General features: G+C 42.9%; 2 protein-coding genes across 5 annotated transcripts in view; both read right to left on the reverse strand.

Moving 5' to 3' along the window:
- LOC120020157 (midnolin-A-like) overlaps window positions 1-7,127 on the reverse strand; it is a 14,652-nt gene extending 7,525 nt beyond the window's left edge. For 2 of the 3 annotated variants that reach the window (XM_038963633.1, XM_038963632.1), the window contains exons 1-5: window positions 5,785-7,126; window positions 5,379-5,466; window positions 3,647-3,709; window positions 1,583-1,741; window positions 619-1,033 (exon numbers count right to left, since the gene is read on the reverse strand). In XM_038963633.1, coding sequence (XP_038819561.1) covers window positions 619-1,033; window positions 1,583-1,741; window positions 3,647-3,709; window positions 5,379-5,466; window positions 5,785-6,008 — 949 coding nt within the window. In that variant the 5' untranslated portion in view covers window positions 6,009-7,126. Of the gene's footprint in view, window positions 1-618; window positions 1,034-1,582; window positions 1,742-3,646; window positions 3,710-5,378; window positions 5,467-5,784 lie in introns of all 3 variants that reach the window. The other variant, XM_038963634.1, reaches the window with a different exon arrangement.
- Window positions 7,128-65,213: 58,086 nt separating this feature from the next.
- Window positions 65,214-116,038, reverse strand: LOC120020158 (serine/threonine-protein kinase STK11-like). Of its 2 annotated transcripts, none has more exons than XM_038963636.1 (11): window positions 115,896-116,038; window positions 114,083-115,096; window positions 95,849-95,932; window positions 90,163-90,252; window positions 83,596-83,728; window positions 83,284-83,420; window positions 79,260-79,387; window positions 75,030-75,087; window positions 70,027-70,220; window positions 66,836-67,045; window positions 65,214-65,852 (listed from the first exon to the last, which is right to left on the reverse strand). In XM_038963636.1, exons 2-10 carry the CDS (start codon window positions 114,364-114,366, stop codon window positions 66,858-66,860), a joined length of 1,296 nt encoding a protein of 431 aa, XP_038819564.1. In that variant the 5' UTR covers window positions 114,367-115,096; window positions 115,896-116,038; the 3' UTR covers window positions 65,214-65,852; window positions 66,836-66,857. The 2 variants fall into 2 exon arrangements, with proteins under 2 accessions (XP_038819564.1, XP_038819563.1); XM_038963635.1 differs by having other exon boundaries at window positions 66,827-67,045.
- Between the last annotated feature and the right edge of the window lie 5,858 nt (window positions 116,039-121,896).

Here is a 121,896-nt window from a genome sequence, read left to right on the forward strand (position 1 = left end):
GTGACCCTCACGTTATTGCGTCTGTCTTGATCCTCAAGCGACGCCATTTTAAACAGCATATTCTCAAGTTCCAAAGTGCATAGGTTCACATTCCTTATTAGGCTGCCTGCCTATTTGTCCCGACTCCCGACACGTTCATTACTATGGACAACTGGAGATCGAATTTGAATATTGAAACAATGTTGCAAATGTCGGAGAGGCAGACAGCAAGGTTTATACAATTCTCCACTGTTGAAAACTAAATGTTAGTCTAAAGGAAATGTGAGATAATGTCTAGATGTTTTATAATGTTTTTATAGTAGAGATCAGGTTTATACATTGCCTGGCTGGGCTGATGAGACAGTGGATTGCGCAGTCAGATGGAACAGAGTATAGGCATTTTAACATCATAGATTTAGCCGGTGGTAACTTGTGGAATAGACACCGGCTGGAATGTGGTTTTAACCAATCAGCATTCAGGATTAGACCCACCCGTTGTATAACAAAACCTAAAACATCCTTTGGCTCTGAATAATGTTGCACTTTTGTTTATCTTCCTCAACCAAGAGGGTCAGCTTAAAATGAATAGCTACACACAGCCCTCACAGGTTTTGGTTATTCTGTGGAACCTCAACTCACCAGTAGGTTTATATGAGCGGCTCTGTCCCTGGCTGACGTGGTCCATAAGTGGTCCTGAGGTAGCAGTGGTGACGGGATCCGGGGTGAGAGGTGAGGGCGGTGGGGAGGGCGAGGTGGGGGTACTCTGGGTGCTGCTGGTTGGAGTGCTGGGAGGAGGGCAGCGGAGCTGGGAGAGGGACAGTGGAGCCCCCTGGTGGTGGCGAGTAGCACTAAGCAGGTCATTGAGGATCTGGAGGATGGTGTTGATGCCTTGCCTGGATGATGTGGTTCTGTCCTGACCGGCTGGGTGTAGAGTGCCTGAGAAGGTTCCTGAGAAGACTCCTGGGGCATGGCTCACAAAGCTCTCTATGACAGCACCTGGTTCCCCGGCAGCTGGTTTCTTAGAGGTGGGAGTACCAGCCACACTGCAGTCACCCTGTGAAAAAGTGAGTGAAAGGGTTGCATATTAGATACTCCCTCTCTAGTCATAAGAGAGCCTGTACAATGACTATATCAATAGGCTACCTATCATTTCATAATATTACAATAAATCTGTAACTACATTAGATTGAAAAATGATTCCCTGCCTTACTAACAGGATCAGGCTTTGAAGTATTGTTAGGAATTGAAAACTGGTCAAGGTGTTGAGAAATGCTGGATGCGAAAGATGATGCAAACCGCTTCTACAGTATATTTTAGTTTAATTAGACAAAACTGTGCACAGGGAGACCAAAGCGACACTTCTGAACGGTTCCTAATAATCTGTCCCCTCCAGAGGGAAAGCAGACATATACAATATACTCTTCCTTATCTGTTCGTTGCTTCATCCTTCCGTGCCTTGTTCCAAAACCTTAAATCAAGGTTGCCCTGGGGGCTGAATAGACTAAACAATTGAACCATCTTAAGTGCCTGAAAGCACCCGTGGCTGATTTTATGGCTTAGGGGCCCTGGGGAACCTGGTGGATCCACACTTCACAGGATGCACCTGTTCAACCACAGCCATGCCCGCGCTCCGGGCAATGAGGTGTCTCTGCTGCTGCCCAGCAACATTCTGGGGGGCCAGTTGTAAATGGACAAACATCACGTGATCACCGACCCCGAGGGCAAGGGTCAGGGGTGAACGGCCAGACAGGAAATCACTGACCTGCAGAGACAGAGAGGGAGGAATGGCTCGGTTAATAATTTTACAGCACTCATTTGTTTTCTGCATTTCTCCATTAGAAGGATCCTGATTGATCCAAGCTGTAATAAGCTAAAACAAAACAAATCTAGTGACAAGTTTAGTGAGTCTAAACAGGATCTAATAATTAAAAGGATTGTTAATACATGTACAGTCTCACTATTGTAATGGCCCCAGACATTCAGGGCTATTTACTGAGAACTTAACTCCTTGCTGTAGACACAAAGGCGTTAGAATGGAGGTTTAGTTGTTATTCTCAGTCTGGTGTACCTATTTAGAACAGCCTAGACACGAAGCAGACCACTTCAGTAAGAAAGAGGCCATCAAGCCTAAAGACGGTAGTCACGACACAACAGATAATAGTCCTGTTGAACCACTCACCTATCCATTGTAATATCTCATATGTGGGGAGCAAAAATGTTGTTCATTGTATCAAATGGGCCCAGATAAAACTGTTTGAAATTCTTTGTAAACACACAAGCGCACATTACATTGATCAGAGAGAGAGAGAGAGAGAGAGAGATGAGGTGGAAACAGAGCTGCACTTTCTTCTAACCTCCTTCCAAATGTACCACCGTACAAGAGACATATATTTCCCTAAAATTACACAAACCCACAAAGATTTCGAACACAAATCAAATTTTGACAAACTCCCATATCTGTTAGGCGAAATACCACATTGTGCAATCCCAGCAGCACAATTTGTGACCTGCTGCCACAAGAAAAGGTCAACCAGTGAGTCAGAAACACCAATGTAAATATAACCTTTATATGCCTATTTCAAATCAAATCAAATGTTATTAGTCACATGCGCCGAATACAACAGGTGTACACCTTACAGTGAAATGCTTACTTACGAGCCCCTAATCAACAATGCCGTTTCAAAAAATACAAATAAGAATAAGAGATAAAAGTAACAAGTAATTAAAGAGTAGTAGTGAAATAACAATAGCGAGACTGTATACAGGGGGGTACCGATACAGAGTCAATATGCAGGGGCACCGGTTAATTGAGGTAGTATGTACATGTAGGTAGAGTTATTAAAGTGACTATGCATAGTATTTGTCCCCACCCCCATCATTCGTACATTCTACTATTTGCACATTGTCACTGTACTTATTTTATGTAAAAATGTAGTGTGGGCAATGTTTACTGTTAATGTCTGATTGTTTTTAGAGATAAAGAGAGTGAGAGAGAGAGGTAAGACCATAGTGAAAACTACCTAGCCATTTCTTAGAAAACTGTCCTTTGTCAGGGTTGAGTCACTCGCTCACATACACATACAGATCTTAATTTGACCTGTATTGTCGTACCAAAACAAATCTACAGCAACTGAATTTCAACGTTTATTCGATAATGTTGCTTGATTGGTGGTTAGACTATTAGCTGGTCCAAATTAGGCTACATGAAAAGTGGAATAGTGATAGTGCAGGTTTTCAGTGAAATTATGTAAATCACGAAGCTCATCTGCTCATCTGTATTAACAATCCTTTTAATTATTAGATCCTGTTTAGACTCACTAAACTTGTCACTAGATTTGTTTTGTTTTAGCTTATTACAGCTTGGATCAATCAAGATCCTTGTAATGGAGAAACGCAGAAAACAAATGAGTGCTGTAAAAAAAAAATCTGCAACAAATGAGTGATCAAATTAAGATCCTACATATATCTGTATGCAGACACACAACCACAAATGCACATGCACACAAACATGACCTCGCTGTTTCATGGAGCAACCCGTTCGTAATGAGCTGGTTCAGATGAAGACAGAAAGAAAATGCTGCTTTTTTACATAGCTTTCAATCACATCTACTGCGTATTTACACAACCATCTTATGACACAAAATCCACTGAAAGATCAGAGACCTACCTGAGTTTCAGTTAAACTCTCCAAAGCTTGCATTATGGTCTGCTCTGTTCCGGATGGTTGGGTCTAAGAAAGCAAAGGAACACAAAAATAGAAATTAGAACAACAGTATATACAGTGCATTCGGAAAGTATTCAGACCCCTTCCCTTTTTCTACATTTTGTTATCTTACAGCCTTGTTCTAAAATGGATTAAATAAAAACAATCCTCATCAATCTACACACAATACCCCAAAATGACAAAGCAAAAACTTTTTTTTTACATTTTGGAAAGGCACACACCTGTCTATATAAGGTCCCACTGTTGACAGTGCATGTCAGAGAAAACACCAAGCAATGAGGTTGAAGGAATTGTCTGTAGAGCTCCAAGACAGGATTGTGTCAAGGCAAGGATCTAGGGAAGGGTACCAAAAAAATTCTGCAGAATTGAAGGTCTTGGTCAGGGAGGTGACCAAGAAACCAATGGTCACTCTGACAGAGCTCCAGAGTTCCTCTGTGGAGATGGGAGAACATTCCAGAAGGACAACCATCTCTGCAGCACTCCACCAATTAGGCCTTTATGGTAGAGTGGCCAGATGGAAGCCACTCCTCAGTAAAAGGCACATGACAGCCCACTTGGAGTTTGCCAAAAGGCACCTAAAGGACTCTCAGACCTGATCAAACCAAGATTGAACTCTTTGGCCTGAATGCCAAGCATCACATCTGGAGAAAACCTGGCACCATCCCTACAGTGAAGCATGGTGGTGGCAGCATCATGCTGTGTTTATGTTTTTCAGAGGCAGGCACTGGGAGACTAGTCAGGATCAAGGGAAAGATGAACGGAGCAAAGTATAGAGAGATCCTTGACGAAAACTTGCTTCAGAGCGCTCGGGACCTCAGACCTGGGTGAAAGTTCACCTTCCAACTGGTCAACGACCCTAAGCACACAGCCAAGACAACGTAGGGGTGGCTTCGGGACAACTCTCTGAATGTCCATGAGCGGCCCAGCCAGAGCCCAGACATGAACCCGACCGAACATCTCTGGAGAGACCTGAAAATAGCTGTGCAGTGACGCTCCCCATCCAACCTGACAGAGCTTGAGAGGATCTGCAGAGAAGAATGGGAGAAACTCCCCAAATACAGGTTTGCTAAGCTTGTAGCGTCATACCCAAGAAGACTCAAGGCTCTAATCGCTGCCAAAGGTGCTTCAACAAAGTACTGAGTAAAGGGTCTGAACACTTATGTAAATGTGATATTTCAGTTGTTGATTTTTTATAAATTTTCACAAATTACTAAAAACCTGTTTTTGCTTTGTCATCATGGTGTATTGCGTGTAGATTGATGAGGGGAAAAAACGATTTAATCCATTTTAGAATAAGGCTGTAACGTAACAAAATGTGGAAAAAGTAAAGGGGTCTGAATACTTTCCGAATGCACTGTATATACTGTAGGTCTAATTTATATTTTTGTAAGATCACATATGCATATGAATGTTGCTAGAATAAACTACTGTATGAATAGGCCTGAACTCTGGCAAATACAGCAAATCTGGTGATTTTTCTGACACATGGTTCTGTTCTGTGGTTCAGGGGGAACAGCCAGAGCAGCAGTAGTAATATGCACCTGTGCCATAAGGTTCCAGACCTTATGATCTACTGACCTTATGACGCTGTATACATAACATTACGGACATGTTTCCTCTATACCTGGTGTTAACATTTAATACCATTATGTGGACTGTACATTACATAACTCACCAATAAGCCTGCTTCAATAGTTGGGACCAGCATCAGTTTACTCCCATCAACTATACCCAGGTCCTGGAGTTTCCCTATACTCAAGCACCTGTGGACATGTACGAGGACATGATCTTTACTACATAATGATGTATGGTAACATTTGAGAGTTTTTATTAATTCATTCTTGGTCTTTTGCTCACACGAGAGATTCAAATTATATTTAGCAAGGAACGCATTCCCAGAAATGCATTTCATGTATGATATTTAGGCCTGTTTTACAATGGAGTTATAGGCACCAGAAATGAAATAGTTCACATGACATTGCAACCATTTATGCGGTCCTCAAAATGATTTTCTAAGAAATTATACCAAATGTGTACCCACCTACATTATGCTGTATACAGTTATGTGTTAGGCTACTCACGCTTCCTTATGCAGCAAGACGAATCTTTCCTTCGACCCTCTGAGCTTTTGCGAAAGTCGTCTTCTCACCACCTCCACCGTCTCTCCCGGATGGGCAGAGAGCTCGAAGCGGCTGCCGGTGGTCGAGCTTATGGACAAGCGCATGGGCGGTTTAGTAGGTACCGACGCGCAGACTGGAGCCTCACGGGGAATGAAGCTCTGTGTGCCGGGTTGATGATCGTCCATTCGCTGGGCTACGTTCTGGAGGTCGGACGGTAATGGAATGCTTGGGAATGATTCTAGCCCTTTATTTGGGTCGTATGAGAGAGAGTAGCTAGTGTCCTCTTGTCAAAATGTAGACTCTTTGGAACTGACCCACACAACTCCAATACACTTCTGCCGAAATATAAAATAGTTCGATTTTCTATCTTCTTTGTCTTTGTTTGTTAATGGAGCCAAGTACATCAATACGTTTTTTTCGAAGCTTCTAACTGAAGATAGATAACCACAATAGACCACCATATCATGGCTGTCCTGTCTTCCTCAGACTCAAACCCGCACATCCACTGAACTGTAGGTAGAAGCATCTGTATTTGATTACTGTTAAATCCTCCTACTGTTCATACTAGCCAATCAATATGACCCGAGAGCCTAGTGTTGGGCAGCACGGTCTTGCCAGCTCTATATACTTACTTCCCACTTGTGGACATGATCCATCCCTGTTCTTGTACCTCCAAGCACCATACCATTCATAAAGATGGTGATGTAATCAGGAAAGGAAGAATGTCGCCTGCTTTTTATGCTTGACAAATACAAACTATCATTTATATTGAAAAAGAAGAATGGATTTCATTTGAGAAGAATGGGCTCATGTTAGAGTGCTATGTGTGTGATATGTAGGAGATTTCCTCACACACTTATGTTTATGCGTTGCATTGTGCTATCAACATGATGACTATAAAAGCCTACCATTCATGCACAAAAGTCCAAACATTTTACAGATCTGGAATTTAATAATTAGCAACTCCACAATATTCTATAATTGTTTTTTCAATTTCATTCAACAGTATATTAACATTTGTATTCTAAGTTATTTTATCCTGTACTGTCCAAAGCATTTGGTCTCTTCTCCTCTGCTTAGTATTCTGGTCCAGTCTCATCATTGATAAAGAACAGCATCACCTGTCACATGGGTAGCACCCAGAGGGCCAGCGTAGAATCAGTGACGTAGACAGGCAGAGAAAAGCAGCCAGAACCTGTCACATCGGTTGCTAAATATAGCACCACCCCATCCACTCGCTTCAGCCAGACTGCGTCAGACCGTTCCCGGCACACCTGCCTCCCTCCATCCACCCACTCACTCAGTCCATCCTCTCTTTTCAGCAAGTGCAAATATCCTTCCTCCACCCACTTATTTCATCCCTTCCTCTCCGAAATCCATCATCCTCTCTCTCCTGATACGGACATTCTCTCTCTCTCTCTCTCTCTCTCTCTCTCTCTCTCTCTCTCTCTCTCTCTCTCTCTCTCTCTCTCTCTCTCTCTCTCTCTCTCTCTCTCTCTCTCTCTCTCTCTCTCTCTCTCTCTCTCTCTCTCTCTCTCTCTCTCTCTCTCTCTCTCTCTCTCTCTCTCTCTCTCTCTCTCTCTAATCACTGGTTGAGAGAGACAGCAGAGCAGAGCAGAGGAGAAAGGGTGTTATTTGTGGTCAGGGTATAATGTTGAATGTTGTTGCAGAGAAATTCACCACCACCACAGTCTCAATCTCAGCATGAATCACAAGCTCCCTCTCTGTGGGTCACTTGGATCTTATTCAGGATATTATTATCCTTCAACACCCATTGCTACAACTCTAATCTGTATATAACCTGACCAATCGTTTTCTTGAGCTTTGGACCTCATACTGCAGAGAGGTGTGAGAGAGACGTAAACAAGGAAAAAGCATGACACGTTTGCGGTTCAAGTTATGTGCATTTGTAATATATTGAAAATATTACCTTCATAATACAGTATAATACACGCAAAGAAAATGCTATTCATAGATGCATAACTGATATAGATGTCTGTGGTTCAGGGTACCGTTCATTGAAGTTGGATTAAAAAAGCCTTGTTGAGATAAAAACGTAGCTGATAATAGTCTACATTTTTTGATATTCTATTTCTAGCCTCATGTGTGGTCATATCAGGAGGAGTCCATAGGAATCCATGTCCTCCATGGAATCCAGCAAGATTCCAGCAAGAACAAACTCAATAGTCTAAAGTGGCTTCCTCTCCTCGTCTTCTTCCCTACATCTGCACTAATTTAACAACCCAGGATAGATGAAAGTAGATCCCAACAAGACATTTTTCCCCAACATACTGTACTGCTTTCATCCATCCCATGTCTCCAGATTAGTGCAGATGAAGTAAAGGAGATGAGGAGATGAAGCCAGTTTAGACTGTTGGGATGAACCCCGACCCACAGGAAGGATGTCCTGTTCCCTGGAGCAAAGCATGCAGGCAGGGACACTGCATTGACGTCAGAAGACATGGAACACACTCCAGACTCCTCCTCTCTTCTCCAAATGTGCTTGCTGTCCAGTTATTTTGGGATGAAAGTGCAGATGTACACTTTTCTTTCTTTTTTTCAGGATATATTTTTTTATCCATTCCTTTTGGGTCAACCATGCTCGACAGGCAAAACAGACGGCATACCCAAAAATAGAACACACATTCACACCCACATGGGCGATCACACACACACACACACACACACACACACACACACACACACACACACACACACACACACACACACACACACACACACACACAATCAAAGCATGATTATTTCATGGTATCCGAATGTGTGACTTCTGACTGATACTGACTTGACAGCCAAACATCCGCAGGAAACTCTGCTGACACGCCAATTTCCCAGAATACATGACTGATTGATTCAGCAACAGGAAGTGAGACATGACTGTGCTTGAGAAAGTCGTCCCCTTGAGAGAGGGAGGCTGCTCTTTCCCAGTACTCTTACTAAAAAGACCTTTGCCCTATTGCTTTCTGTCCCGCTTCATATTTCCACATAAAGCCCTGACATTGAAACATTTAATATGTAGTATGTGAAAGTGTTTTCCTTTAAAAACAACATGAACATCATGAGCATGGATCTTTGATGTGACTGTACGTACATATTCCAACCAGAAGCCAAGGATTTACAGGCAACATCCGCATCGAGCTAAAGGCTAGAGCTGCTTCATTCAAGGGGCGGGCGACTAATCCGGACGCTTATAAGAAATCCCGCTATGCCCTCAGACGAACAATCAAACAAGCAAAGCGTCAATACAGGATTAAGATTGAATCCTACTACACCGGCTCTGACGCTCGTCGGATGTGGCAGGGCTTAAAAACTCTTACGGACTACAAAGGGAAACCCAGACGCGAGCTGCCCAGTGACGCGAGCCTACCAGAGGAGCAAAATGCATTTTATGCTCGCTTCGAGGCAAGCAAAACTGAAGCATGCTTGAGAGCACCAGCTGTTCTGGATGACTGTGTGATAACGCTCTCGGTAGCCGATGTGAGCAAAACCTGTAAACAGGTCAACATTCACAAAGCTGATGGGCCAGACGGATTACCAAGACGTGTACTCAAAGCATGCGTGGACCAACTGTCACGTGTCTTCACTGACATTTTCAACCTCTCCCTGATCGAGTCTGTAATACCTAAATGTTTAAAGCAGACCACCATAGTCCCTGTGCCCAAGGAAGTGAAGGTAACCTGCATAAATGATTACCGCCCGTGGCACTCACGTCGGTAACCATGAAGTGCTTTGAAAGGCTGGTCATGGCTCACATCAACAGCATCCTCCCGGACACCCTAGACCCACTCCAATTTGCATACCGCCCCAACAGATCCACAGATGACGCAATCTCAATTGCACTAAACACTGCCTTTTCTCACCTGGACAAATGGAACACCTATGTGAGAATGCTGTTCATTGACTACAGCTCAGCATTCAACACCATAGTGCCCACGAAGCTCATCACTAAGCTAAAGACCCTGGGACTAAACACCTCCCTCTGCAACTGGATCCTGGACTTCCTGACGGGCCGCCCCCAGGGGGTAAGAGTAGGCAACAACACGTCTGCAACGCTGATCCTTAACACTGGGGACCCTCAGGGGTGTATACATAGTCCCCTCCTGCATTCCCTGTTCACCCACAACTGCATGGTCAAACACGACTCAAACACCATCATTAAGTTTGCTGACGACACAACAGTGGTAGGCCTGATCACCAACAACGATGAGACAGCCTATAGGGAGGAGGTCAGAGAACTGGCAGTGTGGTGCCAGGACAACTACCTCTCCCTCAATGTGAGCAAGACAAAGGAGCTGATTGTGGACTACAGGAGAAGGCGGGCTGAACAGGCCCCCATTAACATCGACGGGGCTGTAGTGGAGCGGGTTGAGAGTTTCAAGTTCCTTGGTGTCCACATCACCAACGAACTATCATGGTCCAAACATACCAAGACAGTCGTGAAGAGGGTGCGACAAAACCTTTTCCCCCTCAGGAGACTGAAAAGATTTGGCATGGGTCCCCAGATCCTCAAAAGGTTCTACAGCTACACCATCGAGAGCATCCTGACCGGTCGCATCACTGCCTGGTATGTCAACTGCTCGGCATCTGACCGTAAGGCGCTACAGACGGTAGTGCGAACGGCCCAGTACATCACTGGGGCCAAGCTTCCTGCCATCCAGGACCTATACAATAGGCGGTGTCAGAGGAAAGCCCATCAAATTGTCAGAGACTCCAGTCACCCAAGTTATAGACTGTTTTCTCTGATACCGCATGGCAAGCGGTACTGGAGCACCAAGTCTAGGACCAAAAGCCTCCACAACAGCTTCTACCCCCAAGCCATTAGACTGCTGAACAATTCATAAAAATCACCACCCGACAATTTACATTGACCCCCCCTTGTACACTGCTGCTACTCACTGTTGTTTGTTACCTATGCATAGTCACTTCGCCGCCACCTACATGTACAGATTACCTCAACTAGCATGTACCCCTGCACACTGACTCGGTACCGGTGCCCCCTGTATATAGCCTCGTTATTCTTATTCTTATTGTGTTACTTTTTTATTATTACTTTTTATTTTAGCCTACTTGGTAAATATTTTCTTCTTCTTGAACTGCACTGTTGGTTAAGGGCTTGTAAGTAAGCATTTCACGGTAAAGTCTACACTAGTTGTATTCAGCGCATGTGGCCAATAAAGTTTGATTTGATTTGATTTGACAAACAATCAGACCCCTCAGACCTTTTCTTACCTCAGAAATCGTCTAAACTCCCTTATGATCATTGATTTGGGGATTAACTATCCCTTCAAACCCAGTGTGTAGGCAAAACAGTTCTACTCTGGGCAGGCACGTGCACAGATAGGAGTTTACCTATGCCGACCCCATACCCCTTTTCCCTCCTACTCGCTAAGTACCCTTTTGGGTGGTAAACATACACTATATTTGCAAAAGTATGTGGACACTCCTACAATTTGTGAATTCTATTTCAGCCACACCTGTTTCTGACAGGTGTATAAAATTGAGTACACAGCCATGCAATCTCCACAAACAAACATTGGCAGTAAAATGGCCTCACTGAAGAGCTCATTGACCGTCAACGTGGCACCGTCATAGGATTCCAGCTTTCTAACAAGTCAGTTCGTCAAATTTCTGCCCTGCTAGAGCTGCCCGGTCAACTGTAAGTGCTGTTTTTGTGAAGTGGAAAGTCTAGGAGCAACAATGGCTCAGCCACACACTACCAAGTTCCAAACTGCCTCTAGAAGCAACGTCAGCACAAGAACTGTTCGTGGGTAGATTCATGAAATGGGTTTCCATGGCCGAGCAGCCGCACACAAGTCTAAGATCACCATGCGCAATGCCAAGCATCTGCTGAAGTGGCGTAAAGCTTGCCACCATTGGACTCTGGAGCAGTGGAAACGCTTTCTCTGGAGTGATGAATCACGCATCACCATCTTGCAGTCTGTCGGACGAATCTGGGTTTGGCGGATGCCAGGAGAAAGCTACCTGCCCCAATGCATAGTGACAACTATAAAGTTTGGTGGAGGAGGAATAATGGTCTTGGGCAGTTTTTTTGTTTTTTTTAAAGGGCTAGTCCCCTTCGTTCAAGTGAAGGGAAATCTTATTGCTACAGCCTACAATGACATGCTAGACAATTCTGTGCTTCCATGTTTGTGGCAACAGTTTAAAGAAGGCCCTTTCCTGTTTCAGCACGATATTGCCCCTGTGTGCAAAGCAAGGTCCGTAAAGAAATGTTTTTTTGAGATCGGTGTGGAAGAACTTGACTGGCCTGCACAGAACCCTGAACTCAAACCCATCAAACACCTTTGGGATGAATTGGAACTAGGGGCTGTTATGGTGACCTTATTACCGCCACATTGGCGGTCACCAGACATGATGGCAGTCAAATTCCACGTAAGCATTTAGCCACAGAAATTAGGCTTCTCCAAGTTCTGATGCTGCTGATTGTCATTAGTAGCCTACCAAACTTGCTAACTGCCTGGTGCTTAGCACTCTAGTCCCTCTAATCACTCTGATATCAATGCAAATGTAATCAAAAATCGAATCAAATGTTTAGCAACATTTCTATAGGCTATGCAATGTGTGAGAAAACATAGTGAGGGCCTCTATTAAAAAGAGGAGGATCCCATCAGCTTTCTATAGGCTAGGCCTACTATATTTAATTCTGAACTTCCCTAATATTAAGCACATTGCTTCTCTTTACAACAGGATGGCATAAAAATGAACCACAAGAATAGCGTCCTCCATTCGCTATTTACTGTGCATTCGGAAAGTATTCAGACCCCTTGACTTTTTCCACATTTTGTTACATTACAGCCTTATTCTAAAATGTATTCAATAGATTTTTCCTCATCAATCTACACACAATACCTCATAATGACAAAGCAAAAACAGGTTTTTATACATTTTTGCAAATGTATAAACATTTTTTTTTACTGAAATATCACATTTACATAAGTATTAAGACCCTTTACTCAGTACTTTGTTGAAGCACCTTTTGCTGCGATTACAAAAACAAAGCAGAGCTCATGCCTTTCATGTGACTTTTTTCAAATCATTATTAGAGTCGCATCATGCAGCCTTAGAATGTATTAAAAATCTAAACATGTAGCCCAACGTTTGTAGCCAAATAACTTCTTAAAAACTAAGCACATTAATCCGCTTTACAATGGGTGTAGACCCTAACTGGTATAAATATGCAACGAGTGAGTTTCAAGTTTGAGGAAGATCATTTTTAACCATAAAAATGCACCTTTATTATAAAAGCATTACATGCATAATCGCATTTGCAGTCACTTTTAAGAATGTGTTTTCCTGCTAATGGAATATTTGCGCTTATAGCCTACTGCCATGTGCGCATTACTGTGCTTATAATATGAAGAAATAGCCTAATAGTATATCAACATTTTAAGCTAAACGTTCTGATCTGTTGCGTCAGCCTCATTTCTTAAACATTTTTGTGGGGATACTAGTGGTTGTATAAATTTGGGATCTATCGCATCCCACAACTGTCCCAGACTATGTTTGGAATATTTATTTATTGCACAGTATTCTGTGCAAGAAATAAATATTCCAAACATAGGTCAACTTTTGTACTATGGGCGATAGTAGAATGACAGGCTGGTGCTTTTGCTGTTCGTTAGGCCTACTCATCTTGTTGGCTGACGAAAAGTAAACGTGGACAGTTCTTCCAATATCTTTAATTCCGCTCCTCGGAATTGGATAAGGACTCGCACAGTTGCGTCCCCGATGTGTCTGTCTTCACTTGTAGCCTGTGAGAAAGACCTGATCACGTGACAAAGAGCCAGGAGAAGGGAATTATAATGATTATATTCAGCCCAAGGGCACAAAGGCCACTGGTCACAAATGACGTGGATTTTTTAGGGAACATTATGGCCACACAACATTATGGCCACACAAAGGGGTTGCCACCGAGAAATTCAAGGCATTATCAAGTGCTTGTCAAATTGTGAATGTGAGACTGATGAAAAAAACTAAGCAGAGCTCATGCCTTTCATGCAACTTTTTCAAATCACCAGCCTCATCATGCAGCATTAGAATGTATGAAAAATCTAACTATATAGCCCAATGTTTGTATCGCAACTAAAGTTATATAAATAGCTCTAAATAAAGCATATAGGAGTACCTGTTTCTCTGTTAACTGGTACATTTTCCAAGCTGTTTAAAGGCACAGTCAACTTAGTGTATGTGAACTTCTGACCCACTGGAATTGTGATACAGTGAATTATAAGTGAAATAATCTGTCTGTAAACAATTGTTGGAAAAATTACTTGTTTCATGCACAAAGGAGATGTCCTAACCGACTTGCCAAAACTATAGTTTAACAAGAAATTTGTGGAGTGGTTGAAAACCGAGTTTTAATGACTCCAACCTAAGTGTATGTAAACTTCAACCGCATGAGTTAGAAGATTATGAATATTATATTCTATAAGCAGAACCTGTTTATTCTTCCGGTATTTTATGTTCAGGAAAGGAAAAGATTTTGGTTACTTGAGTAAAAGTACAAGTAAATGCTATCAATCAGATTTCTTATGTTAAGAAAACCAGACGGAAACCAGATGGCACAATTTTCTTGTTTTTATATTTTCGGGCGGCCAGGGGCACACTCCAACACTCAGACATAATTTACAAACGCTGTAGGCCTATTTTTGTTTCGTGAGTTTGCCAGATCAGAGACAGTATGAATGGCAACGCGTTCTATTGATAAGTGCATGAATTGGACCATATCGCTGTCCTGCCTAAGCATTCGCATTGTAACGAGTACTTTTGGGTGTCAGAGAAAATGTATGGGTCTAAAAAGTACTTGTTTTCTTTAGTGCAGTAAAAGTAGTCGAAAATATAAAGACTCAAGTAAAGTACAGATACCCCAAAAACTACTAAAGTAGTACTTCAAATTATATTTATTTAGTTGCTTTACTCCACTGCCTTTCAGGAACGAACCTGGCCCTTGAATTCTGTCCCCACAAGCAGTCAGACAACACAGAAATAAGAATGCCACAATTGCCAGATACAGTAAAATGTTATTGACCTGTTCACAATAGTGCCATGATGCAACACTACCACCATGTGGGCATGAAACAAAACTGCATGAGATATGATATTTTCATGGGCATAAATTACCTCCATTATTTCATTATCATGACAGATAGTTAAAACAAATATGAGATTAAATTAAATTATCAAAAATATTTAACCTTTAAATCTCACTGATTTTGCTTGCTGATCTGTGTTTTTCTTTTAGCAAAAGGAGCGCAATGATCAAGAAACCAATTATATCAAAATCATTGTTTCACATCTTTGTGAATTATGAATTATGCCAAATATAAATGAAATAAATGGTTCCCTCGCGCGTAAACGTGCGCGCACATCGATACGTGTATATTCCATCTCATGTCTTCGTCGTCTTCGTCACGTGGTGTTTTCAGGAGCGGGCTGTGGGTGTGTCTTATCACTTGCGGTTTCATTCATAACTACAATCGGCATTTGAAGCCCAAATTAAACTATGCTGGGCAGGCTATCACTATTGGCGTGTGATTGACAGCGTCTCCAAATGGGACCACATGAAGAACCCTAGAATAAGGTAATTGCATCTCCATAGTGCCATTTCGCTCTTATCCATACAGCCAGGCTGGAACCCAATCGATCTGTTGCCTTTAATGTATGATTTAAATTGTATATTCTAGAAAAATGGAGGGATAGCATACAGATTGTACCCTGATACAGTTTACATTTAGTAATTTAGTCATGCCAGTTTACATTTAGTCATGCCCTATCAATAAGTAGAATAGGCTAGACAAACTTGGGATATGGGATGATGTGATGGGGTGCGTACTTTAGAATGCAAATTACCTCACATAATATTATTGTGATATGTCTCGGTATGTGGGAACACCATTGCGATGAAAATGATAGAGCGTTGTGAGGTGAGCTCATGTCTGATTGTGAAGTTTGCCATAGACTATACAGTGCATGAAGCACTGTTTTTACATAAAAGGCTACAATCATTGCCAATGATGGTCAAATGTGCTATATGGTATTTTGGTGATAATTCACACCGCATGGCTGTTTACCGAAGGATTATGTGTTGCAAAAAATAAGAATACCTTGATCAGCGGTTTATCGGTGTTTCAGAAGAAAGGATGCTGATGAGTGGCACCAAAACTGTAGAGTCGCTGTCTCAGCATCAACTGTAGAAGAGCGAGCGCTTTGGTTTTCACCAAGACAAGAGTGAAAGTCAAACTGGTGGAACGCTTCAATGCATGACGCGACATGCTCTAGATGTGACCTTATTTCTAATGTTTCATAAGAAGAATAGAATGTGCTAGAATGTCCACTGACTTTCTTCTTGATGCTTTGGCCATATTCCTGATTTCTAGAAAGGATCATGGATATAATAGGGGGAAATATTGCTAAATTCCATCTATAATTTAAAGGTTAGAACAGCCTTTATTTAGTCCAAGGATCTGGATCACATTATGTCACTTCACCTCCGGTGATCCATCAGCTCTCATATTTGGTGTGGGAGGCTGTTCCCTCAAGTACAGGTATAGACTTCTGCTGTTTACTCAAGTAGAGACATATCCCTAATTATTTCAGGGGCAATCTACAGTTTTACAACGGTATGATTCCCCCATTTTCAATCCATGATGGTGTTCTCAAGATGAATTCTATTTCATAATCTATACTGAACAAAAACATAAAGACTTTATGGAGATACAGTTCATATAAGGAAATCAGTCAATTAAAATAAATTCATTAGGCCCTAATCTATGGATTTTATGTGACTGGGAATACAGATATGCATCTGTTGGTCACAGATACCTTAAAAAAAGGTATCCATGGATCAAAAAAAACAGTCAGTATCTGGTGTGACCGCAATTTGCCTCATGCAGCTCATAGAGTTGATCGGGCTGTTGATTGTGGCCTGTGGAATGTTGTTCAATGGCTGGGCGAAGTTGCTGGAAATTGGTGGGAACTGGAATACGCTGTCGTACATGTCGATCCAGAGCATCCCAAACATGCTCAATTGTTGACATGTCTGGTGAGTATGCAGGCCATGAAAGAACTGGAACATTTTCAGTATACAGGAATTGTGTACAGATCCTTGCGACATGGGGCCGTGCATTATCATACTGAAATATGAGGTGATGGCGGCGGATTAATTGCACAGCAATGGGCCTTAGGAGCTCGTCATGGTATCTCTGTGCATTCAAATTGCCATGGTTAAAATACAATTGTGTTCGTTGTCCGTAGCTTATGCCTGCCCATACCATGACCCCACCGTTACCATGGGCACTGTGTTCACAATGTTGACATCAGCAAACCACTCGCCCACATGACGCCATACACATGGTCTGCGGTTGTGAGGCCAATTGGACGTACTGCCAAATTCTCTATATCAAAGTTGGAAGCAGCTTATTTGTAGAGAAATGAACATTCAATTATCTGGCAACAGCTCTGGTGGGCATTCCTGCAGTCATCACTTGAGACATCTGTGGCATTGTTGTTGTGTGACAAAACTGCACATTTTAGAGTGGCCTTTTATTTTCCTCAGAACTAGGTGCACCAGTGTAATGATCATCCTGTTTCATCAGCTTCTTGATATGCCACACCTGTCTGGTGGATGGGTTATCTTGGCAAAGGAGAAATGCTCACTAACTAACAGGGATGAAAATAGATTTGTGCCAAAATAATATTTTTGTGCGTATGGAACATTTCAAGGATCTTTTTTATTTCAGCTCATGAAACATGGGATCAACACTTTACATGTTGCGTTAATATTTGTGTTTGAATCAGAGGAGCGCATGTTAAATCTCCTTTTATTATTTTCCACTCATGATGATTAACACTACATACTAGGCCTACTCCACAGTTCCTCCAGGAGTAGTTAGCAGAGACAACCCCTTCAGGACACTTGCACACACACACGCCTCAGTTCTGTCCATGAATACAGGATGACCTGCGGCAACCGAGGCAACGTGTGTAAAACTTCGCAGGAAGTCATAACGAGTTTTGTGTGTGTGTGTGTGTGTGTGTGTGTGTGTGTGTGTGTGTGTGTGTGTGTGTGTGTGTGTGTGTGTGTGTGTGTGTGTGTGTGTGTGTGTGTGTGTGTGTGTGTGTGGTGAGCTAGTGTGAGCTAAAGTGTCCCATCCATTTAAAAGTAATGGGGTTTACAAAATTGTCTGTTTGAAACATTTTAACTGGGCTCGTGGAGCAGCTTGTACGAAGTGTTACATAAAATAAAGTGCACACGAGGGGATGTGTCATAGGTGTTCTGAGCATGAATCCGAAAACAACAATGGTTGAAAATGTAGAAGTGTTTTGGGCTCCCGAGTGGCGCAGCGGTCTAAGGCACTGCATCTCAGTTGCAAGAGGCTTCACTACAGTCCCTGGTTCGAATCCAGGCTGTATCACATCCGGCCGTGATTGAGAGTCCCATAGGGCGGCGCACAATTGGCCCAGCGTCATCCGGGTTTGGCCAGGTTAGGCCGTCATTGTAAATAAGAATTTGTTCTTAACTGACTTGGATTCGAACATGGGACTGTAGTGACGCCTTTTGCACTGAGATGCATAGCGCTAGAGCTGCCGTTTTCAAGGAGTGGGACACTAATCCGGACGCTTATAAGAAATCCCGCTATGCCCTCAGATGAACCATCAAACAAGCAAAGCGTCAATACAGGATTAAGATTGAATCCTACTACACCGGCTCTGACGCTCGTCAGATGTGGCAGGGCTTGAAAACTATTACGGACTACAAAGGGAAACCCAGACGCGAGCCTACCAGACGGGTTGAATGCCTTTTATGCTCGCTTCAAGGCAAGCAACACTGAAGCATGCACGAGAGCACCAGCTGTTCTGGATGACTGTGTGATAACACTCTCGGTAGCCGATGTGAGCAAGATCTTTAAACAGGTCAACATTCGCAAAGCCGCTGGGCCAGACGGATTACCAAGACGTATACTCAAAGCATGCGTGGACCAACTGGCAAGTGTCTTCACTGACATTGTCAACCTCTCCCTGACCGAGTCTGTAATACCTACATGTCCCTGTGCCCAAGGAAGTGAAGGTAACCTGCCTAAATGATTATCGCCCTGTAGCACTCACATCGGTAGACATGAAGTGATTTGAAAGGCTGGCCATGGCTCACATCAACAGCATCCTCCCGGATACACTAGACCCACTACAATTCGCATACCGCCCCAACAGATCCACAGATTACGCAGTCTCAATCGCACTCCACACTGCCCTTTCCCATCTGGACAAATGGAACACCTATGTGAGAATGCTGTTCATTGACTACAGCTCAGCATTCAACACCATAGTGCCCATGAAGCTAATCACTAAGCTAAAGACCCTGGGACTTAACATCTCCCTCTGCAACTGGATCCTTTACTTCTTAACGGGCCACCCCCAGGTGGTAAGAGTAGGCAACAACACATCTGCCACGCTGATCCTCAACACTGGGGCCCCTCAGGGGTGTGTACTTACTCCCCTCCTGGACTCCTTGTTCACTCACGACTGCGTAGCCAAACACGACTCCAAAACCATCATTAAGTTGGCTGACGACACAACAGTGGTAAGCCTGATCACCAACAACGATGAGACAGCCTATAGGGAGGAGGTCAGAGAACTGGCAGTGTGGTGCCAGGACAACAACCTCTCCCTCAATGTGAGCAAGACAAAGGAGCTGATCGTGGACTACAGGAAAAGGCGGGCTGAACAGGCCCCCATTAACATCAACGGGGCTGTAGTGGAGCGGGTAGAGAGTTTCAAGTTCCTTGGTGTCCACATCACCAACGAACTATCATGGTCCAAACATACCAAGACAGTCGTGAAGAGGGCACGACACAACCATTTCCCCCTCAGGAGACTGAAAAGATTTGGCATGGGTCCCCAGATCCTCAAAAGGTTCTACAGCTGCACCATCGAGAGTATTCTGACCGGTTCCATCACCGCCTGGTATGGCAACTGCTCGGCATCTTTAGCTTAGTGATTAGTGATACGGTGCTACAGAGGGTAGTGCGAACGGCCCACTGGGGCCAAGCTTCCTGCCATCCAGGACCTGGGCGGTGTCAGAGGAAAGCCCATAAAATTGTCAGAGACTCGGTCACCCAAGTTATAGATTGTTTTCTCTGCTACTGCCACGGCAAGCGGTACCGGAGTGCCAAGTCTAAGACCAAAAGGTTCCTTAACAGCTTCTACCCTCAAGCCATAAGACTGCTGAACAATTAATCAAATGGCCACCGGACTATTTACATTGACCCTACCCTCAATTTGTTTCGTACACTGCTTCTACTCGCCGTTTATTATCTATGCATAGTCACTTCATCCCTACCTACATGTACAAATTACCTCAACTAACCTGTACCCCCGCACACTGACTCGGTACCGGTACCCCCTGTATATAGCCTCGTTATTGTTATGTTATTTTCTTACTTTTTATTATTTTTTATTTTTTACTTTAGTTTATTTGGTAAATATTTTCTTAACTCTTCTTGATCTGCACTGTTGGTTGAGGTCTTGTAAGTAAGCATTTCACGGTAAGGTCTACACTTGTTGTATTCGGCGAATGTAACAAAGTTTGATTGAATTAGATTTTGCCTAGTTAAATAAAGGTTAAATAAAATTTAAATAAACAGAGTTTTGAGACCCCATCCTCTCCTTCTGTCCTCTTCAATAATAGACTGGATACTAGCGTCTAACCTCTCCTCTGCTTTCTTCTCCTCTGCTCTCCTCTGTCTGTCATCCTCAGGGTTAATTATTTCTGACCTGGACCATGAGCAATGACTTGCCTGTACTGACAAGCCTGACGGAGAACTCCACCGTAAGTACTACAGCTCTCTACCTCCTATCCTCTCTCCATCCATCTTGTGCTCTTCTATACTCTATCTATCGTCTCACGAGCATTTCTTCATCCATCTCTCTCTATCTTGTCTCTATGCTTTTTTTAAAATCCTCTCTCCTCCATCTTTTCTCACACTCTTCTCCTTCTCCCTTTCTCCATCCTGGTTGTGCACCTCCCCCAGTCTTTCGGCTGCCCCTCTGTGACAGTATGACATAGGGAGGCATTGGGTTCAGAGTTACTGTAAACAGGGGCTCCACTGTTGTGTGGGATTAGCCCATTGGGATACATTGGGATAGTAATATGTCCTGCGGGTAGCCGGCTGGCCAGGGATTTAGCTGTTCCCACGGATTGATTGTGTTGTTCTTACTGTTGGGTTGAGTTTGTAAAAACAGCAGATTGTGTTACACTAATCACTCTGGCAGTGGAGGAGGTGCATGTGTGTTTGTGTGTGAATGTGGACGTGTTCAACTATACTTGTGGGGACCAGAAGTCCCCACAAGAATGGTAAACAAACAAAAAGTTGACCAACAGGGGACATTTCTTTGTATTTCTAGGGTGTTTAGGGTTAATTCCACCATAACTGAAGACTCCGATTTTTCACTTCAAATGTACGCCAAACAAAAACTATTGATTTAAAAGTTTAACAAACCGTACAACTCTATGCACAAGGACTACTTTTAACAATTTACACAACACATTTACTGGAATGTGCACATTGTTTCTGCAAAGGTGTATTTTTAAAAGTAGAAGTAGAAGCTCGAATTGTTTGGGTACAGAAATGGATAGTAAGACAGTACTCTGCAGGCTATCTCTGCAGTAGATTGCAACTTAATACAACTTGATACAACATTTTACAACAACACCACCACCAACTGGACTGGATCTCAGATCATCTTTCAATCACCCACGTGTGTGACAACACAGAGGCGGATGCAAGATGCAAGCAACCGATGGTTTAATGAAATACAGTTTACAGCAGCAACAGGACAGACAGACTGTACTCAGACGGAATCCGACCCAGGGACTATGGCGCATATACCGATGATAGCGTGCTGAGAAATCCAGGGGAATGTGTCCGGATGGGTAGGAAGGAGCCCAGAAGATAATCCACACCAGGGCGCCGAGAGAAAGAGCCCAGACACACGACACAACCTCAGGGAAGTAACAATGATCTGACAACAAGAAACACTGGTTACAGAACATATAAAGGGAAGATAAGTGATTCCAGCTGGCGCAGACAATCAGGCCGAGATTGGGAACCACGCCCACACAAACACGGGAGAGAGAGAGAGAGAGAGAGAGAGAGAGAGAGAGAGAGAGAAAAAGAGAAAGAGAAAGAGAGAGAGAGAGAGAGAGAGAGAGAGAGGCAGTGGATTCATGAACCGTGACAATACCCCCCCCCCTAGGAACGCCTCTTGGCGTTCCCAGGCGAATTTACCTGTCGATTGAAATCATCGATAAGGGAGTGATCCAGAATGTCCCTAGCAGGTACCCAACTTCTCTCCTCCGGACCGTAACCCTCCCAGTCCACCAGGTACTGGATTCCGCGTCCCCTCCTTCTAGAGTCCAAAATACGATTGACAGAAAAGGTGGGTTCCCCATCCACAAGTCGTGGCGGCGGGGGAACCGGGACCGGCGGGTTAATGCGTGCCTGAAACACAGGTTTTATTTTAGACACATGAAAGGTAGGATGAATTCTCCTATACGCCGGAGGAAGCTTGAGCCGGACCGCCACCGGACTAATGATCCTGGTGACTTTGAACGGGCCGATAAATTTGGGGGCAAGCTTGTTCGAAACGGATCGGAGTGGAATGTTCTTAGTAGAAAGCCACACTCCTTGGCCAACGACATATACCGGAGGCTTCGACCGGCGGCGATCGGCCTTAGCCTTGGTGCGCGCCCCCACCCGGAGAAGAGTCTCACGGGCTCTGCTCCATGCGTGACGGCACCTCTGGATGAAAGCGTGAGCGGAGGGCACAGTGACCTCGAACTCCGTACTGGGAAAGATAGGTGGCTGGTAACCTAAACTACACTCAAACGGAGAGAGACCCGTGGCTGCCACTGGCAACGAATTGTGAGCGTACTCAACCATAGAGAGTTGTTGACTCCAGGAAGAGGGATTCTTAGAAACCAAACATAGCAACACTCTCTCCAAATCTTGGTTGGCCCTCTCCGTTTGACCGTTGCTCTGGGGATGAAACCCTGAAGACAGACTGACACTCGCTCCCAGTAACCTACAAAACTCTTGCCAAAACTTGGACACAAATTGGGGCCCCCTGTCAGAAACTACGTCCATCGGCAGGCCATGTAAGCGAAAGACGTGATCCACGACAGTTACCGCTGTCTCCTTGGCAGATGGTAATTTAGGCAAGGGAATAAAATGAGCCGCCTTCGAGAACCGGTCCACCACGGTCAAAACAACCGTCTTGCCCTGGGAGGGCGGGAGGGCGGTAACAAAATCTAGCGCGATGTGGGACCAGGGTCTCGAAGGGACCGACAGCGGTTGGAGTAACCCATCTGGAGGTCGATTAGAAGTCTTCCCAGTGGCACAAACCGAGCAAGCCAAGACAAAACTGTGAATGTCACGAGCCATCAGTGGCCACCAAAAGCGTTGCTTAACCAAAAAGCTAGTGCGGCTGACTCCTGGATGACACGCTACGTTGGAACAATGCCCCCACCGAATAACATCGGACCGACACCCCTCCGGCACAAACAACCGATTAGGCGGGCAACCGGGCGGAGGCTTTACCCCTTCTAAGGCCGTTTTGACCCTCGATTCCACCTCCCATGTGAGTGTGGAGACCACTAGGGTCCCGGGTAGGATGCACTCGGGAGTGGATGAGCGTTCGGAATGGTCAAAAATGCGAGAAAGGGAATCGGGTTTGACATTCTTGGAACCCGGGCGATACGAGAGAGAGAGAAGTCAAAACGTCCGAAAAAGAGTGCCCACCGCGCCTGCCTGGAGTTGAGTCGCTTGGCGGTTCTGATATATTCCAAATTCTTGTGATCGGTCCAAACTATAAAAGGTACCCCCGAACCCTCTAACCAATGGCGCCACTCCTCCAATGCTAACTTCACTGCCAACAACTCTCTGTTGCCAATGTCGTAGTTGCGTTCCGCAGGTGATAACCGATGGGACAGGAACGCGCAAGGATGCATCTTGTCGTCAGAAGAGGAACGTTGGGAAAGTACCGCCCCTACCCCCACCTCTGAAGCGTCCACCTCCACTACGAACTGACGCGAGGGATCGGGAGCTATGAGGATGGGGGCCGAAACAAAGCGGCTCTTGAGTTTGGCGAATGCAGCCTCGGCTGTATCGGACCACCTGAACGTCACTCTGGGGGAGGTTAAGGCGGTAAGAGAAGCGACTATCTGGCTAAAGTTGCGAATGAAACGCCGGTAGAAATTGGCGAATCCCAGAAACCTCTGTAGGGCCTTACGTGAATCTGGGCTTGGCCAATCCACCACAGCCTTAACCTTGTCAGGATCCATGTTAATACCTTCAGTCGAGACGATGTAACCTAGGAATGGAACGGATTGTGCCTGAAAAATGCATTTCTCCGCCTTGACAAAAAGTCCATTCTCCAACAACCTCTGAAGCACTCGTCTGACGTGCTGAACGTGTTCCTGGAGAGAAGAAGAAAAAATCAGTATGTCATCCAGGTAAACATATATGAACTGATCAATCATATCTCTCAGCACGTCATTGACGAGTGCCTGGAAAACCGCTGGGGAGTTGGATAGCCCAAAAGGCATGACCAAATATTCGAAGTACCCTCTGGGGGTGTTAAACGCGGTCTTCCATTCATCCCCCCTCCTTATGCGAACCAAATGATATGCATTACGTAAATCCAACTTAGTGAACACGGATGCTCCCTGTAACCTTTCAAAGGCTGAGGACATCAACGGTAAGGGATAGGTATTCTTCACTGTGATGTTATTCAACCCACGGTAATCAATGCAAGGACGCAGAGATCCGTCCTTCTTCCCCACAAAGAAGAACCCCGCCCCCGCTGGAGAAGAGGAAGGACGAATGAATCCAGAGGCCAGAGAATCAGAGATGTATCTCTCCATAGCCTCCCTCTCAGGAACAGAGAGTGAATATAACTTGCCTTTAGGCGGAGACTCACCTGGCAATAATTATATTGCACAGTCATAGGGACGATGCGGAGGAAGAGAAGCAGCACGGGACTTGCTGAACACCTCCTTCAGGTCGAGGTATTCAACGGGCACGTTAGACAAATCCACTGCCTCCTCTAGAAACACAGAATCAGACACAGATGAACAAGCAGACACTAAACAGGACTCAAGACACTTGTTACTCCACATGGATATAGAGTTATGACCCCAGTCAACTCTGGGGTTGTGTTGGGTGAGCCAAGGGTGGCCGAGAACTAATGGTGCAAGGGGTGAGTCCATGAGTAGAAATGATATTGTCTCAGTGTGATTGCCAGAAGTGATGAGTGTGATAGGTTCAGTGGTGTGAGAAATGTTGGGGAGTTCTTGACCATTGAGAGCGTTGACGGATATCTTGTGCGTGAGTGAGGTGATAGGAATCTGGAGTTTGTGAGCGAGCTTGAAGTCCATAAAATTACCCTCTGCTCCTGAGTCCAGTAAGGCTTGGGTGTCGTGCGTGTGGGTGGCCCATCTTAGTCTTACCGGGAGGAGAGTAGATGATGAGGTCTTCTCTGTGGTGACACCACCCGATAGTAGCCTCATACTTACTACCGGGCCTGATCTTTTACCGGGCAGGAGTGGATAAAGTGGCCCGCTCTACCACAGTAGAGACAGAGTCCTTGGGATCTCCGCCTCTCCCTCTCTTCCCGGGAGAGGCGAGCTCTCCCCAGCTGCATGTGTTCGTGAGCGGAGGCTGAACTGGCCGTGTTCCCGCCGCTGGCATGCCAGCCCTCCGTGTCGTTATACGGTCTGTTAGGGCATGCTCGGCGGCCAATACGACTCAGACGAGCGTCGACCCTCAAGGCTAGTTCCACTAGTCCATTTAAACTCCTGGGAAGGTCCAGAACATAGATCTCCTTCTGGATCCGGTCCCCCAGCCCATGCAGGAACATGTCCCACTGCGCCTCCTCGTTCCACTGACACTCTGCGGCCAGAGTGCGGAATTGGATGGAGTATTCCGATACTGAACGGTCTCCTTGGCGAAGGTCAGCGAGTAGTCTGGCCGCCTCCCTACCCGCCACGGCCCGATCGAAGACCCTTCTCATCTCCTCGGAGAGTGTCTGAAAAGAGGTGCAGCATGGGTCCTGGTTCGCCCACTCCGCCGTTCCCCAAAGAGCCGCTTTGCCTGATAGCAGTGTGAGTACGAATGCTACCTTAGACTGTTCACGGTTGAAGGTCCGTGGCTGCAACGAGAAATGCATGGAACATCTCGTAAGAAAAGCTCTGCAATAGTCAGGATCACCTGAATAACCCTCTGGTGTCGGTAGTCGTGGCTCTAGCTGGGAATCCGGCTCTGGCGGGACGGGTTGCACTGCCGATGTAGGTGGTGCAGCGAGACCCCTCATATGTTGTAATTGTTGGGTCAGCTGGGATACCTGCGTCACAAGGGCTTGTACTGCCCGACCTGTGCTGGAGATGTTCTCCTCTTGTTGATCCATTCTCGTGATACTGCGGGAAATGAATTCGGTCAGACTCGTTGAACTCGCTGCATCCATGGTATGGTCAGATCATTCTGTGACAACACAGAGGCGGATGCAAGATGCAAGCAACCGATGGTTTAATGAAATACAGTTTACAGCAGCAACAGGACAGACAGACTGTACTCAGACGGAATCCGACCCAGGGACTATGGCGCATATACCGATGATAGCGTGCTGAGAAATCCAGGGGAATGTGTCCGGATGGGTAGGAAGGAGCCCAGAAGATAATCCACACCAGGGCGCCGAGAGAAAGAGCCCAGACACACGACACAACCTCAGGGAAGTAACAATGATCTGACAACAAGAAACACTGGTTACAGAACATATAAAGGGAAGATAAGTGATTCCAGCTGGCGCAGACAATCAGGCCGAGATTGGGAACCACGCCCACACAAACACGGGAGAGAGAGAGAGAGAGAGAGAGAGAGAGAAAGAGAAAGAGAGAGAGAGAGAGAGAGAGAGAGAGAGAGAAAAAGAGAAAGAGAAAGAGAGAGAGAGAGAGAGAGAGAGAGAGGCAGTGGATTCATGAACCGTGACAACGTGGGTATATGCTCCTAAAATCCAATGAGGAGATGCAGCGTGTCAAGCGTCAGAAATATAACCAAGTTTATTTTATTTATTCTATTTTAGCGCCTGGCTACGCTGACGCTCGTGAGCAGTTTAGATTAAATGATTGAATAACATGTATGTGTACATTTATTTTGCAATGCGAGCAGTGTGGAGAATGTAAGGCAATGTTTCTTAAACTTACAGAAGGCAGAACAATTTCTCCAAAACTAAATATAAGTGTTGATATTAGTTGGCAGGGGTCTTTACTTCCACACTATTGTGTTTTGATGTATTTCGTTTCTTTTTAAGACTTTGACCAGAAATCAAAGCCTTTGCTTATTCCACATTTTTAGGATGGGGAAAATGGTGGAAACATTTTAAATATATGCCTTAATTTCTAAAGAATATAGACTCTTAGCTTTTATTTGACACCCAATTTGATATGCTCCAATGAACGTCACATGTTGGTGCTCATGGGTCCTTTTACATGGAAATGACCTATTACTATGTTGTAAAACACTGTACGCTGTCCCCACCTCTCCATGTAGACCTACTTCTCTACACACACTTTTTACATGTGTCCCCAAGGGTTCCTTCCTACTGAGCCTTGCACATAATAATGGATGAACACAATGTGATAAGATTAATGAGTTACCTATATAAGCATCTGCCTCAGATTCCAAAGGTTGCATGTTCGAATCCAGTGAAAAAAAGTTGTTTTTAGATATTTTTGGTTTAAGACTATCCCAAACCTTAACTCAGAATGGTTAATGCCTAACCTTAATAATTGAGTTATGCCTGAACTTAACCCTGACATTAAAAATTCTGAATGAATGCCTTAACTTAACCTTAAACACTTTTTAATTTGACGTTTGTAACAACTTCGAAATTTGACATTTGAGAAACATGGATGAACGTCTAATTCTGACATGAGACTGTGAGAGCTGGTAGGAATAGATATCCTGCAGTAAAGTATGCTTTGGAAATGCATTATGACTTCACACCAATCGTATGTTTATGTGGGAATATATTGTGCCAAGCCAACAGTTTAGTTACAGAAAGATGTTCTAAGCCACACACACACACACACACACACACACACACACACACACACACACACACACACACACACACACACACACACACAGTAATATTAATACTATGTGTTCCCTAAGTGATCCTCTGGATTATAACCATAACGTCAATTAGATCTTTAATTCAATTTCCCTGCACATTTGACTGAGGTGGAAATGAGTCCTCCATAGGCAGAAAATGGAAATAGGAGAAGAAAAGGAGGAAAGATAGGGGGCGACAGGGTGACGTCACCAGGAGGAGGCAGTCGGATGTGAGCAGTGAGAACAAGACTTTTCTGCTGATGTCATTTTATCAACTGATTCTGATAATGGAGAGCATTTAAAGCCTATGACGAAGCCGTTCTATATGTAATATCAGTTAACACACCCCTCTACTCTTATTAAGACAGAGAGGACAGTAGTAGATTAGCTCTGATATCAAATATGCTATGAGTCATGCTAAGATTGATCATTGGGTGAAAAACAGAACACAACATACTACGGATGTGGAAGCCCTCTAGACCAGTGTTTCCCAACTCAGGTCCTTGAGTACCCCCAACAGTACATATTTATGTTGTGGCCTCGGACAAGCACACCTGATTCAATTTGTCAACTAATCATCAAGCTCTGTTGTTTATTACAGCAACAGGGGCAGGCAAACGACAGGTCAAGGCAGACAGGGGTCGATAATCCAGAGAGCGAGAACAAGAGAGACTGGGGAAAAGCAGGAGTAGAGACAAAACCCTGGTTGACCTGACAAACTAGACTAACTGGCAACAGACAAACAGAGAACACAGGTATAAGTACCCAGGGGATAATGTTGAAGATGGGCGACACCTGGAGGGGGTTGGTGACAAGCACAAGGACAGGTGAAACAGATCATGGCGTGTAAGTACCCCCCCCCCCCCCCCAGGGAGGCATCCTACCTGGGCGCATACCTGGTTGAGCAGGGTGTCGGCGTTGGAATTCAGGATGTCCCTAGCTGAAACCCAGCACCGCTCCTCCGGGCCATAACCCGGGTGGTGAAGACAAGCACAAGGACAAGTGAAACAAATCAGGGCGTGACACATTGAGGACCTTTAAGGTTGCAATGACACATCCATAACCTGAGCGGAAACCAGATTGCATACCAGAAAGAATACTATAGACATCAAGAAAGCCAGTCAGTTGATTATTGACAACTTTTTTGATAGACAGGGCAAAATAGAAATAGGCCTATAACAGCTAGGATCAGCTTGATCTCCCCCTTTCAATAAAGAACAAATCGTGGCTGCCTTCCAAGCAATGGAAACCTTCCCAGAAAGGAGAGAAAGGCTTGGCGATGATTGGGGCAGCATCCTTAAAGAAGAAAGGGTCTAAACCATCTGACCCAGATGTTTTTTTGGGGTCAAGGATCAGGAGCTCCTTTAGCACCTCGGACTAAGTGACTGCCTGCAGGGAGAAACTTTGTAGCGGGGCAGGGGAAAAAGCGGGAGAAGCATTGGGGATAGTCGCATTAGAAGGGTGGGAGATGAGGAAATGTTGGACGGGCAAGGAGGCATGGCTGAGTCAAATAGGTATCCTGACTAAATGAAGTGGTGATTAAAGGGCTCAGCCATGTGCTTCTTGTCATTAACAACCACATAATCAACTTTAAGGGACATGTGAGGAGAAGGGTTAATTCTCCAGGTCTTTAACTGTTTTCCAGAACATCTTAGGGTTAGACCCACAGAGAGAGAACTGCTCCTTAAAGTAACTAACTTTGGCCTTCCGGATAGCCTGAGTGCACTTATTTCTCATTTGCATGAATGAGAGCCAGTCAGCCTGAGTATGCGTGTGCCGGGCCTTTCGCCAAATTCAATTCTGTAGGTGGAGTAACTCTGCAAGATCACGGTCGAACCCGGGGCTGAACCGGTTTTTCATTTTCATTTCCTTTATGGGGGCGTGTTTGTTAACAATACATCTGAAAATATCAAAAAAGAAGGTCCAAGTGTCTTCGACAGAGGGGATCAAGCTGATTCTATACCATTTTAAAGAGGCCAGTTCATTAAAAAAAAATGACCAAGCATCTATGACAAATCAGGACAGGTCGTTTCACTGAGCAGCTATTATGAACACAGGCTGTAAAACAGTGATCACTAAGGTCATTACAGAAAACATCAGACATCAAGAAGAGTAGCCTTTTATGGGTGTTTGTAGTCGTACCTTGTGGGATTTTTAATCATCTGAGAAAGATTTAGGGAGCCCCATTGCTTTAGGACTTGGTCAGGTGTTTTAAGCATGTCCCAGTTTCGGTCACCTAGCAGGACAAATTCAGACTTGGTGTAAGGGGCCAGGAGAGAGCTTAGGGCAGGTACTTATGCTTATGGAGGACGATAGTACCCAGCAAAAGTCAACAAAGACCTATTTGAAAGTTGAATACTTAAAAATCAGCAAATCAAATTGTTTGGGGACAGACTTGATGGAGACAACAGAGCATTGAAGGTGATCCTTGGTAAGATTGCCACTCCCCCACCTTTGGAAGATCTGTCTTGCCAAAAAAGGTTATAACCAGAAAGGTTAACATCCGTATTCAAAACACTCTTCCTTAACCACATCTCAGTAATGTTCAACACATCTGGATTGGAGCTGTGAACCCACACTTTCAATTGATCCATTTTAGGTAATACACTTCTAGTGTTAACGTGCAGAAAACCCAGGCTTTTACAAGAGCAGAAATCAGTGAAGCAGATATCAGAGCACAAGTCAGAATTGGGGCTAGCAACAGTAGATGGGCCAGGGTGTACATGCACATTTCCAGATATCATCAACAATAATACAATCAAGGCACGGCACAGGCCAGGGAGAGCTCTGCAGTGCTGATTTATGACATCTGAATGTGCATCAGATGGCAACAAGATCACATTGTACAGCAATTTCATCCGGTAACATGAATACAAAGCCGGCGAGAGGTGGTTAGAATGGGATGGGAGGCCAAAAGTCTGTGTAACCAATAGAGTCAGAGTCCCGAGTGTGGGAACAAACAGTCTGTCCCACGGTTGGGTAAAGAAAGTTCGTAGTCAACAAAGCATGCAGGAGTCATGAGGCAAATAGCAAAATGCACAAGAATTTTTTTAAATATATAACGACTTGGGGCTAGCCTTTGTAAGTTCAGAGTCACTCGCCCCAACAGTGCCTGTATGCTGGAGGAGAGCGAAAGCTCGGGAGGGGAGAGGGGGGGGGGACAACCAGAGCAGACAGTGAACAGATATCCAGGTGGAATTCAAGCAGCAGTGCAGCATGCAACAAGAGTTGGTGTCACCCACTTGGGAGAAGCTTTTATGTCTGGAGGCAGATTTCTGCAGGAGGGGGCATCAAGGCCTCTGGATTTGGGTGGGGTAGCCTGCCATTTGTTGGGCTCAAAGGCTTCGACACCTCTCGCTTCACAAGTCAGTGCTAATTGAAGTTGTATCTCTTTGTCCTAGCAAGCTTGGTAGCCTTAGCATTCAGTCCGTATAAAGTAAAATATATTATTGTAATGTATTTTTCTTCTTGGCTTTTGAAAGTAAAAAATAGCTTTAGACTAAGCATTACTCACTCAGTTCCAGGTTGGATGGTGTTTTCAGATTTCTGTTTGTTTCCCAGAGCATTTGCTGTATAGCTTTGGAATAATAATCCTTGGGTGTAGGAAGCATTCCAGGTAATTCCGTCCTAAATCAGGTTGTAGGTTTGGAGGGATTTGGAGGGAGCATTTAGGGTAGCATTCTGTATATGTCCATGCCAAAAAATCTTAAGTTTGTCTAACTCTAAAAACATGCTGGAAAATGTGGGAGCTCATCTGCTCATGACCTCTCTCTCTCTAACCCAACATCGGATCAAAGCATCGCTAGATTCGCTATGCTGAAACAAATTAGAATACTAGGCCTATTATTTGACCTTGTAAACAGTTAAATAAGTGATCATCAATGTATTCATTATAACTTGCAACCTTTGGAATCAGAGGCAGATGCTTACGCCCATCCGCCATCCCCGTCCACAACACCCAAGCAAAATCAAAACCTCCTTTCAAGGTAACAGCACTCACTGTTGCCCCCTAGTAGCCAGTTTCCACATCATCTCCCAACGTCCTCAGACATGGTTGGATGTCGAATACTGACTTGTATCACGGGTGACCTGGCTGATCTATTCAACCATTGATTGACAATACAATACATTATGAAACACAACCGTTATACAACAATAGATTGCAAGGCAAAACAACTTGATGTGATATGAAGTACAATAGATTTTCAATCATATTTCTGTCACCTATCCTGTCCTTTCAGATCTGTGAACAGTGAAAGTGTAAGTCACTAGGGTACGGAGAAGAAATGGAAGCTTAAAGGGCAACTGATGGCAATAAGCACTTTCTCTGATAGAAACAGTGCCGATTTCAGCATGTTAATCTTGGTGGGGCAAACTCAATATTTTTGGGGGAATGCATGCGAGCAAAGCCACTACACAACACAACGCTAAACAATACATTAATTGCACTATAATGGTGACAAACGGTGCCCACAAGCTGTTAGGGCCTACATAAAGTTGTCCCAACAGCGGAGCTTTTCAGCACCATGGAATGCATCCTTACTACCGCTACACCTAGCTATCAGCGGAGCCTTGTCTGGCAGCGAAACAGTTCATTCAGCCTCATTCACAGCCTTTTTAAAAAACATAGCTGATATGGCTGACTTGCTTAAACAAATGTAGCCTCTACTGACAATTGAGATGTACAAATTATGTCATAAGGGAACAATGAGCGGATAAGAGCCAATCCGTAATTTCGATTAAGACATTAGTGAGAGAGCTAAGGCGGACGTAGTCCATATAATTATTTGTTCAGCACTTTTGAAATGTACAGCGACAGAATTGAGAACATGGGGCGTTCTTACATTATTCTCCCTGTACACCGAGTCAGAATGGTAGAATAAATAAAGGGGGCATATAAGCAGACAAATTAAATCAAATTTTATTTGCCTCGTGCACCGAATACAACAGTGAAATGCTTACTTACAAGCCCTTAACCAACAATGCAGTTGTAAGAAATAAAACTAACAAATAATTAAAAGAGCAGCAGTAAAATAACAATAGCGAGGCTATATACAGGGGATACTGGTACAGAGTCAATGTGTGGGGGCACTAGTTAGTTTAGGTAATTGAGGTAATATGTACATGTAGGTAGAGTTATTAAAGTGACTATGCATAGATAATAACAGAGAGTAGCAGCAGCGTAAACGGGGGGACAATGCAAATAGTCTGGGGTAGCCATTTGATTAGATGTTCAGGAGTCTTATGGCTTGGGGGTAGAAGCTGTTTAGAAGCCTCTTGGACCTAGACTTGGTGCTCCGGTACCGCTTGCCGTGCGGTAGCAGAGAGAACAGTCTATGACTAGGGTGACTGGAGTCTCTGACAATTTTATGGGCTTTCCTCTGACACCGCCTATTATATAGGTCCTGGATGGCAGGAAGCTTGGCCCCAGTGACCATGTTAGTTTGTTGGTGATGTGGAACTTGAAGGAACTTGAAGCTCTCAACCTGCTCTACAGCCCCGTCGATGAGAATGGGGCCATGCTCGGTCCTCCTTTTCCTGTAGTCCACGATCATCTCCTTTGTCTTGATCACATTGAGGGAGAGGTTGTTGTCCTTGCACCACACGGGTAGGTCTCTGACCTCCCTATAGGCTGTCTTGTCGGTGATCAGGCCTACCACTGTTGTGTTATCGGCAAACTTAATGATGGTGTTGGAGTAGTGCCTGGCCGTGTAGTCATAAGTGACTGCACAGCCAATATTTAATGATTACTTTTCTCTAAAACAGGCTATAGGCTACATGTGCACCACCAAGTAAGAACAGTAGGCTAAGTTATGAGGGGGAAAGGCACCAAATTATTATTAGGGGGAGGCTAGTAACGGCTTTCTACACAACATACACATAGGTATACTGTAGCTAGCAAAGTAATACTATCTCCCTGGCATATTACATAATTTATGCAGCAGCATACAATACATTTTTGGACTCACCTTGTTGTGCTGTCCTCACTTGAACAGGAAGGGGGCGCGGCAGTCCTTCTTGTGGGCAAATTTTGTCATCAAACTTTGTCATCAAAGTCTGGCATTCTCTGGATTTATGGTGCTTTCAAGACAACTGGTAACTCTGAAAAAAACAAGGTTGAATCATGACGTCAGTGATCTTCAGGTCGGAGCTCTAGAAAGAGGCCAGAAATCCGAGTTGGATTACCTTTCAAAATGTAAATTCCCAGTTATCTTGAACTCACGGAAGTCTGAGATTTCCCAGTTCAGAGATTCCAGTTGTTTTGAACGCAGCAGAAGTCATGTTGGATTGACAGCATGGCCCATGTGGTTGCAAGTGAATATTTATCCTTTTAAGCTTGGAAAAGAGACCCTTATACCCAGACTTGGACCACATACCCTCTCCACTGAATAGCAGGCTAGTGATTGCTTTGCAACGCTTGCATTTAGCCACTGATTCCTTCCAAACCACTAATTGTTGAATTTGCATTTCCAACTTGTGTAATGTTTATGTCCAATGGCTGATGAGCACCAATACATTTTACCTGTAATTTCTCTTCATATGAGAAGGATTTAAAAGGATTTGCCAGTAGATTGTCGACTTGATTCAGGATGATGATTGCTTATCTAGCTAAGATTTTGACAATATGATGTTGACATGATCAGTCCAATCTAAGCTATGTGATCATTGTGAGATATGATATATGTGATTTGATGTAATTTTATCTGTGGCCAATGACCTTGAGCCTTCTTGGATGGGCACTTCTAATGTAAATCTATGGCAGCACCCAAGGGGCTTGAACTTTCTAGCTCTACCTGTAGATTTTGTGGTGACACAACTAGAGAACATTACCAACTCCTACACTCTGTATTTTCCACTGGCTGCCCCATCACCACAGAAAGCACTGAGCTAGGTTGAAACTGTAATGAGTACGATGGGAGACAGAGTGCTGGTTTCAAGCGCTGTGTTTATTAGTAAAGGACCACAGGAGGAGGCAGATAGCTGGGTCCAGGGACAGGCAGAAGGTCATACACAGGGACTCCAGAAAGGTAACCGTACAGGCAGGGAAAGGCTAATAATGTAGTCCGGAGATCAGGCAAGAGGTTGATGACAGGAAATCTGATAGGCAAAAGTACAGGCAGGAAATAGGCAAAAAGGTGTCGTTAGTGAGGATGGCAAAAAAACTACGATACACAGGAGGACAAATACGGAAATAAACAGAGCTCCGACTAGAACGTGTAACAAAACAAACAATACCTCACAATGATGGGGTGCAAAGAACTGAACTACATAGTGTGTGTAAAGGACATACAGGTGTGTGAACAGGTGATCAGAATTCAGGTGATTGGGATCTGGAGAGTGAGCTGCGTTCAGGGGATCTCTGTGTTTGAGAGTTTGAGCTGGAGAGTGAGCTGCATTCAGGGGATCTATGTGTTTGAGAGTTTGAGCTGGAGAGTGAGCTGCGTTCAGGGGATCTCTGTGTTTGAGAGTTTGAGCTGGAGAGTGAGCTGCGTTCAGGGGATCTCTGTGTTTGAGAGTTTGAGCTGGAGAGTGAGCTGCGTTCAGGGGATCTCTGTGTTTGAGAGTTTGAGCTGGAGAGTGAGCTGCGTTCAGGGGATCTCTGTGCTTGAGAGTGTGAGTTGGAAGCAGACGTTACAGAAACACCTGCCTTACTCAAGAAAGCAAAAAAGAGAATGTTTGTATGTGGCTTTATTAACAAAAAATATATATATATTTTTTTGGTTGCTAAACAGGTTCTGCCCCAGCTGCCCTGAATGACGGGTCGCCACTGGAAAGAAAACAGCATATGTGAAATCAATATTAGTCAGAAACATTTATTCTAGTGTCAAAACTGACTACAAAGTGTAAATCATTTTGGTCATGAAGTCAGTCTGGTCCAAAACTGAGTTTAAGTGAGTTCGTCGTGACTTACTTGATGGTTGGGTTTTGATTTCGACAATGCTCACTTGCCCACTAACACGGGAAACACAGCTGCGGGGATTGCACTCTATCCAATCCTACCGCAGAACACACAGACAGTGAGACAGACCTTCCCATCAGCACAGCGGATCAGACCTTTTTTACATTAGACAACACGTCGCAAATTTAGCTTTAGAAATACTGCACCAAACACCTTAGCTAGATGTAAAATTGTGCGACTAAAACCTCCTCTGCAAAAACGTCAACATTCATTTCAGATTTCTTGAGTTATCTATTTTGCGGAAGTGATACTGGCTTTGTTCTTATGGTGTCCCATGGGGGACAAACATCAGTAACGGCCACATCTAACCTCACCCCCAAGGCTGAAATCTCGTTTTTTTTCTTAATGAGCAGCAGAGAAACACATGTGGAATCAGTGTGTTCAGTCACTCTTTAAGAGTCCTCGAGATAGATAGATAGTTCCCTTTACCACAGATCTATTTGGGCAACTTCTACCTACTCCCATTGGCCCAAAGGGGTAGTGGCTAGGCTAGGGTAAGGTACTAGGGGTACTATACTGTACTACTACCCTTGTAGTCTCTCCCTCTATACAGGAGCTGCCAGTGTCAGCAGAGCGGGTGGAGAACTATGTGCTCCTGCTGATCTTGCTGTGTGTGTTCGCTGGGGGCACTCTAATCCTGCTCTCCTTGTTGTCGCTGTTCTGTCACCGCTGCTGTGTGGGCGGCCGCCGCAACTCCAGGTAACGCACACACAAATACGCACGCACAAACACACACACAAGCATGTACACACACGCATAAACACACACACTTCTCTCCTCTACAGTAACCACAATTACAGTATTATAGGTCATGTCCCTTATGCTTACTCTGAACGTACCCAATGCGTATTATGTATTAACTGAACAAGACAGCATAATACTGTTGCATGTCTGTGTAGATGGATTAGGAGACACAGTGTTAGGGTGTTATGTTAGAAGTGGATTACTGCTCAGTGAAATAAAAATGAGCATTCAATCTGTGCTGTTTGGAGATAGTTCTATTTTTGCACCCAAAGGGCAAAGAGACAGTACCAGTAATACTATACTGAACAAAAATATGAACACAATATGTAAATTGTTGGTCCCATGTTTTATGAGCTGAAATGAAAGATCCCAGAGATTGTCCATACGTAAAAGCTTGTTTCTCTCAAATTTTGTGCAGAAATTAGTTTACATCCCTGTTATTGAGCATTTCTCCTTTGCCAAGATAATCCATCCACCTGACAGGTGTGGCATATCAAGATGCTGATTAAACAGCATGATCATTACACAGGTGCACCTTGTGCTGGGGACTATAAAAGGCCATTCTAAAATGTGCAGTATTGTCACAAACACAACGCCACAGATGCCTCAAGTTTTGAGGGAGCATGCAATTGGCATGCTGACTGCAGGAATATCCACCAGAGCTGTTGCCAGAGAATCAGTGGTGTAAAGTACTTATGTAAAAATACTTTGAAGTACTACTTAAGTAGCTTTTGGGGGTATCTTTACTTTACTATTTATCTTTTTAACAACTTTTACTTCACTATAGTACATTCCTAAAGAAAATAATGTATTTTTTTACTCCATACACTCCCTGCACTTATCAAGAGAGCATCCCTGGTCATCCCTACTGCCCCTGATCTGGCGGATTCATTAAACACAAATGCTTTGTCTGAGTGATGGAGTGTGCCCCTGGCTATCTGTAAATAAATTTTAAAAAACAGTAGTGCCATCTGGTTCATTCTTAATATAAGGAATTTGAAATGATTTATACTTTTGCTTTTACTTTTGCTACTTAAGTATGTTTTAGCAATTACATTAACTTTTGATACTTAAGTATATTTAAAACCATATACTTTTAGACTTTTACTGGGTAACTTTTTTTGAGTCATTTTCTATTAAGGTATCTTTACTTTTACTCAAGTATGACTATGGGGTACTTTTTCCACCACTGCAGAGAATTGAATGTTAATTTCTCTACCATAAGCCGCAGAATTTGACAGTACGTTCAACTGGCCTCAACTGCAGACCACGTGTAACCATGCCAGCCCAGGACCTCAACATACGGCTTCTTCACCTGCGAGATCGTCTGAGACCAGCCACACGGACAGCTGATGAAACTGTGGGCTTGCACAACTGAAGAATTTCTGCACAAACTTTCAAACTCATTTGCATGCTCATCATCCTCACCAGGGTCTTGACCTGACTGCAGTTTGGCATCGTAACTGACTTTAGTGGGCAAATGGTCACCTTCGATGGACACTGGCACACTGGTTTCAACTGTACTGGGCAGATGGCAAATAGCGTGTATGGTGTTGTGTGGGTGAGCGGTTTGCTGATATCAACGTTGTGAACAGAGTGCCCCATGGTGGCAGTGGGATATGGTTTGGGCAGGCATAAGCTACGTACAACGAACACAATTGCATTTTATTGATGGAAATTTGAATGCACAGAGATACCGTGACAAGATCCTGAGGCCCATTGTCGAGCCATTCATCCGCCGCCATCACTGCATGTTTCGGCATGATAATGCACGGCCCAATGTCGCAAGGATCTGTACACAATTCCTGGAAGCTGAAAATGTCCCAGTTCTTCCATGGCTTGCATACTCACCAGACATGTCACCCACTGATCATATTTGTGATGCTCTGGATTGACGTGTACGACAGCGTGTTCCAGTTCCCGCCAATATCCAGCAACTTCGCACAGCCATTTAAGAGGAGTGGGACAACATTCCACAGGCCACAATCAACAGCCTGATCAACTCTATGCAGAGGAGATGTGTCGCGCTGCATGAGGCAAATGGTGGTAACACCAGATACTGACTGGTTTTCTGCTCCTCATCCCTACCTTTTTAAGCTATCTGTGACCAACAGATGCATTCTGATCTGTATTCCCAGTCATGTGAAATCTGTAGATTAAGGCCTAATGAATTTATTTAAATTGGCTTATTTACTTATATGAACTGTAACTCAGTAAAATCTTTTAAATTGTTGCATGTATTTTTGTTCAGTGTATTTTTCACTTTTCTTTCTTTTCTTTTCTCTCCTCTGAGTGCAGGGCCAGTGATGATCCAGAGAAGACTAATACCACCTATGTGGAAGATTCATTGCCCACGCAAGGTACGGAGGATGTACATTCTACTTCAGTTTAGACACGGAATAAGTTTGATCAAAACCATAGCAACTAACACGTCCTCCTTTTCTTTATTTGTTACTCCTCTCCTTTCTTCTCTTCAGACATCACCATCCAGTTGGATGAGTCAGATGCTCTCTCTGCGTCTAGCTGCCATGATGAAGAGACCGACAGGTTCATGTCCACCTGCTCTACTGGACGCCGCGTCTCCTTCAATGAGTCAGCACTTTACAAAAAGGAGAGCCAGACTCAGGACAAAGGACGCAGGTACAGGACAATGTTATTCACAAAATGGCTGCCGTGTACCATTCAGGTTGATGGTGCAACCATAGAGATAGATGGAGGTCTCTAGGGCCCAAAATACAGTTTTAGCATGGGCAGTACCATTGAGGACTTTCATCATTTTGAAGTAGTCAACTGGGTGTGACTTCCAATGGGTTAAGGAAGGATCACATAATTCCGTCCGGGTCATCAGGATCAGCCAATGATTTATACTTGTAAACAAACATTCCATAACTGCAGGTGGCTGTAAATCGCCAACATTGGCTTCATACCTGTTCAAACAACACACTCCAGGTGGCAGTATGTACCCTTTCATTTTATTTATCAACTCATAGAAGTAGTAGAAAATGTACGACTTCAAAATGGAGATACATGTGCGCTCACAGATGCCATAATGAGTCCTCTATCATTTTCTATGGGTGCAACACAAGTACAGATTGGTGGTAGAAGCGGAGCGTTGTCTCCATAAAATGTTAAGGTCTTTGAAGCCAGGTCTTCCTTGAAAAACAAAATCTCTTTATCCAACAGGAACTCCTGACTAAATGAAAGTTAGATACCATTTCTTCCTCTCCTCCTACTCAGGTACACCCTTACAAACGGGGACTTCCATCACCTGAAGAAGGCCCGTCTGACCCAACTCCACCTGGCCCCCCCACCCTCCACCCCAAAGATCCTCACCATCATGGAGTGTGAGTCTACAGAGATCAGCAGCCTTAATGTCAACAAACCACCTGCCTCCAAACTCCCCCTCTACCAGGTAAACAAGCCTCTGAGACGTTTACATTTAGCATGGTTACTTTTCCATGGCAAAAAAACATAGAATTTATTGGTTGATCCTAACTCGATCTCGTGTGTTGTCCCTAGTGTTCTGAGAGGGCTGTGCCCACCTGGTTGGGCCAGAGCTCTAGTGGTGCCCTCCCTGGAGACACCCACCACTACATTCTATTGGACCCCAGACTCAGCCACAGTCCGCCAATCTTGTGCCCCCCGACCCCCTCCTCTAGAACTGTGAGTGTTATACATGATTTTATACACACACTTAAAGATCCTTTCCCCGCCCATGTTTCGCTAAAAAGGGAATGGGGCTGGAGAAATGTAACCACTCTCAAATTCAAAGACAGAGCTATGGATGCAAGGACTGACCATCCATGATATTAAATGTATAGTTTTAACCATGTTTTGAGGCTATACAGTGTTTGTTTACAAACATTTGAGTGAAACAAGCTTATATTTGGGGTCCTGGTGGGGTACAACAGTTGAACTAAGCTTTTATAAATAATATTCTTGAAGAATCAATGGGTATATATCAATGATTTATCAGTCCAAAAATGGATGTAGCAAGTAAGGATTCTAGCTTTTAAAAAATTGGCAATACAGACTCTGATGGACCACACATGCCCCTTGGTGACTGGGGTTTGGGTCCTATATCTACAGTATCTCCTGATCTCTAGGCCTACTCATATCTGTTCTGTCAAAACCACTGAAAATCAACATGGATTGGGGGGGGGGGACTTTGCAATTGTACACATAAAATAGGACAATTTATATAAAATTACTCATTAGAAAAGGATAGCTGCAGGAAGTTGGGAGGAGACATTATTGTCACAGACTGAAAAGATGAGTGAAGTTTCCCTAGAGGCTTAGCTGCTGCTTCTTGTCTTGAGTCATATCTCCTCCATCCCTCACTATCCATCGTTGTCTTTCTCTCTGTATCTGCTTTGACAGGCGGAGGCTGTAGGGGACGGGGAATGGGTCAGGATGGAAGGAGAGCGAGAGAGGGGGGTGAGAGGAGTGAGGGGAACGTTTCTGGTCCCCGGCCACCAGGGTTCCGTTCTGCAGTTTCTCTGCAAACTGAGACGTCACGCAAGCTTGGAGGGGGCAGGGCCTTACTTCAGGAAGTGGAAGTTTGACAGCAGCCATCGTGCCACCAGTCTAGACGCCAAAGGTGAGAGGTCATGTAGTGAGGTCAGAGGCATGTGTCTGGTTTTATAAAGTTACACTTTTTGTACTATTATGTCTGAGCTGAAAATAGAAATTGAAACGAGAAAAGGAAGTTTCAGGAAAACCTTTGTGTGCTTGCTCAGCTGGCTGAAAGTATTCATGTTAATGGTAGTGGAAGAAATTTACATAGTGAGAGAGTTAGGCCTATATCTTTGCGATATCGTCCAGTAAAACCAACGCAAAGTAAATATTTGATGACCATTGAAACCAATGTTTGAAAACTGATTAATGCAACTTGAAATGCTTACAGTTTAAAAAGTATAGCCTAACAGTCATCAAAATGCTTAATTGAAGCAGCTAAAGTAAGACAAATTAAAAGATGAGACAAGTTTAACCGCCCTTGTCTTGAAATTCAAATGATTGCACATGCCATATTATCTCCCCTGGCATCACCATAACTACACATGCAGGTCACCATAACTACACATGCAGGTCACCATAACTACACATGGAGGCGTCACGGTAATTTGGTGTCACCCCAAGGTGAGTCTGATCCGACCAACACAAACTTTGCATCAATATATAGCGGAACAGTAAATGGGAGCGCTCGTACTTGTCAAGGGGAGTTAGCAAATTAGCGATTTCATGTTCAATAATTAACAATAGGCACACCATTGGTCGGGGATAATCCCATACCACCTGTCGTCTACATATCCTTCACAAATATGTGGAAGTAGGCCTAGTGTATTCTCCCATTACAAAATTATGTAAACAGCTAGATATTACCTAAAACATTGAAGGACCAAAATTGGATACATTGATTGCCTCTGCCAATTACTAATGAACTCATGCAACCGTGCATTTCTTTGACAGTACGTCGAATGTAATAGGAGAATATCTTAAACATTGTAGGCTATACTGGAGATGAGCCTAAAAAATGGCGTCACCTCATTGTTGTCAGGCTACCATATATTTTATACAGTAGGACCATATTTACAATGGCACTGTCACAAAGTGGGAAGGCAGACAGTGGCAGTGGTAATGAACAATGTTTCAAAGATGTCATTCTAAGAATAGCCAACAAAAAAAAGGTATTTCCTAAACCCAGTATCAGACATTTCTCTTACTGTCCCGTTCATCCCATCTAGACTGTCGCATTGGATCATTGGAATGTGCACATCGCTGTCTTAACAGGTTCAAACAACCACTTTTGTGCATCCGTTCCACAATGATCACGCAATATATTTATTTTTATAGGGTGTCCACCCAGGCCCAGACTTATAGTGCAAGAAAATACAAATTTGGTGAAGAAGTTTCACTCCCTTACATGCTGACCAAACCGGACGTGCGCCATCGCGGGCATGTTGATTTTGTACCCCCACAACAGACACGATCAGGACATGCAGGTTGAAATATCAAAACAAACTCAGAAAAAATTATATTCATTTTGGGTACAGGTCAAAAAGCATTAAACATGTGTTGCAATTTAGCTAGCTATCTTGCTGTCTAATTTGTCCTGGGTTATAAACATTGGGTTGTTATTTGATCTGAAATGCACAATTGTAACAGGTGCGTGTTGGTGGCAGGGAAGTCAGGCGCAGGAGAACGAATTTGGTATAAACGGAGTCGTTTAATAAGTGCTCACAATACTCCGAAAACCAAAATATACAAAATAATAAAAGTGGGTACAAAACCCGTCGCACACCAAAACATAACTTGCACATACATACAATCAAACAATCTCTGACAAGGACACGAGGGGAAACAGAGGGTTAAATACACAACATGTAATTGATGGGATTGGAACCACGTGTGAAGGAAGACAAGACAAAACCAATGGAAAATGAAAAATGGATCAGTGATGGCTCGAAGACCGGTGACGTCGACCGCCGAACACCGCCCGAACAAGGAGAGGGACCGACTTCGGCGGAACTTGTGACAACAATGTCCTCTACTCGACAATTAATTAATCCACAATAAAAATTAATCTCACCATCTCCTTCCTTTGGACTTTATATGGCGGTTGGGCATCCAACTTTACGGTGCATTACTACAACGGACTGGAGTGTGGACATCAGTTAATCTTTGAATCACCCACGTGGGTATAACCAATGAGGAGATGACACGTGGGTATATGCTTCTATAAACCAATGAGGAGATGGGAGAGGCAGGACTTGCACCGCGTTCAGCATCACAAATAGAACTGACTTCAATTTTAGCGCTTGGCTACACAGACGCTCGTTGGCGCTCGCGAGCAGTGTGAGTGCAATGATTGAATAACATGTATGTGTACATTTATTTTGCAACGCTCGAGCACGCGACGCGAGCGGTGTGGTCAGCATGTAACATGTATGTGTAAATGTATTTTGCGGCGCACGCGACGCGAGCGGTGTGGTCAGCATGTTATAGTATAAAATACATTACCACTGAAAATATGACCCTTCAGTTTCTGAGTCACTCAGTGCGGTATTTCTGTAACAAACATATCGAGGACTGTTGACAGCGGTGCCACTTCCTCATATCCACTTTTGGGATTTTATATTGCAGTGGTCCTTTTTTAAATTTTTTATTATTTGCGGGTCCCAACAAGTACAATTTAGGATGACAGGAGCTGAAATATGAATTGTAAAGTCTCGTGGTAGCTTACGCTTGAAAGATTTCACAAACCTACACTTGTTTTTGTGGGAAATCATCGAAAAGGGACAGATTTGGAATTGAATATTAAAGCATAAATCAAAAATATGAAAATACTATAGGCCTATGTCATGTATCGAAATGGATAGCTATCTATTGTTAGCCTGCGGATTTAGGTAGAGAAGGGAATAGCTACAATGTAAATATCAGCATTTCAGGTAGTAAACAAGTAAAATGCATTTGAGGAAGATGCTTGAGGTGAATTATAGCCGCTTGTGTTATAGTTATAGGATATCCAATATGTCCTAGTTTACATACACTTAGGTTGGAGTCATTAAAACTCGTTTTTCAAACCTCCACAAATTTCTTGTTAACAAACTATAGTTTTGGCAAGTCGGTTAGGACATCTACTTTGTGCATGACACAAGTAATTTTTCCAACAATTGTTTACAGACAGATTATTTCACTTATAATTCACTGTATCACAATTCCAGTGGGTCAGACGTTTACATACATTTAGTTGACTGTGCCTTAAAACAGCTTGGAAAATTACAGAAAATTATGTCATGGCTGAAAAGCTTCTGAACTTTTTGAGAATCTGAGGATCCATGCCAAGTCTCCTGAGGGGAAATAGGCTTTGTCGTGCCCTCTTCACGACTGTCTTGATGTGTTTGGATCATGATAGTTTGTTGGTGATATGGACACCAAGGAACTTGAAGCTCTCAACCTGCTCTACTACAGCCCGTTGATAAGAATGGGGTCATGCTCGGCCTTCCTTTTCCGGTAGTCCACAATCATCTCCTTTGTCTTGATCACGTTGAGGGAGAGGTTGTTGTCCGTGTAGCCATTTGATTAGCTATTTATCAGTATTGTTTAACAGTCTTATGGCTTAGGGGTAGAAGCTGTTCAGGGTCCTGTTGGTTCCAGACTTGGTGCACTGGTACCGCTTGCCGTGCAGTAGCAGAGAGAACAGTCTATGGCTTGGGTGACTGGAGTCTTTGATTGTTTGGGCCTTCCTCTGACACTGCATGGTATAGAGGTCCATGATGTCAGGGAGCTCAGCCCCAGTGATCTACTGGGCCATACTCACCACCCTCTGTAGTGTCTTGCATTCTGGTGCCTTGCAGTTGCCATACCAAGCGGTGATGCAGCCAGTCAAGATGGTCTCAGTGGTGCAGCTGTATAACTTTTGAGGATTTAAGTGCTCATGCCAAATCTTTTCAGCCTCCTGAGGGAGAAGAGGCGCTGTCGATCACTCTTCACAACTGTGTGGGTGTGTGTGGATTATGTAAATTCCTTAGGGATGTGGACTCTGAGGAACTTGCAGCTCTAGACCCGCTCCACTACAGCCCCATCGATGTGGATATGGGCGTGCTCACCCTTCTGTTTCCTGTAGTCCTCAATCAGCTCCTTTGTCTTGCTGATGTTGAGGGAGAGGTTATTGTCCTGGGCCACACTGCCAGGTCTCTGACCATCTTCCTATAGGCTGCCTCATCGTCGTTGGTGATCAGTTCTACCACCACCGTGTCGTTGTGAACAGGGGGTACAGGAGGAGACGAAGCACACACCCTTGAGGGGCCCCTTGTTGATGGTCAGCTTTGCGGATGTGTTGCCTAGCCTCACAGCCTGGAGGCGTCCCGTCAGGAAGTCCAGGCTCCAGTTGCAGAGGGAGGTATTCAGCCAACGCAACCTTTGTTGCAGTAAGTAAGTGTGGTCAGTAGTTGTGGTTCAATAGTTGTGGTCAGTAGTTTTGGTCAGTATTGGTCTGTAGTTGAGGTCAGTAGTTGTATGGTTCAATAGTTGTGGTCAGTAGTTTTGTGGCTGTGGTCAGTAGTTGTGTGGTCAGTAGTTATGGTTAGTAATTGAGTGGTCAGTAGTTGCATGGTTGTGTTCAGTAGTTATGGTGAGCAGTTGTGATCAGTAGTTGTGTGGTTGTGGCCAGTAGTTGAGTGGTTCAATAGTTGTGTGGTCAGTAGTTTTCTTAAAAGACAGAGCTAGCTACAATGCTACAAGGCACAATGCGGTGCCTTTTGGACCTCAACTTTTGGGGGGAAAAGTATATATATATTTTTTAAATGTAGCGTTATATATAAAAAAGGATGTTTGACCTTCAGAAAAACATATTGGTCAAGCTCAGGCACTTAGACATTTTTGGGTGCATTTTCCAACCTAGCTCTGTGAGTGAGTAAAACGGAGCTAGCATAACGGTTTACACTTTAACAGGATTTTAATCTATCATCTTTATAATATAAGCCAACAGATCAGAAATGTATGAGTGGGAGATACTGCATTATAACATGGAAAAATAGATACAACTGAGTGTTTATATTTAACTTTTCACCGTTGTTGTCCAACCAAATAAATGATGACACTTTCTGAATGTGGTTTTATTGTAGGAAGGGGTTGTTTTCTTAACGCTCCTGTTATGTTCCGGTCGAATTGGACCGGTTTACAAGTTCTCTCTCTGAAAAATGTAGTTCATTTAATCTGATTGTCATAAGGTTCCATGACTTTGTCAACACAAAATACATTTTGATGATTTTCATTACATTTTGCATGTTTTATTTAACTTTTGTACACCTGTGGTGTTCCCGGTCAAAAATGACCGGTCATTAGAAATGAATGGGTGAGACTACAATTAGTGTATAAAATTGAGTTCAGGCACATGCCCATTCATCAGATGGACACACTTCCTCTCCCAGACGCCCACATGCATTTGTGTTTGAGCACACACACACACACACACACACACACACACACACACACACACACACACACACACACACACACACACACACACACACACACACACACACACACACACACACACACACACACACACACACACACACACACACACACCTCACTCCCCTTCTTGGCTTCCATGGCAACCCCCACGGGAAGCTTTCCCCAATAGAATCTTTCCCCCACGGGAACCACACCTGTTGGCATTCTCACAAACAATCGCAACAATGTTTCAATAATATGTAGAACTTTTCTCGCAGCTCTGGTATATAAAGCTTTTTATATAATTCATTCTGTGGCAGCACAATGACCAAACGATATACTGTATGTGAGGCTCTTGATCATATCTTTGATCATGACACTGGTGAGGAGGAGAGAGGCCAGGAAACTGACAGTGAAGTAGTCTGTGATAAATAGCACAATATGTTTCATCTGAGTATTTGTTATAGTCAAAATAATCCATACATTATGCTTTTTTTACTCAAAAACGAGTTGTATGAGCTCAGGTCAATGAGGCCTACAGGCCATAAATAGCAAATAGAAGTCCAAACATGTAATGTTCACAAGAACCTAAGTTGATAAAAAGATCTAACACAACATTAGGTGTTAATATATGTATTATTATGGATTTATAATCAGCTATAATGGGGCAGTCATTTTGGACTGGGAACACAGAATTAATTAACATTAAACGAACACAACAGGAGGGTTAAAGGAGAATTACAACAAATGAAAAGGGTGGAAAGTGATATCAGAGGGTGTTTTCGAAGTGTTTGTGTACTCAGTGTGGTTCTCTTAGTTTTTAGTGCTGTATGAACACTCCAAAGGAACTAAGACCCTCAAAAAGACCTCCTGAAGCAAACCGTACTGAGACCTCGAGAGGTGGTCTGTTTAATTTGCCTGAATTCCGCGGTCCAGTTCACTTTTTTAGGGCAATGTGAACACAAAGCTCCCCAGGTTCACTTGTCATTATTCCCGCACCACACACTAAATTACTGCAACACCGTTTTCCGTGCCATAACCCCTCACATTGGTGCCACAAAAGAGAGATGATGATGTGCAGGGGTGTGTATTCATTACGTGTGTGAGTTTTTAGTTCAGGTTATTTGTTTGCAGTATGTGATCTATAGTCTAAGAGACCTTCATAAACAGTTTATTGGATTGTGGGGTTTGAACAGTGTGACAAACCTACAGCATATTTGGTGAGAATCACAACATAGGGTACAAAATACATTGTATCTCTTAAAGGGGCAGTAGCCTACTGTTCATTGGTTGTACAATTTAAAATTATAGCATTATTTAAGCTGCAGATATTCTTCTGCTATTTATTCTGTTACCAATAATACTTACATGTTAATAGTATTTTCTGATTACAATTATTATGTCTCATCTTTTAACTAAACGCATTGGCCGTGAGACACGCATTTGACCCTTCTCACCCTCACAAACCACACTTCTTATATCTCACACATTGAAAAGTACTGCTTTTATTTTTCAAATTAGTCCATTAGCCTTTTGACAGCATGTACTAACGTTGATTTAATCCACACTTGCATTAGTCTCCTCGTTTGGTGATTGGAATTTAGGCTGTGACAACGAAAAAGCAGCAGACAGACAGACCTATGTTTTAGCAGGGAAGTTTGGTAGGGTGACCTGATTAGCATCTAGGAAAAGAGGGTGAACACTAAATAGAACAAATATTAGGTTAGGATGTAGGGGCATATTTATGTCATCTTGTCTTCAGAAGATTGTATTATCTATTTACTTTATTTAGTCTGATCAGTGGAACAAGTGTCATTCTTAACAATGGGCTAAGATATCAGCAAGAACACTACTGTTATTCCCCATACTTATTTCATTATTATTCTTCTTTCCAATTTTGCCAGTGTAATCACATATTTGAAATCTGATATTGTCATGCCTTGGCCATAGAGAGGCTTTTATTCTCTATTTTGGTTAGGCCAGGGTGTGACTAGGGTGGACATTCTAGTTTCTTTATTTCTATGTTTTCTATTTCTTTGTTTTTGGCCGAGTGTGGTTCCCAATCAGAGGCAGCTGTCTATCGTTGTCTCTGATTGGGAATCATACTTAGGCAGCCTTTTTTCCCACCTGTGTTTTGTGGGTAGTTATTTTCTGTTTAGTCTCTGTTACCTGACAGAACTGTTCGCTTTCGTTTTGTTACTTTGTTCAAGTGTTTCTTTGATAAATAAAATCATGAACACTTTCCACGCTGCGCTTTGGTCAACTCCTTCCGACGACAGGCGTTACAGATATGCCTACTTGTGTCTTTTAAAATGAATTATATGAGGCTATGTATTTTTGCAGCCATTCATGGATAGTTTTGAATAAGTCCTACAAATAAGCATTTAATATTAAATGCTCCAGGCCTCAAATATAATTTTTGACATGTCAAATATTGTGCACATGCTAGGCAGAGATGATAGGGGAACTTGCAACCCATAAACACATCGTATTTATGTAGGGTAAGATGATGGCAAGGATATTCAACTAGTAGGCATAAACCACATGAATATTGAGATTCATTCAATTTTTCTTGAAGGTTGGGTGATTTTGAGAAATGAATTGTTATAACATATACATTTTCAAACTCCCAGCACTTGAGAAACATAGATCTGGAGAGCAAGTAGGATTTTCTTCCAGCCTATTCTAAAGAGAGAGTTCACACAAAATACAAAGTGTTTGGTTCCTTACCTTGAAAGCAGTATATGGACAAGGAGAGTGCAATCTATGATTTGGTTACTCACTGCCATCAACCATTAAATTGAGTATTTCCTGTTCAGAGCCTTGGTTTAGTGGTAACACTCTCTGGCACATGTCACAACAGACTTCCCACCTGAGAACAGGGATCAATCCCTGCTTCCAACCTTCCCACTGTTTCTCCCATTTGCCGGTCTCCCCATCTCATTTCATTACTGTCTGAATACAGTGTCAAACCACCTAAAAATACTTATTAAAAAAATATTAGCAGACTATAAATTTCATCCCCCCCAAAATCTCAAAGTAACAACATCATCACATTTTGAGTGTTCATTTAATTTTTATTATAATTTTTTACCCTGGTCATAGGCCTAAGCCATGTCAAAATACATAGAATTACAGGAAGTTAGCTTTAAAACAGTACCATTTTCCTGGGGGAGGACTCACAGACCCCCCCCCCCCCATCTAGAGGTTCTGCCAGGGAGCAATTAAATTCACATAGCAAATCTCTCTCCAAGCTTTCTTCAAAAGTTGTCATCCCTGGTATATCTAGCTGTCCGATAACACATTCTGATGGAATGGCTTGTCCTGCACTTTCTAAAAACCCAGAGTGCATTGAGTGAATGTTGGGAAAAGATCTTAGTTCCTTTCTAACATAGCAATGTGAATGCAAAGTGGACTCGGACCACAAAATAGGTGAAGTGAACTGGCAAAAGAGTCGAGTCGTCATTCAAAGGCAGTGTGAATACAAAGAAAACTGGGTTCTTTTGCTTATTTTTTTTTTACCCCAGAGCTCTGGATCGGTTCTTTTAAAGAAGACTATGAAAACACCCAGAAAATCTTATTAATTATTATAAATACAATAATCATGAAAAAACGTTATTGATGAGAGAGAAATTAACCAGGACTACAACATAATTACTTATTTATCAACTTCCACAAGAAATATAACACCCAGGGACATGGAAAAGAAGTGGTCAATCCATATTTTACACTAAATAAGAAATTATATTTCCTGTGGACAGAAAAGGAACCGCAATGTAGGATTGACCCAGCTAGCTACTTTTTCTTTGGCACTAGTGATATCTTCTAAATGGCTTATTTAACCTTTCTGGCGCAGGCGTTCCGTTAGCGACCCACCTCGACAACATCCGGTGAAATTGCAGAGCACGAAATTAAAATTACAGAAATATAAATATTTAACATTCATGAAAATACAAGTGTCATACATCAATAAAGCTTAACTTCTTGTTAATCCAGCCGCTGTTTCAGATTTCAAAAAGGCTTTACGGCGAAAGCACACCATGCGATTATCTGAGGACAGCGCCCCGCATACAAAAGCATGAAAAACATTTTTCAACCAGGCAGGTGCGCCACAAAAGTCAGAAATAGCGATATAATAAAAGCCTTACCTTTGAAGATCTTCTTCTGTTGGCACTCCAAAAGATCCCATCTACATCACAAATGGTCCTTTTGTTCGATAAAGTCCTTCTTCATAACCCCAAAAACTCAGTTTAGCTGGCGCGCTTCATTCAATAATCCACCGGTTTCCCTCCTTCAAAATGCATACAAAATGAATCCCAAACTTTACCAATATACTTCTCCAATCAAGTCAAACAAGGTTTATAATCAAACTTCAGCTACCCTAATACGTAAATAAATGATACAATTTAAGACGGAGAATCGTTATTGTCTTTACAGGAGGTAAACAACAATGAACGAGCTCTCATCCACGAGCATGAAAACACTATAGCCAAAATGGGAGCCACTTAGAAAAACTACAAATTCTAGCTCATTTTTCCAAAAACAAGCCTGAAACTCTTTCTAAAGACTGTTGACATCTAGTGGAAGCCCTAGGAACTGCAATCTGGGAGGATTTCGCCTCATAATAAACATGACAGCCATTGAGGAAAGTGGTTGACTGAATGTATTTTTTTGTGATGGTTTGTCCTCGGGGTTTTAGAGGTTTTAATCAGTGAAAAATAATTCATAGGACTATAGGAAACATCAGGTATTAAATTTACAAGTGTTATTTTGACAATATTTCTTATTCAGGTTCGCTATAAAATGAATTACTTGTTCAGATAAAATTGGTGGCTGGCAATTCAGTTTCGTTTTGAAACACCATGTTCACCCATTTTTACATGTGACATTATTTCACTCTTTCTGTGCTTGTAGTTGATCTTGATCTATATTTCGTTTCGCTACAAAGAGTCACTTCCCATAGGCTACAATTCATTGTGAAAATGTGTCTAAGTATGTTATAAAACGCTCCAAAAGACTCCAAACCAACTCATATTACGTCAATTTTATTCTGGATAAAGTCTGTCGTGGAAAATTGAATGGTTGTTTTATTCGACAGAATAGAATCTGTCGACTATTGTGTGTGTGTGTGTGTGTTCCACTGAGGATGGGCCTCTATGAGATAGCACTGACAGAGGAGATTTACGATGTCTTTGGGTAATAAAGCCTAAAGAGCATTCCAGATAGTAAAGGTAATGTTTTTGTGCTATACTGTACCAGGGTGAGACGGGTTCCACTTTACAATGAGAACTGGTAACACAGCAGTAACTGTCTGCTATGTTTTATAGATATCTTTCATACAAATCTTAACCTTTGTGAACTGTTTCTAAGATCTGTGGTTCGTCATGTAAGCTGAGAGGGGTGTATCTTGGCTATAAAAAATCTTTGTATTCTTCTGTAGGGACTCTCAAAAATTCATTATAGATAGTGAATTGTTGAAAGTCAAAGGCTAAAGCTTAAAGCTCATTAAAGATGAAGTTTAAGTATAACTCTGATTGGTGTGTAGTTTGTAACTCTCCTCATTTGGTAATACAGGAAAATGCCATCACAAGTCTCTGCACTAAAAACATGTTTATATTTTCCACTGCACTAAAAATCCATATTTGTGTATGTTTGTTGTTGTAAAGAGCATCATTCAAACATGTTATCTTAAAAGGTGTATGGACCCCAGTGTTCCCAAAATGTCATATTTTGGTCACCATAGACCATTTTTAGGTGATTATATTTTTTTGTTTCCCCCAGGCTCTCCTAAGAGGCGTCCGTTCCAGAGACAGAGAGCAGCCAGTGATAACACAGACCCAACTGAAGAGGACTCACCACCTCCTCACCCTTCACCCCCTCTCCGCAATGACATCACCCAGCCCCTCCCCCCCACACACAGCCAGATCAGCAGCCTCCAGCATCTCTCTGCGCGGTCTCTATCTCCCCCCACCTACCCACCCTCACCCTCCCTCGGCAGGTACCATTCACAGACTCTTACTTCTAACAAACAGTGGGTTGGACCAACATTACATTTTTATTGGTTATCGACCTATTAAATCTGAATGGTGTTGTTCAATGGTGAATCTACCTAACGTCTCTCTCTGTCTCTCTACAGGCTAGAGGGGGAGACGGTGGTGGAGGCTGCCAGCAGAGGTAGGAGAGGGAGAGACGTGACTCACCCACCACCAGAGCCCCCTGAGGCCCAGGGGAGAGAGGAGGAGCCTGTGGAGATGACAGGGACAGGATTATTGAGAGAAGCTGGGACAGAGAAAGAGGCAAGGTCATGGGCAGAAGTTGGGGCAGTGACAAGAACAGAAGCAGGAGAGGAGTTCAAAGTATGGGTTGGGTCAGGAGAAGAGTCAGAGGAAGGGGCATATATTTTAGGGACAGAACAAAGGGTGGGTAATGGAGCAGAGATAATGGGATGGGAAGGTCTGGGAACAGATGAAACCCAAGAGGGAGGAGAAAGGTTCCAGGTAGAGCAAGAAGCTGAGACAAGGATAAAGGCAAGGACTGTGGATGGATTGGGGGCCACTTCAAAGGCAGAAGCAGGAATGGGTGTAAGAGCCAAGACAGGTGTAGGGGCTGTTCTGGGAACAGAAAAAGAGACAGAGACAGGAGCCAGGTTAGAGTCAGTGATAGAGGTGGGGGCCACACCAGGGGCTGAATTTGAAGTGGAGGTAGGGCTAGGGGCATCAGTGGTGAGGATCAAGGCAGAGTTAGGATCAAGATTAGAAGGGTTTCTAGGTGCTGGAACAGGGATAGGGGCAGATCCAGGGCCTCGATCAAGGTCTGGGTCTGCAGTGTGTATCAGTCGACAGGAGAGCTCTGAGACCCAGCCCTCCCTGTACAGAGACATCTGGAGCCTACGAGCCTCTCTGGAGCAGTATGCCTCCTCGGACCAGAGCAGCACGGACAGAGAGTCCATACGCAGTGACGTCGACAGCGTGTGTTCGGTAGGAGGAGCAGCAGGCCAGTCCAGCTTCACTGCCTGCCTCTCCCAGGACATTGGCGATGAACTGGAGGGAGAATGGGAGTATGGGGACATGGAAAGGGAGGGGGGAGACTGTCTCCTTCTGTCTTCTGAGGCGGAAGCAGAATACAGGGACACTGGAAGAAAGATGGTTAACAGGGGGGTTCAGAGGAGAGATAGTGAGGGGGGGAGGAGGTAGGGGAGGAGAAGGGGGAGGAGGTAGGGGAGGCGAAGGGGGAGTAGGAGGAGAGACTGAAGCAGGGAGCTGGAAGCTTCTGCAGATGGACAGCGGGTACACGTCCATTGAGGCTCCAATACGGGCCCCTGAGGAGCTCAGGCTGTTTGGGGCCCCTGGAGGCCCCCGGGGGAAGACAGCGTCAGAGAAAAGGCTCTTCTTCACTAGCTCTGGGAGGAAGGACTCCGTCAGTGAGAACCTAGAGGCCAAGGTGTTCCAAGAGGAGCAGGAGGATGAGATGCGAGAGGGTACTGAGGTGGAAGAGAAACCTGTAAAGAGGTCCCCAATGTCCCCTAATGGAGGACAGATGTTTACCCTCAAAGAACCACCACAATCACTATCACCGCTAAAATCGCTACAACTGCAACAACCGCCGCTACATTCGCCTCAACCCGTGCCCTCGCCTCGGCCCGTACGCCTACGTCGACGTGACTACAGCATCGACAAGAAAACGGACGCCCTGTTCAATGAGTTCCTGCGTCATGATACCCGCTTCGACCAGCAGGGGTCGCCGCTGCACTCCCGGTACCGCTCGTGCATCCACCTCCGCAAACAGTGGCAGCGCCACAAGCAGTACAGCGACCCGGGGTCTGGGGGGCGTCCCCAGAATTTCAGACCCCTACAGAGGGGTGATAGTGCAGGATATCCTCTGGACACAAGGTACCACAGCACGCTGTTACGTATTGCCAGCGCAGCCAACGAGGAGGCCAATGAGGACGCGGCTAGTGAGGGAGCAACCAATGAGGGTGAGAGCAATGAGAGCACAGACGTTAAGGAGTCAATCAATAAGGGTACAGGAAATGAGACTGTAGCCTATGAGGACCCAGCTAGTCGGTCATCTGACACACTGAGGGCTGAGTCCAGCGGGATGGACCCGAGGGTGGACAATTACAACAAAAACAGTAGCCAAGCCATGAGTCTATCAGAGAGTTACTCATCTGCCCCTACCCCTGTGGCTCTCCCTGAGCCCCTGAAAGACTCCATAGATCCCCCCCCACTCTCCACATTGAGGACCCTGAATCCCCAGGCTTAAACCCCCAGCCACAACCCCAGGCTCCATCCCCCAGCATCTCTGATAAGCTGTCTGTGACCATGGAGGACAGGCTCTTCACTGGGCTGTGGAGGACAGGGCAGGGCCAGGGAGGACAAGAGTATGTGGTGGGAGCCATCTCCCTCTCCTCTTCCCCTGAGCCCTCCAGCCCTGTGTAGTCTGGCTGACCTTTCACTCCTCCAGTTAGCTTCATCCCACTGGGCACATACTGGTTGAATCAATGTTGTTTCCACTTCATTTCAATTAAATGACATTGAACCAACGTGGAATAGACGTCTGTGCCCAGTGGGATGGCATCTCAGTTCAGGTCAATCAATGGATGATTTTGGTATATTTTACTGTATAGCATTAAAGATACAAGATACCTTCCCAGGTGTGAGTGACCCACCCTTTTCTCTGGCTTTGAATGCTTCCTCATGGCTGACCTCACTTCTTGTAAAGCTACAGGCTCCCTGACTCAAATTCAATCAAATTGTATTTGTCACATGCGCTGAATACTAGTGTGAAAGTGTGTGTGTGGCGTCGGTATGAGGTGTATGTGTGGGTTTGTGTGAGCGTTAGAGTAGTGTGTGCATAGAGTCAGTGCAAGATAGGGTCAATGCAGATAGTCTGGGTAGCATTTGATTAAATATGTTGCAGTCTTATGGCTTGTGCGTAAAAGCTGCCTCGGAACCTGTTGGTCTGAGAGTTGATCCTCCGGTACCATTTGCCAGACGGTAGCAGAGTGAACAGTCTTTGGCTTGAGTGGCTGGTCTTTGGCAATTTTTCTGGCTTTCCTCTGATACCGCCTGATGTAGAGGTCCTGGATGGCAGGGAGGTCGGCTCCAGTGATGTACTGGGCCATCCACACAACCCTCTGTAGAGTTTTGAGGTTGAGGGCGGTGCAGTTGCCATACCAAGCAGTGATGCAGCCAGTCAAGATGCTCTCAATGGTGCAGCTGTAGAACATTTTGAGGATCTGAGGGCCCATGCCAAATCATTTCAGCCTCCTGAGGGGGAAGAGGCGTTGTCGTGCCTTGTTCACGACTGTGCGTGTGTGTGTGTGGACAGTGTAAAGTCCTTAGTGATGTGGACAACGAGGAACTTGAAGCTCTTGACCCACTCCACTGCAGCCCTGTCGATGTGGATGGTGGCTTGTTCTTCCCTCTTTCTCCTATAGTCCACGATCAGCTCCTTGGTCTTACTGATGTTGAGGGAGAGATTGTTGTCCTTGCACAACACAGCCAGGTCTCTGACCTCCTCCCTGTAGGCTGTTCTCATCGCCTTCCATAAACAGGCTTACTGCCGTCGTGTCGTCAGCAAACTGGATAATGGTGTTGGAGTCGTGCGTGGCCACATAGTCGTGGGTGAACAAGGAGAACAGGAGGGGTTTAAGCACACACCCCTGAGGGGCCCATTGTTTTGACGGTCAGCGCGGCAGAGGGGCTGTTGCCTACCCTCACCACCTGAGGGTGGCCCGTCACGAAGTCAAGGATCCAGTTGCAGAGGGAGGTGTTCAGACCCAGGGTCCTGAGCTTGGTGATGAGTTTGGAGGGGACTATGGTATTGAATGCTGAGCTGTGGTCTATGAACAGCATTCTCACATAGTTATTTATTTTCTTGTCCAGGTGGGAGAAAGCAGTGTGAAGTGCAATTGAGATTGTGTCATCTGCTGGGTTGGAGAGTAACGGATTACATTTAATCCGTTACATGTAAGGGATCGCAAAGGACTGGTAACTGTAATCCGTTACCAAGAAAAATATTGTAATCAGATTACAGATACTTTTGAAAATCTAGATGATTACTTTGAGGATTACTTTTAAATTCAGAAAGGATGTTTGCGGAAAAAAATCTTTGCCACTCTGTTTTCTCAATGACATTCATATCTACATTGAAAAAAGGGGCAAGTTTAAATTTGTTCCACCTGAGCGAGTCTGACTGCAAGTCAGAGACCACTATGACACACCAAATGTGTTTGATGGATCGTGGGAAAAGAGCACAAATAGGCTTTTGTAGGCTACAGTACAAGCTATGTCTTCCAATGGTGCGACTGCTGTCGACATCCAAAGATTGTTAAACTTGAATAAACGCTTGGAGGTAAGGATGACAGCAGTGGTGTAGTCTACTGCAATACAGATATCACTTATTAATGATATCTACATAGCGCATTGATGTGAATCGCACTGCTGCTCTCTCATTTAGCTATTTGCGCCTTACGGATATTGTGGATGGCTGTTCACAAATATAAATGTGTATTTGAACCCAATAATGGTTGAATTCAAAAAGTTTAAGATGCCTATCAATCATTGTTTTGAAACCAGTGGACAGCCAGTGAAAAATGCGCTCTTGCAACAGCTGCATATTGCGGATCCCATCCAATAGAATAAAAGTGGGACTTTAATTGCTAAATGTAATTCATGCTGATAAATAAAAAATCCATAGGCCTAATGGACACATGCTCAAACTCACAAACTTTTGATATACTTATCAATCTGTAGTTGCTACATATATTTTTGGACTTATAAATTATATAATGGAAAGATATAATTTAATCGTATTATTAGATGTAGTAGAAAGCGATGGGTTAGAAGAAGTCTACATAACCAACCCATAAAGTAAAATGTAACATCCATATATGGCCAGCTATGTAAACTTTAACATTGATTTATCTTGCAATAGATGTCGTTCAACATTTGTCTTCTTCTAATGCCTCTTAAAGGGAAAGTAATCTAAAAGTAACTGAATGTAATTATATTACGTTACTGAGTTTGGGTAATCCAAAAGTTACATTACTGATTACAATTTGACAGGTAACTAGTAACTGTAATGAATTACAATTACAAAGTAACCTACCCAACCCTGGTCATCTTTGGATATGTTGGGGTGGTATGCAAATTGGAGTGGGTAAAGGGTGTCTGGGATGAAAATGTTGATGTGTGTCATGACCAGCCTTTCAAAGCACTTCAAGATTATAGATGTGAGTGCTACGTGACGATAGTCATTTAGGCAGGTTATCTTGGAGTTCTTGGGAACAATGACAATGGTGGTCAGCTTGAAACATGTTGGGATTACGGCCAGGGCCAAGGCGAGATTGAAAATGTCTGTAAAGACACTTGCCAGCTGGTCTGTATATGCTCCGAGAATGCGCCCTGGTATTCCATCTAGCCCGGCGGCCTTAACCTGTTTAAAAGTCTTACTCACATCAGCCACGGAAAGCATGATCACACAGTTGTCTGGAACAGCAGGGGCGGCTATCATGCATGACTCAGTGTTGTTTTTTTCCCTTCGAGAGAGCACAAAAGGCATTTTGTTTGTTTGGGAGTTTGTCACTGGGCAACTCAAGGCTGGGTTTCCCTTTGTAATTCGTTATCGTCCGCAAGCCCTGCCACAGAACAATAAGCGTCAGAGCCACTGTAATAGGATTCCATCTTCCTCTTATATTCTCCTTTTTTTATGTTTGATGGCTCGTTGGAGGTCGTAGTAGAATTTCTTGTATACATCCAGGTCTGTGTTCCGTTCCTTGTAAGCGATAGCTCTAGTCTTTAGCCCAGCGGGGATATTGCCTGTAATCCATGTTTTTTTGGTTTGGATACGTTCGCATTGTGGAGACGATGTCGTCGATGCACTTATTGATGAAAAGCCTTTTGACGGATGTCGTAAACTCCTCAATGCTATCAGATGAATCCTTGAACATATCCCAGTCTGTACCAGAAAAATAGTCTTGTAGCCTCGTGTCTGTTTCATCGGATCACTTCTGTACTAAGCGCGACACTGGTACTTTCTGTTTGAGCTTTTGTTTGTAAACAGGAAGCATGAGGATAGAGTTGTGGTATATTTGCTGAAGGGAGGGCCTTGTATGCGTTTCTGTGGGTAGAATAAAAGTGGTCCAGAGTTTTAGCGCTCCTTGTGGCGCAGGAGACGTGTTGGTAGAAGTAAGGTAGATTGGATTTCAGTCTCCCCGCATTAAAGTCTCTGCCCATAAGAAACATTGCCTCTGGGTGTGCATTTTCTAGTTTGTTTACGACTCCATACAGTTTGTAGAGCTCCAAAGTAGTGTTGGCTTGGGGAGCGATGTAGACAGCAGTGATAATTAGGGCTGGGAACTCTCTTGGTAGATACAATGGTCTGCGGCTTACCATTAGGTATTCTATGTCAGGTTAGCAAAAGCTTGAGAATTCCTTCACACTGGAAGCATCGCACCAGTTGTTGTTTTACAACGAGAAAGAAAATTATCAAAAAGAGTAGAACCAGCTCACCTGCTTGTACTCTATGATTTGACTATTAGATGTTCAATGGTTCTTTTGGAAAAATAATATTTTGCCATATTAAAACTAGACTGTAAAAGGGTTTACCTTAAAATGAGTGACAGACATAAATGAATCACTAATCACATGAAATAAATAATAATCTTTAGAAATAACAAAATAACTATGACTTTACAATGTTGGTGAACTTGGAGACATTTGTGGATTAAGGGCTCTATTCAATACGTATCACGGAAGTTCAGCGTTACAGCTTGATTGAAATTTAAAGGCACTCTTTTCGTGAAATGTCCCATATGTGATGTTATACTGTAAATTCATAGCTATATTCTTGCTAGGAGATAGGTATCCTTGCTTGGAGATTAGACATCCTAGGCTAAGAATATTCAAAGATAAATACACAACGCAGAGGACTCAAGGTCAAGAGGGAATTAACGATCAATGGAAATAGTTGTTTTTCTGTAATAGGGAATTAATGATTTATGGGTCAGAGACACGGGAGGAATTTCAGTCCCGGATGCATAGCTACATGTGGCAAGTTCTCATTGGTCCGAATTGTCTATTCATTGAGCCTGAAACAGGATACTTGTTATTTGGCCGTTGGCCCAGTTTTATTGCAAGAAATTATAATTGGTCAACCACAGGCTAGGGTTGGGTTACAAATTACATCCTGTCGCTTTGTTCTGAGGAGAATCAAAAAGAACAGGGAAGAATGAACATCGACCATCTGCTTCCCAGCAAAACAACTACGATTTGTTTTCTTTGAATAAACCTATTTTTCTCCCCCTGATTTGCTTTGAGGTCTGTGTTATTGAAGAATAACATCAACTGCTAACACTTGGTACCGTGACCCGGATTAATTGGTCATGACCAACAAGAAAAAACTCTTAACTGAAAATATCTGTGCAGTGACGCTCCCCATCCAACCTGACAGAGCTTGAGAGGATATTGAGAGGATTGGCACAGTGTTGTCTGGGTTAGGGTTTGGCCGGGATAGGACGTCATTGTAAATTATTTTGTTTTTAACTGACTCGCCCAGTTAAATCAAATAAAAAAACTAAACCAAAGTACTGAGTAAAGCGTCTAAATACTTGTGATATTTACAGTTTTTATTTTTAATACATTTGCAAAAATGTAAAAAAAAACTGTTTTTGCTTAGTCATTATGGGGTATTGTGTGTAGATTGATGAGGGGAAAAAACGATTTAATCAATTTTAGAATAAGGCTGTAACGTAACAGAATGTGGAAAAAGTAAGGGGTCTGAATACTTTCCGAATGCACTGTAACTATTTATTAAAGTGCTCATTCTGTGCTCTGTTGTGTATTGCATCTTTAACCGCATGGATCACATGGATTTCAATTTAAAAAGTAATTTCACAATTTTTGCTCAGTTCAAACAAATCTAGAAAAACAATTTAATCCCTCAACCCATTCCACAATGTTGTGTGCTCGTCCTCTTTTGTCCTCCTTCTCCAATGCCCCAGACCCATAGCATTTTGCCCTCGACATTCCATCATCTCATGTTGTGTCTGTATATTGTATACTTCAAATTAGTGGATTCGGCTATTTCAGCCACATCCGTTGCTGACAGGTGTATAAAATCGAGCACACAGCCATGCAATCTCCATAGACAAACATTGGCAGTAGAATGGTCTTACTGAAGAGCTCCGTGACTTTCAACGTGGCACCGTCATAGGATAACACCTTTCCAGCTAAATGTCTGCCCTGCTAGAGCTGCTGTTTTTCATGGTTCGGGCCCCTTGTTCCAGTTAAAGGAAATTATAATGCTACAGCATACAATGGCATTCTAGACCATTCTGTGTTTCCAACTTTGTGGCAACAATTTGGGGAAGGCCCTTTCCTGTTTCAGCATGACAATGCCCCCGTGCTCAAAGCGAGTTCCATACAGAAATCTTTTTTTGAGATCGTTGTGGAAGAACTTGACTGGCCGGCACAGAGCCTTGACCTCAACCCCATTGAACACCTTTGGGATGAATTGGAACGCCGACTGCGAGCCAGGCCTAATCGCCCAACATCAGTGCCAACCTCCGTATTGCTCTTCAAATCAAATCAAATTATGTTGGTCACATACACATGGTTAGCAGATGTTAATGCGAGTGTAGCGAAATGCTTGTGCTTCTAGTTCCGATAGTGCAGTAATATCTAAAAAGTAATCTAACAATTCCCAACAACTACCTAATACACACATCAAAAGGGATGGAATAAGAATATGTACATATAAATATATGGATGAGCGATGGCTAAGGCATAGGCAAGGTGCAATAGATGGTATAAGGTACAGTATATACATATGAGATGAGTTTAATATGTTAATATTATTAAAGTGGCATTGTTTAAAGTGACTAGTGATCCATTTATTAAAGTGGACAGTGATTTGAGCCTATGTAGGCAGCAAACTGAGTTAATGATTGCTGTTTTTCAGTCTCTCGGTCCCAGCTTTGATGCACCTGTACTGACCTTGCCTTCTGGATGGTGGCTGGGTGAACAGGCAGTGGCTCGGGTGGTTGTTGTCCTTGATCTTTTTGGCCTTCCTGTGACATCGGGTGGTGTAGATGTCCTGGAGGGCAGGTAGTTTGCCCCCAGTGATGCGTTGTGCAGACGGCACCAACCTCTGGAGAGCCTTGCGGTCAAAGGCGGTGCAGTTGCTGTACCAGGCAGTGATACAGCCCGTAAGGATGCTCTCGATTGTGCATCTGCAAAAGTTTGTCAGGGTTTTAGGTGACAAGCTAAATTTCTTCAGCCTCCTGAGGTTGAAGTGGCACTGTTGCACCTTCATCATCACACAGTCTGTGTGGGTGGACCATTTCAGTTTGTTTGTGATGTGTACACAAAGAACTTAACTTTCCACCTTCTCCACTACATCTTGTGGCTGAATGGAAGCAAGTCTCCAAAGCAATGTTCCAACATCTAGTGGAAAGCCTTCACAGAAGAGTGGAGGCTGTTATAGCACCAAAGGGGACCGACTATATTAACGCCATGATTTTGGAATGAATGTTCGACAAGCAGGTGTCCACATACTTTTAGTGTGTATCACTGACTGACACATGATACAAGGCTGCACCCCCAATTCTGATATTTTTGCCACTAATTGGTCTTTTGACCAGTCAGATCAGATCTTTTGCAAATAATTGGGAAAAATATCACAATTGGGCTGCCTGTGTAAACGCAGGCTAAGTGTCTGCCATAGAAACTTTCACACTCATGGGCAGTTTCTCATTTGGGCAAATGTCCGACCTCCGTGACCCGGTAACCGATAAGTGGTTGAGTAGTGTCAATTCGTTAGTAGGCAAATGGAAGATGGTCCTCCCCTCCTCAATAGCCTCCTTTTGGCATGGAAGAACAAGTGTATCCTACATGAGTCCTTCACGGAATAATTTAGAAATTTGCAACAACTTTTAATCAGCTATTGTTTTCTCTGAGAAAAGCATGCAAACATTTAAAAATGATACTTATCCTTTTATCTATAAAATGTCTTGCATAACTAGCGATAACATTATCACTTTACACATTTTGAGATTCACCCCTGTAAATGTAACTTGTCTGATGACGGGCGATCGGAAAATGAGTAATTTCATACAAGAGCATTTGTCCACTTTCCCTCTCCTTGCCGCCTCTTCTCGATTACCTTTGACCTTTTTCAAAACAAGGCCAGAAGACAGAGGACTCAGAAGTTAAGCAAATCCAATTGAGAAAAGGCTATGGTGTACAAAGGACAGAGAAAGAGGGGGAAGATCGCAATTGCATACTTCTTGCATCCTCATCTCCTTCTTAAAACCCATTGGAGAAGGCCAGAGGGGAGGGACCTCTGGCTTCCTCATCCAATGAGTTTTGAGGAGACAAGGAGAGAGGAATCAAGGAGTATGCAACAGATCTTCCCAAGGTGAGGGGAGAGATGGGACAGAGAAAGAGGAGAAAGAGAGAGCAGGGGACTGGGGGAAGGAGAACTTGGGATGTAGCGCCCACAGGACTGTGAAATCAGTTGCATTCAGGATCATTGACTGACTGAACTAAATGCTTGGAATTGATTGTTGTTAAATGTTTCCAGTACCGTGATTTGACCCTGCATATGCTAATGCAGGGATGGGTAACTCAAGTCCTCGGGGGGCGAGAGTAAGTAAGTAGCCTTGCATGAGCGAGCCGGAACGGCTTAGGAGCAGGAGCCTATCTCCTGTTTCCGTAGTGAGGCAGCTTGATGTATAAGTACACCCCCTGGACAGGACGCTAGTCTATCTCAGGGCCTTACCCCAAATCTATCTCCTTAATGCTGAGTGCCAAGCAGAGATGCATCAGGTCCCATTTTTGTCTTTGGTATGACTCGGCCAGAGATCAAACTCCCAACATCAGGGTGGACACTAACCACAAGGCCACTGAGTTGGTCGGGGGCCAGAGCGGTATCACGTTCCCCCCCATTCCTACAAACACAGCGGAATAAACGAATTGCATTCTAAACTGAAAATCATGATTAGTTGATTATTGGAGTCGGGTGTTAGCTGGGGCAAAAGTGTGCCACCAATCAGTCCCGCCCCCACCCTGAAGACTGGAGTTGCCCATTCCCTTGCGCCAATGAGTGAGTTCTTGGCACCCAATTACCCAACCCCACTGGAAGGGATGGTTTTTCCATGTTAAAGCAATGTTGTACCATATCATTTTTTTGCAAACATGATTTAGACCTTAACATTGGGTAGTGGTACTTATTACATTGTATTCTGCAAAACAAAGCGTGAATTCCTTGGTACTGCTACTGGGACTAGGGTTCGAGCTGTTGAACAACGCTGAATAAAAAGGTCCCTGTATGTATCTGGTAGGTCATTTAGCGTATAGAAAGAAATATCTGTACAGCGTAGAAATCCCTAAAGTGTTGTAATGCCGTGATTCGTAGACTTCCAGGGACTAACCAATGTACATATTTCTTTTTTTTAAAAGACTAAGAGAGAAAGAAGAAAAAACCTGTTCACTCCACTTCCGTCATTGTATAAATTCAAGGTGGCTTTGCAGGGGAGCAGACTGAACGACGAAACAAAATAGCGATGACGGCAATAGGTGACTGGTAAAGCACATAGGATGCAGGGCAGACGTACACACAACTGTCAGAGATGCCATCAGCACAATCATGGAAATGGGGATGGGTTCATTCCAACCGTTAAGAAATAAACTAAGAATGAAGTCAGAAAAGCAGGAATTCTTTATTAATCAAAAGGTATATTGCTGAGGTTTCCCACTGAGTTTTGCCTGGTCTGGGCTCTGCAGAGATTCTCTCAGTGCTGGGCTGACGTGGGCAGTGTTTGTCTCTCTCCATCTTACGCAATTTGCTGCCCCCATCAGCCCAGCACTAAGAATAGATTACAAAGCAGGTGAGTCATAGCACAGGGAGGGAGGAGAGGGGGCTCAAAAGAGGGAGAGCAGAGGAGATGAGTTGGAGGATAGAGGGAGAGGGATGGAGAGAAGGGGAAAGAGAGGGGGATGGAGAGCAAAGGAGATAGCAGGTAAGTCAGAAGAGAGAGGGAAAATGGGAGAGTGGGGAAAAGAGGGAGAAAGACAGCAGAGGAAAGTGCAGGTGAGTCAGACCAGAGAGCAAGGGGGAGAGAAATGGAAAGATGGAGAAAGAGAAGGTGGAAGAGAGAGGGGGAGAGAAGTGAGTCATAGGGGGAAGAGTTTCCAGGGATGTGATCAGTGAACAATAAGACGATCAGAGGGGAAAAAAGGCTAGCAGCGCATCTTTTAACACACAGATGCCTGACAACATATTACTCCAGTTTTTCCGTGGTCTGAAGAATCCCATTTGACATTTTCTGATCCCCTCTTCAGTTTTAAAGTTTCGAATCACCCTCGATCTCCCTTCCCCCTCTCTGGAAACGTAGTGTTCCCACTAACATCGTGTTGGTGTGAAATAAAACCACAAGGTTTATTCATTTGTATAAATAAAACCCTGCAGTATAATGACCACATGCACCGTCAGAAAATAAAAAATGGTAGACAGACAACAAATAGGGTTTGGTTGGGATGTGTTTTATATAAATAATTACAAAATATTTATTGGAAAAAATAATCAAAACAAAAACTAATGGAAACAAAACAAACCCCCCCAACTCACCATCAGCGGTGGTTGTCAAGGTTTCAGTCCATTTGTCTGTCCTTAACTGAGTAGTTTTCCGTAAAGCTCCGTACAGCATGCAGTTTTACATGGGTATCACTATCATCATCGTCAAAGTTTAAATATATACGTATTCTTTATCAATGTCATTTTTACACATCACAATGTGCATCTTTAAAAACTGCAGTTAGGTTCCGGAAAATAAAAGATTGTCTATAAACTAAAACAAACTGAGGCAGAGGTCAGAAAAGGTAGATCTCACACAGCCAGGCCACGCCTCCTCTGGGACAGCCAGACAACAGAGGAAGGAGGGAGTGAAGGGAAACACAAGCACTTCACACCAAGACCTTCGAGGGTAGTCTCTGAGCAGTCTCCATTTCTCTCCCCCTTTCCCGCTCTCTGTCACGCGCATGGCATCCTTGAAGAAGAGTTTGTATCCGAATGGTTCAGGAGGAAACGTGGGGCACCACATCAGCAGGCTTCTCTCACCATTGTCAAGCACTCCAAAAACAGAAGGACGGGAAAAGATGAACCTGGGAGGACAGAGAGAGAGAGTTAAAGAGAGGAAGGGCAAGCTTCATTTAGTTCATTTTATTGTACGAGACTATGGCATGACAAATAGGATTATTTATGACATACAGCGACTTAAAACGGATATTTAAGGGCACACTTTTCCTTATACGAGCATCAAAGGCTTATTTGTCACACCCGCGCACGCACACACAAAGTGATCGAGACTTCCCTCTGCCTCCAGCAGCACACAGATAAAGCAGCTGAATGATGGCAGACCCTACATGGAGAATGAATGAATAGCGGTTATTTAGGAGAGAGCCGTGCAGGCGGGATCACAGAGAAAATACAGCTGACAGGGAGAGAGGGACATAGAGGGAAACAATATCCTGCCTGCACCCCACTCCATCTAGACCAACGTGAGTCATCTCTAGAACAAATTAATACAGACACTGCTGCACATCCTACCAAGTAGCTCTGCAATCTGTGTGTGCGCATGCGAGAGAGCTTTATGCCTGCTAGCGCAAAGGCTACGTGTGTGAGTAAAAGAGAGAGAGGCTTTGTTAGAGGTATGTGTGTGCCATCCTAATGCAGTTGTGAGGTGTGTGTGTGTGCCCACGCTCTCTCTGAACTTCCGTCTCTGAGAGGATGCCTGGGGAGCAGTGGTGTGATGGAGATGACTCATACAGAAGACAGCTGCATCTCACCGGTTTCTCTCCTCCCTTCCCTCCATCCCATTAGACTGCAGAGTAGCATCACTGTCTGAGGATCTGTTTTCCACTCTCCTCCTGTAACTCCCTCCATCTGTCTTCATTTCCCTCCCTCTAGTCTCCCTCCGTCTTCCCTTCGGTCTTCAGAAGAAGAAGACGTGCCCCCCCCCCACCAGCACAAATGTCTCATTCACAACTCCCTCCATCACTCAGAGGAGTAAATGCTTTTTGAAAGAGTGCAACAAATATTACACCTACACAGTACACATCCACGCACAATGACATACCCTTCTCACCAGGTGGGTTGTTGAGGTGGAGTCATTGCTGTTTGCAGGTGGAGAGCTTGCGTATCTTGCTGGCTGTGGATACTCCTTTGCGGGAGGGGTTGGATGAGGACCTGCACTCTGGCTTGGCCTTGCTCTCCGTTCCGTTCACACAAACAGGCTTGGCCTGGGCCCGGCTCCGATCCACCTCACCCTCGTCTAAGTCCTCCTCTGGCACCTGGCCTGGTGGACAGAGAGAGAGAGAGGGAATAGAGACCGGTTAACACAGAACACCGTGACAGTCACAAACACATTCGCATAGTTGCAGACATAGAAACACACAAATAGACACACACAGAGAGACATATACAGACCAAGAGCGCTTCTCGTTGCAGAGTATTGTTTTGTAAACAGCTGATAGGCATTTTCCAAATATTTGAGACTTTTTTATTGATTTGTTTTACCTGTTACATTCTGAAACTGTCGTAGTAGTTGTACTGAGCCACGTAAAACTATGGAGGCCCATCCCCACCACAAAAAAACTTTAACTATTTTATCATACAACATCATTGCAACACAGGTCCCACAGAGGCTGGGGGGGGTGGGAATTGTTTTCCTAGGGCCCCGAGTTTTTCCTGGTGTGGTAGTAGGCTAAACTAACCAACTCAGAACCCTAGCTGTAGGGTATGACATAGTAATCAATCAGCTGAAAAAAGAAAACTGACGGGCTATGATGGGACCAGATTATTTGTGTAATCAGGTCATATGGTTTAGAAAAGTCCTTGCTCGTATGAGATGAGTAATGTAGGGTATGTAAACATTATATGAAGTGGCATTGTTTAAAGTGGCTAGTGATACATTTCTTACATCAATGTTTCCATTATTAAAGTGTCTGGAGTTGAGTCAGTATGTTGGCAGCAGCCACTCAATGTTATTGATGGCTGTTTAACAGTCTGATGGCCTTGAGATAGAAGCTGTTTTTCAGTCTCTCGGTCCCTGCTTTGATGCACCTGTACTGACCTCGCCTTCTGGATGATAGCGGGGTGAACAGGCAGTGGCTCAGGTGGTTGTTGTCCTTGATGATCTTTTTGGCCTTGCTGTGACATCGGGTGGTGTAGGTGTCCTGGAGGGCAGGTAGCTTGCCCCCAGTGATGCGTTGTGCAGACCTCACTACCCTCTGGAGAGCCTTACGGTTATGGGCGGAGCAGTTGCCGTAGCAGGCGGTGATACAGTCCGACAGGATGCTCTCGATTGTGCATCTGTAAAAGTTTGTGAGTGTTTTTGGTGACAAGCCAAATTTCTTCAGCCTCCTGAGGTTGAAGAGGAGCTGCTGCGCCTTCTTCACCACGCTGTCTGTGTGGTTGGACCATTTCAGTTGGTCTGTGATGTGTACGCCGAGGAACTTAAAACTTTCTACCTTCCCCACTACTGTCCCGTCGATGTGGATAGGGGGGTGCTCCCTCTGCTGTTTCCTGAAGTCCACGATCATCTCCTTTGTTTTGTTGACGTTGAGTGTGAGGTTATTTTCCTGACACCACACTCCGAGGGCCCTCACCTCCTCCCTGTAGGCCATCTCGTCGTTGTTGGTAATCAAGCCTACCACGGTAGTGTCATCTGCAAACTTGATGATTGAGTTGGAGGCGTGCATGGCCACACAGTCGTGGGTGAACAGGAAGTACAGGAGAGGGCTGAGAACGAGATGGAGATGTTGTTACCTACCCTCACCACCTGGGGGCGGCCCGTTAGGAAGTCCAGGACCCAGTTGTTTAGTCTGTCTGGGAACAAGACATCCTGGTCCGCGACGGGGCTGGTTTTCCTTTTATAGTCCGTGATTGTCTGTAGACCCTGCCACATACCTCTCGTGTCTGAGCCGTTGAATTGCGACTCTACTTTGTCTCTATACTGATACTTAGCTTGTTTGATTGCCTTGCGGAGGGAATAGCTACACTGTTTGTATTCGGTCATGTAGCTATTCCCTCCCATCTAGACAATTCTGTGTTTCCAAATTTGTGGCAACAGTTTGGGGAAGGCCCTTTCCTGTTCCAGCATGACAATGCCCCCGTGCACAAAGTGAGGTCCATACAGAAATGGTTTGTCGAGATCGGTGTGGAAGAACTTGACTGGCCTGCACAGAGCCCTGACCTCAAACCCATCAAACACCTTTGGGATGAATTGGAACGCCGACTGCGAGCCAGGCCTAGTCACCCAACATCAGTGCCTAACCTCACTAATGCTCTCGTGGCTGAATGGAAGCAAATCCCCGCAGCAATGTTCTAGTGGAAAGCCTTCCCAGAAGAGTGGCGGTTGTTATAGCAGCAAAAGAGGGGGACCAACTCCATACTAATGCCCATGATTTTGGAATGAGAGGTTCGACGAACAGGTGTCCACATACTTTTGGTCACGTGGTGAATTATCCGATAAAGTCACTCACCGCCATTCAAGTTCTCTGCAGCGCCATTGAACAATTCGATTTTTGTAGGTCATCATACTTCAGCGACAGGGACTACTGCGGTTATATTATCAGTCCCTTTGTTGCCAAGCAAGATTTTAATGAAAATAAAGAGAAAAGTCTAGCTAACAAAATCTGAATTCTTCAAGCACTAGGTTTAGGTCCTCTTAAGCCATTATAACCAAGACTCAGGAAAGATGTGTATTCATTGATTTTCGAGTATAACAACTGTCCAAACTGTGAGGCTTGCCCAACCTACAAAATGTCTATAGTGCAGTAAGTTAATGGAGGTAATACGTTATATTTCCAGTTGAACGGTTCCCCCCCCGAGCTTTAAACGTTTAACAGTGTAAACTGGTAACATCACCTTAAAAAAAGACATGGTTAAACCCCGTCTTTGTGGCACACAGTATTAGAACAACAACTGAAACATGTAAAGAGAAGACTGCAACACTGTTCCCCCAAGCCTTTTAAAAACAAACTATAGGCACTTGAAGTTCTGATCTATTTTGCTTCCTACTGACTGTAGTCGATCCTCCATCTGAACTCTCCCTGCCTTTCCTGAGCCCGCCACCAGTCCACTTGTGTGTCTGTTTCTATCTCGCTCCCTCTACCTGGCGCAGGGAAGTCATATACAGTGTCTTCAAAAAGTATTCACTCCTCGACTATTTCCACATTACGGAACTTGAAATGTATTGAGTTGAGATTTTTTGTCACTGGCCTACACACAATACCCCAATAAAAGTGGAATTATGTAGGGCTCCTCCCTCCTTACCTGGCACAGTGAAGTCCTGAGTGTAGATGATTGTGTCCTCCTGGTCGTAGAGCTCGTCATCGTCCTCCTCGGTGTACCCGTGCAGGTCCTCCAGGTAGGGCACCACCGTCATGCTGCGCCACACGTCCCGGCTCTCCGCGCTGGCAGGGATCGGCACCGGTGGTTCCGTCGGCGGGTGTTTTTTACGTACCCAGCTAAGGGCAGAAGGCAAAGTGGGGGTGGGGGGGGGGGGGGGGGGGGGGGGGGGGATTGTATGACTAGTTACTAAACACATCTTGGCAAAAGTTAAGCCAGTATAGCCCGATACCTCTCCAATAGGCTGACCCACGTTTGTATCACAACTTAGTAGTCAGTTTTCATATGGCGACATTTAGCTACATTTTAATGCAACCCAACCAGATATAGAAAATGTATTTCAGTGTGTGACGGGGGGGGGGGGGGGATTCATTTATGCTTCACTGCTTATATACCCAGCACCGTGCTGCTATAAAGAGTTTAAATGAGGCACCATCAGAGGCAGTTGTGGAGGGTGTTTCAGCGGGAGGGCTACTGAGGGGTTGATTAGGGTTTCTTTCTCTCGCCCCTCGTTCTCTCCCTAGGGTTACATTCTTTCCCTTTCTCACGCACTCTTTTTCCCTCATTCTCTCCCCAAATTGCAAGAGGGCCAAGAACCCCCTTGTCGAAAAAGGATGACTGTTATTAGTAACCATGGAAACTGAGTCATCAAAGTCATTGGAGCTCGTTTTAGCCAAGTGTTAGAATGCACTTTGAAAATACTTTTCTCTCTTCTCCTCTTTCGGTCTCTTTCACACACACAGAAAAGGAGAAAATTGATTTCAGCTTGCCTGTAGACCAGCTAGTGTTGGATTCTGGAAATGGTCCTCTAGAAGATGAAATGTTGAATAAAATTATATTTGATCTCACTCTGCCGATTGTCCGTGGTGTTGGTCCTTCAGCTGCTAAAAATGTGAGGCAATATCTACAAGAAAGTATTGTTTACCTTTTTAGAGCACCGGTACTAAAGAAGACACTTCAATTACCTGGTACATGCCCAAAACCACATAAACATCTGCAAGACTTCAGTGGCATGGTTCGCATGCGTGTACTTCAGTCTTGTACATGTGTTTTGCTCATGACTGAAGGCACATCTTGATTGCCACACACATAGACCCACTTTTGAAATCGGTGTAGTATTACTTTCCTGTTGATATTTTGATCTAAAATTTTGACCAGCTGAGGGACCAACACCACAGACAATCATCAGAGTAAGTTTAAATATAATTTTATTCAAAATTCGTGACAGACAAGGGACTTTTGGGATTGTTCTATATAAAAGGTGCGTGGCATTGTCTACATAAGTTGAAGACACATTTGGTAACTAGACTTCAGCATGCTTTGGCCAGCCTCTCTCCCTCTATTCTTCCTCTCCCTCCATACCCATTTATACTCGAGGTCGACCGATTAAATCGGTATGGCCGATTAATTAGGGCCGATTTCAAGTTTTCATAACAATCGGTAATCGGCTTTTTTGGACACTGTTCATGGCCAATTACATTGCACTCCACGATGAGACTGCGTGGCAGGCTGACCACTTGTTACGCAAGTGCAGCATCAAAAGGACCTTGTGGCTGCAAGGAGCCAAGGTAAGTTGCTAGCAAGCTTTAAAAACTTCTCTAATAAAAAAAATTTAAAAAAAGAATCTTCACATAATCACTAGTTAACTACACATGGTTGATAATATTACTAGGTTAACTAGCTTGTTTCGCATTGCATATAATCAATGCCTGTTAATTTATCATCGAATCACAGCCTACTTTAACTTCGCGAAACAGGTGATGATTTAACAAAAGTGCATTTGCGGAAAAAGCACATACGTTGCACAAATGTACCTAACCATAAACATCAATGCCTTTCTTAAAATCAATACACAAGTATATATTTTGAAACCTGCATATGTAGTTAAAATAAATTAATGGTAGCAGGCAATATTAACTAGGGAAATTGTGTCACTTCTTGCGTTCTGTGCAAGCAGAGTCAGGGTATATGCAGCAGTTAGGGCCGCCTGGCTCGTTGCGAACTGTGTAAAGATCGTAATTAATTTGCCAGAATTTTACATAATTATGACATAACATTGAAGGTTGTGCAATGTAACAGCAATATTTAGACTTACGGTTGCCACCCGTTCGATTTCCGGCTTTTACCATATTAATGACCAAAGGCTCATATTTCTGTGTGTTTATTATATTAGAATTAAGTATATGATTTGATAGATCAGTCTGACTGAGCGGTGGTAGGGAGCAGCAGGCTCGTAAGCATTCATTCAAACAGCACTTTACTGCGTTTGCCAGCAGCTCTTAGCAATGCCTGACGCACAGCGCTGTTTATGACTTCAAGCCTATCAACTCCCGAGATTAGTCAAAAAGGTATATGAAATACAAATGGTAGAGAGAAATAGTCCTATAATTCCTATAATAACTACAACCTAACTTCTTACCTGGGAATATTGAAGACTCGTGTTAAAAGGAACCACCAGCTTTCATATGTTCTCATGTTCTGAGCAAGGAACTTAAACATTAGCTTTTTTAAATGGCACATATTGCACTTTTACTTTCTCCTTCAACACTGTTTTTGCATCATTTTTGCATCAAATTGAACATGTTTCATTATTTATTTGAGACTAAATAGATTTTTATTTATGTATTATATTAAGTTAAAATAAAAGGGTTCATTGTTGATTCAGTATTGTTGTAATTGTCATTATTACAAATATATATATATATTTTTTTTAAGTCGGCCAATTAAATCGGTATCGGCTTTTGTTGGTCCTCCAATCGGTATCGGCGTTGAAAAATCATAATCGGTCGACCTCTAGTTTATACTTTCCTAGCCCACTGATGTCATCGGAGCACCTTGTCGGTATCAGCGAGCGTGCAACAAATAATAAATATTAAGCATATGTTTGGAGGTCTAGTAATTTCAAGGCTATTAATGTCAGAGGAAAATACAACCGTATGCACACAATGTCACAAGGATGAAATGGACCGTATTACAGGGCTTGAAATAAACTTTTTTTTTGCCAATTTGGAAAAGTAGGACAGATTTCTGACTATTCCAAAAGCTCAAGTTTCTTGTCCCCCACCAAAAAATGGTCTAACACCGTGAGCCAAAAAGGTGACTGAAATTTGGAATTATTATTACTGATATTGACTTCAACGCAAGGTAGCCAACTAAGACATGTTCTAAGACATGTTTGTTGATCTATTTGTAGGCCAAAATATTCTGTTTTCAGGAAGATCTTGACAACATCTACTTGTCAAGTAGGCTATTCTAAAAATAGTTTTGTTTCAGCCAGTATTGCATAGCGGAGAATGGCAGCTTTCCAATGGTGTCAGAAGTATTTCTCGACACCAGATTTTGAGAGCCTGAGACAGTTTTACAACCTGAGACAGTTTTACAAACCTGAGACAGTTTTACAAACCTGAGACAGTTTTACAACCTGAGACAGTTTTACAACCTGAGTATGCAGCATTGGTTTCATCAACTGCACTCTCGTAACAACTGAGTGTCTGCCATTTGCAGTTATACACAAGTGGCGGTGGAAAGTTTTTTAGGACATCAGACATGACAACGATATTAATACATGCCAATAGCTAAATAGTTAACTAGCAAGATAACCAGCCAAACTACACAATGTTTTGAATTGGTTATCTTGCTAGTCTGTTGTATATCATTATTTGACCTGCTACTGCAATGTCTCTCTCGCTCTCTCTTTTGGAAATGGCCCAGACACAGGTGATGCACACACCATTACCTTTTCATTGCTGACCAAACATTTGCTATAACTGGTCAACTAACTCACTAACTAGCAATGAATATCAACAAATGTGCACACTTTGATCGAGACTGACCACAAAAACCCATCTCGCGACTTCATATCATTGAAAGACCGCTCGTGCCTGTCAATGCAGGCCTACAATAATTCTACTACGATACGCTCTGGAGAGATTGGGAGGACGGTGCGCAACACATTGCATCCGGAGGACACTATGATCGAATTGTGATTGGAGCTGCCTAATTGTTTGATATTGTGATTCTTGCGTGATTTATTTGATTTGTTCATTCTGACAACTTAAAATCTATAATTTGCTTGTCCCAAAAAAAAGTGTACTTTCCCTGGGCAAGGGGACAAGTGTTATTGTCGAGCCTGCTTATTGCATACTAATAAAAACAAAGATCTATGACTTCTCGGTTTCTAGCGTACCATTACTTGTTTATTTCATTTCGAAGCATCTAGACTGCACCATAAGGTCCGCCAGGTCAGCGGAGTCAATCACCACCTTCCGGAGACACCTGAAACCCCACCTCTTTAAGGAATACCTAGGATAGGATAAAGTAATCCTTCTAACCCCCCCCCCCCCCCCCCCCCCCCCCCCCCCCCCCTTAAAAGAGTTAGATGCACTATTGTAAAGTGGTTGTTCCACTGGATATCATAAGGTGAATGCACCAATTTGTAAGTCGCTCTGGATAAGAGCGTCTGCTAAATGACTTAAATGTAATGTAAATGTAAATAAGGTGTGCTAACATTCCTATTTTCTGAAGAAGATATCTCCATTTTATATCTGAACTCTTCCCAAGGCCAAAAATCTCATTGTCTGAAATTCTTAGAGAAACTCATAGCATGAGATGTGTGATATAAAGTGCCCATCCCTTTGCCTCCTCAGGTCTCAGGCAGTCTGTCCTTGATGCTGGAGCAGTAGAACCAGAGAATCACAACAGAATCATTCTAAATCTCTGTGTGGAACACTAGAACAGTCTGGATGAACAGTGACAGACTTCACAGCATAGCTGAGGGCAAAGAGGGCACAGCCTTCTATATGGACTGGAGAATTGTCAAGGTCAATTCCATTTCAGTTCAATCGAATCAGAAGATGAATGGAATCTAACTGAAGACTTGGAAGGTGTCATTTAGGCAATTTTCAACATGGATTACTTCAGTCACTTACTTGTGTTGCCTTATGTGCTGTATTGAAAACCTCTTGAGGGGATCATATTCAAGCATTCCTGGAGAAGACAAAGAAGCTAAATGTAAGGACACAGGAGTGGAAAAGGGAGATAAAAGGGGGAAATAGGAATAATTATAATAATAACAATACAGAGGAAGAGGAGGAGTACACATTTACAGTGCATTCGGAAATAATTCAGACCTCTTCCCCTTTTCCACATTTTCTTACGTTACAGCCTTGTTCTCAAATGGATCACACACACAATACCCCATAATGACAACGCGAAAACAGGAGTAGAAATTTTTGTAAGTTTATTATATATATATATAAAAAATATATATAAAAAAAAAAGTAGATACATTTTCAGACCCTTCGCTATGAGACTCGAAATTGAGCTCATGTGCATCCTGTTTCCATTGATCATCCTTGATGTTTCTACAACTTGATTGAAGTCCACCTGTGGTAAATTCAATTGATTGGACATGATTTGGAAAGGCACACACCGGTCTATATAAGGTTCCACAGTTGACAGTGCATGTCAGAGCAAAAACCAAGCCATGAGATCGAAGGAATTGTCCGTAGAGCTTCGAGGCAGGATTGTGTCGAGGCACAGATCTGGAAGAAGTTTGGAACCACCAAGACTCTTACTAGAGCTGGCCGCCCAGTCAAACTGAGCAACTGAGTGAGAAAGGCCTTGGTCAGGGAAGTGATCAAGAATCCGATGGTCACTGACAGAGCTCCTCTGTGGAGATCGGAGTATCTTCAGAAGGACAACCATCTCCGCAGCACTCCACCAATCAGGCCTTTAGGCCAGACGGAAGCCACTCTTCAGTAAAAGCACATGACAGACCGCTTAGAGTTTGCCAAAATGCACCTAAAGTCTCTCTGACCATGAGAAACAAGATTCTATGGTCTGATGAAACCAAGATTGAACTCTTTGGCGTGAACGCCAAACGTCACATCTGGAGGAAACCTGGCACCATCCCTACAGTGAAGCATGGTGGTGGCAGCATCATGTTGTGGGGATGTTTTTCAGCGGCAGGAACTGGAAGACTAGTCAGGATCGAGGGAAAGATGAACGGTGCAAAGTACAGAGAGATCCTTGATGAAAACCTGCTCCAGCACGCTCAAGACCTCAGACTGGGGCTAAGGTTCACCTTCCAACAGTACAATGACCCTAAGCACACAGTCAAGACAATGCAGGAGTGGCTTCGGGACAAGTCTCTGAATGTCCTAGACTGGCCAAGCCAGAGCCCGGACTTGAACCCGATCAAACGTCACTGTAGAGACCTGAAAATAGCTGTGCAGCGATGCTCCCCATCCAACCTGACAGAGCTTGAGAGGATCTGCAAAGAATAATGAGAGAAACTCCCCAAATACAGGTGTGCCAAGCTTTTAGCGTCATACCCAAGAAGACTTGAGGCTGTAATCGCTGCCAAAGTTGCTTCAACAAAGTACTGACTAAAGGGTCTGAATACTTATGTAAATGTAATATTTCAGTTTTCTATTTTTAATACATTTACAACCATTTCTAAAAACCTGTTTTTGATTTGTCATTATGGGGTATTGTGTGTAGACTGATGAGGGAAAAAAAACAATTTAATCAATTTTAGAATAATGCTGTTAGGTAACAAAATGTGGAAAAAGTCAAGGGGTCTGAATACTTTCCGAATGCACTGTAGGCCTGCCTAAGTTACGGTATTAAGACTAAACAGGATGGGCTCTTAGGTCTACAGCTTGATGGTGGTTATACAAGGCTGCTCTAATAAGCCTACTAATGATAATGACATTACTTATTATTATAATGATGATCATAATAGTAATTATAACAATAAGGTGATCAAGGAAAGAGGGTTATTATTTCGATAATAAATATAAAAATCTGACAATTTGGATAATACCAGAGAGGCTGGTCTAACAATAAAAAGTGTAAAGCATAGCAAAGACTAAAAACAGACAAATTTGTGAAATTGTTTATCCGACATCTTGTGGTTGCGTGAGGCTTGGTGCTCACGGGATCAGTAGGCTATTAAAACAAACACTCAAACAGGCAACAGAAGCAGGATCTGTCTTATTTCTGTAGATATGGATGGTTTATAAACCCAGGCACATTTAACAGTTAGACTATTGATTACAGACCTAATTAAGTTGGGGTTTCCTCTCTCCTCACTGTTCTTAGACAATTAAGTCAAGGGCTGTTTTCTCATCTTCTAACTCTGCTGCTGCTTCCGCCGCATCGATCTCAACATCAATATGCTGGGTAACTTTGCTATTTTGCACTTAGCAACAAGGTCTAGGAAAAGGCAACAATTTAACAGCGCACTGATGTGTGTCAGAACAGCGACCACTATCCAATGCGGGAGAAAGCGCATGTTACAAAATATTGTTTTGCACCATGTGTTGCACCATTGTTCGTACATAATAACCACATACAATTTCAGTAGCACATCTCTTAGACTGATGGACTGTGCCATCCCCACGGCCTCCACTCAGACAGGTGTCTTGTACGCCACAATTTTTTTTTTTTTTTTTTTTTTTTACTACTGCTCGACTAAAATAAATCTCGGTCGACCAGTAGCCTATCGGCCAAACAAACGACCAGCCGACAAAATGGGGAGGGCCCTAATCTGTGCACATCCCTACTGTCCATGGCTCTGTCCTTACTACTGCCTAGCCCGCTGCCAAAGCAAGGGAGGGGGGCTATCCGAGGACAGACAATGGAGACATACAAGGAATGACAACGACGAACTGCCCACAATACAAATACTATGACAAAAAGGTCAGACTAGGGCATCGTAAAATGTGCACAATGCTGCAACAAATGTGATAATATATAGTGCCAAAACATTTATCAGCCTACACTAACAGTCATTCCAATTAGGTCACAAAAAATAACTAATGCTTCTTCAATGCCGTAGCCGTGCAGAGCTATCAGCATGACTACGTTAATGGGTTCTACTTTCTACGGGTTGGGGGAGGTACGCCATGCGTGCTGATGGCATTTATGGGCGTGCTGAAGGACACCTTTGTGCCAGGCAGCGAGTTTATTTTAGAGACGCTAATTGCAGGCTGGCTCTTAGAACTGGGCTGCGTCACCACACACATCACTACATACACACGTGTGCACACATATCTAACATACATATCTAACATACAAGCAGGCATGCGCACAGACACGTCAAGAGGAAATGGACAGTCAGATAATGGTGGTCTGCATTAATGACAGTGCTGATAGAAATTGGTTTGATATTTCTCTATGACTATTTTTAAGCTCGCATTGCTTTGACTACAAAGAAGTTTAACAAAGGGAAAAAAACACTTCCGTTCTGAATCTAGTCTCGTTCACAAAATGAATGTGGGTCATTTTCGAAAGCTATGATGAGCTTTGCAGACAAAGCTCTTCTGCATCAGAGAAAAACATTTGACCTGTCCTACACTACCCATTGCCATTCAATGAATTGCCTAAACCCTTCAATATCAATCAGATCAACTGTGCCTTTGTTGTTAGAAAGTGTTGTGATAACGTCCTTTCTAGCATGCCTAGCCAGTCGCCACTTTGAGGCTTTAAATGTCACAGAGGAAAATACTACTGTATACGCACGCACACGTGAACTTACACGTCCCAGGGATGAAATCATTTTGAAGCATCTAGACTGCACCACAAGGCATGCTAACATTCCTCTTTCTGAAGAAGATATCTCCCTTATATATCTGAAGTCTCCAAGGCCAAATCTCATTGTCTTTGAGGTTCTACCGTATGCGTAGTCCACTTCTGTTCCTATATCAATTGGAATATGATAGCGGCAGGGTTGTTCAGAGGAATTTCAATAGAGTGTATGATAGGTTACAGGCCTCTGATGCAGAGGAGACTGATGGAGTCAACGTCATGGTGCCATCTACTGGACAAGCTCAGAAAATACCACAGGGCATTTCTCAATGTATTCCAGTGATTCCCCTAACACACAAGGGTGGCCAACTCCTGTCCGGAATAGATAGCGGGTGCAGGCTTTTGTTCCAGCCCAGCACTAACATTCAATTTTAGGCCATGAGTAGTTGGAAATCGGGTGCATTTGAGTTGACCTGGAAGAAAGCGCTCACTTTTACTCTCCATGACCGGAGTAAGCCACTGACTTCATCAAGCCACTGACTTAACCGTTAATCACGGCTGTGTAAAGCCTTGAGCTAAATCAACCTTTAACTCAGAGATGGTCTTCATCATGTCATCCTCACCTTGCAGTAGGTCTGACAGGGCAGGCCCGCACTCTTCTGGAACACTGTAGTCTCCCTTCCCAATGTTCTCAAACAGCTTATAGATGTTGTCCCCTTCAAACGGATAAAGACTCGTCGTAATGTTGTATCTACGGCATGGAAAAAGGGAAACAGGCAAGACATCACATATTATGAGTTTGAGACTTCATATCTGAGATCTGTGGAACTTGCATGGTCTATGACCTGGTATAATTACCTCTCAAAATGATAATACAAAGAATGCCGTTGAAAATACAGAGTGTAAAAATCATTACGGACCCCTCCTGCCCTCAGAACAGCCTCAATTCATCGGGACATTTGTATTTACTAGCGATCCCCATTTGTTGTTGCCAAGGCAGCAGCTACTCTTCCTGGGGTCCAATCACATTAAGGCACTTGCATCACACATAAAACAAAAGACAAACAGTACATCATAACAATATTACACCACTACATATCTACAATATAATACCACTGCGCGTGTGCTAGTGTGTGTGTGTGCTTGTACCAGTGTGTGTCTCTTCAGTCCCCGCTGTTACATAAGGTGTATTTTTATCTTTAAAAAAAATAAAAATAAAAATATCTGATTCTACTGCTTGCATCAGTTACCGGATGTGGAATAGAGTTTCACGTAGTCATGGCTCTATGTAATACTGTACATCACCCATAGTTTGTTCTGGACTTGGGGATTGTGAAGAGACCTCTGGTGGCATGTCTTGTGGGACATGCATGGGTGTCAGAGCTGTGTGTTAGTAGATTAAACAGACAGCTCGGTACATTCAGCTGGTAAACACTTCTTACAAAAACAAGTAGTGATGAAGTCAATCTCTGCTCCACTTTAAGCCATGAGAGATTGACATGCATATCATTAATGTTAGCTCTCCGTGTACATTTAAGGGCCAGCCGTGCAGCCCTGTTCTGAGCCAATTGTACATTTCTTAAGTTCCTCTTTGTGGCATCTGACCACACTACTGAACAGTAGTCCAGGTGCGACAAAACCAGGGCCTGTAGGACCTGCCTTGTTGATAGTGTTGTTAAGGCAGAGCAGTGCTTTATTATGGACAGACTTCTCCCCATCTTAGCTACTGTTGTATCAACATGTTTTGACCATGACACCCCAACCTGCTCAATTTCCACAACATTTAGTTGAGGTGTAGGGCTGAGTGAATGATTTGTCCCAAATACAATGCTTTTAGTTTTAGAGATATTTAGGAATAACATATTCCTGCCACCCATTCTGAAACTAACTGCAGCTCTAAGTTTTGCAATAATTTCAGTCGCTGTAGTAGCTGATGTGTATAGTGTTGAGTCATCCGCATACATACATTATTTTACTCAAAGCCAATGGCATATCATTAGTAAATATTGAACACGTAAGGGGCCTAGACCGCTGCCATGGGGAATTCCTGATTCTACCTGGATTATGTTGGAGGCTTCCATTAAACAAATGTTTTTCCTGCAGCAGACTATGATCGATAATGTCAAAAAGCCACACTGATGTCTAACAAGACAGCTCCAACAATCTTTTAAATCATCAATTTCTCTCAATCAGTCATTTGTGTAAGTACTGTGCTTGTTGAATGTCCTTCCTATAAGCCTGCTGAAGTCGGTTGTCAATTAAAAATGTACTGTAAAATAGCAATGTATCTGGTCAAACACAATTTTTCCAACTGTTTACAAAAACGTTGGTAATAAGGCTGACCAATCAGCCTTTTGAGCTAGTAAAGGGGGCTTTACTAGTCCTGGGTAGCGGAATAACTTTGCTTCCCTCCAGGCCTGAGGGCACACACTTTCTAGTGGCTTATATTGAAGATATGGCAAATAGGAGTGGCTATATCGTCCGCTATTATCATCAGTAATTTACCATCCAAGTTGTCAGACACGGGTGGCTTGTCATTGTTTTTAGACAACAATCATTTTTTCACCTCTTCCACACTCAATTTATGGAAATGAAAATTACAATGCTTGCCTTTCATAATTAGGTCAGTTATACTTGGATGTGTAGTGTCGACGTTTGATGCTGGCATGTCATGCCTAAGTTTGCAAATCTTGCCAATGAAAAATCATTACAATAGTTGGCAATATCAGTGGGTTTTGTGATGAATGGACTCTACAGGGTGTCGAAAGCTTTTCACAGGTATGCTGGCCCATGTTGACTCCAATGCTTCCCACAGTTGTGTTAAGTAGGCTTGATGTCCTTTGAGTGGTGGACCATTCTTGATACACACTGGAAACTGTTGAGTGTGAAAAACCCAGCAGCGTTGCAGTTCCTGACACCTGGTGCACCTACTACCATACCCTGTTCAAAAGGTACTTCAATCTTTTGTCTTTCCCACTCACCCTCTGAATGGCACACTCCATAGCAGTGATCGAATACCCACTAACATACTGTATACTACATACTTAGTAGGACCTGCCTTGTTGATAGTGTTGTTAAGGCAGAGCAATGCTTTATTATGGACAGACTTCTCTCCATCTTAACTGAGTATATACTACATACTAAAAGTACATTTTTGTATACTGTAAACGAACAGTATGCTTTCAGTTGAGCATATTAGCTCTTCACATGTCTACCGGAAGTTGATGCTGTTGCTATGCAACCTCTTGCTAGCTAGTTAGCATAACAAATTACTAGTTAGATATTTTTCGACTTCGGGTGTGTTCTTCAATTCAAATCTGGAGTGCCAGATTGTCAGTTTGTAAATTCAGAGCGTTAACCTGTCAGAGCGCACACTGGACGCTCGGGCCGAGGAGTAGAGTTTATTTGAGCGTTCTGACCTTACAATGGCAGTCAAGCACCCAAGCTAACGCTGGCTAGCTTGCTAGCTACTTCCAGACACAAACGAGACCACTGACCATTTGACTCGCCCTAGCAGAACTGGTTAAGCAGTTTCATGTTATCCTGAGAGTTGGTGACTGTGCTGCTGGCAATAATTGAATTACTTTTTTGCCAACGTTAAGTGACACCGGCTATATTGAACGGGTGTTGAGCGCTCGTAAATTAATTATTCTGCGCTCTGGTACACTCAGACGAGAGTCCTCTGAAATAGTAGATAGCCAGAGCAAATTTACGAAAGCACCCGAATGTCCATTGCGAACGCACATCAACTATAACATTTAGCTAAGCTAAGAATGACGGGAATAATCAAGTCAATAAACGTTGGGTAGTTAGCCTATAGTTAATATACTGGCAAGTTCGATGTATAAGTAGCCAACTAACGTTAGGTAGCTAGTTAACATACCGGTACATACTGCTGTAATGATACACTATGTGGTTCGTAAGGACAGCGTAGCTAACAAATTGTCAGCCAATATAATGTGTAAGGTAACCTGTTTTAAAAGGCATTACTTTATTACATTGCTCAACGTTTTCTTATCATTTGTCATAATTAGTTAAAGCAACTAATTTGTATCCGCTCTCGTTGTACTTCGACTGCCTATTTTCCGCTATTTTCTTCAAATCTGGAAACGATGTGAAGCCACACCAATTTCCTGAATTATGGGCCCTAAAGTACAGAAATAGTGTCCTTGCGTGTATACTTCATATTTTGGCGAATTTAATAAGACATCCGGGAACTTTTGGCATACTAACTATATCCATACTATGACCAATAAGCATACTATATACTCAATTCACATCACAAATAGTATGGTTAGTGCAGTTAGTATGAGTATTCGAACACAGCTCATGTCTCAATTGCCTAAAGGCTTAAAAATCCTTCTTTAACCCGTTTCCTCCCCTTCATCTACACTGATTGAAGTGGATTTAACAAGTGACATCAATAAGGATCATAGCTTTTACTTGGATTCACCTGGTCAGTCTGTCATGGAAAGAGCAGATCTCCTTAATGTTTTGTACACTCAGTGTATGTTGGACAGATAGGTAATCAAAGCGCTAGGTAGAGCTATATTCATTACCATTGATTATCCTTCCAGATCAACAGAGAGTGCTGAGCTAGGGTTAGGGGTCAGGGTGGACTTGGACATTGCAATGGCTATTACTCACAGTGTGATGCCTGCAGACCAGATGTCCACTTTGAACCCTGAAAAGGTGTCCAGGCCATTGGCGATCTCGGGGGGCTGGAACGCCGGCGAGCCCTGACTCGTACGACACGTGTCATCCTCTGCAAACGGGTGCAGAGCCTGGTGGGGGGGGGGGGAAGAGAGAGAGCGAGAGAGAGATAGGGAGAAAAAGCTCAAAATCAGCACACTCAGAGGGAAGAATGCCGTCTGCATAATATAGTTATGAACATGCATATCCCTAACAATAGGTAATATACAGGTAAAGGTGACTGAGGTAAGTGAGATGACATCTCACCTCTGCCACGCCCAGGTCGGAGATCTTGAGTGCCCCGTCGGTAGTCAGAAGCAGATTTCCTGGTTTAATGTCCTTGTGAACGATTCCCTGGCTGTGCAAATATTCAAGGCCATCTAACAGCTGTAAAAAGTACCTGAGAGGGAGGTAGGGTTAATAATAAAAATCCTACAAGACAAGTCAGTACACTACATTAGCTCTACGTTGAATCCTAACTTGAGATCTGTGCACACAACTTGATATTTTGCATAAATCAAAACATCAGTGCATAATTTACACGACGCAAGTGTGAGCTCAGCCATACATGATGTATCGATCCAAGCAATCTAATATGTCTTTTACTCAAGTGTGACTATAAATTAGTGTTTAAAGGCCCAATGCAGCCGTTATATATCAAATAATTTCTGGGTAACAATTAACCCTCATACAACCGACTAGGGTCATTTTGAACCCAGAGGCATATTTTATATCATAGCCAATAGGTGGTTTATTCAATTCTTCAAAATGTTAATGACCTTGTCAATCAACTTGTTCAAAATCCAGTCCTTTGGGGTCATTTTGACCACAGCCAAAAACAACAATTCTGCTTATAGTAATTTGCTAGATGGGACCATTAGTTGAATCTAGGGTTTCTGGAGACGTAATAACAAGTTATCATACCACCAGAGGGTGGAGGGGGATCAGTATCAGTGATTTTGACCAGATAGACTGATCACCTACAGAGATATAACTCCCCATATACTCGTCTAAGATTGTACTTGTCTATACCAAGTATCATAGGACTGCATATAAAACCACAATTACATAATTTTTGTGCCAATGGTATACAAAGTAGTGTTCTCCTCGGGCCTGAAAATTCGAGCCCGGTACTGACACCACAAGCTGACCTCACCGATAATATGCAGAAAGAGATGGGCATGATTCTCCCCGTGGTGTCAGAAATAAACTGCTGACTACCGTGTCTCAGGCCATAGACATTGGATCAGCTTCATCATGGCCACGAATTTCTCTGGCCCAGCCTGGTGAGCCGAAGCCCGAGCCCAGGCCCAGTCCGACATCATAGAAATGTAAATGAGCCCAAACAGCCTGATTTCTAGAAAACATTATATTGATTTAAACTGGTGTTGAGAACAATGAAGCGGGCAGCAGTGGAGTGAGGAGACCAGGAAACCGCCAGTCTTAGAAAAGCACAAAGAGAGGAAACAATTTGCTAGAATGTTATGTAACTTAACAAGTGGATTTTGCGCTTCACTCAAAAAAAAAAAAAGCATGTCTGATAATCAATCAATGTGAACTTGTTTCACTGAATCTCTGTCTGTATATTTAGTTAAGCAATTGATCTCTGGCTGGGAAAATAAGTCGAGGTGGTAGCTCATTTATTTATCTGCTTACAGTGCATTCGGAAAGTATTTAGACCTCTCGACTTTCTCGAAATTGTTACATTACAGCCTTATTCTAAAATTGATTAAAATCGCCCCCCCCCCCCAATCTACCCACAATACCCCATAATGACAAAGCAAAAACAGATTTGGGGGATTTTTTTGCAAAAAATCCAAAAACAGATTTACATAAGTATTTACACCCTTTACTCAGTACTTTGTTGAAGCACATTTGACAGAGATTACAGCCTCGAGTCTTCTTGGGTATGACGCTACAAACTTGGCACACCTGCATTTGGGGAGTTTCTCCCAAATAACTAAGGGAGAATGTGAAGGGATGCGGTATTCTGCAAGTGAAGCTAAACCAGGCTACACACCGCCTATATATAGCACGGCCCTGCAAGAAATGGAAGCTAATTTGAGAACTATTGCAGCTAGGTGATGGTTTTGTTTGTGTCAACTGACATTTGGACTAGCTGAAAGGGACACCGCTTCCTGGGGATTGTCGCCAGTTTCATTGGCGGAAACTATCAAGGCCACACGCTGTTGTTGAGCTGCGAGCACATACAAAAACACCACACAGCAGAGGCCATTTACTAAAAATATCCGTTTTCTGAGGAACTGGAACGTGCAGCGACAAGTAATACGAGTGGTGACTGACAGCGCAAGCAACATGGTCTAAGCCTTCAACCTACCTTGTTTTGAGGAGACCAATGATGATGGACAGGAGGAAGATGAGGCATCCGACATGGAGGGCGCACCACCTGCGATCTCAGTTCCAAACTGACCATATAGCCAACAATGTGGACATGGTAAACCAGTACTTCAGAGTCAAATCTCCATTTACGGTGCCCAATTCACATGCTTCAGCTCGCAAACAAAGGATGCCATTAACATGCATGATGGGGTTATCGGACTGATCCAGAAACTAGGAAAACTTCTGAAAAGTGTTAGGAAGTGTACATTGAACACAGAAGAAAGTGAAAGATTGGGAGTGCGTCCCATAAACAGCATGTATGACAAGAACAGCCAATTACGCATGATTGAATCTGTATTAAAGATGTTCAAAAGAGACCCATTGTGGCAAAACAAAACATGATGCAAAACTCACCCTAAACGAAATGCGTTGGCTACAGGTCCTGGTGAAGGTACTGACACCACAAGCTGACCTCACCGATAATATGCAGAAAGAGATGGGGAACCTGGGCATGATTCTCCCCGTGGTGTCAGAAATAAACTGCTGACTACCGTGTCTCAGGCCATAGACATGGCTGCTTTTGCAGAAACGATCAGATAACGTTTCCACTCAGTACAGGGGGTATTATAATGATAAACATCTAGTCCTAACCGCCATCCTGGACCACAGGTTTAAAACTGAGTGGGTGATAAGGTATGAGCTGGTGCGTAACCAGCTTGGAGAGATACGCAACCTCCTTGTGAAGGAAACCGAGGCTATCAATGTGCCTCCGGCAGGTGCATTTGCCGTACCAGCAGCACCCAAACCTGCCCTTGAGCAAAACGAAGTGCCCAAAAGACCTCACATGTTCAGCTCTTCATTCAGCAGCAGCGGTCCTCTGTACAATCAAAAGGAGAGGTAAAGGAGTACATAACGGTCATGAGAAGAAACGCAGACGTTATCACCTTTTGGAAAGACAACTCCTCATCCCTGGCCTGCCTGGTAAGAGTGGGCCGAAGGGTTTTAAGCATCCCCAGTGGCTCTGCAAGCACAGAGAGGGTATTTTCCACTGCTGGCCTACTCTCAAGGCACCATCACATAAGCCACAGACTCTGACCAAAATCATGTTTCTCAAAGTGAATTCAAAGGCACGGTAGACTGAGCCTAATAAGGAATTTTTCCATTTAATTTAATTCTAAGACACACACAGCCTATATGTGCAATTTATAGACTAAGGATTTTATACAACGAAGTGTTGTTTAAATGCTGAGGAGCTTAATGTTCCTGCCAGCCTAGTTCGGCACACTCGCTTCAAAGTATTTCTTTGTAGGCTATAGCATTGATATAATAGACTAATAATATAGCCTAAATAATTCATTTTCATTGCTTCTCAGGATATCTGTCTGGCTCATGACCTATTTAGAGTGTTTATGTGCTGCTTAATATGACATATAGCTTTTTTGAAATGATGAGTGCTTCTTACAGTCACCTTTGTTATTTATGAAAATACTTTCCATTTAAATCATATGGTTTGCTTTCAATACTTCAAACCCAAAATGGTAGGTCCACTTAGTCAAAGAAAGATGGGTGTTGGTTAAATGGTGATTTTAAACAAAACATTTATGAAGCTAATTTGGAGCGACAGTTTTTTTCCCCCCCTTCCTGTAAGCGTGTTATCGATTTTTAGCGGAGCGGCTGGAACGGACAGTGAGCTCAACTCCGCTCACATACTGTGGCTAGGCTGTATCGGCATTAATAGATGCCATTGGAATATGGGCTTCTCCCGATTCTGAGATGAGCTGCCTGTGGTGGTCTTGTGGATCATCATTCTACCGAATGCACTCCAGCCTATTCGTATTGCAATATGAAACATTTCAATGATCAGAAGAAAAAAAAGCTTCATCATGGCCACGAATTTCTCTGGCCCAGCCAATATTGGAATCCTGACGCCGCTAGAGCCTGCTGCTCAGAGAGAGCAGCCGTGAAAGGTGCACAGACACGCACAGTTAATCTTTAACACAGCACCGCAAACCCAAAACACAGAATGAGGCCCAGCAGCAGTCGGGCCCCATCGGGTTCGGGCTGAGAATGAGAACTCTTATACGTCTGCTAATGGTATACGGTGCATTCGAAAAGTATTCAGACCCCTTGACTTTCTACACATTTTGTTACGTCAAAGCCTTATTCTAAAATAGATTCAATATTTTTTCCCTCAAATCTACACACAATACCCCTTAAATGAAAGCAAAAACAAGTAGAATGTTTTTACAGATAAAAAAAATATTAAACTGAAATATCACATTTACATAAGTATTCAGACCCTTTACTCAGTACTTTGTTAAAGCACCTTTGGCAGCGATATCAGCCTCAAGTCTTCTTGGGTATGACAGTACAAATCTTGGCACACCTGTATTTGGGGAGCTTCTCCAATTCTTCTCTGCAAATCCTCAAGCTCTGTCAGGTTGGATGGGGATCGTCGCTGCACAGCTATTTTCAGGTCTCTCCAGAGATGTTCTATTGGATTGAAGTCCAGGCTCTGGCTGGGCCATTCTAAGACATTCCGAGACTTGTCCCGAAGCCACTCCTGCAATATCTTGGCTGTGTGCTTAGGGTCATTGTCCTGTTGGAAGGTGAACATTCGCCCCAGTCGGAGGACCTGAGCACCCTGGAGCAGGTTTTCATCAAGGATCTCTGTACTTTGCTCCGTTCCCTCTATCCCTCGATCCTGACTAGTTTCCCAGTCCCTGCCACTGAAAAACATCCCCACAGCACGATGCTGCCACCACGCTTCACCGTAGGGATGGTGCCAGGTTTCCTCCAGACGTGACGCTTGGTATTCAGGCCAAAGAGTTCAATCTTGGTTTCATCAGACCAGATTATTTTGTTTCTCATGGTATGAGAGTCCTTTAGGTGCCTTTTGGCAAACTCCAAGTGGGCTGTCATGTGCTTTTTCCTGAGGGGTGGCTTCCGTCTGGCCACTCTACCATAAAGACCTGATTGGTGGAGTGCTGCAGAGATGGTTGTCCTTCTGGAAGGTTCTCCCATCTCCACAGAGGAACTCCGGAGCTCTGTCAGAGTGACCATTGGTTTCTTGGTCACCTCCCTGACCAAGGCCCCTCTCTCCTGATTGCTCAGTTTGGCCGGGCGGCCAGCTCTAGGAAGAGTGTTGGTGGTTCCAAACTTCTTCCACTTAAGAATGATGGAGGCCACTGTCTTCTTGGGGACCTTAAAAGTGCAGAAATGTTTCGGTAACCTTCCCAAGATCTGTGCCTCGACACAATCCTGCCTCGGAGCTCTACGGACAATTCCTTCAACCTCATTGCTTGGTTTTTGCTCTGACATACACTGTCAACTGTGGGACCTTATAGACAGGTGTGTGCCTTTCCAAATCATGTCCAATCAATTGAATTTACAACAGGTGTTCTCCAATCAAGTTGTAGAAACATCTCAAGAATGATCAATGGAAACAGGATGCACCAGAGCTCAATTTCAAGTCTCATAGCAAAGGGTCTGAATACTTATGCAAATAAGGTATCTTTAAAAATGTGCAAACATTTCTAAAAACCCGCTTTGTCATTATGGGGTATTGTGTGTAGATTGATGAGGAAATTGTTTAATTTAATCCATTTTAGAATAAGGCTGTAACGTAACAAAGGGAAGGGGTCTGAATACTTTCCGAATGCACCGAATGATACCGTATAATGACTACATACAGTGCCATAAATGTAATGACAGAAAAGTAAATGCTTCATGTCAAACGATTTAGGACAAATCCATCAAAACACCAACCATGAGAAAGGGTTAAGCATAAATCAACTTGTGAATTTTATTGAATATAGCCATGATCCCACCTTCCCCCATATCTTAATGTAATGACATGAAACAAATTAGCCGATTATTATCAATCACTTAACAGATGTAACAAGTTTAAAAAAATGTTGCTAACATTATTTACATGTGTAATGATGTTTTAATAAGAATTAAGTTGATATTTTGCTATGACTGTTGCTTTTCCAACAGTTTCTTCTTGGGGTCAAAATGACTCCAGTTGGTAATCCATGTATGTTCAATATGGTGGTAGTATGAGGGTTAAGTACCTTAATACCTTACTGTAATAGATTTCCATTCAAATGGGCAAAAATTACTTTTAGCAAAAAACTCTCAAGCAATAACAAAACAGCCGTAGCTTTATCAGCAATGGAGGGCTCTGCAGTCCTGGGCCTAAACTTAGTCTTGGAGTAGACTCTGCACAGAAGCTCAGACTAATAAAATAAAAAATAAAAAGAGAGGGAGAGAGAGAGAGAGACGGAGAGATGGCGCAATTGAACAAGAAGAATTGGGGGGGCTAGAGGCAGAGAGAGGGAGAGATGGCGAGAAAGATGGCAAAATAGATAAAGGGCAGGCGAGAACAATAGAGAAATGGTGAGCGAGCAAACGAGAGAGAGCTGTTGAAAAAGAGGAAGAACAGGTGAGGGAGCTGACGAGAAAGAGAGCGAGAGAGAGAAAGAAACTTACCCGTGAGCTTGAAATACTGGAAATCTTTTCTCTGGGACGCTGTCCAGCATCTCTTGCATCCCACATACGCAATACTCCATCACCATATACGTAAGATGGGCAAGTCAAGGGATTACTCAAAACACAACAGGGCAATGAGAAGCATTTACACACTAAAAGTTCCATATTAAACAGCCATTAAAATACAACAGAAAGGGAAAGACATTTTCCTCTAAAAGAATGCATATAAGTAACAGGGGCGGCAGGTAGCCTAGTAGTTAGAGCGTTGGGCCAGTAACCGAAAGGTTGCTGAATCGACTCCATGAGCTGACGAGGTAAAAATATGTCGTTCTGCCCCTGAACAAGGCAGTTCACCCACGGTTCCCCGGTAGGCCAACATTGTAAATAACAATTTGTTCTTAACTGACTTGCCTAGTTAGATAAAAGGTTAACTAAAAGAAACAGAATGCATATAAGTTACTGGCTCAGAGTGGGAAATTGATTAAATATGGCATTTGTTTTACTTTAGGTGAGTTTCTCCAAGGCTTTGAATCTTGGAACTACAAAATTGATGAGGCAAAAAGTAGATATAAATCAATTAGATATTATCTTCAAGAACCTCAAGGTCAGGGATGGGCAACTTTGATGGGGGTCACAAAAAAATCTGAACTCATCTTGAGGGGTCACAGTTGCTTGCGGGTCTGCGTACCCCCCCACGGCGAGCAAAACATTTTAGTGCCCCCCCTCTTGACAACGGAGACATTTTTTACATTTTAGAGTTAATTTCGTTCAATTCTACACATTTTGCCATGGGCTGTAGAGAAAATGCTGCAGTTTTAAAGCAAGTTTGCTGCAACTCTACACATTTTGCCATGGGGCAAAGAGAAGATTTTGTAGTTTTTAATATGATATCTGAGTGAAACTATATCTGATATCTGAGTGAAACAAGTTTAGATAGCTGGCTGGGAAATTAACTTAACAACCTAAAAAAAACAGAGGATATGGGCAGACTGACTGACTATCAGTGACTGACAGAGAAAAACTGCTGATGCACAACCAAATTTCAAAATTGCATCTTGTGTATTCGACTATTCTAGCTTGCAACAATAAGTTGATACAATGACTGAGTTCCAAAACAGATCCAAGAGAGAGAAGAGCGAGTTACAGGGAGAGGGAGGAGGAGAAAGAGTGGTGTGTGTGTGTGTGTGTGTATATATATATATATATATATATATATATATATATAGAGAAGGCCTGGGGATGACGCAGAGCTAACTGCGAAGTCATGTCTGCGTCAGGAGTCCCTCCACTGCTGCAGGGTAGAGAAGGGAACACACACACACACTAGAGTCCTGCATCGGGTCAGTTATCACAGTTCCCCACCATTAACCCGCAAATAAGTGTATACTAGATACAGCGTCTCAATATGGATAAACAGTACTATTGCCAATTTTTTCTCTCGCTTTTGTAAGCCCAATTATGGTGCATTGTTAACTAATTAAAAATACATAAAGCTGACAAAAAAAACTGTATAAAATATCCAGATGAAGTCTTCTTCAATTGCATTCATCTCTCTACTCAGCCCGTCTGCCACCCTTTTTATTTGTCTTGATGTGAACCATTGCTAGTGAAGCTCAGCAATTGTATCAAATGTATCAACAAGGTCCAGCCGAAGCTGCTGCTTGCTAACTTGCAACATTGTATCAACTAGCCTATTCCCGGCCCTTGTAGTTTCCAAGTTCCCCAAGTCAGTGAGTTTGGGACAGACAGCGGTCTTTGAGCAAGGGAAAAGTGTTCAGGTATTATTTCCTCTGGAGATATGGGATGGTCAGATAATGATTGGTCTTTTTTACCGAGACTTGGTGATTGACGCCGGGAGGTTGTTGGAAAGATTTTTGAAATAATGTGAGGAACTACCATCATTCGCAAAAACTCAGCTTTTTAAAAGGTGGTTGAGTTAAGAATATCAGAAATCAGATATCCCCAAATTGGCACTTTCCTACATTTTTGCGCAGCAAGCCAGGTACTTCTATGCATGCTCAGGCACGCGCTCCCTCATCATTAACAGAACAGTGAAACCAAACATGCTCATATGGAGCACTCAAAACAAGACAATTAAAAAATGTAAACTCGTAAACGATGGTTATAAAAATAAAACAAAACTTGTCTCCCACAAGTGTAGCTTGAGAACGGTCATTTACTGTAATTAATACATGCATTAACAGAAATTAATGTAACCAAATGACGGGGATTAACGGTACATTTACTACTAGTGACATGCAGTGCCTTCAGAAAGTATTCATACCCCTTGACCTATTTCACATTTTGTGTTATAGCCTGAATTCAAAATGTATTAAATTGTTGTTTTCCACATCTACACGCAAAACCCGATAATGACATAGTGAAAACATGTTTTGAGAAATTATAGCTAATTTATTGAAAAAGAAATACAGAAATACCTCATTTACATAAGTATTCACAACCCTGAGTCAATACTCGACAACTGCTACTCCAACTTCCGGGATGCCTATAAGGCCCTCCTCCGCCCTCCCTTCAGCAAATCTGATCACGACTCCATTTTGCTCCTCCTTTCCTAAAGGCAGAAACTCAAAACAGGAAGTACCCGTGCTAAGGACTAATCAATGCTGGTCTGGCCAATCGGAATCCACGCTTCAAGATTGTTTTGATCCCGCGGACTGGGATATGTTACAGGTAGCCTCTATGAATAACATTAACGAATACACTGATAAGGTGACTTTGTTTATCAGGAAGCGTATAGGAGATGTACCAACTGTGACTATTAAAACCTACCCTAACCAGAACCCGTGGATAGATGGCAGCAATCACACAAAACGGAAAGCGCAATCCACCACATTTAACCATGGCAAGATGACTGGGAATATGGCCGAATACAAACAGTGATGTTATTCCCTCCGTAAGGCAATCAAACAAACCTGCAAAACATCAGTAGAAATAAAGTGGAGTCGCAATTCAACGGCTCAGACACGAGACGTATGTGGCAGGGACTACAGACAATCACGGACTACAAACGGAAAAGGGAGTATGTTGCCAGGAAAATGACCTCTCACTCAATGTCAACAAAACAAAGGAGCTGATCGTGGACTTCAGGAAACAGCAGAGGGAGCACACCCCTATCCACATTGACGGGACCACAGTGGAGAAGGTGGAAAGCTTCAAGTTCCTTGGCGTACACATCACAGACAAATATGAAATGGTCCACCCACACAGACAGTGTGGTGAAGGGGCAACAGCGCCTCTTCAACATCAGGAGGCTGAATATATTCGGATTGGCCCCCAAGACCCTCACAAACTTTTACAGATGCACAATTGAGAGCATCCTGTCGGGCTGTATCACTGCCTGGTACGGCAACTGCACCACCCACAACCGCAGGGCTCTCCAGAGGGTGGTGCGGTCTGCCAAATGCATCACCGGGGTCAAACGGCCTGCCCTCCAGGACACCTACAGCACCCGATGTCACAGGAAGGCCAAAAAGATCAAGGACAATAACCACCCGAGCCACTGCCTGTTCACCCCGCTATCATCCAGAAGGCGAGGTCAGTACGGGTGCATCAAAGCGGGAACCGAGAGACTGAAAAACAGCTTCTATCTCAAAGCCATCAGACTGTTAAATAGCCATCAGTAGCACCTTAGAGGCTATTTATCTGCCAATAGGTGCTCTTTTAAAACAGTTAAGAGTTTACATAGACTTGAAATCACTAGCCACTTTAATAATGTTTACGTATTTTGCATTACATCTCATATGTATATACTGTATTCTATTCTACAGTATTTTAGTTTATGCCGCTCTGACATTTCTCGTTCAAATATTATTCCATTCCTTTAGATGTGTGTATTGTTGTGAAATTGATAGATATTACTGCACTGTTGGAGTCAGTTAGTCAGTCAGCAAGTCAGTTAAGAACAAATTCCTATTTTCAATGACGGCCTAGGAACAGTGGGTTAACTGCCTTGTTCAGGGGCAGAACGATTACAGCTGTGAGTCTTTCTAGGTAAGTCTAAGAACTTTCCACACCTGGATTGTGCAACATTTGCCCATTATTCTGTTAAAAATTCTACAAGCTCTGTCAAGGTGGTTGTTGATCATTGCTAGACCATTTTCAGGTCTTGCCATAGGTTTTCAAGTATATTTAAGTCAACACTAACTCAGCAACTCAGGAACATTGACTGTCTTCTTAGTAAGCAACTCAAATTGTAGATTTGGCTTTGTTTTTACATTATCGTCCTGCTGAAAGGTGAATTGATCTCCCAGTGTCTGGTGGAAAGCAGACTGAACCAGGTTTTCCTCTAGGATTTTGCCTGTGCTTAGCTCTATTCCGTTTTTTTTTAATGCAGAAAGACTCCTCAGTCCTTAACGATTACAACATACACGTAACGCAGCCACCACTATGCTTGACAATATGGAGAGTGGTACTCAGTAACGTGCTGGATTGGCCCCAAACATATCACTTTGTATTCAGGACAAAACATTCATTGCTTTGCCACAATTTTTACAGTATTACTTTAGTGCCTTGTTGCAAACAGGATGCATGTTTTGGAATATTTGTATTCTGTACAGGCTTCCTCCTTTTCACTCTGTCAATTAGATTAGTATTGTGGAGTAACTAAAATGTTGTTGAGCCATCCTCAGTTCTCCCCTATAACAGCCATTAAACAAACTGTTTTAAAGTCCCCATTGGTATCATGGTGAAATCCCTGAGCGGTTTCCTTCTTTTCCAGCAATTGAGTTAGGAAGGACACCTGTTTTTGTAGTGCCTAGGTGTATTGACACACCATCCATAAGGTAATTAATAACGTCACCATGCTCAAAGGAATATTGAAACACTGTCTTTAAAAAATTTAAACGATCTGCCAATAGGTGCTCTTCTTTGCGAGGCATTGGAAAACCTTCCAGTTCTTTGTGGTTGAATATGTGTTTGAAATTCACTATTCAAATGGAGGGACCTTACAGATAATTGTATGTGTGGGGTACAGAGGTAGTCATTCAAAAATCATGTTAAATGTCCTTGCAACTTATGTGACTTGTTACTTGTGACTTGTTAAGCATATTTTTACTCCTGAACTTATTTAGACTTGCCATAACAAAGTTGCTTAATACTTACTAACTCAAGACATTTCAGCTTTTTATTTTTAAGATGTAAAAAAAAGAAAGAAGATAATTCCACTTTGACATTATGGGTTATTGTGTGAGGGTCAGTGTCAAAAAAATAATCATCTCAATTTAATATTCAGGCCGTAACACAACAAAATGTGGAAAACTCAAGGGGTGTGAACATTTTAAATTAAACTCAAGACAAATCTTCACAAATATTTTAGTCACTTTTCACAGACAGCTAATCAGCTAGGCCTATTGCTATGCGCCCTGCCCAAATAGAATGAGATTTTTTATATACGTCACATATGAACTGCTAGCATAATTGCTTTTTGGCAAATGTTTGAACATTTTGTATTATTGGTTGCTTCATTACAGGAGTTATGTGTTCTGTTAAGATGCATTACAATAATCTAAATGTGATTTCTGTCATTCTGAGCACAGTGGGTGGACGCCCTAAATGGGATACAATCCAATGCCTATGGTCAAATTTAAATCTCCCAGGTCACGTTGGCCGGTGTCACATTTTCCTAACAGAAACCCTGGCGCGCACACACACACACAAGAAAGGATATATTTTCTGCTTCTCTTCATTGTACAACACATCCACCAAATGGATCACATTTTTGTGCTGGAGTCTCCGTAGCAGCTGGATCTCCCTGAAACACAAACAAACCAACAGACAAAAAAGGTTAGAGATGTTACAAATGAAACTCCATCACAGGCATCACAACTGAAACATTGGTAAAAATAAAATAAAAAATATCACGTCGTAAAATAAACGATTCGTAGACTTCAAGGGGAATGGGTGTGTAGACTTCAGGGGGAATGAAGCATTAAGGTGAATATAACAGCAGAAGAAAGGGTGAACGACACATTGGGGTGGCTAAGCTCATTGAGACAGCTCTATAAACTGGCGCTGGAGCGGGAACTTTAAAATCACCCCAAGCACCACCATGTCAAACCCCCAGGAGACTCCACATTCATCTGCTACAGAGTAGCCGGCCTGCCACTGATGACTACAGCTACTGCATGAAGGGAGAAAACACAAAACGAGGCAGGCCAAAAGTGTTAGTGTATTTACGCCAGTCTACGTCACAGAGAAACATCCCCTTTCAAAACAAGCGTCCTTGTTTTTAAAATGACTGGGTTTGAATTATCCATGCCATTCAACGCGATGGGAAGGAAATCTCGGCTACATTTGAAAGTGAATTTTCATGAGTAAATGTTCTCATAGTAGGCTAATCTTAAGTGTTGTACAATAATAGGTTAGTTACAGGAGGGGCTGATCTTACTGATTTGGCCTCGTTTTTCAGCTTGGTCATTAAGAAATGAAGCAGCCATGACCGAAGCCAAACGAGCGTTGTCTTGTGGGCGGGGGGTAATGTGGGTTTCGAACGTGACAAGAGTTTATACATTCTCTCTGCCAAAACAGTACACAGTAGGTCACAAACCATTCTAGATAACTTGAAAACTTGCAACCGTCTAACCAAGTCCTGTGTCTTGAAGTCGCATAGCAAACGTCTTTCGCCAATTAGCTTCAGCCAACTGGGGTTCGACTGTGGCAAAGTTGGTTTGACATTGGATAGCCTATCTCTGGGGCAAGTTACGGTTAAAGGGTCAGAAACTTCAGAAAATTTTCCATGGGAAGTTAAGCCCGGGAATTTTGCTTAAATTCATCAAATAAAGTTAGCTTATAACAGTGAACCTTTTTTGTGGGATACACAAGGCAATTAACATATTTTGGTTAAACTATCCTCAATTCAATGGATTTGCAACCCTCTGCATGCACATTGCATTCTTCCATCACATGTACAGCTAATTCTCAAGATCTTACACACTAATGAGATGCTATTGAGCCCACACTACTACACTGTCTGAGCCAAGGACTACATGCTTTCTGGTAAGTTTTGATTACAATACTGGGTGGGGTGAATATATTTTAAATATGACATACATGATTTTTTGTAAACTAGTAAATAGTAGCCTACAGCAAAGTGTGTTTAAATCATTACTAACTTGTTAACAATTTCTGCTAGTTCGTTTTTGATAACGTGGGTTTTAGCTCGCTTGAGCCTGCTAACTGAGGAGTGTTAAATCACCTGTTTCCATACATGTTTCATTTTATAACATTTATCTTACAAAGGAGTTGTTTAATCTAACTGCTTAACTATTTATCTGTACATGGATTTGTAATAATTTATTTTTCTAATCTTTACAGTGCCACGGGCACTATCTGATGTGTGGAGACATTTCACTGCAGCTAATGTAGAAGGAAAAGCTGTGTACATTTGCAAATACTGTGCCAAATCATATGTGAAGAATGCAACAAAGATGCAGAATCATCTGTCCAAGTGCATAAAGTTCCCTTAGCGCTCACAACAAGCAACTTCTGACAAAAGTATGTGAAAGGTCATCAAGTTACAGCAGCAATCTACCTCACCAAGCAAAGTGAGAAGAATAAGAGAACCACATTGAAGCTGGCCAGCAACACCCGCTGGGGTGGTGTTGTCATCATGTTTGACAGTCTCCTGGAGGGGAAGGAGTCTCTTCAAGAAATGGCCATATCACAGTCTGCCAATATGGACAGCCACATCAAGAGGATCCTCCTGGATTATGTATTTTGGGAGAGTGGTAAGCAGCCTGAAACTCCTGAAACCTATAGCAGTAGCCATTGCACAGATTGAAGGAGACAATGCCACCCTGTCTGATGTTCAGACTCTGCTTGCAGATGTAAGAGAAGAAATCCGTACTACCCTGCCCACTTCACCGTTGCTCCAAGCAGAGGAAACTGCAGTTATGAAATACATCAAAAAGCGTGACAACTTCTGCCTGAAGCCCATACACGCCGCAGCATACATGTTGGACCCCAAGTATGCTGGCAAGAGCATCCTTTCTGGTGCAGAGATCAACAAGGGCTATGGCAAGGTTCTTGGCAGTCTGGCGAAGTACACTTCCAAGCAAGGGCCTTGGGATGCAATATGGCAGTTGTGCCAACATATCTCATCAGCCACCTGGTGGAAGGGACTTTGTGGATCTGAGGCTCTTTCCCCGTTGCATCCATCATCCTCCAAATCCCACCAACATCAGCCGCCTCAGAGCGCAACTGGTCCTTGTTTGGGAACACACACCCCTACAAAAGGTTGAAAAATTGGTGGCCATCCTGGCAAATTTGAGGCTTTTTGAGCCTGACAACAAGCCATCCTCAACAAGGTTGGAAAGTGACAGTGAAGATGAGGCCTCAGAGTCTGATGTTCAAGAGGTGGACATTGAGGAGGACCAGGGAGAAGACATGGAAGCCTGAGAAGAAGACAACCAAAGCTTTAGTTTAGACTATCATTTTACAGGATGTATGTTGAAAACATTTTTGGGAGATGCGATGGATCATTGGGGATCATTCAATAATCCCTTTCTTTTGTTGTTCAGTGAAATCATCCCATGTGAAGACTGAACTCATTTAATTAAAGTTCAATTCGTAACTACAATTTCATTTCTATTGGAAGGACTTAAACATTTGCAATTATGTCACTTATGATAAGGTAAATGATATACGTTTCTGTCTCCATATGATATGGTAAATACATCTACATTTAAAATGGTATTAATATTAATAACCATGTAACGTTTCCACCTCTGAATATTCCCCAAAATGTGCAACCCTACAGACCGTCAATAAATTACACAATGTAAATGGGACAATATTTTCATGGTGCACATCTTTTAGTTGAATCATTAAATGCTTTCAATATTTGTACATGAATGTATAGTTGTTTTGAAGTTCTAAAATGTATAGTTGTTTTGAAGTTAATTCATGTAAATTTGGCACTATTGACCTTTTAAAATATTGTCCCGTGTACATGTATGTGTAATTTACTGATGGTCCCTAACTAGCGCCAAAAGGATATGGACTGTGAAACCAAATTGACCATGGGCATTAAGATTCGGGTCTCCTGCAGCTGTGCTCTGAATTGATGATTTCTTGGGTGCTGCCAGCTGTGTGAATGTGTGCAGGATTGAAATAAACCCAAGGAAAACTGTTACAGTACCCTCCATTCCATGACAACAAAAAAGTCGTATCATCTCACAAATCTCAGTTTAGGAAGAGACTGACTTTATGAACAAAATTATTCTATTTACACTTTGTAGTCAATTTTGGCACTAGAATACATGTTTCTGACTCAGATGCCACATAGGCCGTTATACTTTTTAGGGGCAGTCGCTCTTTAAGCCAGTAGTTCAGTGCACAGCATCGGGGTGCCTGCATTCTGCCCACAGCTTATTGAAACATCATGTAGGGCACGAACGCGCACACACCCTCTTTCGCTAGTCTTAAGTCGCCAGTCTCTCACACACACAATCTACACACTGTACTGTAGCTCTCCCGCTGTGGTGTGCCCGTTTCGCTCACCATACTAGCCTGCAGTCACAGGCTGGCCCAGTCCCTTGCTATATACACCCAACAATTACTGTCTGCATCACTACCGACTGAGTCAGAGAGACATCCCGCCTGCAAGCAGCCACACACAGAGCAAAAGGGACAAACACTGCTGCAAGGGATAATGCATGCATGCCAGGCCATTTAAAAAGGCAGGGAAAAGAAAGCTCCTTTAAATCATACTAGTACAGAGCAACACCACAAAACAAAAATTTGTTATTGTTTTGGGTTACCATCTTTGATGTAAATATAGGCCTATGTTTATCACAATTGTGGTCACTTCACTTCCTAGTACTGAAAAAGGCAATTGATAAACCTTTGCTGCATCATCACTCTCATTCAAGGGTAAAAACATTCCGCATTCAAGTTCAACAAGAGCAGTTAGCAGCACTGCTGTTCTCCAGGACAGAAATTTGAGTGTCAGCTTTGTGCCGTCTAAAGCGCTGGACTGTGTCCGCTGCGTAGTGAGAGTATCTGCTCTGCAGTGGATCAAACGTCTCTCTGTGGGATGCTGTCCAGGAGGACAAAAACCTGCATTTTTACAAAACAGTTTTACAATTGATCGACTGACTCTACATCAGTGGTCACCAACCCTTTTCGGAGTCAAAATCACTTTGCAGTCAAAAAGCAAGCAGATCTACTGCTCAGATTAATTTAAAAACATGACTTCAAACAATTGAACATTAACCTAATAAAAACAGTTCTGTATGAATGAGGCTTGTGCAGTAGGCTTAATACAATACATTTTCACAGCATATTTGCCTATATGCTTGGCAATATTGTTCTTCTCAGACCATATTATATTTAAAATCTCGAGCTTTCATAACAAAATAGATCAGTTGGTGCAGCATTTGCGAGGCACAGCTGAGCATAAATGTAAATAATTTGCTAATAATTTGCTGTTTTATTTTACTGGACTGATGGTACCTGCATCTGATGGAATTGTGCTATCAAGACAACTGGGAACTCTGGATGCCCAAAAAAAAAAATATATTTTTTTTTAAGAGGTCAAATCATGACATCAGTGATCTTCAGGTCGGAAAGTCAGAGCTCTAGAAAAGATTTCTGAGTTGGATGACCATTCCAAACTATTTTTCCCAGTCTTCCACCTGATGGAGAAACATCTGCCTCAGGCACGGATTTATGTTGTTCCTTTGACCAGAAAAAGTGAAATATTTTGTAGTAGTAGACATGAACTCATTCATAAAAACAGCAGCTCAAAAGTCATAAAATCTCATGTCGGCTAGTATCAAACTTTGCTGTGGCTGGGGTCCTGGAAGCTGTGGGCACGGTGATTTGAGCTATCCGATCGGCCAGCGCAGTAGGCACACTCGATTTAGCCACAGATCTCCTGGTCTGCCGGGAAGGGGGAGTTTGTCTTATCAGACAAATGAAATGGTTCAAAATGGGAACATTCTGCCTACCTCATACACTGGGCTTCTGAATCAAGTGCACCTACTGCCAACAGCGCAACACACACAAAAAAAGAAGAGCGCAAGCCTTAATAGTTGGCTTTTCGACAGAAATGTTAGGTGATCGACTAGGAATGCCTTGAAGATCGACCGGTTGGTGACCACTCCTCTACACATATACAGTGGGGCAAAAAAGTATTTAGTCAGCCACCAATTGTGCAAGTTCTCCCACTTAAAAAGATGAGAGAGGCCTGTAATTTTCATCATAGGTACACTTCAACTATGACAGACAAAATGAGAAAAAAAATCCAGAAAATCACATTATAGGATTTTTAATGAATTTATTTGCAAATTATGGTGGAAAATAAGTATTTGGTCAATAACAAAAGTTTATCTCAATACCCTTTGTTGGCAATGACAGAGGTCAAACGTTTTCTGTAAGTCTTCACAAGGATCACACACTGTTGCTGGTATTTTGGCCTATTCCTCCATGCAGATCTCCTCTAGAGCAGTGATGTTTTGGGGCTATTGCTGGGCAACACAGACTTTCAACTCCCTCCAAAGATTTTCTATGGGGTTGAGATCTGGAGACTGGCTAGGCCACTCCAGGACCTTGAAATGCTTCTTACAAAGCCACTCCTTCGTTGCCCGGGCGGTGTGTTTGGGATCATTGTCATGCTGAAAGACCCAGCCACGTTTCATCTTCAATGCCCTTGCTGATGGAAGGAGGTTTTCACTCAAAATCTCACGATACATGGCCCCATTCATTCTTTCCTTTACACGGATCAGTCGTCCTGGTCCCTTTGCAGAAAAACAGCCCCAAAGCATGATGTTTCCACCCCCATGCTTCACAGTAGGTATGGTGTTCTTTGGATGCAACTCAGCATTCTTTGTCCTCCAAACACAACGAGTTGAGTTCTTACCAAAAAGTTCTATTTTGGTTTCATCTGACCATATGACATTCTCCCAATCTTCTTCTGGATCATCCAAATTCTCTCTAGCAAACTTCAGACGGGCCTGGACATGTACTGGCTTAAGCAGGGGGATATGTCTGCCACTGCAGGATTTGAGTCCCTGGCGGCGTAGTGTGTTACTGACGGTAGGCTTTGTTACTTTGGTCCCAGCTCTCTACAGGTCATTCACTAGGTCCCCCTGTGTGGTTCTGGGATTTTTGCTCACCGTTCTTGTGATCATTTTGACCCCACGGGGTGAGATCTTGCGTGGAGCCCCAGATCGAGGGAGATTATCAGTGGTCTTGTATGTCTTCCATTTCCTAATAATTGCTCCCACAGTTGATTTCTTCAAATCAAGCTGCTTACCTATTGCAGATTCAGTCTTCCCAGCCTGGTGCACGTCTACAATTTTGTTTCTGGTGTCCTTTGACAGCTCTTTGGTCTTGGCCATAGTGGAGTTTGGAGTGTGACTGTTTGCGGTTGTGGACAGGTGTCTTTTATACTGATAACAAGTCCAAACAGGTGCCATTAATACAGGTAACGAGTGGAGGACAGAGGAGCCTCTTAAAGAAGAAGTTACAGGCCTGTGAGAGCCAGAAATCTTGCTTGTTTGTAGGTGACCAAATACTTATTTTCCACCATAATTTGCAAATAAATTCATTAAAAATCCTACAATGTGATTTTCTGGATTTTTCCCCCTAATTTTGTCTGTCATAGTTGACGTGTACCTATGATGAAAATTACAGGCCTCTCTCATCTTTTTAAGTGGGAGAACTTGCACAATTGGTGGCTGACTAAATACTTTTTTGCCCCACTGTAGCTTAAACTTGGCTTTCGCTACATTCTACAGCTGCCGGTGCACTAATTCTAGGCTTATTCATTATGACGACAAACTTCTTAAAATGTTAACTGCTAGAAGTCCAATGAAATCAATGGACTCAAGGAACGTGCCTCCACACACAAACACACCTCCCCATCTCCCCCACTCAGGAGTGTGCGTGTGTGTGCGGCATTCCAAACCATGGCTCGGAATTTTGGAGGCATCGCCCAAGCAACAGGAATGGTCATTGCGCAACGGCAGAGTGTGAGGGTGTCCATCCCCGTGGCAACCCCGGGCAGTGAAAGCAGGAAGTGTTTGGCAGACAGGAATGTTAAGCGATGGCTGCTGTGAGTGTGAATGGAGAGAGAGAGAGAGGCTCAGGGTAGTACTGTACTATGGCATCCAGGGACAGGCCTTATAAGGCTAGGTATGGCTCTCACACAGGCTTAAAAAAATAGGATTGGGCCCACCAACACAGACATGCACAAACATATTACAGACACTGTTCCCACCAAAAGTGTGAGAAACTCAGGCATGTGCACAACAGCACATAGGACACACACTGGTGTGCTAAGTACTAGAACATAATAATTAGAGGGTGTGAGTACAATACAAGACAGAACATTGCGTCTCTCCAAATGAATGCTCTATCCACAACAACACTGGTGGCTGGTAGCCTAGACATCAACACTAACATAATCAAGTCAATTTAAATCACATTCGAAATGGGATAATTGAATCTACCCGTACTAGAACTTCCAACAAAAATCAATGGAAAAATGTACAGAGAATGTGTTCTACAAAATGCCTAGAATCTCTGAGACCCTGCAAGCAAAGCAGCCTAAACTGAGTTGTTCCTCCATCTCTCTAAACACTTTCCCTCGGTGAGAACTCACTCATTTGACAGTTGCATTAGCTCGCTCCTCTATATTTAAACACGCCTGCGGCTCATCACAAGATGATTAAATAAACTCCACTGTGTGATTAAAACCTCAGCTGTGGTTCGAAAACAATTGCCATTTTATAGAGAGAGATGGTTACAGTAAGGCGTGCATGCATTTGATCATGTGGGTGGCCCCAGCGGGAATCAAACCCACATCCCTTTGCATTGCAAACGCCATGCTCTACTGGCGGAGTTACACAGGACTGTGGATGATGTGGGTCTGGGTCATCCAGTTCCTGACACCTATTCAAGTGATCATTGTGATGCTCTGAACAAAACCAGTGGAGTGCCGAGGGGTTAGCTAGCCTACGGTAGAGACAAATATTTAAATTAGGTTAAGTGTACCTATTAAGTCAACCAAAATCAAATTTTTGACATTTCTAACATACTGCCCTAATTCTTGTAATAAGAGAAAATTGAAAAATTATTTGTATGACTTTACCATATACACATACACACACAACCGTTCAAAAGTTGGGTCACTTAGAAATGTCCTTGTTTTTTAGAGAAAAGCTCATTTTTTTGTCCTTTAAAATAACATAAAATTGATCAGAAATACAGTGCAGACATTGTTAATCTTGTAAATGACTATTGTAGCTGGAAACGGCAGATTTTTAATGGAATCGCTACATAGGCATACAGAGGCCCATTATCAGCAACCATCACTCCTGTGTTCCAATGACACGCTGTGTTAGCTAATCCAAATGTTTCATTTTAAAAAGGCTATTAGAAAACCCTTTTGCAATTATGTTAGCACAGCTGAAACCTGCTGTTCTGCTTAAAGAAGCAATAAAACTGGCCTTCTCTAGACTAGTTGAGTATCTGGAGAATCAGCATTTGTGGGTTCGATTATACAGGCTTAAAAAGGCCAGAAACAAAGCACTTTCTTCTGAAACTCGTCAGTCTATTCCTGTTCTGAGAAATCAAGGCTATTCCACACGAGAAATATCAAAGAAGACCAGCATCCCGGAATCGCCTCGTCAATGTTGAAGTGGAGACTGGTGTTTTGCGGGGACAATTTAATGAAGCTGCCAGTTGAGGACTTGTGAGGCGTCTTTCTCAAACTAGACACTTATGTACTTGTCCTCTTGCTTAGTTGTGCACCGGGGCCTCCCATTCCTTTCTATTTTGGTTATAGCCAGTTTACGCTGTTCTGTGTTCAGTTTCTTGGCAATTTCTCAGAACAAGAATAGACTGACGAGTTTCAGAAGAAAGTTCTTTGTTTCTGGCCAACAGGTAGGGTGTTTAATATGAACAACAATAACAGTGATGTACTGGGCCATACGCACTACCCTCTGTAGTAGAGGTCGACCGATTATGATTTTGCAACGCAAAAACAAAAGTGTTGGAGAAGAAAGTAAAAGTGCAATATGTGCCATGTAAAAAAGCTAACGTTTAAGTTCCTTGCTCAGAACATGAGAACATATGAAAGCTGGTGGTTCGTTTTAACATGAGTCTTCAATATTCCCAGTTAAGAAGTTTTAGGTTGTAGTTATTATAGGACTCTCTCTCTATATACCATTTGTATTTCATATACCTTTGACTATTGGATGTTCTTATAGGCACTATATTATTGCCAGCCTAATCTCGGGAGTTGATAGGCTTGAAGTCATAAACAGCGCAATGCTTGAAGCACAGCGAAGAGCTGCTGGCAAATGCAGAAAAGTGCTGTTTGAATGAATGTTTACGAGCCTGCTGCTGCCTACCACCGCTCAGTCAGATTGCTCTATCAAATCATAGACTTAATTATAATATAACAACACACAGAAATACGAGCCTTTGGTCATTAATATGGTCAAATTGGGAAACTATCATTTCGGGAAAAAAATAAGTATATTCTTTCAGTGAAATACGCAACCGTTCCATATTTTATTTGATGGGTGGCATCCCTAAGTCTAAATATTGCTGTTACATTGCACAACATTCAATGTTATGTCATAATTATGTACAATTCTGGCAAATTAATTACGGTCTTTGTTAGGAAGAAATGGTCTTCACACAGTTCGCAACGAGCCAGGCGGCCCAAACTGCTGCATATACCCAGACTCTGCTTGCACAGAACGCAAGAGAAGTGACACAATTTCCCAAGTTAAAAGAAATTCATGTTAGCAGGCAATATTAACTAAATATGCAGGTATACAAATATATACTTCTGTGTATTGATTTTAAGAAAGGAATTGATGTTTATGGTTAGGTACACATTGGTGCAACGACAGAGCTTTTTTCACAAATGCGCTTGTTAAATCATCACCTGTTTGGCGAAGTAGGCTGTGATTCGATGATAAATTAACAGGCACCGCATCGATTATATGCAACGCAGGACAAGCTAGATAAACTAGTAATATCATCAACCATGTGTAGTTAACTAGTGATTGTTAGATTCATTGTTTTTTTATAAGATACGTTTAATGCTAGCTAGCAACTTACCTTGGCTCCTTGCTGCACTCGCTTAACAGGTGGTCAGCCTGCCACGCAGTCTCCTCATGGAGTGCAATGTAAATCGGCCATAATCGGTGTCCGAAAATGCCGATTATGAAAACGGCCCTAATTTAAAAAAAAAAAAATAAATCGGCCAACCTCTACTCTGTAGCGCGTTACAGTCAAATGCCGAGTAGTTGTCATTCCAGGTTGTGTTGCAACCTTGCTAGCTATCTGGCTAACTAGCTTCTTTGCATCGATTTGATTCAAGACAGACACTACTGGATGAGATGATAGATAAACTTGTTACTGTGATAGTTTGTCAAACTTGCGGGAGTTGGTTTGGCTATTTTCTTTCTCTGGCCACCTGCTCCTCTTGCGCCCATCCCCCACCCAGCTGTGCTGAAACAACAAGCAGTACATTGCCTCTCCTGAGTCACATGAGCAAGTCCCCGTTGAATTTTTATTATAATAAAACATGTATTTCGGGCTATTTTGTATTTATTAAGGATCCCTATTAGCTACTGCCAAGGCAGCAGCTACTCCTCCTGTGTTCCAACATTAAGGCAGTTGTATACAAATATATGCAAACACTTTGCACAAGTGTGTGTACCCTCAGGCCTCTACAATACAAAATCAATGTGTAAGTGTGTAGAGTGCGTGTGTTATTATGTGTATGCGTGTGTTTTCACAGTCCCCACTGTTCCATAAGGTGTATTTTTATCCGTTACCTGACGTGGAATAGAGTTTCATGTAGCCATGGCTCTATGTAGAACTGTGCACCTCCCATAGTCTGCTCCCGACTTGGGGATTGTGAAGAGACCTCGGGTGGCATGTCTTGTGGGGTATGCATGGGTATCCAAACTATGTGCTTGTAGTTTAAATAGACAGCTCAGCATTCAGCACGTCAATACCTCTTAAAAAAAACAAGTAGTACTGAAGTCAATCTCTCCTCTACTTTGAGCCATGAGAGATTGACATGCATATCATTCATGTTAGCTCTCCGTATACATTTAAGGGCCAGCCGTGCTGCCCTGTTCTGAGCCAATTGCAATTATCCTAAGTCCCTCTTTGCTGCACCTGACTACACAACTGGACAGTAATCCAGGTGTGACAAAACTAGGGCCTGTAGGATCTGCCTTGTTGATAGTGTTGGTAAGGCAGAGCAGCGCTTTATTATGGACAGACTTCTCCCCACCTTTCTATATAAGGTCCCACAGTTAACAGTGCATGTCAGAACAAGAACCAAGCCATGAGGTTGAAGGAATTGTCCGTAGAGCTTCAAGACAGGATTGTACCAAAAAAAAACATCTGCAGCACTGAAGGTCCCCAAGACAGTGGCCTCAATCATTCTTAAATTGACAAAGTTAGGAAACACCAAGACTCTTCCTAGAGCTGGCCGCCCGGCCAAACTGAGCAGGGGAGAAGGGGCTTGGTCAGGGAGGTGACCAAGGACCCGATGGTTACTGACAGAGCTCCAGAGTTCCTCTGTGGAGATGGGAGAACCTTCCAGAAGGACAACCATCTCTGCAGCACTCCACCAATCAGGCCTTTATGGTAGAGCGGCCAGACGGAAGCCACTCCTCAGTAAAAGGCACAGGATAGAACGCTTAGAGTTTGCCAAAAGGCACCTCTCATACCATGAGAAACAAGATTCTCTGGTCTGATGATTAAACTCTTTGGCCTAAATGCAAAACGTCAAGTACGTGTTTTAATCAAATCAGCTATATTCATTGAGCTTATCTGATGCTTTAAGCACATTATGGTTAAATAATTAAAAGGCACACAAACGACAAGATGGAGTCCGACCAGCAATTGATTTGATTGTGCCGGGCCGGAGTCATATTTGCTGTAGTGCTAAAAAAAAAGTCAGTCACACTTAAAAAACTAGCGCCCGTTGTTGCGCTCTCCTTCCTGCTGCAGCAACCACCACACAACATTTAAGTGTTTACCACGCTGTCCGTGTTGCTACATATGCAACATAATTACAGCCATTTTTGACTGAAAAGTTCTGTTTCCAAAATTCCTAATTTGTTTAGGAAAAACATTCCCTACTCCCTCAACCATTGCTCTCTTTACGTGGCACATGTATGCATGTGACCAAAGACCTATTTGCATGGAACTAGTATTACTAGAGAACGTTGGTTATGTAATTATTACTCCAGAAAGTCCGGAGGATGATTCGGACGGGATTCGTTTTTTCCAAACCGCCCCTGTAAATCTTTAAGAATACAGACAGACATACAGTTGAAGTCGGAAGTTTACATACACCTTAGCCAAATACATTTAAATTCAGTTTCACAAATCCTGACATTTAATCCTAGTAAAAATTCCCTGTCTTATGTCATTTAGGATCACAACTATTTTAAGAACGTGAAATGTCAGAATAATAGTAGAGAGAATGATTTTCAGCTTTTATTTATTTCATCACATTCCCAGTGGGTCAGAAGTTTACATACACTCAATTAGTATTTGGTAGCATTGCCTTTAAATTGTTTAACTTGGGTCAAACGTTTTGGGTAGCCTTCCACAAGCTTCCCACAATAGGTTAGGTGAATTTTGGCCCATTCCTCCTGACAGAGTTGGTGTAACTGAGTCAGGTGTGTAGGCCTCCTTGCTCGCACACAGTTTTTCAGTTCTGCCCACAAATTTCTAAAGGGTTGATGTCAGAGCTTTGTGATGGCCACTCCAATACCTTGACTTTGTTGTCCTTACGCCATTTTGCCACAACTTTGGAAGTATGCTTGGGGTCATTGTCCATTTGGAAGACCCATTTGCGACCAAGCTTTAACTTCCTGACTGATGTCTTGAGATGTTGCTTCAATATACCCACATGATTTTCCTCCTCATCATGATGCCATCTATTTTGTGAAGTGCACCAGTCCCTCCTGCAGCAAAGCACCCCCACAACATGATGCTGCAACCCCCGTGCTTCACGGTTGGGATGGTGTTCTTCGGCTTGCAAGCCTCCCCCTTTTTCCTCCAAACATAACGATGGTCATTATGGCCAAACAGTTCTATTTTTGTTTCATCAGACCAGAGGACATTTCTCAAAAAAGTACGATCTTTGTTGCAAACCGTAGTCTGGCTTTTTTATGGCGGTTTTGGAGCAGTGGCTTCTTCCTTGCTGAGCGGCCTTTAAGGTTATGTCGATATAGGACTCGTTTTACTGTGGATATAGGTACCTGTTTCCTCCAGCATCTTCACAAGGTCCTTTGCTGTTGTTCTGGGATTGATTTGCACTTTTCGCACCAAAGTACGATCATCTCTAGGAGACAGAACGCTTCTCCTTCCTGAGCGGTATGACGGCTGCGTGGTCCCATGGTGTTTCTACTTGCGTACTATTGTTTGTACAGATGAACGTGGTACCTTCAGGCATTTGGAAATTGCTCCCAAGGATGAACCAGACTTGTGGATGTCTACAGTTAATTTTGAGGTCTTGGCTGATTTATTTTGATTTTCCCATGATGTCTAGCAAAGAGGCAGTGAGTTTGAAGGTAGGCCTTGAAATACATGCACAAGTACACCTCCAATTGACTCAAATGATGTCAATTAGCCTATCAGAAGCTTCTAAAGCCATGACAATTTTCTGGAATTTTCCAAGCTGTTTAAAGGCACAGTCAACTTAGTGTATATAAACTTCTGACCCACTGGAATTGTGATACAGTTAATTATAAGTGGAATAATCTGTCTGTAAACAATTGTTGGAAAAATTACTTGTGTCATGCACGAAGTAGATGTCCTAACCGACTAGCCAAAACTATAGTTTGTTAACAAGAAATTTGTGGAGTGGTTGAAAAACGAGTTTTAATGACTAACCTAAGTGTATGTAAACTTCAACTGTATGCACACACACACGCACCAGTCAAAAGTTGACACACCTACTCATTCAAGGGTTTCTTTATTTTTACTATTTTCTACATTGTAGAATAATAGTAAAAAGACATCAAAACTATGAAATAACACATATGGAATCATGTAGTAACCAAAAAAACTGTTAAAATGTCAACCAGCTTCATGAGGTAGTCACCTGGAATGCATTTCAATTAACAGGTGTGCCTTGTTAAAAGTTCATTTGTGGAATTTCTTTCTTTCTTAATGTGTTTCAGCAAATCAGTTGTGTTGTGACAAGGAAGGGGTGGTATACAGAAGATAGACCTATTTGGTAAAAGACCAAGTCCATATTTTGGCAAGAACAGCTCAAATAAGCAAAGAGAAACGACAGTCCATCATTACTTTAAGACATGAAGGTCAGTCAATCTGGAAAATGTCAAGAACTTTGAAAGTTTCTTCAAGTGCTGTTGCAAAAACCATCAAGCGCTATGATGCAACTGGCTCTCATGAGCAACGCCAGAGGAAAGGAAGACCCAGAGTTACCTCTGCTGCAGAGGATAAGTTCTTTAAAGTTAAAGCCCAAATAAATGCTTCACAGAGTTCAAGACACATCTCAACATCAACTGTTCAGAAGAGACTGTGTGAATCAGGTCTTCAGGGTTGAATTGCTGCAACAACAAAAAAAACACCAATAAAAGGACACAAATAAGAAGAGACGTGCTTGGGCCAAGAAACACGAGCAATGGACATTAGACTGGTGGAAATCTGTCCTTTGGTCTGATGAGTCCAAATTTGAGATCTGCCGTGTCTTTGTGAGATGCAGAGTAGGTGAACAGATTATCTCTGCATGTGTAGTTCCCACCGTGAAACAGAGGTGTAATGGTGCTTTGCTGGTGACACTGTCAGTGATTTATTCAGAATTCAAGGCATACTTAACCAGCATGGCTACCGCTGCAGGCTACCGCAGCATTCTGCAGCGATACGACATCCCATCTAGTTTGCGCTTAGTGGGACTATCATTTGTTTTTCAACAGGACAATGACCCAAAACACACTTCCAGGCTGTGTAAGGGCTATTTGACCAAGAAGGAGAGTGATGGAGTGCTGCATCAGATGACCTGGTCCCCACAATCACCCGACCTCATCCCAATTGAGATGGTTTGAGATGAATTGGACCACAGAGTGAAGGAAAAGCAGCCAACAAGTGCTCAGCATATGTGGGAACTCCTTCAAGACTGTTGGAAAAGCCTTCCTCATTGAGCCATTACATCACTTCCTGTTTTACTAGGGTATAAAAAAAATTTAGGTAACATGCATGCAATATCCCTTTGTCATCCAACACCATGAAAAAAAACAAAAGAACTGACAGTTCAAAAGAGAGAGATGGTCGTTGAGCTTTATAAATCTGGTAATGGCTACAAGAAGATCCACAAACGATTGAATAGACCACTGAGCACTGGCAGGGCAATTTTTTAAAAATTCTAAAGATATGGAACAGTAAACCTCACGGGTAGAGGACGCATTTGTCCCCCAGGATAGGGAGGATGGTGAGAGAAGCAACAAAATCCCTAAGAATCACCGTGAAAGAATTGCAGGCCTTGGTGGCGTCTTGGGGTCACCAGGTTTCAAAAAGCACCATCAGACGCCGCCTCCGCAACCACAGGCTGGAAGTGTTGCCAGAAGAATGCCCTTTCTGAACCCAAGACACAGACGCCAGCGCTTGGAGTTTGCCAAACGTCATTTCAATTAGGACTGGAAGAAGGTGCTCTGGTCAGATGAGACCAAAATTGAACGTTTTGGTCAGATACAGCATCGGCATGTTTGGCGTCGAAACAGAGATGCATACAAGGAGAGGCACCTCATACCCACGGTGAAATATGGTGGTGGGTCAGTGATGTTTTGGGGCTGTTATAATTCCAGAGGTCCAGGGGCACTGGTTAAGATTGTGCCATCAATGAATTCCACCAAGTATCAGGCAATTTCGGCTGACAATCTGGTTACCTCTGCCAGAAGGCTGGGCCTTGGCCATAGGTGGACTTTCTAACTAGACAATGACCCAAAACATACCTCAAGATCCACACAGAAATGGTTTTGTGACAACAAAATCAATGTTGTGCCAAGGCCATCTCAGTCGCCGGACCTCAATCCAATCAATAACCTGTGGGCTGAGTTGAAGAGAGCAGTTGATAAGCGCAAACCCAAGAATGTGAAGGATCTTGAAGGGATCTGCATAGAGGAATGATCCAAAAATCCCTCCAAATGTGTTCCTTAACCTTGTCAAACATCACAGGAAAAAACTCCATGCTGTTATCCTTGCCAGAGGTGGTTGCACTAAGTACTAAATGAGGAGAGCCAATAATTATGAAACCTTGATTTTAGTGAAATGTATTTTGTATTAAATAATTGTATGATTTTCTGGTTCCATTGAAACATTAATAAAGTACAGTATTTCTCACATGTTGGTATTTTGAGTTTCTCTATAATTATATTGTTTATATTTTTTTAAGCATTGTTTGTGCATTGCCAGTCAGGGGTACCAGTAATTTGAGCCCACTGTATCTTATGTATATATATACACAATTATTGCTACTGCTCGACTAAAGAAGTCTCGGTCGACCAACAGCCAATAGACCAAACAATCAAACCAGTTGACGAAATGGGGACAGCCCTAAAACAATATTGAAGTAGTTGGCAATATCATTGGGTTTTGTGATGAATGAGACATGATTCAATGAACGAAGGAGCCGAGTTTGCCTTTTGCCCAAGATTTAAGGTGCTCCAAAGCTTTTTACTATCATTCTTTATATAATTTCTCTTTGTTTCATAGTATAGCTTCTTCTTTTTATTTAGTTTAGTCACATGATTTCTCAATTTGCATTACATTTGCCAATCTGTTGTGCAGCCAGACTTATTTGCCTCATCCCTCAACCGTAACATTTTTCAATTACTCGTCAATCCACAGGGATTTAACAGTTGTTATATCTCAGTGGGCCTACAAAAGAGCAGGCGGGCCCGGCAGTTACACATCCCTGCTTTAAACCTACGGTGACAATTTCAGAATAAACGTCTTTTCCTGTAAAAAAAAAAAAAAGTATATTATAAGAAAATGCCTATACATTTCAGCGGTTTCAAAAACGTCACTCGGCTATGAGTGTTGGGCTCAACGAGACAATTCTGTTTACACTGCTCTGCTTGGAGGGAGGCAACTGTCAGGCGAGTGTAGTGCTCGTCCTCCGGAGGTAGTGGTCTAGATGTGACAAATTCACATTACAGAAAAAGGTCTGGCCGAGGGTATTTTCTCAAAATCTCTAGGAAATCTCTCGTAGTGAGAAAAGGCCCTATGGTGCTGCCATGTAGGGAAAGGGACTTAATTGAATAGGAGAGGAAAATGCAAATGAAGATCCAAAGTGTTGTTGTGCACTTTAGACAGGAGGGACGATGGCGAGTCATATGTAGGGAAAACAGTTCATGAGTCACTGTAGGCGTGAATACAGTAGACTATGCACACGCTAATGATAATCACAGAGACACAATCTTAAGCGTTACCCTGGCAATCATCCTATAGCAGTGACATTTAAGCAATAAGGACTAAGAGGGTGTGGTCTATGGCCAATATACCATGGCGAAGGGCTGTTCTTATGCACGACGCAATAAGGAGTGCCTGGACACAGCTGTGGTATATTGGCCATCTATCACAGACCCCCAAGGAGCCTTATTCCTATTATTAACTGGTTACCAACACATTTAGAGCAGTAAAAATAAATGTTTTGTCATACCCGTGGTATACGGTCTGATATACCATGGCTGTCAGCCAATAAGCATTCAGGGCTCAAATAAGCCAGTTTATAATAGTTAATAAATACTTGTGCTTGACAGTGCATGACCAAGAGTGTAAACCAGAGGGAAGAAGAGAGAGCAAAAAGAAAGACAGGGAGAGTAAAAAATGAAAGAAAAACCCACCACCACACAAACTCCCTCCCATCCCCAAAACTTACTTCTTCACATTAGCCTCTCCGTTGGGGATCCGCCTCAGCTTCTTCTTCTTGAGGATCTTGACGGCCCTGCGACACAGCGTGTCAGAGTCCAGCATCTCCTTCACCTTACCGTAGGAGCCCTCCCCCAGCAGGTCTCCCATCAGGTACTTCCCAATCAGCTTGGCCCTCTTCCTGCGTGGCTGGTAGATCACCTCGGTTGAGTCGATGCGGTGAATGAACGTGTCCATGCCCATCAGCTCATTCTCAGTCAGATAGTCCAGGTGCTGCAGCTCCCCGTCACTCATGTTTAAATCAACTTAGTTAGTTAGAGCTTAGTCACTGCAGTGTGCTCCAGACAGTCCAATGAAACTGCACTGTGACCTCAAGCCTTTGGCCTGGGCTGTGTAACGTGGTGGCTCAGGGATACAGTTCAATTAGAAAACATTAAGGGACATGGGAGGAGGTGTGGCCAGGTCTGGGCATTGAGAGAAACTGTTGACTTTGGGATAGAGTAGGTCTGTAAACATGAAGGGGTAAGTTTTGGTTTGTGGGAAGCTGTAGGCTAGCTGTAACGGTTTCCAGAGAGGTGTAGGGCAGTTAGCTAAGACCCAATGAGTTCAAGGTCCAGGATGAAAAGATTTGTGGAGAGTTCAGGCTGTGACAGGTGCTACTGAGCAGAGAGCGGGATCTCTGGCCGAGATAACATTTCACTGCTTAGCTCCATGTCACCTCAATCTGTGATCTGATATGGGATGGGGACAGGCAGAGGGAGAGGTAAATGGTCCTGTTTCAAACCCAAGCCCTGTATTTCGGCCATAGGTCCTGGTAGCGATCCATGGTCTCTACTTCAGAGAGGGCACCATCGGTTTGCCTTGATCTAAGTCCAGATGCAATAGCTAAATACTCAAACCAAAATGAGTCCTTTCAGTCTTTAGTATCGTTATTACTGCTCTGAATCCTATATTTCTTGTCAGCTCTTCTAGTGAGTCCACTAACCTTTCGCAACTGGCAACTCAGGATTATGTTCCAGAAAACCTGTGGGTGAATAACGATATCAACAGTCAAATCTCTCAACAATCAGGGGGGATATTAGCCTAATGTTCATTTTGTAGAAAGCGAGTGACTGCTACAGGATAGGTCCACAAGGCTGGCTGGCTATGCGTTTTATGTTACTTCTGCCTGGTCTGCTGTCAAAATACTAAATCATAAGATCAGCGTTTCAGAACGCAAGCAAACAAGGAAAAATCGATTATGACATGTTCTAGTCAGACAACTAGCTGTCGCACGACTCCGTAAATGCGTGTCACACATAGAAAAGCTTGCAACCCAAAAATCTGCGCATGCTTATTTTGTGTTCCAAAAAAAAATCTGCGCATGTTTATGTGTTGGCTTGAGCTAGCTAACTAGTGAACGTTAGCTAGCCTCGGGTATTTTGCTGTTTGTTTCAGTACAGTACCATAGTTGCCTTCCTCAACTGACGAGGGTAGTTTTCCAAACAGATAGTTTCGGTGTGACTACACCGGGTAACATGCTTTTAACACCTCAACTGCTATCGTCCCGAACCCCAGCACAAATGTAACGTTACACTAACGACGTGCTAGATAACGTTAGCCATTTAACTCGGATAAGTAATCGGTGTTTAGTTAATTTTGTAGGCTATGCTCAGAATCAGATAAAGTTACTAGCAAACAAGACGAGTACAGTAACAGTAAGTTAGTTACGTCATCCCTACAGTGTTTACAAACTGCAAAAAGCTACAGTAGTTAACGGCTAACGTTAAATACAGATGATGGTAGGTTAGCTAAACGTCGGCATTTTGGTAAACAAGTCTCACCTTGACTTTCAGACTGAATCGAAGTAGATGGCTGTCCTGTTAGTTATGTAGTCTTCCGCTGTATTTTTTTTATTTGTGTCTGTCTGCACAAATATGTGAGGTTTGCTATTTTTGATGCAGCTGCTATCAGGTTGCCGCCATGTTGTTGCTCCAGATGAATGAAAGCCAACCTCTCACTTGCGTCAACGCCGAGTCAAAACGGGGCGTGGAAAAACGAATTTACCGTTTTTCGTCTTTCGTTTCTGAATTTTACAAACTAAAATCGACCTGTTTTCTCATTTATTGTGTCAAAATTGGACATGGAATACATCAAATAAATATCAACAACATGTATTAAATTTTTAGGTTTAAGTTTTTAATTTTGTTTATACCCGGAAGTACACACCCCCTCCTATAATATTCCAGGGTTTAGGGGGGATGTTTACAGTGTAGGTTGGCAGCACAAAGAAAGGATTAGACTGTGTAAGTGTGACAGAAAGATACAAATACTCATGTTAGCTAAAATGCAGAATTTATTATGAAGTTAGCATGCCAATAGAACAAACTCAGGAAAGTGAAATAGGCAACTAGATCACTTTGATAATCACCCCTAGGGCCTAGGGTGTATGCCCTATGCACTTGTGGAGTTTTGATTGGAGATTTAACTTCAACATAGGGGGGAGCTATTATCAGATTGATTACACCTGTCAAATAATCTCAGATCGCCACAAGTGCATAGGTTTTAGGGAATGATTAGGGATTGACCCCCTCTATGCAAATATTGTTTTTAAAGACCCTTTAGGCTGACCCTTTTTTTAGATCAATTGTTGAACTGGAATTTCTCAAGTTGTCTTATTCAATAACACTGTTTCAGATTTTATTTTAAGTCAATCTATGTAAAATGTGGGATACAAAAGTCTGCCTACCTCTATTTTTTATGCAGCGTGTTTGTGTTTATTTACACTTATCATCTGTCATTTCAAGGTTCTAAGTTCAGGTCTCAAATGGACTCCAGGGTTAACAGCTCGCTACTGTGATCCAGAGGATTTTAAAAGCTACTACATGTAATTTAACTTAATTAAATTAGCCTTTTTCTGAAATGTTGATAAGAATGCCAAAATACTTTGTTTATATCCATGAAAGCACACATTTTTTGGTTATCAATACCTTGGATAATATGGATAGCCGTGGGCATGAAAAAAAAAACACTTGTTCTTTTGGGCCCAAGAAACAGGTGCGAAGAGTCTGAATCAGAATGATATCTCCTAAAATAAATTGTAATCAATAGACACAATTCAATATTAGGACAATTGTGTCATCTCTTCAATAACTTATGACATATGACCTTTCCTATAATGAGAAGTTGTTCAGGGGTCCGGTCCTCAGTGCTGAAACAGCAGCTGCATCTACTGATCACATAGAGAGACCTGATCAGTGATCCTAGATCAGCAATGTTGCCCTGACACTTTGGGGGGAATTCCAACCCGAGTTAAGCGCACGGAAATGGAATGGAATTCCCTTTTTATGCACTTGTCTCTATGCATATTCTGACAATTAACTTAAGCATGAGAATAGCATGCTATTCACCCGCTATTCGTTTTGGGTGGCGATCAAAGAAATTAAGGTTATGGCGGAGGTGTCTACAGATATTCTGACCTTGACTTAATTTCCTCATAGTTCCACCACCTTACGCGCGATGAAACAATGAATAAGGTCAAGCAACTTGTCACTTGTACTTTATCTCAGATAGATATAACACTATTCTATGCACTGTAATTTACAAATTGATAAGAGCTATCGATAAGAGCAAGGTATTTGAGTAAGCTATTTAGTTAAGGTGATTCTAAATATAAATGGCAATTGTTTTAGATATATTTTATCTTATGATCGCTGGAGACAAATGTAACTTGCAAGGATGAAATTTGGAGACCCAAGCTATAGGCTTCTGTAGCCATGCACAAATGACAGTATAGCGCCAAATCTACTGAGTTGATTTATGATTTCTATAATGTTTTATTTACATGGCCAGACTTTTCACTTTATTTTTTACAATTTGTATCATGTTAAATATTAGCCACTATCGGTAGCCACCGTCAGTTATACCCACATACATTTACAACTGTTGTTTTAGTGTTAGTTTCCTTACATTTTGCATCATTCCATGACATAGTTAGTTTAGCTTTCTTTCATCTGTCACGTTCATGTGGTTGTTCCTGAGGATTGCTAGCGCTAGTGGATCATATTAGGCTCATTTATTACAAGTTGTGCAATAATGTTGGACATGCAGCCTATTTGTATCATTATGGGATGCAGACCATACATAACAGTTTAAACCTGGAGCCTGGTACACGGTTCACGACTGCTGGACTTGAACCGTAGTCATCACAGTTCCATGATTAGTGAGGATTATTAGGGTTGATTTAAAGGACTACTGTTGAACCCCTATTGTGCACTTTTTTCACCTTCCAATATTCATTGGATTGAACAATTGTATAAGGCAACTTTCAGGATGAATCAAACCACTGTATATTTTGATTCACTGATATATTGTGTACGTAAAGGCTGTCCAAACCAGTTTTGTATTATTATTCATAAATAGTTTCCTAACTGTAAGTAACATACAAGGTCAGAGTATTTTTAAATCTATGTGGTGCTAAAAAGGAGACAAATATACATGTATTTAGGCTTACATGGCTTTCTTTCATTCTTTCATTAATCTTCTGAACCGTTCTCTCCATATATTCCAGTGAGTCTGGTGAGAAAATTCAAATTAAAAGGTACACCAAATTTCAAGGGATTGCTTTAGATAAATGTACTGAAACCCCTATTGAATGCAAGGGAATCACATCTGCAAAGCCCAAAACACACCTGCATAAGGTAAGTCTGAATACCAACTACTGAGAAGTGTGTTGGAAAGGTGTAAATATCCTAAGTCTGAATCAGGCCCCAAGTGAATACAGACTTAGCTCTTCCTTGAATTGTATGTGTGTAAGTAAGTGGGGGCACAGATACAAGTGTACTGCAGGTGTGTGTGGTGGTCTGGCTGGTCATTTGTTAATGGGCTGTAGCCTCAGGCCTTTGCCTCTTAATTCTTTATTTTTTGTGCAATCAAAAAGGAATATTCAGACCAGACCTTCAATTGTGTGAAGAAGAAGCCAAAGCCGTGGATCGTACAGTGAGGAGACAGGATGTGCTGGTGCTCACCTCTCTTAGAGGCTTTTATTTACAATATTAACAGGTGCAGGATTAGTTGGCCAATACACTTTGTACAGAAAATAACAATCAGGACTTGAAAAAAAAATCTAAGATATTCTCAGTATAAACTAATGCGGCAACAACTCTTTGCCTATTACTCAAACTCAGCCTACTCTCCCCAAGGCATAAAACAAACAAAACAATAACAACTGAGCACCTAAATACTATTTCCAGGAACTCCCTTCAGCTAGGAATGTTCCATCTTGATAGCCACAAAGCACATTTCTACCATAGATGCGTAATTTCCTATGGGCATATACCAGCATAAACAACAGTTTTACATTAACACACACTTCAATAACTTGTGCCATACCTTCTTCTTTAAGACACACAATACACATTCATTAAGTTATTCACCCCCGGGATAATTCATCACTTTGTTTATTCCAGTCAACTGATAAATGTTCCCCAATGATTCGGAGACTAATTTGTAATGCACACCTGCACTTCAACAAGGAAGTAATTTAGCGCCGCGCTTCTGACAAACACACGAGGTAGGTTAAATTATATGGTTATACTCTACCAACACTTCGGTCTTTATTCTAATAATATATTTCACATTGCTAGAGCATGTACGTTTAAATGGGCAGCTTTATACACGATAGAAACATGGTTAACAAGTTACATTGTTTTAGTAACTGGCATGCACAACAAACACTCGACTTTGTCAAAGTAACGTTACAGTATTGTTGGCATACGGAATGCGCTATTCAATCCAACATTCTCTTTTTTCAGGATTGTTGGCTATACTTTGAAGAGATACAATAAATAATATTTCTCCAACCAATAATTTACGTGTTATTGTCTATAAATCATGGATATGCCAAACTGTATATGTTTAAGATATTTAATGGAGTGAGTGACGAGTTGGGGGCTCAACATTCAGGGAATTTCATGAATTTTGACATTTGCTCAGTACTTGAAAGGTTAATAGACCTCTCACATTACTGCCATCTGGTGAATAATAATTGTACAACACGGGTTATTCAGTAAATACACCGCAATTCAGCCATATTTGAGACTTGATGTAGGATTAATGATACTAACTTCAACTCATGTCAGATAAAAAAATATATATTGAATACCTTATTGTGCATACAGTACCATAAGCATAATAATACAGCCGGTCACATGTTTTTATACTTCAACCAAAACGCTTTACCTTAACTTTAAAACAGGCCTAAAAAATGGAAGTGCTAGTTGAAGTGGATGGTGAATGCATTTGGCCAGTAGTGAATAGACGTGTAAAGACAAAGTAACATCTTGAATTATTTTTGTCTTAGCTTGTAACTTATAAAATATTATAGATTTGATTTTGAATCAATTACATTAACTTTTATTTCTTATCAAGAGAAGGAGGGAAGGGAGTTTCTTCAACTAAACCTATGTACACCCATCTATCCACTCTTTCCCCCCACACCCACATTCCTCCATACAAGTGCCATCTGTCAACTATAAGTAAAAGCCACACTTGAAGAAAATGTATTTAATCAAAGGGTAGTTGAACAAGAGCAAGCGAAGTTTAGTATGAGAGAAATGAAGTATTTGATTTTGGCAGCATGGGATTGGTGCCAACAAAAAAAAAAACTTTCCCTAATGTATCATGGAGAGAAAGAAAGAGATGCACTCAATGATCGGCTATGAAAAGCCAACTGACATTTACTCCTGAGGTGCTGACTTGTTGCACCCTCGACAACTACTGTGATTATTATTTGACCATGCTGGTCATTTATGAACATTTGAACATCTTGGCCATGTTCTGTTAACTCCACCGGGCACAGCCAGAAGAGGACATGCCACCCCTCATAGCCTGGTTCCTCTCTAGGTTTCTTCCTAGGTTTTGGCTTTTCTAGGGAGTGTTTCCTAGCCACCGTGCTTCTACACCTGCATTGCTTGCCGTTTGGGTTTTTAGGCTGTGTTTCTGTACAGCATTTTTATATATCAGCTGATGTAAGAAGGGCTATATAAATACATTTGATTTTGATTTGAAAGCATGGGGCAGTTGAGGAATCATTTCAATTTTGTAAGAGAGACACAGTATTTCAACACCCATGTAACAAGTACATAGCCTGATTATGTGGACAACCATTCACAGGCAAGCAATCTGAAAGCTTGTAAGGGTCATCTATAGGTAATACTACATGACATTAGAGAATTGAAGAGACACCCCTTGAGAGCATCATGCCTAACAGGAAGTGTAAAGAAGGAGCTTTCCTAACAGGATGTGTAAAGGAGGACAGGGAAGGAGAGGAGGGTCTCAGCTGAAGTCCAAAAATTCTAATATGTTCTGTCCAGTTGTCCCTCAAACAGGCCTGCAGGTGCCATCAACCAGCATACATACCATCTCTGAGTGAACTGTGAGGATTGTCAAGACAGAGGGAAAGTTGACTGTTAATTTGTGATATATGTTAACATACTGTATGTGACTTGCTCTATCATAAATCAGTCACATTGACCCAAACACATTTGGATTTTTATACTGTGCTGAAAAGAGGCAAATGTTAGCTTTCTAATGAAACCCACGTGATCTCTCTACTCCAAATATCAAGTGAATAATGACTAACAACTATTTACTTAATACAAAACTGCAGACATAGTGTCTGTTGCATAGTTGTCCGCAAACACGTATATGTGTACATGTGTACATTTGCACGTGTATGCGTGCACACATTTGTACACATACGTGTGTACACATACAAGCATCAGAATGTATTGGCTACATTCAATTATTTGCATGTGTACACATGTACAGTACATGCAGATACAT

Source organism: Salvelinus namaycush, chromosome 25 (assembly GCF_016432855.1).
Source record: "Salvelinus namaycush isolate Seneca chromosome 25, SaNama_1.0, whole genome shotgun sequence".
NCBI classification, from domain to species: Eukaryota; Metazoa; Chordata; class Actinopteri; order Salmoniformes; family Salmonidae; genus Salvelinus; species Salvelinus namaycush.

Coding starts and splice junctions, on each gene's coding strand:
- LOC120020158 (XM_038963636.1), bottom strand. CDS start 114,366: ATGAGTGACGGGGAGCTGCAGCACCTGGACTATCTGACTGAGAATGAG. Junction 75,088..79,259: donor CCTGTCAGACCTACTGCAAG/GTGAGGATGACA, acceptor TGTCTTCTCCAG/GAATGCTTGAATATGATCCC. Junction 67,046..70,026: donor TCAGGACTTCACTGTGCCAG/GTAAGGAGGGAG, acceptor TCTGTCCACCAG/GCCAGGTGCCAGAGGAGGAC.